The 124,163-nt window shown below is 42.8% G+C and overlaps 19 protein-coding genes across 25 annotated transcripts; 7 read left to right on the top strand and 12 right to left on the bottom strand.

Moving 5' to 3' along the window:
• The first annotated feature begins 11,729 nt into the window (after nt 1-11,729).
• On the top strand, nt 11,730-19,346 carry LOC111600960 (ankyrin repeat and BTB/POZ domain-containing protein 2). Of its 2 annotated transcripts, XM_023317339.2 has the most exons (7): nt 11,730-11,812; nt 11,870-12,739; nt 15,085-16,984; nt 17,041-17,980; nt 18,045-18,408; nt 18,466-18,793; nt 18,857-19,346. In XM_023317339.2, the coding sequence occupies exons 1-7, from the start codon at nt 11,730-11,732 to the stop codon at nt 19,094-19,096; spliced, it is 4,725 nt and encodes a 1,574-aa protein (XP_023173107.2). In that variant the 3' UTR covers nt 19,097-19,346. The 2 variants fall into 2 exon arrangements, with proteins under 2 accessions (XP_023173107.2, XP_023173108.2); XM_023317340.2 differs by lacking the exon at nt 11,730-11,812 and having other exon boundaries at nt 11,839-12,739.
• A 62-nt stretch (nt 19,347-19,408) lies between these two features.
• On the bottom strand, nt 19,409-19,924 carry LOC111600986 (endocuticle structural protein SgAbd-6). The gene is made up of 2 exons (XM_023317377.2): nt 19,896-19,924; nt 19,409-19,823 (listed from the first exon to the last, which is right to left on the bottom strand). The coding sequence occupies exons 1-2, from the start codon at nt 19,905-19,907 to the stop codon at nt 19,419-19,421; spliced, it is 417 nt and encodes a 138-aa protein (XP_023173145.1). The 5' UTR covers nt 19,908-19,924; the 3' UTR covers nt 19,409-19,418.
• A 5,202-nt stretch (nt 19,925-25,126) lies between these two features.
• On the top strand, nt 25,127-27,387 carry LOC111600999 (pyruvate kinase). The gene is made up of 2 exons (XM_023317394.2): nt 25,127-25,743; nt 25,833-27,387. Exons 1-2 carry the CDS (start codon nt 25,284-25,286, stop codon nt 27,293-27,295), a joined length of 1,923 nt encoding a protein of 640 aa, XP_023173162.2. The 5' UTR covers nt 25,127-25,283; the 3' UTR covers nt 27,296-27,387.
• A 12-nt stretch (nt 27,388-27,399) lies between these two features.
• Nucleotides 27,400-33,352, bottom strand: LOC111600997 (alsin homolog). Its single transcript, XM_023317391.2, has 6 exons — nt 33,287-33,352; nt 30,474-33,094; nt 29,803-30,415; nt 28,600-29,739; nt 28,027-28,178; nt 27,400-27,962 (listed from the first exon to the last, which is right to left on the bottom strand). Exons 2-6 carry the CDS (start codon nt 32,788-32,790, stop codon nt 27,733-27,735), a joined length of 4,452 nt encoding a protein of 1,483 aa, XP_023173159.2. The 5' UTR covers nt 32,791-33,094; nt 33,287-33,352; the 3' UTR covers nt 27,400-27,732.
• A 71-nt stretch (nt 33,353-33,423) lies between these two features.
• On the top strand, nt 33,424-36,513 carry LOC111600998 (interaptin). 2 transcript variants are annotated; one of them, XM_023317393.2, is made up of 4 exons: nt 33,424-33,505; nt 33,561-35,615; nt 35,672-35,800; nt 35,924-36,513. In XM_023317393.2, exons 2-4 carry the CDS (start codon nt 33,576-33,578, stop codon nt 36,161-36,163), a joined length of 2,409 nt encoding a protein of 802 aa, XP_023173161.2. In that variant the 5' UTR covers nt 33,424-33,505; nt 33,561-33,575; the 3' UTR covers nt 36,164-36,513. The 2 variants fall into 2 exon arrangements, with proteins under 2 accessions (XP_023173161.2, XP_023173160.2); XM_023317392.2 differs by having other exon boundaries at nt 33,429-33,509.
• An 8,563-nt stretch (nt 36,514-45,076) lies between these two features.
• Nucleotides 45,077-62,367, bottom strand: LOC111600982. The gene is made up of 3 exons (XM_023317372.2): nt 60,729-62,367; nt 46,067-46,300; nt 45,077-45,389 (listed from the first exon to the last, which is right to left on the bottom strand). The coding sequence occupies exons 1-3, from the start codon at nt 62,365-62,367 to the stop codon at nt 45,271-45,273; spliced, it is 1,992 nt and encodes a 663-aa protein (XP_023173140.1). The 3' UTR covers nt 45,077-45,270.
• An 18,421-nt stretch (nt 62,368-80,788) lies between these two features.
• Nucleotides 80,789-85,085, bottom strand: LOC111600980 (zinc finger protein OZF). 3 transcript variants are annotated; one of them, XM_023317365.2, is made up of 4 exons: nt 84,719-85,085; nt 82,335-83,092; nt 81,873-82,268; nt 80,789-81,807 (listed from the first exon to the last, which is right to left on the bottom strand). In XM_023317365.2, the coding sequence occupies exons 2-4, from the start codon at nt 82,908-82,910 to the stop codon at nt 81,214-81,216; spliced, it is 1,566 nt and encodes a 521-aa protein (XP_023173133.2). In that variant the 5' UTR covers nt 82,911-83,092; nt 84,719-85,085; the 3' UTR covers nt 80,789-81,213. The 3 variants fall into 3 exon arrangements, with proteins under 3 accessions (XP_023173133.2, XP_023173135.2, XP_023173136.2); XM_023317367.2 differs by having other exon boundaries at nt 84,923-85,085; XM_023317368.2 differs by lacking the exon at nt 84,719-85,085 and adding an exon at nt 84,010-84,160.
• A 150-nt stretch (nt 85,086-85,235) lies between these two features.
• On the bottom strand, nt 85,236-85,981 carry LOC111600961 (DNA-directed RNA polymerases I, II, and III subunit RPABC3). Of its 2 annotated transcripts, none has more exons than XM_023317342.2 (2): nt 85,783-85,981; nt 85,236-85,736 (listed from the first exon to the last, which is right to left on the bottom strand). In XM_023317342.2, exon 2 carries the CDS (start codon nt 85,721-85,723, stop codon nt 85,274-85,276), a length of 450 nt encoding a protein of 149 aa, XP_023173110.1. In that variant the 5' UTR covers nt 85,724-85,736; nt 85,783-85,981; the 3' UTR covers nt 85,236-85,273. The 2 variants fall into 2 exon arrangements, with proteins under 2 accessions (XP_023173110.1, XP_023173109.1); XM_023317341.2 differs by having other exon boundaries at nt 85,236-85,728; nt 85,783-85,979.
• A 163-nt stretch (nt 85,982-86,144) lies between these two features.
• Nucleotides 86,145-87,154, bottom strand: LOC111600946. Its single transcript, XM_023317316.2, has 2 exons — nt 86,658-87,154; nt 86,145-86,597 (listed from the first exon to the last, which is right to left on the bottom strand). The coding sequence occupies exons 1-2, from the start codon at nt 86,961-86,963 to the stop codon at nt 86,145-86,147; spliced, it is 759 nt and encodes a 252-aa protein (XP_023173084.2). The 5' UTR covers nt 86,964-87,154.
• A 79-nt stretch (nt 87,155-87,233) lies between these two features.
• LOC111600947 (E3 ubiquitin-protein ligase RNF12-B) lies at nt 87,234-87,811 on the bottom strand. The gene has a single exon (XM_023317318.2). It carries the CDS (start codon nt 87,809-87,811, stop codon nt 87,236-87,238), a length of 576 nt encoding a protein of 191 aa, XP_023173086.2. The 3' UTR covers nt 87,234-87,235.
• Nucleotides 87,812-89,339: 1,528 nt separating this feature from the next.
• Nucleotides 89,340-89,885, bottom strand: LOC111600990 (mucin-7). Its single transcript, XM_023317382.2, has one exon. It carries the CDS (start codon nt 89,883-89,885, stop codon nt 89,340-89,342), a length of 546 nt encoding a protein of 181 aa, XP_023173150.1.
• Nucleotides 89,886-90,952: 1,067 nt separating this feature from the next.
• On the top strand, nt 90,953-91,516 carry LOC111600991. Its single transcript, XM_023317383.2, has one exon. The coding sequence runs from the start codon at nt 90,962-90,964 to the stop codon at nt 91,514-91,516; it is 555 nt and encodes a 184-aa protein (XP_023173151.2). The 5' UTR covers nt 90,953-90,961.
• A 1,385-nt stretch (nt 91,517-92,901) lies between these two features.
• Nucleotides 92,902-94,167, top strand: LOC111600966 (angiopoietin-2-like). Its single transcript, XM_023317349.2, has 3 exons — nt 92,902-92,990; nt 93,046-93,965; nt 94,022-94,167. The coding sequence occupies exons 1-3, from the start codon at nt 92,922-92,924 to the stop codon at nt 94,161-94,163; spliced, it is 1,131 nt and encodes a 376-aa protein (XP_023173117.2). The 5' UTR covers nt 92,902-92,921; the 3' UTR covers nt 94,164-94,167.
• A 49-nt stretch (nt 94,168-94,216) lies between these two features.
• Nucleotides 94,217-95,221, bottom strand: LOC111600967. The gene has a single exon (XM_023317350.2). The coding sequence runs from the start codon at nt 95,116-95,118 to the stop codon at nt 94,507-94,509; it is 612 nt and encodes a 203-aa protein (XP_023173118.1). The 5' UTR covers nt 95,119-95,221; the 3' UTR covers nt 94,217-94,506.
• Nucleotides 95,222-96,311: 1,090 nt separating this feature from the next.
• Nucleotides 96,312-96,991, bottom strand: LOC111600983 (translation initiation factor IF-2). Its single transcript, XM_023317376.2, has one exon. The coding sequence runs from the start codon at nt 96,946-96,948 to the stop codon at nt 96,448-96,450; it is 501 nt and encodes a 166-aa protein (XP_023173144.2). The 5' UTR covers nt 96,949-96,991; the 3' UTR covers nt 96,312-96,447.
• Nucleotides 96,992-98,902: 1,911 nt separating this feature from the next.
• Nucleotides 98,903-99,690, top strand: LOC111600989. The gene has a single exon (XM_023317381.2). It carries the CDS (start codon nt 98,926-98,928, stop codon nt 99,688-99,690), a length of 765 nt encoding a protein of 254 aa, XP_023173149.2. The 5' UTR covers nt 98,903-98,925.
• Nucleotides 99,691-101,133: 1,443 nt separating this feature from the next.
• LOC111600948 lies at nt 101,134-101,991 on the bottom strand. The gene has a single exon (XM_023317319.2). The coding sequence runs from the start codon at nt 101,989-101,991 to the stop codon at nt 101,134-101,136; it is 858 nt and encodes a 285-aa protein (XP_023173087.2).
• Nucleotides 101,992-103,790: 1,799 nt separating this feature from the next.
• Nucleotides 103,791-122,642, bottom strand: LOC111600981 (beta-1-syntrophin). 2 transcript variants are annotated; one of them, XM_023317370.2, is made up of 8 exons: nt 122,434-122,642; nt 114,454-114,753; nt 113,919-114,379; nt 106,022-106,237; nt 105,634-105,950; nt 105,294-105,488; nt 104,832-105,206; nt 103,791-104,762 (listed from the first exon to the last, which is right to left on the bottom strand). In XM_023317370.2, exons 2-8 carry the CDS (start codon nt 114,693-114,695, stop codon nt 104,679-104,681), a joined length of 1,890 nt encoding a protein of 629 aa, XP_023173138.2. In that variant the 5' UTR covers nt 114,696-114,753; nt 122,434-122,642; the 3' UTR covers nt 103,791-104,678. The 2 variants fall into 2 exon arrangements, with proteins under 2 accessions (XP_023173138.2, XP_023173139.2); XM_023317371.2 differs by having other exon boundaries at nt 105,640-105,950.
• LOC111601000 lies at nt 111,599-112,575 on the top strand. Its single transcript, XM_023317396.2, has one exon. It carries the CDS (start codon nt 111,715-111,717, stop codon nt 112,573-112,575), a length of 861 nt encoding a protein of 286 aa, XP_023173164.2. The 5' UTR covers nt 111,599-111,714.
• Nucleotides 122,643-124,163: the final 1,521 nt, after the last annotated feature.

Here is a 124,163-nt window from a genome sequence, read left to right as displayed (position 1 = left end):
AAGGCGGTGCAAACTTCGTCGTCCTCTCCTCTCCTCCCTCCCTCCCCTTTCTCTCTTTCTCACACTCTTTCTCTCTCACTCTCCTAATGTTTTCAGCACTGTATAAATCAACGTATTTTTTTTGGATTGTTTTGCGGGTTCTCAAGAGATAAACTGGTGACACGAATAATATTTTTTAGATTTTTATTCATAAATTCAAAATAAATATTTAGGTAATACAAAGGTAATTTTTTGAAAGTATTAAAAAATAGATATATAATAAAATATTAGAAAGCAAGTATAAATAATAACAAAGTTAAATAGTTATATATTAAATAATATAATAATATTATTAAAAAATATTTACAAAAAGCCAACAAACTATAAAGAATTAAAAATAATAATAAATTATACATAATAGCATTAGCATAAATAAATAAATAAATAAAAATAAATAAATTAAAATAAATTAATTATAACGAAAATAAATTTGAAACAAATATTTGGTTTTAACATTGCAATAGTTAAACAAACTGAAATAAATAATAATAAAATAAAATTAAAAATTAAAAAAATACAATGAAGAAAATGAACAGATATATAACTGAAGGAACATATAGATATATTTAATAAACAAACAAAAATTTAACTACAATACAATAAGATTTGCTTTCTATTTTGATTACGAATATCGTAGTAATAAGCTCTGACTTAACGAGTATATAAAATCCAATGGGAATTTCCAATGAAATCATTTGAAAAACCAAAAAATAGTTGTGCCACAAGTAAGACAAGAGATATATATGGAATTTATGTGATTCGATTCAAAGGCAATCAGAAACTTGCATGATATATGTGAAATTCTTTTCTCATAAACCAATTTATTGGTTCAGTCGGCAATGTGGCCAATGTGGCCAATGTGTCAGCTGGTTGGCTGCCAGAGTAGCAAACCCGTAATGCTCCAATCAAGGCGAAGTTACAAGAGCTATAAAGTGTAGTGGTATGTCCGATTGTTTGAGCTGAAAACTCGTTCCCATTTCAAGTGTTTGCACTACGCTTGACAGCAAAGCGCAGCCGATGGAATTCCTTGAGAGTATCAGTTACAAAACGTTTCAATTTTTTGCTGCCTCACTGCGCCGTGTCCATTGGAAAAGTAATTTCGGATCGGTTATCGTTAGCCATTTGTTTGTTTTGAGCCATTTAAACTCGCGCTTGCGCCCCCTGGCCCCAAATGAGTCAAACAAACAGGCAGGCAGGCAGGCAAACAGATCAGAGACAATGCTTTAGAAATCAGATACTTTTTAGAACATGGCTTAGAACGCTTGCCAAATTGGTTATAAATATATCGATGAAATAGATAGCAGCGCCAGTCGAACTCATTGCCTTATCGACTCACATCCAAATTTCCAATCTGTATTTGTATCTGAATCTGTAGCTGTAGCTGTATCTTACGTTGTCTGCGCAACTGCCACCGCATCTGGCTATAAATGGCTAATGACAATCGATTTGCATAAGCAACGCAATTAATCTTTGTAATAAGTAGAAATCGAACCGCGACCAGAAAGACAAACACACAAATCACGCCCGAGGCTTGAAAACTATTTAAAAATTTTTCAACGTATATCTTTTAGTATGATTAATGAAAAGATGTCCGAGCCGTGGCCAGAACGGCGAGCTTAACCGGGCTTATCGAAGGGACAGAGTGTCATTATTTAAATTATTTGTTAAGGGCGTAGATGGCCGCATCCATTAGTGTCACGTCTATGCGGCTAGAACAGAGCCCAGCTCGATAACACCAACGCCTGGACGCCTGGACGCCTGGATTCTCCACATTGTTGCATATTAATGCGCCATGGCCAGCTGCAAACAGTTAGTTCCATGTGCGGCATATTAATTATGAAATTTCTGGGTTCTGTGTCTGTGTGTGCGCCTGTGCGTGTGCGTGTGTTCATAAGTATCTTTCACGGTCTCTCTCTCTCGCTGACTTTCTGGCCTTTCACTTTGGAATGCGGTAGCCGCGAAAAGCAGCCCATAAAGCACATAAAAAATAAAAAACAAGCCGGTCAGTTCGGATTCCATTTAGCAGTAAGCAGTGCAATCAGATTTGCCCAAATATTTCCCCAGGAGTTACGCAGTTCGCAAAAAAAAATAACACAAAATAAATAAACGCTGTGATTGAGTACACTGAGAAAATCTTTGGCTGCCTCTATATATATATATATATATATATATATATATATATATATATATATATATATATATATATATATATATATATATATATATATAAATATACATGATATATAAATATAATATGATTGTTAAAACAAAATGGTTGAAGATTAAGATTTCCATCCTATATAGCTCATGCATAGGTATAATTTATGCTGAGTAGAGAGCATTTATATAGTGACTAAGAAGTATGTTAAAAATAAATACAAATACAAATAAAATATAAAGAAAATATTAATGAAATATCATAGATACAGACAATGTTTTCTTGTTCACATTAATGCCAGAAGTGAATAAAGTAAATGTAAAATATTTGCATAATTACAAAATAAAAGCCAAACATAAAACCAGTAAGCTTTATTGAATAAATCAAAACATCAACCAAAACCCAGACTCACAAGTGAATAAATACATAATGCACAAAGCGCAGCTGAAGATAAGAAATTTACAAAGTCAAGCTCAAGATAAGGCATAGCAAGTAAACAAAGAAAACCTCAAGACTTGGGTTTGGTGTTGATTAGCAGCTTTGCTTTAATAAAACACATTAAACCACAAAATTTGTTAGTTTAAATGTGAAATGGGTTTCCTATCGCTAGCTGAAATCGCAGTTCGAAAAACAGAAGAGAAATAAAGTGAATGAAGTTCTTTCAATAGCAACTGCTAGCAGGCAATAAACTCTGTAAATTGATATCGCTGATCGGGCAGAATCATTTCTTTGGTTCACAGAGCTTTCTCGCCGAACGCCATAAATCTGGCTGGCAGCATCCGAGAAGCTGGAAATCTAGCGACAGCGACAAATGCCGTTTAAAAATGCGTCAGTTGGGCTGCTATCGGGGTTCTATCGATTAGCAACTTGGCTAATTAATGCGCTGTGAGAGTAGAAGACATAGAAACTCCAATAAGCAACGCGCAAACGAAATCGCTCAATCTTTTCGTGATATCGATAAAGGGCCACAGAGCCAAATGCTGAGCAAATATGGTTAAAACAATATCGTCGAGGTTAATGCGAGCTCCCGTAGTGCTCTTCAGCGGAAGCCCGCACTATCCAAATTGAAGCTCAGCTCAAAATTATGAAATTTCGTGTTTGACAACAAGGTCGGTCGACTGACACGAATCATTAATCATGCAGCACTATGGATAGTTGCAGGCGCGTGTAACGGCTGCCTGGCCAACCTATGTGTGGATGTGTCTGGCTTTGCGGCTATCGGAGCAGCTGGGACATTGGCATCTTCGCGCAGTCTGTTTGGAATAGACAATGCAGTCTCGGCGCACTCTTCCACACCCATTTAACCATTGCCACGTCCCCCTTTGGGCACTTCCGATAAGATCGCCTCAGCGGTTCAATAGAAAACAGAACAGAAGGCAGTCCGAGAGAACGCAGCCCTCTGCTATTTGCCTGAACTTGAGCATTTTTACTGGGAACGATAACATAACCAGCTACATAACAAAGAGTCTAAAGAGCGCTAGAAGTTGGGGAGTGCTTTACTCTCAGATACTCTGTAAATTGCTGTTTTTAGATATTTTATTCAAGAGGCAAAGATTGATAAATAATCAAGTCGGCCTAAAATTACTCTTTAATCAAAGCATGCTTAAAGGCTTCTTTAACAAAATATCTATAAGTTTATCTACATAAGACGTTTCTAAACCAATTCAGCTCTCGCTTTGAGCCTTGCCTTAATAATGATTATTTGAATATTAAATGAGCAGTTGAGCCAAGAGACTTGGCAGAGTCTTAATCTATAAATAATTTGTACACTCAGAAAGTAATTTGATATTCATGTTTGAAAATGCTTTGTTAATCTTTTCGTTCGATCATAATTAAGAATTCGTGTAATGTTCTATAGAGTTTTCCAGTTTGCAATAGCAACAAAGTGAATGTTCTAAGCACAAATGCTGCTACATTCAGCTCAAACTTCTTCAACTTTAGCTTTTCTATCTCCTTCATATACCCTGTTCTTTTTAAGTGTCAAAGCTTGATGGGTATAGGAAAACACTTATAGCAAAAATATCTGGCATTATGCTTGGCAACAATTTCCAGCGAAATGAAATCGAACGGCATTGATTGCATGCCAATGTGGCTCCAAAGTTCTTGGCTGACACCTGCAGCCAGTACCTGGGCGAGAGTCAGAGACAGAGCCAGAGCCAGACAAGTAACCATTTATAGAGTAGCAAGACGATCAACAGACGATCAACTTTCAAGGCAATGACGCAAAGCACGCAATGCTACCGATCCCTCTCCCGCTCCCCGTCCCTTGCTGCTGCTGCCACTCCCGCTCCTGCTACCGTTTCCCGCAGCGCTCCCGTGCCCAGCTCCTTGTCTCAATCTCAGTCTCAGTCTCTGCCAGCTGTCTGCTGACTTTGTTTTGTGGCTTTCTCTGACAACGTTGGCTTAATTATTATGGGCAGAGGAAGTGCAGACGACGTTGGCAGCGGCTAATTGCGCTCGGTGTGCCTGCTTAATTTGTAGAGCCGGACGACCACTAGACACCTAACTAGCTCGACTTCCCACTGAACGTCTGCGCCTTGTCGATCAACTGAAATCAATGTTTAATAAGTTCTTTGATTTGCTCATTTGCTTGCAGGGCTACTAAAATGCTGTGGCTAACACTTTAAGGATATAACACAACGAGCTCTTCGAAAAATGCCCACTCGCCACAATTGGGATACAGAGCGCGTGGGCGTGGCACATTTAGCAGGCGCACTCAGTCCGCTGTGCATAACAGATGCCAATCATGAGATATTACGTCCAAAACCACGAAGGTAAGCTGATCATTTTTTATTGAAATATTTAACTAATATATATATATATATATATATATTTATCAATAAATATATATATCAATACATATAAATATATATATGTATATAAATTTATAGCTAAGTTTTTATTTTTTGTCATATGGTATTTAAAGTATTTAAGATATTACAAATGAGCACTAGATGGCGCTGTTATTAGTTAGTATTAAGACTGCCTAAAAGTATGCAACACTTTTTATGTTGTGTGCTTGGAATAGTCCCAAAATTAATGCGTAAAGAATTTATTTATTATTTTTTAAAATTAACAAAAATATCATTCAATTTAATTTTTAATTAAATAATTTTATGTAAAGAATTTGAAAAAAAATTCTAATTGCATTTAACCCTTAGTCTCAAGTGCCAATCGTTTGTTTAGTTTTATACAAAAGGAAAATTTAGTGAAATTCATGAAACAAAAAATAAAGCGAGAATTTCAATCCAGCTTTCACAATTATTTATTTGAAGCTTTAAATTGCAATACTTACACTCAAAATTTAAAGTTTTGAATTGTCACATTTTAATTTTCTATATAAACAAACCCAATTTCTATAGAGTATTGCACTTTGCATATATTTTAAATAGTTTTTCAAAATCTTCTGTTAAGTATATTAACATTTTACGCATTTCAAAATATTATACAATATTAGACAGAGTAAGTTAGCAGAATCGAAAGACTTTATGCTAGGGCATGTATATTTTGGATAGAACTCGAAGGGATAGCTTTTCCATCGAGGTGGTTCTCTTGTTTTTATCTCTTTTGCTGTTTCCGATACGCGTATCCATAGCCAAACAATGGATACTATTTTTGGTCTTGGACACTTGCATGCACAATTGTGCACAAAAGCGTGAAGCGTCCGAAGTTGAATGGACAATAAACTTTTGTGTATTTTTTGTCTGTTTCTGTATTTGTTCTTAAGCGGTGAACTTCTTTTCGGAAGTAGTACGAAGTCATAGTAATAGCAACAGACGCTGGCGAAGAATGGACAGAGCTAGACGGCTTTTTAGGAATTGGGTTTGTTGTGGCCAAACTAGAAGCTGAAACGGGCACAACACGTCTAGATAGCTATGTTTTTATACTGGCATTGTGAAGCCGGTCAAGGTTAATTTGGGGGGAAAATTAATGCGGCAGCTGTCAGTGTGAGACGAGCAGAGCAGAAGATCTCTTGGCCGCCGGATGTGTGCCAAAAATAAATATCTATCTCGAAGTTATGAAAGCCAAGCTGAATATTTGGACACAAATTTTGAGAGCGATGCGGCCAAGACAAGGCAAATTCAATTAACTGCAAACTGGAGCTGAAGCTATTTCAATTTTCATACTCGATTTCTCAATCGAACAAAAGCCGCAGCAACAATTGCAGATTGAAATCAATGTGCGAGTGTGCCAGTGTGTGTGTGCTGGTGTGTGTGTGTGTGTGCGATGTACACAGGAAACCGAAATATGACTGGCATTTTGGAAACTTTTTGCATTGGACAAACAATTAAAAGTTTTGAAATACGTGTAACCAACAAACAAACAAATGACAGTAGAAATTCACACAGATGAAAGTGAAAATCGCGAAATGTGAATAATTAGCTGCAAACAATAATAATGCTATAGCAAACGAACTCAGCTCAACTGAAATAGGAAAAATTTACAAAAATTCGCCACACACAATTCGCCAGGCAGCAACAACAAATTTTATCTGTATCTGTAGCAGCTACGTTAACATCACCATCTGCGCCAATGACAATGGCACGGGCACGGGCATGGGCATGGCTCATGGTATCTCAAGTCTGGGCTGTGGGGCCTGGAGTCGAGGGCATTAAACCCCCATAGTTGTTACATTTTTTTATTAAAGCATCTTCAGCGCAGCATTAAAAATGCGACGACGGCGCGAGGCAAGTGAAAATGTTGTTACCTTTTTACCTTGTCCATGGCTGTGCCCGTGCCCAAGCTCAGTGCCAACACTTTCTTTCACACACAGTTACACACACATAGAGCAGACGTAGCTGTGAGATACTTTTAACGTTTGTCAAAATGCGAGATACTCGCACTTACAGCTAAATCGCTGGCTAGATAGAAAAATCATGCAGAAAAGCTCTAACTGAAGCTGGTACACTTCAAGATACTCCTTGATATTTGAAGTGGTTAAGTTTAGTAACTGTTCAAGTTGAACTGAAGAAACTGTAAGCATAAATATAATAATATTTGAAATATTATATATGATATTTGTATATCTTTTAATTAGAGAGGAGACATTAGAATCGAAGTCAATAATTTAAAATTCTTTTCGCTTTCCATTCTTACAAATTTAAACTGCCTTCTGTTTATTTTATGTTTACAGGGTATTAAGTCAATAATATACCATAACTATAAAACTAAGAATTATATCTGAGCGCAGACTCGATAAACTTTTTGACAACTTTCTCTGATCAGTTCATGTTCATAGGGTATCTGAAGTCAAGTACTAGACACGAACGTGGGAAAGTACTGGAAGTTGTCTTTGGCTGTTGGTTATAGGGTATCTGCAGTCAAGTACTAGACGCAAAAGCTTGAGTTGTCGCCAGCTGTTGCCCAGTACGCCAGATGCTGCTGTTGATATCTGCAGTCAGCTGGAGATAGACAAACGTCTCAACGTCACACGCTCAACTAATTAAGTCGTTGAGGCCAAATGGGACTTAAAATTGGTTTGGCGAGTGAAGGGCAACGGGCCGGGCACGGGTAGGGGACGAGCGTGAACGGAAGCGAAGCCAGTCGCATCCAATGACCGCATCTGCTGGTTAATGGCCAATGTAAAGCAGCCAAATGCGGAAATCTTGTTAGCGCCCCGCACAATCAGCGCATATTTATCTATATATCTGTGGATCAGGTGCGATGTAATGATAGGGCTCGCTTGTAGCTACTAATGCATAAAACGCTCTGCGTTTCATAAGAGCCGCGGCGAACAGCAATAATGATAATAAAAGAAAAATGAAACAAGTGCGATATACGATGGGGCTAAAGCCCTTATATAACCACTGCAATTAGCTGCATAAACAAACATCCACAAAATACAAAGCTCGACGCACATCAAAGTCGTCTTTGGTCTTTGACCTCTTTTACATTTCCTGTTTGAAGTCGTACACAAAATAATGTTTATATGACCAATCATGAGCGGAATTACCTATGCTCCCAGCTGATGATTATGATTAATATTTGCGACCATAAACATTTGCCTCGGAGATACGGCAAAGTCTGTTAGCCTATCTTTGGCATCGATTATACATAAAAGTTATTTGAGTTTTCTTTAGATTTGAAAGTGAATATCGAAAGTGAATTAGAATTTATTTTATATCATGTTTTTATCCTTCAGCTCAATATGAAATATATATTTTACTTCTATATATAAGATACTTCTCAAGTAAAAAATATAGACTCGTATATCCTAAGACTTCTCATTCAAAATTTTGCTGATCTTTGACCTCTGATTCTGTTCAGCTCAAAACAAGTTGCTGACGAAAATTTCATTACGATCTAAACCAGTTCGAGAATAAATCTAATTTCTCTCTAAAGTGTTCCTAAAACAACAATCGTTTCAATCTCAAGATGTGACTGCGACTCTTTGTAATAAAATACATATATAAAATAACCATAAATATGAGCACGAAAATGTTTTCTGTTTTTCTGTTTTCTGTTTTCCCAGACATGACTCGACATTAAAAATATTTCGGCTTAAGCAATTTATGTCAAAGAAGTGTCGAAAGCTCTTGCTTAGTGGATTATTGATAGCAGACTAAAGGTTGGCAAATGGCAGAGCTAACCTTGGCTAGAACCATAACATTAATTACCAACAAGAATGTGGGCTTATGTCTTGGCAAATTATTAATGGTTCTGAAACACAATTTCCTGACTTGAAAAACGAAAGTAACTTAAGCAGCGATGCACTGAAATCCCATTAGTTGGCCTCAAACTAAAATGACACAAATATTTTGGATAGTTCAGATAGCTTGGATAGCTTGGATAGTTTGGATAGCTGGTATGGGTTGTATATAACACTGCAGCCCAAGGGGCCGGGCACCGCTAATAGGTTTTTGGGCTTTTCTTTGAGCTGCAGTTGCCGCCTTTGGCCAGTTTTTCTGCTTTTTTATATTTCTTAAAGTTTTTGGTTGAGTTGTTTAATAAACACGCAAATATTACATTAAACTCTCTGGCTTACTTTTGCTTTTTGAGGCCTGCTGCAGCCGTGCTTAATGGGTGTACGTATACTTATTTACAGTCTGTCATTACAATTCCGTAAATTAAACTTTTTAATGCGCAAATTGTTTCGAGCAACATAATGTTTTAAATAATTAACAGCGCCAACTGCTTCGGCTAGAAGCAGAGCACACACACAGCAGAAGAAAGACAAAGAAAACACCAGAGCAACGATGAAAGTTATTGTATAATCCAACTGGCGGAGAGTACGCCGTGCGCCCTGTGCCGTGCGCCATGCACCGTACGCATGGAGGCATAGTCTATTAGAGGCCGCTGCCTGTCCGCCCAAAGTTTTTCCGCATTACGTGGGCGGTTTTCAGCTCTTTCGACCAAATGACCAGCTATCGGTCTTAACTTTCTAATTGCGTGCGGGGTTCGTTTGTGGTTTCGCTGCCACAGCCCTAGGATGTAATTCTTTAATGGCACAAAAGAACCTCAGCTAGGTAGCTGCTGGCTGCCCAATAAAAACCTCAAAAGCCCGTTATATCAACAAGATGAGCTGGTATAAATCATTAGAAGCGGGTTACGGCCAACGATTTATCTGCACTACACATGAAATGTATCTGCCAGATGTATCTTGAAACCTACGCGTGTCTGCACATGCTCAGAACACAAAACGTGATCTTGGGCCCAGGCGCGGAAGGAAGCTGGCAAAACGATCTGATAAGTGTCAAGATTGTATAACCTTCGAGTGCGTCCCCAGCTATCTCTCTCCCGCTCCCTCTAGCGTTGTCTCTCTCTCCCTCTCTTACTCTGTACCTCACTGTGTTGTGCATAATTAAATTCACAGAGCCTATGAATAGAGATGAGCTGAGTTGTGACTTGGCTAACATTATTAGACAAAACCTTGAACTATTACCTAGAGGGTAATATACATTTTTAGCTACTATACTGGTGAGAAAGAAGAGTATTATTTTTTATTAATATTTAAATCTAACGCCGTGTTTAATATTTGGATATTTTTCAAAGAATAAGATTTTAATAAATTTCATTTTTAACTTTTTTTCATCATTATTTTATTCAAATATATTTTGATATATAAGTTGTTATTATGTGATACTTATAACTTATTTTGAGACTTTAAGATATGTATGATATTTTCTCCAGGTATTCAAAAATATTTATATAAGAGAATTTGACTTTAATTTGAATTTAATAATTATAATAATAATAATAAAAATAATAATATAATAATGAGAATAATAATAATCATATTCATAATATAAAAATATTATAATAATAAATAATATAATTTTATGTAATTTAAATATTTATATAAATATAATCTTACAATTATTATAATATATCTGTAAATATTATTATATTTGTTTAAATTAATATTATTTTTATTATTAATAATTTTTTTTGTTGATATTATTTAGCTTATTATTATTTTCTTAAGAGTATTATTTTATTAGTTTTAATTACTTCAATATCTAAAAGCTTCAATATAAAAAAAAATAAATTTGAGTTCGTGGTGACTTAATTTTTATTTGTGTTTACTTTATGCATTCCTTAAGCATTGTAGCTAATTACTAAATATTATTTGAATATAAAACTTTTATCGATTGATTCTAAAACCTATGAAACAAACGCCTTATAGATTTTCGACAGATCGCGAACTTTCGATACGCAGAGAGTGCATGAGAGAGATAGACAGAGAAAGAGTGAGAGTGCGGGAGAGAGAGAGAGAGAAGGAGAGAAAATGTAGTTACTTGTATTCGAAAAATATAGTACATAAAAGACTTTTATGCATACCAAAGTCGCATTCACAGTGACTCAAAAATCACAATATCAGTTTCAAAAGAAGTACACACAACTGTTGGGCTCTGCCCTGGAGTAAATCTCCGCCTGCTGCTGCTGGTGGTGTTTGTTGGATGTTACAGTTGTGCCATTGTTTTGGTCACACAGCTGAGAAACAACAACTCACGGCAGCTGAAATTACCCAAGCCAAAGACCTGCAAGGTGGCATGGGCCCCAAAGGCCTGCGCTACACTCTGTGTCTGTGAAAATCAGGAAAAACAGACGTCGCCGCGCTTAGACAATGACTCGGCAGCGCAGCTGGCGTCGACTGCGGCAACAGCAACGGCAACGGCTATGGCAGCAACTGTTTTGGCTTTGAACCGCCGGCTGGCCGTTGGCAAGCTTCAGTCAAGCTCGAAGTGTGAGCGTGCACGGTAACGCGTTTAAGTAACCGAGTTTCCAAGTTCGCGAGTGTTTTCAGTGTTCGGAGTCGGGATTTCGGTTTCGGAATCTGATTTGGATACGTACGTCGGCCACGCAACGCTGCGCACGGCGCTAGAGCAATGAAAATTTATAATTTGCATAATTGTTCTTATTATTTGGTGTATTAAATTGTGTATGTCAGAATCGCAAGTCGAGTGCAAAGTGAAATGGAACCAAAGCAAAAGTCGTAGCGACAACAACAACAACAACAACAACATCGTCATTATTTTACAACTCTGAATCTTCTCAAATCAAACTCCATTCCAATTGGAGCTCCATCATCATGTACTGCACCAAAGATTGCGCCTGCCGTTTGTGCCGCGAGCTGCGCGACTATAAGCTGAGCGCCAAGAAGTCAGCAGTGCCGTTCCAGTCGCCCGCCAAGTCGAAGTCAAAGCTGGCGGGCAAGGGTACGCCTCCTAGCTCCCTGCTGGGGCGCATGCTCAATGAGAACTTCATACTGAGGCGTCGCGGCATTTCGCTGAAGAACTTTCAGCCGCAGTCGCTGCGCAATAGCGAAATGTGTCAGTCGCAGCCGCGCGATTTGCCACGCCCAGCGCAGACACCCTCGCCCACGCCCATCGAGGAGCTGCCCGACTGGGCGGCCACACAGCGCAGGCGGGAAGGCGAGCAGGAACGGGATCGTGATGGGAATGGAAATGGAAATGGGCATCTGGGTGATCGCGAGGTCAAACCAAATCACAAAGTGGTCATCTATTTTGGTGACTCCATGAGTCGAGCACAGCCGCAGCCGCAGCCGGAGTTGCAGTCGCAGTCGCAGATACCCGCATTGACTCCGAAGCTGCCCGCAGATGCAGCCAATCTGCACTCGCAGCTGCTGCAGGAGATGTCCCAGAAACTGCAGACCAATGACAAAGGCAAGCCCGAGACGGAGGTGGCGCAGGCGCAGGCGCAGGCGGAGGCGGAGGCGGAGGCTGAGGCGAAGACTAACGCTGATGATGAACTGCCGCCCTACATTGAGAGCGTGCAGAATGGCGTAATTAATATCAAAATTGAAGGCAATTACCGGCGCGCCAGCGCTCTGGTGGAAACGGTGGCAAAGCCAACGCTGGCCGTTGTTGGCCAAATGAAATCCGATGCTGCTAACAGCAAACCGACTGCAGCTGATCATCATGATAATGCAGACGATGATGATGATGATGATGACGACGACGATGACGATGATGATGATGATGACAGCGTCTCTGGCCCTGGCCACGATGCGGAGACCGCGAGTCAGTCAGATTCATGCGATTGGAGTTACGTTCAGGAGTGGCGACGCGCTGCGAGACGGTAGTGAAAATGCTTTAAATGATTTGCCATTATTTTCCATCCATTTTATTTTATTATTGCTGCTGCTGCTGCTGCTGCCGTTGTTGTTCTCTGTTTTCGTTTTTGCATCAATTGTTGTCTGAGCTCCCATTCTGGTGCTGTGAAAGCCACGGCAGCTAGGGCTTGCCCAGAGACTAGCAAGTGAAAACATTTTGGGTTTAGTTTCTATTTGCATGGAAAGGGGAGCTGGCTACATACATGAGAGTAAAAGCGAAAACAGAAATCTTAACGTCTTCATTTTTCTAATTAAAAGAAATATGAATGAAGCGTCTCAGATGATCTTTCAGCAATTATAAAGTTTGTACGCTCTATCTTAGATCTAAAGTTAAATTAATAATTGAGAAATGCTGAGTGCTCGAGTGAGCTCAGTTGCGTCATTAATATACTCTCTTCTATTATATTTGTATATTTAATATTGAAGGCAATTTCTTTATTTACCAAGTAGCTAGATCAGAGCTTTAAAATTGATCTCTACAACTTTCTCGTATCTCAAATGAAAATTACATTTAAAGTTGTTTGATTATCAAGAAAATTTGCATTTTCCACTACTTAAGCTGCGGAGCATTGATCAATCAGCCACATGGATGCAGTCACATTATAGTGTATATTGAGTCAAGTCAATAATGTCGAGAGGTCACTGATCGTTCACGCAAAGTAGAAGACAGTCGGCCAAATGAGCTCATGTCTCAGCATTGTAAGGCAATTCGGGAGCTATAAATCGCCAAGCATCGGCAGAACAATGGATACTTTTTGGGGGCAAATGGAGTTTGGCTAAATTCTGGGTCAATCAAACGTAGAGACGACGTTTTATGTTACAACATGAAATCAAAAATCATAATAAAAGCAAACGATTTAACTTGGGTCGGTGCGCCATGCAAATGAGCGCTTGTAACTGGCTCTTAATTTTTTGTATCTTTTTTATTTTGTTTTTCTTGGCCGGGCCCAGTTAGTGGAGCCGACGACAGTGCAGAAATGTGAGAACGAATCGCAACCCACTTTCATAAACAAAAGGAAACCTGCGCACAGAACTCGCCATACTCTCTCAAAGATACTCTATCTGAAGTTGATGAAACACAAATCAATTTGCATACAGAGCTAAGCTAGACTTAAGTTTATTCCGGCAATTATTTATATTTTTAATCAAACTTTGTTTATGCACAAAATTCAAAGCATTCCTTAAGGATTATGCCGCTTAGCATTCAATTGAAGATTTTTATTTTATTCAATGAAACTAAGCAGCCACGCGCAAATGCTTAGCTCATATTGTCAGTGGAGTTCAACAGCTTCAGCAAGTCCTAATGCCCCTTTTGTTGCATAGAGTGCTTAAAGAATTTGACAAAGTTTCGCATTAGCCAAAGACAAGACTCAGACCCAAGGGCCTCCGCATCTTATATCTGCTTTTAATTAGATGCCACCAGCCAAGCCCAAGCTCAAGCTCAAGCTCAAGCTCAGATACATGGAGACCTCACATAGATACAAAGATGACCACGTAGATTGGCAAGACGGTGTGAAAGATAAGCGGTAATATGACAGATACACAGATAAATCTATGGCCATGGCTGCTGCGGCGACCGTTAGGCGTTGCTTTGTTTACTTTCGGTTGACAAATTCCCTTGAATTCTAATTAGTTGCATAACTGATGGACGACTGCCACGAAATGGGTCAGGTCTTAACATATTAACATAAAATAACCATTCTGTTGCTCTCTTTTTATGCGAATCAGCTTAGTGTTTCATAATATCCAGATGTTAAAAGATCTTTGACTAAGCCTTAGCATTGGAATATTTTAGCATATTTAGCTCTGCCCATTTCACAATTCATAATTTGCAATAAGTTATGTCTTTTAAGGTTTCTGAAGGTTTCTATAATAGGTTCCCTGCTTGCCGTTATTGGTTAGCAGGTGTAGAAAAAGACACCTGTTTCGCCATTCTAGCAGCAAGCATGAAAAGTAGGTAAAATATTTCAATTTTTAAACTATTTTGAAAGAGGTTCGTAAAAAGTTTGAGTCAGAGGCTTTTGGGAAAAAAGACTTCAATATAGTTGGAAACCTTTGAGTGAAGAGTGAGCGAGAGTAATTGTAAACAGTTAAAGCTAAAATGAAATTAGTCTCTTCAATAATATATATTATAAAATAATATAGTTTAACTAAAATTGAATGCCAAATAATTTGCTCTAGACACAGAATGCACTTCAAGCTTATTAAAACATCAAGGAAAATCACTTTCTTTTGTGCCACGCTGGCACATGGATTACCCTTAATCAGCTTAACTGTATTTATCATTATCTTCTCTTTAATTTATTTGCAGGCCCACGGGAAATTTGCCGCCTAACTTTGGTCAGCAGGCGGCCGGTCAGATGACGGGTCTGCCGCCGGTGCCGCTGCAGCCGCAGATGCAGGCACAGCAACAGGCGCAGTCGGCGCTTGCAGCACACACGTCGCAGCTGGGAGCAGTTGGTGCTGGCTTGGCGGTGGCCATGGCCACACCAGCGCCACGCGTGTTCAAGGAGCTGGCGCAGCAGCCGAACAAAGCGCCACTCAGCAATAAATCGACAGCGAATGCGTTGCCCTTGGTAAGCAGCCCCTTGCCACAGCAGCAGCAGCAGCAACAACAGTTGACATCGTCAGCCGTTAAGGCGGGCATGCCGCAGCGCGCGGTAGCTGGACCCGCCAGGCTGACGGTGCAGAGTACGCCGGTTAAGTCGCAGCCGCCGCAGCTGAGCGGCAGCTTGCAGAGCTCGCCCAGTCGGCCCACATTGGGCATTCCGACAGCGACATCGACGTCGACGTCAACGCCGGCGCCACGAACGCATCAGCACGAACAGTTCCGAGCACTGCAGCGGGTGCAGGAGTGCCACAGTTCCTCGGACGAGAACCGCAGCTCGGGGCATGCCAGCATGTCGGACACGGGCGGGCACAGCTCGTCGCCGGCTGGGGGCATGACCTTGGGACCGCTGCCCGAGGATCGGCTGGCCGCCGGTGTGACCAATCGCAGCACGCGCTCGAGACGTCATCGTGGCATTATGCCCGCCGGCAAGGCGCCCTGGAGCGGCAGCGGGCTGGAGGACATCAAGCTAGCCATACAGCAGCTGACGATGCGCTCCCAGACGAGCAGCAGCACCTACAGCAGTCTGAGCGCCGGCTCGGAGAGCTCAGAGCCGGCCCGCCGTCTGGGCCGCTATTCATCGCTGGAGACGGTCATCACCAGCACCAGCGCGGACGAGTTTGTGTGGGTGGACTCGCACAATCGTCTCGTGGAGCTGCAGCATCCGCCATGGAGCCAGCAGTGCATCATGCGCGTGCTGCGCAATGGCCGCTGCAAGCAGCAGGCGGATCACATCTCTGTCGAGGTCATCTCCAGACTGGGCTATCTGCTGCAGCGTGCTCTGGTGCGCATTGCCAGGGAGATTCAGCGGTTCTCGGCCGGCTTGGGCTTGTGCTCCAAGCAGGAGGTGACCGGCGCATTCAAGGTGGTGCTCTGCTCCACGCTGGCCGACTCCTGCACCAAGGCGTGCCTGCGTGCCGCCGCCATGTTCGCGGTGCCCGGCGAGAGCGCCCTCAAGCAGAGCAAATCGTCGCGTGCCGGGCTCCAGCTGTCGGTGGGCAGCTTCTTCAGATGGATGACGGATGCACGGCTGGGCAAGTTCATACACGAGTACGCTGCGGTCTATCTGTGCGCCGGCATTGAGAATCTGCTCGAGGAGATCATGCTGCAGTGCGGCGGAGCTGGCGGTGGCAGCACCACAGCCCCGGCTCTAGATCAAAGCATTGCCAGTTCGGGTGACTTCTGGGGCCTGCTGCAGCCGTTCGCCCACCTGAATGCCGGACGCATTGCCTCCGGCGCCTTGGCCATGCCGCGCTGGGCAAGCCCCTTCTCGCTGGCCACCTGCGTGGGCAGCATACGGGAGCTGAAGGAGAAGGCGCTGCGCACCCAGCAAGAGTTCCAGCATGCTGCCGCCCTCTCCAACGCGGCACTCAGTGCGCTCTTCTACTTCATGCGCTGCTCCCAGCTGGAGCACACGGAGCTGGCGGCTCAGAGCTCCACGGCCGGCCAGGCGCCACCCAACAGCGGCACCCAGAATGTGCAGGAACTGTGCTATGAGCGCGCCTATGTGGTGCTGCCGCCGCTGGCCGAGTGGCTGCGGGTGGCCTCGGCGCACGCGGAGCACCGCAATGGCCTGATGATTGACAAGGATGATATTCTGCAGGTAAGCCTAATCCAAGTTCTCTTTTGGCCATGAACTCAGCTGAATTCTGTTGGCAGGCTGCGCGTTTGCTGCTGCCCGGCGTGGACTGTCCCATACGCCCGGTGGCCCATGACGAGGAGCTGCCCACCAAGAAGACGCACTTCAGCAGCGGCAGCACCACTGGCACCGGCAGCAGCTCCAGCTCACCAGCCGTGAGCAGCATTGGCGAGGATACCTCGGAGCTGGGCCGGCGAGCCACCATCGCTGTGGCCTTCAAGCTGCTGCTGACAGGCCGCGCCGAGCTGCTGGCTCAGGCGGCGCAGCTGCTGCCGCCCACCACGCGCTATGACACGCAGAACAGCGCCGGACTGACTGCACTGATGATTGCCAGCATACGGAACGATGAGGTGGCACTGCATGCCCTGATCGACGCTGGCTGTGATCCCAACGTGGAGGTACCGGCTGCGGGCACCAGCGGCTATCCAGCCATTCAAGCGGACACGCAGCACTGGACGGCGCTCAGCTTTGCTGCCAGCCGCGCCAACTACGTGGCGCTGCGTATTCTGCTGGAGCGCGGTGGCAAGGTGGAGGGCGGCGCTCGGAGCAGCGAGGAGAAGTGCACGTTGACGCCGCTGCAGCTGGCCGCGGGCACTGGCAATCTGGAGATGGTGGCCCTGCTACTGGCCCATGGCGCGAATGCTTTCCTCTCCACACAACAGAAGGATACGCTGTGCTTCGCGGGCGCTGCACAGAAGGGCTGCTTCTGCGCCATCTCCGTGGCAGCGGCGCACGGGCATCGCTCATGCCTGCGTAAGCTGCTCACGCATCCGGTGTCGCCTGGCACTCGGGATGTGCTCTCGCTGGAGGAGATGCTCGCCGAGGGCGACGTGGTGGGCGTACGTGGATCCGGCGCTACCACAGCCGTTGCCGGCGAGGATCTGCTGCCGCTGCTCAACAAGACGCAGATCAAGCGTCTGCAGGAGGCCATGTACCACAGCGCCGAGAACAATCATCTGGGTGAGATGCCGCCCGAACGGCAACAGCAGTAGAACATAGCTAATCTCTGGTGTTATTCCTCTAGATATAACCATTGAGCTGCGCAAGCTGGGCGTGCCCTGGACCCTGCACTGCTGGATGCATGCGCTGTCAGCGGCTCATGAGCTGCGCCTGGACGCAGTCATTGATCAGCTGCTGCAGGACTTTCTGCAGGTCTGCCCCGATGACTACAGCGCCCAGTTCGTCAGCGAGTGCCTGCCTCTGCTCTTCAACATCTTTCGCAATAAGAACGAGGGCACCACTCTGCTGCTGGCGGACATCTTTGCCACCTGCTTTGGCTGGGAGGCGCTGCATCCGCTCAAGGAGCAGCCGCCCATGCAGCCCGTGCAGGGCACGCGCATCGATCCAAAGTTCGTCAACAATCCGGAACTAAGCGATGTCACCTTTCGGTAGGCCACCAACTCGAATCCCAACTCGCTTCAAGCTCTAATCCCATTTATTTGCAGCGTCGAGGGCAAAATCTTCTATGGCCACAAGATAGTGCTGGTGACCGCCTCGCCACGCTTCCAGAGCATGCTCAGCTCCAAGCTGAGCGACGCCAACAGCACGCCCACAGTGCAGATCAATGACATACGCTACCACATCTTCCAGCTGGTGATGCAGTTCCTCTACAGCGGCGGCTGCAGCGCTCTGGACGTATCGCATGGCGATGTGCTGGAGCTGATGGCAGCTGCCAGTTTCTTCCAGCTGGAGGCTTTGCTCTGCTACACAGAGGCGCGCTGCTCCGAAATGGTCGACGTGGACAACGTGGTGGCCATGTACATCCATGCAAAGGTGGGTCGCATCTTCAGCTTGCCAGGCACCCAGTGCTTAACTGGTTTTGCTCTCTTTCGCCAGGTCTACAATGCCAACAATCTCTTGGAGTATTGCCAGTGCTTTCTGCTGCAGAACATGGTTGCGCTGCTGACCTACGATGATTCTGTGAAGCGTCTGCTGTTCGCCAAGAAGATACCAAACCACGATGTCCTGGCCGGTCTGCTGCAGACGCTGCAGCAGCGGCTCAAGACCCGCAAGCCGAACGCCGTCGGACTGATCAGCGCCTATCGCTCGCCGCCGGCCACGCCCGTCAAGAAGTAGCGGCGCCCCACCCCCTGCCAGACTAACCCACACACACATACATGTCCCGCTTATGTCATATTTATTGCATTGTTTTCTATAACGAAGTCTCTCGTATGTATTATATAACGCCCAAGTCCCTAGAGCCCTATCCCTAGTTGTATGTTTTGTACTCTCCACTTGTTCAGCGCACTGTTAATTTAAATGCTTATGCTAGATAACGTGGTACAGATTAGAGCATCCCGTAGCTACCTGTAGTTAGATGAAATTGTTTCTGCATTAATCAAAACAAAAACTCGAATAAAAACTCGATCAAGTTTTAACGAATTGTGCTCAGAGTTTATTAATATTTTGGCGGCTTAATGTAGTCCGTGTCGGGGATGGGCTCCTTCTGCTCGCTGTTCTGCTTGGCCGAGACCGAGATCTGTGGCGATATATTGTTGCCCTCGGGCACAAATCCATGATCGTCGGCCTTATAGTGCACCACCACCTCTTTGCCATCGGCATCCAAGTACGAATAGGAGCCGCTCACCTCGAGGAATTCCGTCTTGGTGCCTGGGTTCTGCACAACACCCGTCTCTTCGCGATGTGTGCCATCCTCGCTCTGGTAGAAGAAATGGTATGAGCCATCGTCATTCTTCTCCTGACCAGACTCCACAATGGCCACGGGCGGCACCGTCGAGCTCGGACGCACATCGCCGGGAAGAGCCAAGGCCCCAATCAGGCACAGTCCAAAAATGCTAAGTAGCTGAGCGATGGGAGGAGAGTGAGTCACTGCACATTAGGACAAGTTGCTGGACGAGCAGTCCAGGCTACTCACAAGCTTCAACATGTTGCTATTCGTTCCACTGTTCTACACCGTTTGAGCTGAAGCAGGCCAGCAGCCGCCTTATAAAGGCCCAAACCCAATCAAGACAAAAGATCTTATTGTGGTCATCCTCCTTTCCGGTTTTCGCTTGTGACATACATAAAGTCGCAAAATTTGTGAACTGAAACTCGTTCCAAGAATAATTTCAATATCAATTAAGTGCATCTGTACGCCCTACAATGTCTGGCATTCAATTTCAGATCATTTAGCCCGATACACACACTCGCGTACACCCAGTGGGCCGACAAGTACTTGGGAACATTCATAAGTATGATCAAGTATCCATATTCATACATGTTATATACCAATGTGTATTCTACCCTCAGCGGCGATCGCATTCCTTGCACTTGTTTACTTTGCTCTTAACGCCAACCCAGTTCAGCTTCGCTTTGCATTCATTATACTGCATGATTATATGATTATGGTGTATGATGATGCGGTTCGCCGAATATTTCTGCATGCATTGTTTCCTCTCAGCTCTTCATTTTATTTTTTATTTTTTTTTAGAACCAGGAATCGGATGCCTACGAAATTCGCATCGATCTTGATCATTTTTCAGCACAAAACCATTTTCGATTTTTCTCGAACAACGATTTTCTCATTTCTCAATTGCAATTGTTTATACGAAAAAAGAAGAAAAAACTATAAACAAATCTTTGCTCCCACACACCGCTCCCCATTTTGAAATTGTTATTTTTGGCTCGGTTCGTGCGGGAGCACGAAATTTTCCAGCCCCTGCAAAATACAATGCGCTCCACATAGACCAGGCCGGGTCAGACCGAGGCGATATACGCGAGGTAGACCGAGCCTAGGCAAAGAGGTGGCCGGGGCAAGACACAAATCGAAATACTTAAAGGTGCCACATGCGCTTCGGTTGCGTTTCGTTCGATTTTCGATTCGGTTTCGTGCCTTTTGTTTATGCAACAATAAATTATACATTTAATTTCGTTTCATTAGAAACGCTACAGAAATATCAGCGCTCTGATTGGGGGTGGTACACTACTATATATGTACTTTCTATATATTTGTATATGAGCACATATATCTTTATACAATTACATATGCAACGCCTGGGCGTTCAAAAGAAGAAGACGCAACTGGAAATATTACTAAGTGCATAACTGTGCCTTATATTCTATATAACATTATTTTATATATATGCACATATATTAAATAGCTGTACTTTTTGTGTGTATTTGTTAAATATGTAGCTTACAATTTGATTTTATTTATATCACATTCGTTTTGTACTGAAGTATTTAATATTCGATTTGTTGTTCTTGTCAGTTAGCAACAGCCATAAATCGACGTATTCATATTAATTTGAACTGTTGTGCTTTAGCTGTTCAATTGGCTTATTTTTAGCTCTATATATATTTGATACATATGTTAATCAAATTTTGGAGGCTTGCTGAAGGCAACTATTCCTCTTAAATTGTTAGAAAATATTTATTTTAAAGCTTTGACATTGCTGAATTAAATTAAATAAATAATTTCACTTATTCTAGAGAGAAGATAAATGTAAATAAATATATTTTCTTTTCGTCAGTTATTGTTAAGGGAAACAATCTATAAATAAGTTAAAAGTAGTTAAAGATTTCTAAATTATTGGCAATAAAATATAATAAATATTAAAAAATGCTTTCAAAACTAAATAAAATATAAAAAAATTAAATTTAAAAATTGAAAATAGGAAATTAGAAACCCTTTAAAAATTATAAAAGTTAATTAAGCTGACATGACAAAGGAAAAGACTTAAGTTATTGCAAATGGTACAAATTGTAAGTATTTAAAAAAAAAGAGTTTCATTTATTCTTTCACATGTTGAAGAAGAAATGAAGAGCATCAAAACTAACTAATTTATAACATTTGATGAAAAGTCAATCAAAAATAGCTTACAAATACAAAATAATAAAATACCTACAAAATATCTGAATATTCTAAAATTCCCCATTTATTTATATATTTCGAGTCTTGGCCACTACTTCAGGCAACTTACTACTCTGTGATTAATTGAATGAATCATTTCATTAAATTAGGCATTAAATTATGTGTGCAAGCATCGTTTAAGATGTCGGCCTTGATAACTAATTATTTAGTAATAGAACATCAGACTTATAAAGGAAGGGCTACTCACCAGCTGTACACTCTCTCTCCAGCTCTCTCCAAATTTCTTTCTCTCATTTTTATTATTATTGAAATTCGTTTTTATCTCGTTGAAATAATTCATAGTAAATACGCCTTTTTCCCTTCCCTGCCGTTGTTCAATAAAACGTCAGTAAGCGGAAAAAGACAAATCGACTAGAACTTTATATAAAAATCGTTTCAGATCCATAAAGTATTATAGCATTTAAGTATGTACGTTCTCTATAGCTGGCGCGGCTGCCACATTGCTTTAATTTCGTATTTGAATTGAATTAATTGAATTTGCCATGATTGATTTATGTTCGAGGCCAGGGGAGTCTGGAAAACTGTGCCAAGAGACTGGCGACTGTCTCCGCAAAAAGTCAAATACTCTGATCATCGGCTGTTCCACGCATGCCAAACAGAAGTACAAAAATACATAAATACAAATATACAAAAATACAAAAATAGTTTTATTTTTATAACTGTGTGCTGGTTTGATTTTGTTTTAGTTCTGTTTCTTTGCATTTTTTCTTTTATTTTTTTATGGACTTCCCCCACATACGCAGCATGGCATCTGCCAAAGAGCACACAGCTGTCTTCCCATGCCACACAGATATATGTAACATATATAAATATATATATATATCTCGCTCTCTATATATATAGACATATTCAAGGAAGTTGTAAACTGCGCGCTGTGCCTATTAAATTGTGATTTGTTTCATTAGGCTGGCAATACGAAGACAGTTCTATTCCTTTTGCTCCTCCCACGAGACAAAGGCTGCGGCAAGCTGTGCGAATTGTTGGGAAGTGGGGGATAAACAAAAATGACGACATGCGAAATCAAATGAGAAACGCAAAGTTCGTGAGCAAAATTTTCATCTATACGATAAATAAATAAAGATGAAAAATTATGAAAAACAGGCGGCAGGCAGGCGCTGAGACGAGTGGATTTTTTCATATTTCTTTTTGGACTTTTCGACGTTTTTAACGGAAAATATTTTTAGCCAAAAGGCAGCGCAGAGTTGAGTGAAAATATTGGAAAGCCGAAAATTATATACATATATGTGTGCATATGTGTGTGTGTGTGTGAGTGTGTGTGTCTATGTGTGTCTATATATATGTGCATTTGGAACTTGGCAACAGGCACAACGCCCACTTCCGCAGTTGACTGAAACACTTCCTACCCATATATCCTGATGTATATGCAAAGCACTTCGATTTGTGAAACAACCACAAATAGTTTATAACTTTTTATTAACATTTATAGTTTTTTTTTTAGTTTTTGGAATACTCCTTGATGTGGTCTATTTTGTAGGGTTGATTGAAAAACTATAGCGAACCGATCCGTATACGCTGACGCGTCGCGACACACTGCAACTACGCTCCAAAATTTCGAAAACTCTAAGACAGCCAAATTGTTGAAAAATTCTATTCACAAAACGAAAGAAGAAGCAGAAGCAAAAAAATATTGAAATGCCGACACGAAACGAAACGAACTGTAAGAGAAGGATAGTCAATTTTTGGGAGCGGTGCGAGCGAGAGGCCCAAACGGACAGGCGAGCGAGCGAGCGCGCTGGTGAGCGAGTGGCCCGGAACTCAAGTGCACGAACGATCCACGACGAGCACGGCAATTCATGTTCGATGCTCAGCAGCTGGCCGCCCATGGTCTCACAGCAGTATGGCACACACGCCACCAGCCCCCAGACCTCAGCCCCCAGCCAGCAGCTCTATACATCATCTCCCACCCACACACACTAGTTTCCGCTGCCGCTGCCGCTGCCACCCCGCAGCCGCCTTGAGGCATAGGAATTGTTTCTAAAAACGGACAAAATAGCTTATTGGGGAGGAGTCGCAGGCCCATGCACATGCCCATGCCCTGCCTAGCCATAGTTCCACATCCGATGGCTGCAGTTCACGTCAAAGTTCAAGCGGCCTGCACTCGAGTGTGATTAGGTAGCAAAAGGGAAATGCTGTTGCCGTTGTTTAGACTAGCTCGTGCACTAGCCACACCCAAGACCTGGCCCGTGTCTCTCAAAATAAACAATAAGAGAAGCAGCAGCAGCAACAGCAGCCCAAAAGAACAGATCAGTTGAAAATGGAAAACTAAGAAATGTTCGCCTGGAATATGAATTTTTTATTCTCTAAACATTCTGAATGTTTATGTTAACGGGGCGCTGGGCTGGCGGGATGCTGCTGCTGCCTCAAGTGGCGTGGAAAATGCTTAGTTACTCGTGCTGCCAGCTTCGATATAACTTTCTCTCACATTGTAAACATTTCACTTGACGCGTTGCTAAATTTAACGTTCTCCCTTCACAAAACATACAAATAAATTACGGATATAAACAAATTAAAGCAAGCAATGATAGAAAATTAAGATAAAATACCTGTGCGGTTTCTTTTAAATGCGAGAAATCAAAGAGAATCAATTCTAAATATTTTCACTAAATTTATCTATAATATATATTATATATAGATTCAATATTATTATTTCTAATACAATTTATATGTAGCTGCCTATTTAATTTATTTTTACTCTTGGAAAGCGCATTAAAATCATGTCTTGCTATGCATAATATTTCCATCATCAACAAGAAAGTTATGCCTACGTCTACGACCACCAGTCTTTTGCATTGGTCCACCTATCCCTTTTAGAAACTACTGAATCATAAAAATAATGAATCCCACAATGTAAATTTCAGCAGAAGATTCAACAGCAATGTGCGTCCCTCACTGAATCTCTGCCATCTGAACATTTAGCTCTGCTGTGAAAGTGGTCAAAGTCTTGGTTTGTAGCTCAATCCACATTTGCTCATTGAAATACAGAAGTCATCAGCAAATCTAATCTAATCAATGCAGCCCACTTGGCTGACTAGCCACCTTCCTAATCAACACTTTGATTAACTTATCTCTTTCATCCAAGACTCCCAGTGAGTGATCGATCGATCCTTCAATTGACTAGACTCGAAGGTTGTCTATCAGGTTTAGGTTTAGGTCGCTTCATTAGTTGAAGTTTTCAAATGCAGATTAAATATTTCAACTTTGTTATCCAATGCAATAGGATTATTTTGGTAGCTCTACTTTTTGATATGTGTCGAAGCAAAATTCTCACATATGAACATTAAGCTATATATATGTGAAATTTGTAAATCTTTGTGTTAGCTTTACTTTTCTATTGGATTTATATTGGAAGATAAGCGAAACGTGAGTGAAATGGCTGGAGTATCAAAGAAAGACAGAAATAGCGAGACAGATGGATATAACAACATTTGTAAGAGACTTCATATAGCGACTATCGATGTGGAGAAGGTGCTGAGGGCCAAGGAGCTGTTAGCATCGATGCAGCGCCGGAGGGCTTTTAAGAAACTGTTTGGCTTTGACGATGGTCACAGTGAACAAAATTTAGAGGACATGCAACGGCTGACATCAACGCACAGCATCAGGATGATGTCCATTGCGGGTAACACCGATAGCATGTTCAACGACGAAATTGAAAACTATGAGGAGATGAGCGAGGACACATGCCAGATGCCATTTGACGAGGAACGTTGGGGAAATTTCTTCACTGACTTTGAAATCCTCAGCTTACCGGAGGGCGTCAATCCCAATGGGAACAACCAGTGCATCGAGATGGGCTTCGAAAACTGCGTTGATGATCTGTGCTTATATTTGAGTGAGTGCGATTCTCCAGTCGGAGTGGACTGGGATCATTTCATAATTTAATATTTTTCATCATTGTATTTTACGGCTTTCGGCTTACAGAGTCTGGAGTACGCTGTTTTATGATAGATCTCTTTCGTGGTCCACTGGGCAAGAGTCAGAATCTGATTGTTCAACTGCGCGAAGCAGAGATTGCTGTGTCCAAGGAGTATGGCTTTCCCGTGGCATCCACCATTATTGCCAAGTTGTCGCCGCGTTATCAATACAGCGGATATTTGGATACAGTTCACTTCAACAGCATCAAACTAAAGAAGGGCGAAAAAGTTACCTTGACTACTGATCGCAAATATTCAAGCCATTGTACATCGCGCTTGATTTATGTAAACGCCCGATTTCTGCTGATTGATATTAAGAACTTTGACATCATACTAATTGGCGAGGATATACAGCTGATGGTACGCAGCGTCCGTCAGGAGTCTCTCAAGTGTTGCGTCTGCCGGGAGGGTACACTTACGTCGTATATGCCGGTCCTCTTTCCGCAACGCTGCAGCAAATATCGCGTCTCCTATGAAGAGTTGGAGGACTTCACATTCGCCCGCGAGGTGGGCATCAATGTGGTAGTATCCGACATCGCTGGCACTGTGCAGTACGTGAACGACTTGGAAAAGGTCATGTCATCTCTGCAGTGCGAGAATCTCAGACTCTACGCCCGCGTGGTGATCAACGACATTAAAAGCTGTGATGGTGAAATGAATTGGATCGCACAGCGCTACGACGGCTTCCTGGTGGAGCTATCTGAGCCAGAGAATGCACCAGATATTTTGCAGTTGTGTCCCGATGCCCTGTGCATCTTGCAACTGGCCTATAATGCCAAGAAGCCAATTATATTGGATCCATGGCATATTAGCCAGCAGCGTTTGCGTGTCGATCCAGAGCATTATTATCACATATTCTTCTATCCGGACAAGTATTTGGTGAAGTTCAATCAGTTCAAAGCAGTTTTCTACTTTAATTTCTTGCAAAGTGCCATTTTTGATCAGATCGTGCCGAGGGACCTGTCCAAGATGCCCCTCTGTGACAGCTCTCATACGGGTGCCGATGGCATGGCCCGTGCTGTCGTTGCCGCCTCCATGGAGGCGAGCGCCACAGCCATTATTGTTAGTGGCGTGACCACGCGCATGGTGCAGAAAATTTCGCACTTCAGGCCCAAAACACCCATCCTGTTCGTCAGCCACATGCGCTCCGCTGAGGACTACGTGTCCCTGTATCATAATGTCACCATGCTACCCTTTCGCACGAGCTACTTCATTGGCCATCAGCGCAATATCTTTCGCAAGTTCATCTTTGCCCTGGCCTATCTCGCCTCGCGCAAGATAATCAAAAATGGGGACAAAATCATACTGGTTTATAATTATACTACGGGCACTACGTTTCCCGAAAAGTATTTTATCTATACATTTGATAAAGTGCATTTCGTGGAACATTTGTCCAAGTCCCTGTTTCCACGAGAGGCGGAATGTGATGTTTGTTCGCAAAAGGAAGGTATGTTTATATATACTCACTAAGCAGTAAGAACGTTCTGCTAGCTTGAAAATTAGCATGTTGTTTCACAAGTTCAAACAGACCGAAATAAGTTATTCAAATGTAAATTAAATTGCTATGATAAATGTATTTAATGGGAATGTGTTATCCTTAAACTGTATTCTAATCTGTAGTGTTATCGAAATACACATATACATATACATACATTATACACAGATCGATTCAAAAAGCCCTTCGAGAACTGTACAGTTAAATAACAAGCCTACACCTATGCCTATGAGGACAGTTGCACTTATTCTCTATATACAGGGTATATAACGTTTACATCGATATTTTGTTAACATGTTAGCTATGTGCGTGCACATGTAACAGAGCATAAATTACAAATTATATAGATCGTTGGCATCAAGAGCCATAACAATTGTAACAATATTAATACAGGCGACCAGTTAAATTGAGCTCAAGGCAAGGAGTTTCTCTGCAGCGCTCTCATCGTGATATGCTCGTAGGCTGCCTTCAGGGTCGTATAGCAATAGCCTGCCATTCCATTCATTTCGGCCTGAAAGTTTGGCCCACCCGTCAGATCGTCAAGTAAGGCCAGCTCTGCGCCCAAATGCGGCACAGCGGCTCGCAACATGCCCAGCATGGAGAGCGGTATCATATTATCTGCATTGAGCTGTGCGGCTTTTGCTGCAATATTCAAAGGTTAATGATTTAGTTACCAAGTCAATAGCAGTGGAAATTAAATACTCACTTGCCATGGCGTGCTCATATGCCTCTGACAGTTGCTCCATGCAACGTTGTATCACAGTCAACATATCCTGGGGACTAAATTTCTCCTGCAGCTGCTTCAGTGACTGTACTGCTGCCTCAAAATGCGTGTCCAGCATCACAGCATTGAGGCAACTGCAAATGAAAATAACATACAAATCAGATTAGTTGATATAAACGGGAAAGACTTGTTTTGGCAATTAAAATATGGTCATTAAGACCCGCAATGTCGGCACAATCAGATAGCTGAAACAAGCTGACAAATTATTGTTAAATATTGTGATTATATCTACTGAGAGTTGAAATGAAGTCTATGTGGCTTTATATCGCGACGGTGGCTTAAGAACTTCGAAATTTTTATATTGTTTTGATAAATCTTTTCTCTTAACAAAGAAGCGAATCGCCCTCGCAATTTCGAAACAGTTAAATAATATTAAATTCATGCAAATATCCCATGTTAACAGAAATCACAGAATTGTGAATGAGCCCATCAATTTTAATTGCCATCACATCCAAAGTGTAAACAAAATAAAAGCAATGTTTATAATTTGTTAACCTGTCGTGGCCGAGCAGCTGGACCAGTTCCCCATCGCTCAACTTCTCGGCGTGGTTTAAGTTATGCCTGTACAGCTCATCCTTGCGATTGTATTTGTTGGCATATAGCACGAAAAGCGTTGAGTAAACGCCCTCAGATAGCATCAGTGGGTATAGGAGCGTTATATGGGAAATTACCTCCCGGCTACCATCGAGGTAACAGTAATCCTCCGGTAGGGCAGGGAACATTTTACGCACGAACCGATACATACGCCTAGATATGGATTCCCACTCGCGCATAGCCTGCTTGGCCAGAATGGAAGTGGGCTTCACCTTCCAATAGCCGTAGGAGTAGTGGAAACAATTAGCGATGCGTTCATTTAGTGCATACAGCGGATGATACCGATCCTTGAAGGCTTGCTCTAGATATAAACGAATGCAGCTCACATCCTGCTCGGTAAGTGTGGACGCCATGCCGAAGCTAGGCACCTGCTCCAGCAGTGCGCTGCCCGTGGAGGTCGCCGATGTAATCGAACAGGTGCTGTTGTTAATATGCTTGGATATGTTGTTGTTATTATTGATTTGTAAAACACTGCCAAAGCTAGTGCTCAGATTGCCTGGCTCCTGCTCGCCGTTAAAACTAGGCTCCAGCAGACTCTCGTTCAGACCGAAGCTAACCAAGCTTCTAGTATCTACTGTCGAGTTAGGTCCAATGGAGAGCAAGCTTTCTGAGCGCTGTAGATCATCCTGTTTGCTGCATAGCGTCTCTTGCGAGTGAATGCGGCGTGGCGTTGTGTTGAACAAGTCCAACGAAGTTACAACCTTTCTAGTCAGCGCAGACTGTAACGTCGGTGTGCTATTCATTAAAGGCTGCGTGGCTGGCTTCGGTGGCAGCGGCAGACTGAGTAGAATATTGTTGAAGTAATTGCCCGGCTTTGAACCGTCTCGAGAACGCTGTTTGTTCATATAAATGGCTATGCAGCTCCATATCTGGGCCGTGCTGAGCGTGGTTTTTGCAGGTTTCTTACTGGTGCCACCCAGAATGCCAGAGAAGACGCTGTTACTGCTACTTGAGGTACTGCAATTCGCTAGGTCCGATTCAAAATTGAGGAACAATGCACGCCATTTTCGATTGTGGTCCACTACCATGCGGCCAAGAGAGCTAAGAACCGAAAATAGGAGCGATAAAATAATATATTTATCAAGCTTTAAAAGATATAATTACCTAGGAAATTTTGGGAAACGTCGATTTAGGGCCAGTTCACCAGTTTGTATTCGCACTGTTTCCCAGCTGCCACTGAGTTGACCAAACATTTTATTGCCTATTAACTCATAATTGTCATCGTCGTCCTCGCTGGCACCCAGAGCATTGCCAGCATCGCCGCAGGGCATATAGTATTCGCCGCGACCATTAGGTCCTTGCAGCGTTAGCTCGCCCTCGTAGTAGTAATCATTTTCGAAAACAGCCACGCCGCTTCCAGTGAGATCGTCGGCCGCAAAAGTGCCCTCAAAGTAGTCACCACGATTCGTGATGCAGCTGCCAAGTCCACAGCGTTTGTTATCTGCAAACATGCCCATATATTTGTCGCCGCTGACCAGATCTTCCATAACACCGTATCCGCTGCGCGTGTTGGCAACGTATTCGCCAACATAGATGTAGCGATTATTGCGCATCATGCCGTGACCATGGAAGAGACCTTCGCAGAAGTTGCCCTCATAAATCTCGCTTTCTTGCGCCGCACTGCCATTGAGCTCGTAGATGCCAAATCCATGAAATCGGCCTCCCTTGAAGTTGCCCACGTAGACACCGGTCGAGGGAATCACCATCTTACCGTAGCCTATTAATAAATAACAAGCTGTCTACAGACAGGCATATATTTTTGAAAATGTACTCACCTTCAATAACGCCACGGTGAACTTCGCCGCAATACACACTGCCATCGGGATATTCCAGATAGCAGTTGCCATGCAGGATGCCTTTACGCCAATTGCCACAGGCCTTGACTCTGGAGAACTTTGGATGTTCGCGACTATATTCGTATGCAGTGGAACGTACGTTGGGCACAGGGCTGCCCAAAGGTCGCCCCAAGGCAGCCACAATACTTGACTGCAGTTGGTCAAGCCAAACCTTCCGCGACTCCGTCTTTTTGGTAGTCAAAACAAAGGTCTTCTCGGGCGTCACAATGCGTAAGCCTAGCTCGCTCTCCGCCCACACCCACAGCGCGGTCAATGGATAGGTGTAGAGTGTATTGCTGCCTAACTGGCAGAGAAAGTCGGAGAAGAGTATGAAGCTGTGGCTGGACATGCTGATGCCACTGTTGGCTAGCTTGAGCGGCACCAGGGTGGATGTGAGTATGACACGCCGGTGACGTTGCCTCAGATGAGAAATGCGCGGCGTACACTCCTTGCTGCTCCAGAACTCTTTGGTATTGACGGCCAGTTCCTGGCTAATGCAGCTCATGCGCGCAAACTCTGACCAAGCGACACGATGTTCTTCGTACTCTGGTTGGGTCTTCACGAGCAACTCCATGAACTGCATGAACAACTGATAGATGCCGAACGGTTGCTGGAACAGCCGTGTTAAGTAGCTTTCTTCGCCCAGCTCCGCCAGTGGATTGTGGGTGCTTAATGGAGGTAAGCAAATGGCGGCTACTGCCTCGCCAAACCCATTTACGGAAAGCACATCGCAATAGGCTCGGGTGTAGCTCTCAAACAGCTCGATATACTCGCGATGATAGCAAATATACAACAGATCCGTCGGCTGCACATAGTCCGCACGATAAAAGCCTTCGAGAGAATGCAAGGTGGCTGCCAACAGGCATACAATGCGTTCCCAGTTGAGCAATAGAGGCGCCAGGACAGGAAACTCCCAAATCATCAGTGTTTGCACAGCCTGCCGCTGCTTTAGTAGCAGCTGAAGCTGCGATTCCAGGTGGCTAAGAAAGTAGTGGTATTGCCGCTGGAATTGTCGGCAATTCTGGAGGGTGTAGCTGCCAGCACAGTGCACCAGGCGCAACTGACGTGGCCAGGCAGCGCCCATCTGCAAATGCAGCACTGTTTGCGCATATGTGCTAGACTGAGATTGGGGCAGTGTTTGAATTTGCCCTGCTGCATCCAGCACTAAGGTGCGATAATCGCCACAGGTGGCTTCCAAAGCTGTGTGTTGCTCCGGCGTTAACTGCTCTGCCAAGCATATTTCCATGGGAGAACTCAAATCTTCTCCAAGCTGCTCACGATTGTTGATGCCCCAGTGATAGAGCCGTCCATCCAGAGTGCGTGCCACACTGTGTTGCCTGCCGGCGGCAATGCTGCACACACCCATGCCATCGAGCTTTTCGATACGAGCGACATGGGCTCGGCGTATGTGATCCCCAGTGCCCAGCAATCCACCGTTAGAGGCACCAAATGTAAAAAGCTGAGTATGGAGCAACGCATAACCCTGATGAAGTAGATGTCGCGTATTGGCTTGAAAACTGCGTTCCGAGCTGCCGCTCTGTAATGATTTCAGAGAGCCTTGTTCTTCTTGTGTAGGCTCCTGGAGCTGCAGGACATCGTCGGCTTGTTGATGCGGCGCCATGAGCAGTACGAAGTGCTCATCCCCAGCGGCGAGGTCCAACAGTTGTTTGCCCTCCTCGCAGAGGCGCATGTGACGAGGTTCTTCAGCGTTAAAAACTTCCCCACAGCTGCCCAGCACATATGTTGCTCCTCGAACGCTGACAAAGACCACGCCCTGTTCCGAGCAGCAAACACGACGCATGCAGACGCCCTCATCGTGCAGCTCTAGGGGATCAAAACTAAGCGTTTGCCAGGCGCTCGGTCGATAGCTGCCTGCAATGAGTTGCCTCTGTACACTGCCATTCGCAAGCACAACAAAAAGCTGTCGGCTGCCGCGACAGAAGTCCACGTCAACAACATCCGTCCGCAGCAAGGTCAGCTCCAAAGTGTGCACGCCGTGCATTGCCAGCGGCTCTGCCGAATACAGTGAATGATCCGCCGTCAGTAGCAGCAGCCAATCAGAATCGAATTGGACTCCAGCTATCGAGCCCTCCCCGTTTCCATCTTTGCTTTTGCTGCTGCCCATGCAGCAGAGTCGTAATGCGGGCGAGCGGGTGAGAGGTGGCACGCCCTTCCATTTCAACTGCAATGCATTGCCTTTGTAATAGATGGCAAATGCTTCACCATTACTATTGGCTGCTTCGTTGGAGCTTGACATGCTTCACCTTCTGGTCCTTGTTGTTGCTTTTGTTGTGATTTCGCCGTCCACTTGCAAGTTTTGTAACACGCAATTACAACTACACTAATTAAACTATATTAAAACACATATTAATTGCATTGGGCCCAGCAGCTCAATGCATTCTAAGAGCACATTTTGACTATTTATGCATTGGTACTGAAATGTGAATTGCCAATTATGTTTTCCTCTTTTAAAATTGGCAAATTTTATAAGTTTTATTTGTGATGGTTTTGCGAACCAATGTGACCGTGCTGCATAACGTTAGTAATAATCCCATAAGTTTCTACGAGAAAACATACACTGGTTAGCAAAATTAGGTTCAGGAGCTAGATGTTGAGCACTGTGGGTGGCTTGTAGCTTCATATATTAAATATTGAAGATTATATAGCGGTATATATAGTGATCAACATTAAATATATATTTTTTATAACAGTTGCGCAAATTTAAATGAAAATATCGTTGATATTTGTTTCACCTGCGGCCCTTAGTTGCTGTGATGGTATTTATTTTACCAAGATGTTTTGCCTTTATCGAGAAACGGTAACATTGATCCACCATCAACAGCTGCTGCGCTGGTAAAATTTGTTAAATTGTAGATTTTGTTTACAACGTGGAAAATGTAGTTTTCCGATTTGTGTGCTTAATATTATTAAATCAGGCATAGCTTGAAATATTTTGGCAGCGGATGTGAACAGTTGGTAAATGCTAGTAACCTTTAAGTATACGACCTTGACTATATCTGTTTATAGGTCTCGGCCAACGCAATGGAATCGGACAATTCGGGGGGCGTAATGCAGGCAGATGACTCTGGTCTTTTCAGCTGTAGCAGTGATGCAGATGATGCAACAAATCATTCCACGACATGGCAACCATCTCAGGAGCGGGGAGAGCCGGATGAACCGTCTCAAGAAGCACGAGGTACACTTTTTATGGTGTCGCAGGAGCTGCGTAAGTCGCGCAGTGAAGTGGAACGTCTAAGCAAGTCGGAACGGTGGTATAAACAGGAGTTACAGTCTCAAAAGCATAATCGTCTCGAAACTTTAGAGCGTCTATATGTTCAGGAGCGCAAATATATGCTAGAGAATCAGAGACTGCAACAGGAATCGCAGCGACTCCAAGCAAAATGCGCCGCGTTGGAAAGTTGTGGACTGTCGACAGCTGTTATAACAGCGCCGCTGTCTACAGGAACAGCACAAGGAACTACCGAAAATGTATTTGAATCCTTTGAGGCGCAACAGCAACAGGCAAGACTAATGGATCAGCGACAGCTCACTGAAGTTCTGCGTAAGCAAAAGAAACAACTTCTTGCCGATATGGAGCGTCTGAGTCTTGAGCATGATAGCAAACACCTGGAACTGCAGCGCCAGCTTGCAGGTGTTGAATTGGAAAACAAACACATGACGCGTCAGTGCAAGCAGCTGATCGATGAGCAGCGCGAACTAGCGCACAAGCTGGAACTGAAATCGACTACGCTTCGCAATGTGACAGCTGAGCGAGAGCAATTGCGACAGGTGATTGCGGAGCTCAATGAAACGTTGCAGACACAGGAACAGCTGCTTGCGCTGAAAGAGCGGGAGTTCTTGGACATGAAGCAGCACTATGAACAAAAGCTAAGCAGCGAGTGCACCATTGACGCCATGCACAACTATAGCATGGCATTCCATGGCGCTATCATTGCCAAAACTACTGAAATAGCTAGTCTTAAGCATGCACTGTATGAGCTACAGTCGGAGTTGTTGCTAATGTCAAAGTTAGAAGCACAGAATGAGGAGCAGCAACGGCAGCTCGAGCAATTGAATTTTCAGTTAGAAGCTCAACAATTAGAACAGGCTCTTAAAGACGTTCAACTAAAGGATTTAACGACGGAGAAGGCAGCAATCTCTTGCCAGCTGAAGGAATCGCAGCAAGCACTACAGATAGTAGAGCAGCAGCTTATAGAGCTCCACAAGCAACATGCAGAGACGAGCGCCAAATGTGAGCAAACAAAATGCCAACTCGAAGAGCAGCAGTCACAAAATAATGAGAAACAAGAAATTCTTAATAAACTTCGGAACCAGCTTCAACTTTATGAGGAGCAATGCAATCAGCTTAGTGCCGCTAAGGCCCAAATGGAGGTGAAATTGAATCAGACCCAGAACAAGCAGCTCATATGTGCTGGTACCCAAACGGTAGCTGAAGAGCCTGTGCTAGAGCAGCGCATTGAGACTCTGGAGCAGCAGCTAATAACAGTCACCAAACAGAAGCAACAGACAGTCACGTTGTTGCAGCAACTGCTGCAACAACAGAATGAGAAGATAAGAAATACCAATGAAATGGAGGCCGATTGGAGGCAGATACTCGAAGCGCTGCAGTCAACCCAGCAAATGGAGCAACAAATGGAACTACAGCTGCAGCAGAAATCCGATGAGCTGCTGCAGCTTAATGAACTCTTCGCTCAGCAAAACGAACAGCTGCAGCAATTGCAGTTGTTGAGTCGAGCCCATGAGAACCAAAACAGCAATGAGTTGCAAAAACTCAAGCAAGCACAAGCTGTGGATGCGGCTAATCTGAACCAATTGGAAGCACAGGTGCAGGCGCTGCTTAAAGAGCGTCAGTGCGCTCCAAGAAAACAGCACACCATCCTGCTGCAAGTTCTGGAAATGGAAACGGGTCGTAAGCTGCAGCATGTCAAAAACTGGCCACAGTTGACAAAATTGCTGCGACAGGAGCTACGCGCAGCAAAAGCTGCTGCAGAGTTGCCAATGCTTAAAATGAAGTTAGCTAAAGTTGGAGGCAAATACGAAGAAGCTCTGAAGAGAATCAAAGTAAGTTATGGATATCACAAGGTGCGAACTAATTTTAATTAAACTTATTTCTATAGTTTCTAGAGCAAACACTGGCCTCAGAAAGAGCTCGTTTCGAAGCCTCAGATTTAAGCAAGTCGTCAACAAGCTCCACGCCATTGGAGCCGGCTCATGAGGTTGCGAATCTGATTGACGACTACAAAAAAGTGAGCTTCCGTATATTCGTATAGACATTCAATCAGATTATTCATATGAAGGGCCATCAATAAGAACTTGATAGGAATATATATATAAATATATTATATTAATTAAGCTATAATTTCTTTCAGCTTATTCAGCAAACTGCACAGGAGACGGGCCGTCCGCGAAACAGCTATATATTAGAGCTAATTGAGCGTAGTCAACGTAGTCATCCAAATTTGTGCCAACTAAGCAAGGGCTTGGCCGCTTGCCGTGAGGATATGTTAGATCTCAATAAGCTGCTGACTGGTCTGGAGTCAAGCACGGGACGGCAAGAGACCATGCCATCCTTGATGGAAGAACTGCGCGCCGTGGCCGAAAAGGCTTAAGTCACAAAACATCAGCCATATCCATTTAAGATAGTCATTTAGCATAACTACTAGAAACAATTTAAATTAGCTTCAATTTTTGTCGTATTATTTAAAGTACTTATTTGCGTTCTTAGTTTTTTTTTTTTTGTGTTGTCTTTGCAAAAGCAACTATTTATGTTAATTAATCATCTCATTTTAAATGTGCAATTTTTCGAACATGTCACAAAACATTTATTGAATAGCCCACCTTATTGCTAACAAGGCTAACTAGTCCCACAGTTTTGAGTTCTGTTTACTCCAAATTTGGCTCAAACGGAGAACATATTTTCTGAAACCGTATATTATTCCACATATATTTGTTGATGAAATCTTGTCGAAATATATTGAATATATTACGAGATATATTAATATATTTATCTAACTAAATATATCGAATATAATATATAAATATTTGACATCTTTTTATAACACAGGGTATATTGGCGTTATGTAAATGTGGTTAGTTTTAATTATATTTCTATAAAGAATTGATATTTAATATATTTGTACAGCATTAAGCTCACTATAATATTAGTACTCCAAAGCCTAGGATATGATAATAGAGAAGCATATGTTTATGTCTGGCCCAGTCGATTATTCACATTTCGCTTGCTCACATTTTATGCGGCGGCATCGTTTTATATATGAAAACCTGGTATTGTCAACGCCTGGTCCACGGGTATTGGCATTGGCATTGGCATTGGTAGTGGTTGTGGTTAAGGTTCTGGCCAAGGTACTTGGCCACTTGGGTATTGATAAATGCGTTGAAAAGTAAGCGACCGCCCAGTAGATTTGCACCCAAACGTCGCCCTTCCGTCTTTGTGGCAGGGCACAATCGTTGGCCAAATTCAATTGGCGCAATTTTTCATCGTTCCCAGTGCCTTTAAGGGGAACCGCGGATCCATTTCTGTTGCTGCTGCTGTTGTTGTTGTTGTCTATTGTGCCTGCTGCTGCGCTGGCAATTGTTCTCTGCTGCAGCTCAAGGTTGTTTATTTTGAAAAATCACCAACTGCTGAGAGACGCCCGGCCGAACATCGTGGCCATGTGGCGGCCTGGGATTTAATTCAATGCCTGGACATTTATAAATTGCATTCAATTTATACACAACACGAAAGCGTGATTTTTACATTTTTACAATCTGGTGAATAATAGATCAGCGTCGCATTATTGCCGACCGATCGTTACTGTCCTTTGCCACAGCGGGCACTCGCACTTCTCTGACACCGCGATTGTCGCCTAGCCAATATCATAATTTGTATAATTTACAGAATCGGACTTCTATGCGAATCTCATAGGTTCTAGTATTACTTAAGTTTGATATAGACATATAGAGAAAGACTATTTGGTGTATTATACTCCATTGATATCTACATTATTTCATTATATATCTCTCTCACTTTCTTTGCCTCTCTCACTCTCTGTGTCTCTCTCGTCACGTCAGTTGCTCACCATTCCTCTCTATTCCATTCTCTATCTCTGCCTCTCTCTCGCTCACCATATCGATAATTCTCAATCTCTGTCTCTCACTGTCTTTCTCTCTCTCTCTCTCTCTCTCTGATTTAATTATCTTAATCTTTTCCCTCTTTCCCGCTTTTACTGGCGCTCTCTCTCTCTAGCTCTCGCCATCTTTGTCTCTATATTTCTATCTCAGTCTGCCTCTTTTTCATTCTCTCTCCTTGCCTATCTCTGTTTTTCACACCCTCTCCCTGTATCCTTCGCTCTGTCTGTCTCTCTCTCTCTCTCTCTTACTAGCATCGATGTGTGAGAAAGAAGTGGGGCGACTAAAAGAGAGTAAGTAAAAGACAATTCAAAGTTGGCTTAATCAAGGAGATCAATAAAGGACCAACGTTTCTTTAATGAGGTACTTATAGAAGCGAGTAACTAGGAGGAATTCGTACATGGCTCAATTTCAGTGGTGTCCTTAGTCGTTAAGTGGCACAACATTGTTTGAGAGTGTTTAGGCTTTAATTTCAGCAACATTTTAGCACTAAGATGTCTGCAATCAAACGTATCAATTGCCTCGACGGAGAGTGCTTTTTGCTGTACATGTCCAGGCGGTTGTGGGATCGGTTCAGGTCGCTCATTAAATTGGTTCTGGGCAAACACTGAGGCCATAAACATTTAATTCTCACCAAAGCGATTGATGCGGCCAGCAGTCGAAGGGTCGTCGGTCGTCTGGCTGCAGTTCCAAATTGCAAATGCAACTTGTTAACCTTGAAACTATGCAGACAAACGAACAAACGGACAGACAAACTGACAGACAGATAGCAACGGCAGCAGCCGCAGCAGCAGCAGCAGCAACAGCCCCACAAGACCCCAGCGCAGTATGAGGCATTTAGTCAGACATCGTCGTTGTTGTTCGTCTGCCGATCAGTCGTCTGTCTAGCTGCGGCAGTCCTCCAACTCTTGTGGCTGAAGCTGATGCTGATGTAGCTTCTACCCCAAGCTAGCACAAGTATATATTGAATAATGCGTTTATGGGCAGATGAATGACACTTCATACAGGCGGTTGTCTGTTCTGGCTGCGGGCCTCCTGCTCGCCACCTCCTGCCGCATCCTGCCACCTGCCCAGCTAGCGTCTCCTTCGCTCTGGTGGCCAAATGGCTTGAGCTGCATTTTTCATGCGTAAACTTCGGCCCCAGGCGGCGGGCTGGCAGCGACTGACTATTCGTCATATGTGCCTGGGCCATGTCAGAGCTGTGTTTGAAAGAAATTCGTTTAAATTGTCAATTGTCTGGGATCTGTGCCCCTGAAAACTGGTTTCCAGCCACTCCTAATGAGGCGCATCAAAAGGAAAAAAATATAAAAAAAGAAAAAAAAAACTAAATAAATAAAATAAACGAATCCAAGCCAAAACCCTTTTAGCATTCAGCTGCGACGGTGGCCACGGTGGCTCTGCGCTGGCTGTTGTGCGTTTGCATTTAGCAGGCAAACTACATTAAATTCAACTTACCCACACACACACACAGAGCCAGGATGTGTGTATGTGTGTGAATAAACTGCATCTTTAGTGGCAGATTCTGTGATTCGGTTTGTGACGCTGATGCGGCTTCTTGTGCCGGGTGTTGCAATGTCATTCGTTGCATTTTATGCACTTTTTGCACTTTACGGCTCGAAGGATCGTGAACTTGGCGCTGCCCATAAATAAACTTGTATCTTTAAGATACAAAATAGTCGTAAAAAAATCTGCAAATAACCCCAAACCAAGAGGCACTTGAACTTTTGAGCTTTTAGCTAAACGCGCCCATTAGGCCACAAGAAGGGAACAGAACAGATCAGACTAGGCCGGCAGCAGCAGCTGAGACCATCTTCATTTGGCTTAAACTACTAAGAGATTGAGACCGAGAGAGATAGAGAGAGTGAATAGCACATATAGTATGTGTATGGTTGCAATATTAAATTTTATATTTAGCGCACGTTTTGAGGCTTTTGCATACAATGGTTGGCACCACCAGGCAGCCCGGCAGCTCGACAGGTCGGCAGGCGGCTAGACAACTCGGAAACCTGAATAGAACATCTCTAAAAAAAGATGATTTGGATTAGCAGATGCCACAGAAAATCGTGATTGAAGCTTTAAATAGAACAAGCGATTCAGTGACGCTTGGGACGTAGGCATTTAATTGCAATATCATCGAGACTATTAAAGAATGTTTTAATCTATACCGTTCATTGTGTCCATTAGTAAATAATTACAGATTATAAGCCAACACTTTCTACTTCTGACATAAATTACAATTAACCATTTTCCTAAAGATCTTCTCCCACTCGCTCTCTCACTCCCGCTCTATCTGCCTTTTCCCGCATTTCTCTCAACAACTCAATCAACAAACAAATTGATGAACCTGCATTTCCTAGCTTCAGGCTGTAAACAAAAAACACAAAAGTGAACAAGAAAAACAAACATATTTCAATCTTCTTAACGCTGCTGAAACAATTTGGCCCAATTCAGTACAACGAATACGATTGAAAGCATTTAGAGTTCAACTACACAAGAGGCATCCCAAACTAATGGCATAGAGATAAGTTACGAGCGCCGAGTGGAGAGATGTGAGATGAGTCGGTAGCCATTTCACTGGAGATCATAAAAAATAATTACGTATTCTCTACTTCGTTTACTATTGCGTAATGCTCTATCTTAAATGTTGGGCATCAGACATCTGTGTTAAGCTTTGTGTCTTTAATGATGCTTTCTACTATCTTTAATTAAATTATATATTATATATATATATATACTGTATCTACTGGATCAAGCTGTCAATAGGAACTACAGACCTACCTGACTATGACTTCCAGTAGACGGCTTTGGATTCGTATTTTATTTTCCACACAGTAAGCGTATTTGATATGCAGCTAGGAAGACGGCCAACGCATTTATTCTCGTCACTTTGCTGGGATTATTTAATCAATGGGGCTCGTACATAAAAGGGCATGAGAGCAGCTGAATGATACTCGAACGTACGCTCAACCACTGTGGTGGCAGCAGCAGCGGTAGAACCAGAGGCAGGTACATTGATCTCGCGCCACTAAAAGAAAACCGTTAAGATGCAAAGATACTGCGAGTCAAGAATTCAATGACCCAAACATTTTGGGCCATTGTGTTGATTACGTCAAATGGGGCTGGCGATCTGGGCGGTTGTTTGCTCGTAATGCATTAACATTGCTCAAGATGCCAACTCAATGGCAAATCTCGTTACTTGAAATGCGCTACTCGGCTCATGTCTCTGGCTGCGGCTGTGGCTGTGCATGCAAATGCCGCTGCTGCTGTCGCTGCTGCAGTCGCCGTCGCAGTTGCCGACATCGTATGAGCCCCTGCCGAAGGCGACGCTGCCCTGTCCATGGCCATGCAATTTAGTCAAAGGCCCTAACGGCATTTGAGCCAAATGCGTTTACGCATCCGCTATAAACTTGTATATGCCGGCTTGCCGGTTCTAAGCTTAGGTGTTGGTTGCTTTGCTTGGGTTAGTTGAGTGGCTGGTTAGTTGGCTGGCTGGCTGGCTGGCTGGCTGGCTGGCAGCTCTTGGTCGGTCTGTCGGTCGCCAAAACCAGTTATGCTATAAGCAGGAGCATGCGACAAATGCCGTCCAAGTCAACTGTGACTTCCTTCAGGATGGGATGCGACAGGCACGACACATAGTTAGAGCGACGTCTCTCTGTGGCCGCTCTCTGGTTACTGTTAATTGGACTTACACTGGCACGCCCTGTCCCTGGCCGCCTGTCCCCCTGGCCCCCTTTTCCTGTCGCCCATATGCGTGGCGCACTTAAACGAGGTTAACTGTACTCACTGCCCAGCCAAACGGTCCAATATGCTTGTGCCTTACCTCAAATTTAATTTCAACTTACGTCAGCTGTGCTCCAGCCTGCCTCAGCCTCAGCCTGAGCCTCAGCATTAGCTTCAGCTCCAGCCTCAGCTCGAGGGCTGCGGTCAATGCACGCATTACCAGTTCTGCCCAGCTTATCAACAGCCGATCGCCAGCGCAGCCTTAACTCTATCACGGCTATCGCCATCGCCATCGCCATCACCATCTGCATCTGCATCGGTCTTACCAAGCCCATCAAATCAGCAACGTGACGCTGCCCTTGGGGCCCATAACCGTGTTATGGACATTCCCCGCAACTTATATATAACACGGCCATAACATTTGCACCGCAATAATAGTAGTAATAGGAGCTTGAGTGCGCGCAGACCCATAGCGCTTCATTCATTCAAGGATAATATTACGGTTAATGCTACGGCTAGGCTAAGTAATTTCGTTTGCCAACGTGCCGCAACAACGAACGGCAAATTATTATAAAGGTGCCCAAAAAGCAAAATAAATAAATAAAAATAAAAGAGAAAAGAGAAAATCCAAGACGAAAAGCCCAGACAGAATCGCAGACTACAATTCCTCGGGCTGCTTTGGCGGCTGGAGTTGAGTTGGAGATGAGCTATGTCTTGTGTGAAAATCTAGCATTAGATACTGCATCACAAGCTGACTTTAACTGATTTCAAAGCCAATTACAACAAACAATGGAAACACGTGCGAAATAACAAGGAGCCAACAGGTAATAAAGCAGCTAAAGTCAAGTTTAAGGTGTTCAAAGATCATTCAACTAACCCAAAGTCGGGCCACATCGATAAAAAAATATTGTGGAGGAAGAACCGTTGGCAAATACTTGGGAATGCTTAAAAGCGTATTTTACGAGAGTTGTTATTGCTTTTCAACTGTTGCCATTGCAGGAGTTCCAACTAGACGCTTTCCCCGCAATAATAATGTGTGTTCGGCTTCAACGTCTAAAGCTAAACAAAAACAGAAACTTTTCTAATTAATATATATGGCCTGCTGCCTGAGCTAAGCGGGCTTATTGCCGCTCAGGTTCGGGCAGCATGAAATGCTTTGCCAGTTTTACGCAAACTACAAGAATTTACCTCAGGGAAACAAAAGCTGAAACTCCAGAAAGGCAGATTTTATATGAGAGAGATCGAAAAATTCGAAAATGCTCTACAGTCGAGCCGAGTCTCAAGAAAGGCAAATATTAGATTATCGGATAACAACAACTATATATGGGACCATATTCAAAATTCATAATTGAAATGAGATACTTTAGATGAAAAGCAGAAACCTTGCTTCAAAGATCAATTGCAGCTGCATTGCGCATCTCTGATAGGCTGCTGGTAGACTGGGCTCGCTGCAGAGATCTGTAACAGCATTTGAGGCGAGTCGTGTTGCCCCATTAGGCCATAAAGCGTTACCAAATGCCATTTGCACGTGAATCTTGGCACGCCCTAGGTTAAAGAAATGCATTGATAGGATCACAGCGAATTGGGGCTGCATATTTCTGGGTGAGCTGGACGAATGGATGACTGGCTGGGCGATGAGCGTTGCTGATAATGATGATGGGCATGATGAAATGAAATTGTTGGCTTCGATTTTGGCTAATTGCAGAGTCCATTGAAATGCCTACTTAGGGCTAATTGGTCCCATCGGAAGCGCCGCCGAGACATGTACAAACATTTCACGCTGTGCTGTCATAGATGTTGTAATTGATGCCGCCGCTGTGCCATGTCACAGATGTCAACCAGCCAGGCAGGCAGCCAGCTAGGCGCAGTCAGCGACTGGAATATATCAGACCTTAGACCAGAACCAAGAGACGACTCTGAGTCGTAGTTGTAGTCGAAGTCATAGTCGCAGCTAGGAGCTAGGTAAAAAGGACGGCAAATCTAACAACTTTGATTGACTTGTGATTTGAAGGCGCGCCTAATTGAAGCGAGGCCAGCGCTGGGCGAAGATCGAGAGTCTGAGAGACCAAGAGACTGTAGACACTGACATGCCTTGGAGACTGGACACATGACACTCTGTCGCTCTGTCGCTCTGCCGCTCTGTCGCTCTGTCCTGACCGTGTTGTCGGTAGCTCTAGCAAAATGTTCGTGAGAAATGTCATTAATACGAACGACGTGTTGTGGATGCGGCTCTAGTAACTATTCGAGGACGTACGTCTGTGTCCATCTTCAGGCAGCAGCAATGGGATCTCTCTCCAGCTGTTGTTGCTGTTGCTGCTGCATTGTTGCACTTAATTAATGCGAGGCTGCAAGCCAGAGGTTCACTTCATGCCGCTTCAAACACGCCCTCGGCATTCGTGCGTCAGTGTATGTGAGTGTGTTGCCATATAAGGTCAAGTGATAGGCGTTGGTCGTGTAATGGAATTGCTATAAGGCACTTACACTTAGAGCCTGGCGATAATAGCTTAACATTAACGTTTACCAACTGGCACCCAATCGCAAGCGTTAAGAAATTATGTGAAACATGCCGCATAGGCATCCAATAATATACACCCCATATATATATATATATATATATATATATTTATATCCGATAGCTACGTACATCCCCTGGCCAGCTGAAGGCGTTAATAGGCGCTGCAATGCCAATAATTTGCAATTATACTTAATTGTAATTGTAATTGTTGTATGGCACCACAGCTCGTAATTGAGTGTGTGTGTTGTCTTCTTCTTCTACACTTGTTGCTATTATGTTGTTGTTTTTTAATTTGATCGGGTTTTATTGAGAGTATTTGCTCATCGTGTGTGTGTGTGTGTGTATGTGTGTGTGTGTGTGCCTGCGGGCATTATGTACATAACATTTCGTGTTGGCTTAAACGATCGTTTACTTGGCTAAACAAATGTTTTTCTTGATGTTGCCCATTATTCGGGCCTAATTGCTTATAGAGGCATAAATCTCTCAAATATTTGCCAAGCACAATTGTGTCAGAATATCTATAAATCGCATTACACTTTTCTACTAATTAAAAAGTTGTTTGCCTTCGATATTTGTGCCTCTATTGAGCATGTCTAAGATCAGTTAAATGTGATTAAATTATCTCTCTTAAATTTACGTGTTATTATTTTGCTCGCATTTCAGATATCGCCTGAATATTTAAATGAAAAAGAAACTTTCTGCTCTGTAAATTAGTTATTCTTTTTGAATTCATAGTTAAGGGAAATTAATAATATTTCGTGATACAAACGATATCTAGAATATGCCAACTTTTCACCATTATCGCAGACTAAATGAGAATCGCTTTAGTCAATATGATTAGATCAACGTAAATACATATAAATATGGCCTGTATAAATGGTGAAAATTGTTTTTTTTTTATATTATGATATATATATATATATATGTAGAGGTGTATATATACTTGTCAAAGACTAAAATTGCAAATCCAATTCGAGCTCGAATCGTAGCGTAATCTAAGACTACAAATTTACCAAAATCTCATTGTTTAAAGTGCGTATTATGGGTACTTAGTTAGGCTAATATATATATCATCATATATCGACTCTAAGCATACATATTTATATTTTCATATATCGTGTTCCATTGCTTATACTAAAAGCTTAGCAGTTATGACAAATGTATTAAACTAATTATTCCATTTATTCACTTATTGCTGCTCCTTGGGAGCCGTATTAGGGTTGTGTGTGTATGTGTGTGTGTGTGTGTGTGTGGGAGCGCTATGTGCTGCAGCTTAATATTAAGAAAAAATACTCAGTTCCAGTGCTCTCGATAGCTCCAGTGATTCTCTGCCATCTTCCTTTGCTCCTCCAGTCAGTACAATATTCCGGGATGGACCGCGCCGCTTCGCTGAAAATAAACATTCGGATTGCTGCTCAAAGTGGGCTCCAGCGTCGTATAGAGATTCGTTTCGTCGGGTCGTATAAACATGCCTGTCCATGCAGAGAGAGAGAGAGAGGGAAAGAACGACATGTCAAGATAATGTATTAGTATTTCGAGTAGGTCAGAGATTAAATATTGTCAGGTATCCGTTATCAGTTAATTGAACTTAGAAGTAAATATTCTAGATTAGTTAGATCAGAGAAGTCTATATAAACTTGAGTATTTCGAGCGAACAATTCAAAACAAGCTTTTCTATCAGCAGATCTGTATTTCTATACAATGTTAATCTTTAAGTTTTTAATTTATTATGTTACGCTGTCTTTTGATTCCAGGCCAAGTAGCTTACATAAACTTGCTGTGTGGAAAACGGTTCCAATTATAGATTTTTATTTTATTTTTAGAATATATATTTGGGATGGCTAGCGGACTGACGGACATTCTACGGGCTGACGGAAAAGTTTTGGAGGTACATGTATATATATATATATATATACACCCCTAAGAGAAGGATGATATACGATATACGAACTTAGCTAGAATAAGACAATTGTTAGTAGTACTTCAATATAATATAAGTTTTATATAAACTATAAAAGATTTACAATCTCTTATTTTTTTCTCAATTTTCTATTGTTAAATTATAAACTTGCTATTAATAATCTTTGAAAATACCTAAAAAAACATCTGTAGCTAAAGAAGTAGAACTAAACAACGTAGTTGTTATTACCTGGCGCATAGCGCAGCGTTTTGGCCAATTGCGCCGCCTGTGTCATGGAGGTAAGCGAGTTACCCAGCTGTTTGAGGGTCAACGGTGTGGCCAGTTGTGTGGGCGGTGCAGGCGGTGGTGGTGGTGGTGGTGCGGGTGGGTAATAACAGAACGGGTGCGCGCTCAAATGTGCTGGAAAATAGTGATACATACGTGTATAGCTCGGCGGTGCGGCGGTGACCAAAGCGACTCGATCTGCTGGCCCGGAACCCATAGTTCGTGTGCAAGGGTTTTGTTGCCGTGTGTGTGTGTGTATGTGTGTGATTGTGTACGTGTGCGTGTGCGAGTGTGCAGTATATCGATATTCCATACCAAACCAAATTTTAAGCCCAGCCGTGATACACACACACACACAGAGACATATGCATAAATACATATATGGAATAAACATATTTACAGTAATTATTTTGTTGTGCCACACATATAAAAAAAGGTATATATGTATATATATGTATATATATTTTTAACAATAAATGTAAATTTAATTAAATTTCAATAAGGTAAAATACCGGAAACATAACCAAAAATGAGAGAAACATTCGAAATGATTTTTTTTTTTTTTTTTTTTTTTTTTCGTTTTTATTTCTTTATTTTGTTGCAGCTTATTGTCTTAGACTCTATAGCGCATTTAGCTCTAAACCTTAACTAATGGGAGGGCAGATATGCCAATTATTCTGCACTTGTAGCTACTATCTTAATTAGTTCTAATATTGTCTAGAGGATGCAATCTCTTCAGTCTTCGCCTATTGTTGTTTATAGCCAGGTTGCTTGCGAGATGGTTAGGATGCGCTGCAAGTCTGTCCGCGTATCTTGAACTGTGTCGCCCAATGAGTTCAGCAACTGTGGGAATTGCTAAATCCCTATGTAAGACTGAGTTTCTTACAAACCAGCTGGCTCCAGTCCATCTGCGTAGTGCTTTATTCTGCAGGGTCTGAATTTTGTTCCTTGTAGTCTTCGCCGAGGAGCCCCATAGAGAGATACCATATACGAAGGTTGGGACAACTATTGCCTTGTAGATGGCGGCCTTGCTGCTGTAAGACAACTTGCTTGAAGCTCTCAGCATCCAGTCGAGGGTTTTTAGCTTGCTTTTGCATTTTGAGGTTACTTGACTTATGTGCGCTTTAAAAGTCAGCCTTCTGTCAAGAGTGATACCAAGGTACTTTACTTTTGAGGCTTTGGGAATAGTGGGCCCCAATGCAACGCTTGGGCAATCTCCTCTTCTAGTGGCGAAGGTAGTATGTACAGACTTTTGTGCATTAATGGTGATACACCACCGTTTTGCCCAGCGTCCGAAAGAGTCCAGATATTTTTGTAGTGAGTCTGAAGCTTCTTGCGCAGATACGTGACGTGATAAGATGGCGGTGTCATCTGCATAGGTCGCTATGAGTACTGCATCTGTACTTCCTATATTTGGCTCGGGAGTTGGCATATCTCCTGTGAATAAAGTATAAAGTGTTGGGCCTAGAACACTACCCTGTGGTACTCCAGCCATAATTGGTCTAGTCAAGGATACTGTTTGCCCCCTTGACACTTGGAAGGTTCTTCCAATAAGGTATGAGGATAGCAACGCGAAAAATGGGGCTGGAAGGGTGGTCCTCACTTTCTGCAGCAGTCCCAGGTGCCAAACTCGATCAAACGCCTGTTTGATGTCTAAAAAGACGGCAGAGCAGTACATCTTTTCTTCAAAGGCTCCAAGGATATGGTGCACAACTCTGTGAACCTGTTCCGGTGTTCCATGCTGTCTCCTGAAGCCAAACTGATGGTTTGGAATGGCCTCCTGGCGTCCCAGATGTGTCAGTACTCGTTCCAGAAATATTCTTTCGAATATTTTGGAGAGTACTGGCAACAGGCTAATTGGTCTGTACGACTCAATTTCTCCCACGGGTTTGCCAGGCTTAGGAATCATCACAATCACGGCGCGCTTCCAGCAGGCTGGAAAGTGCCGGATGCGGAGCATGGCGTTGTACACCATAGTTATGTAGTCTATGGTGGAGTCAGGCAGTGCTCTAAGGACTCTGCCGTTTATTAGATCATATCCAGGGGATTTTTTTTTGCCTTCACTCTTCTGATGTGTTCAAGAACCTCTTCTTTTGTACATCCAGTTATCTGGTCTTCAGCTGGGAGGGGCGAGAGAACGATGTCTTCTGTTGCTTCGATTTCTGAGGCCTCTGCGGTAATCACCGGCGTGAATTGGTCTTGAAGGTGGTTTGCAAAAGCCTCAGCTTGAGCTTCGTCTCCAATGTGCCAGGAACCAGAAATGCTCCGAATGGGATGACGTCGTATTGGCTGCCGTTTGAGCTTTCTTGTAAATTTCCATAATTGAAACTCTGCGTCAGTGGGCGATTCAGCTCGTACCAGCGCATCGCTGATACACCTCTTTTGAAGCAGGGCGAGAGCAGCTTTAAGATGCCTCGTGGCTTCGTTGTACATGGATTTGGCATCAGGCGTGCGTAATCTTAACCAGCGTCTCCTGGCCCATCTTTTGTGTATTAGTAGGTGTTGGGCCTCCAAGGTGAGGGGGATGTTGTACGGAGACTGTTGTCTTGTTTGGCAAGATGGTGGGGCGGCTTGGTGCGCAGCTTTGACTATTTCTTCCTGCAGTTTGTTTGCTGCGTAGTCCACGTCTTCAGGAGTGTTAAGTTCCATTTCTATGTGCAAAGAGTAATGGAGCTCGCGCCTAAAGACTCCTAAATCTGATCCTGCTGGCAGTAGTTGTTTCCTAATGGGCAAGGGCTGTGGCTGCGCGTGGATTGTGACTATTAGTGGCAGGTGGTCAGAGGATAGGTCCAAGGATTCTTCAATGGTCAATTGCCGGTCACAGATGCCTTTGTAGACAGCGAAGTCGATTGCCGAGGGCCTGTGTCCATTAATTGGGTAACGGGTGGGGGCTCCAGTCGCCAATATGCTGAATTGTAAGTTTTGAATCGCCTCAAATATGACTTCTCCGCGACGATTCGCACTATTGCTTCCCCAAAATGGGTGCCATCCATTCCAGTCGCCGCCGATGAGGGTCTTATTCAACCTTTGGCCTAGAACCTGTTCCATGTGATGATCACACAGACCAGTGTTTGGCGGAAGATAAATTGACGCAACTTCGATCGCTCCAATAGACGTAGGCAGGGTGATGGCTGAGACCTGCATTGTTGCGTTGCAAATTGGCAGTAAAGGTGTATGCGGTATTGTTGCTCGTATGAGGATTGAGGATCCACCAAAGCAGTTTGCTCCTTCACCATGAGCCTGATAGTGTTCGTATCCGAAAATTTGTGTAGTGGGGCACTCATGAGTTTCTGTTATTAACATTATATCTATGTTTTCTTGTGAGAGAAACGCAGCCAGTTCCTGAGTCTTGTTTCTCAGGCCATTGGCGTTCCAGATACCCACACGTAAAGCCATTATTTGTAGGCAAGCTTGGTTATGATGGCCATTAAACTGTTTAGCATGGTTGCTTGTTGGGATTGTACTTCTCGCATCGCTTTGAGCTCGGCATTAATTGCGTCAAACTGACGTTGTTGTTGCTGAAGCATTTCAGTGAACAAAGTGTCACTTGTGGTATTCTTATTTGACGGTCCACCTCTAGCGGCCTGTGCGTAAGAAACACCACTAATAGGCGTTGCAAAGCTCGTGGCTTGGGTAATGCTCCGGGGCCTTGTAATTTCGGAAGCAGTACTCGGACCCGTAGACGGTGTTTGTGTGGGACTCCTTTTTTGTGCTGGGGATTGCAATTTGCGCAACCGCTTGTATACTTGGCAGCCCTTATAGTTGGCTGGGTGCTGTAACTCACAGTGCACACAAGTTGGTGCCTGGTCCTTTTCGCGGGTGCAGTCTTTGGATGCGTGTTTCCCGGCGCAACGCACACATCTGGGAGCTTTGTGGCAGTAGCGTTGTGTGTGTCCAAATTCTTGACAGCGATGGCATTGTGTCAGGTCGTTGTATCTTCTTGGCAGTTCCACTGTGCAGCGTTGCCTGCAGACAACTCGAATGTCCAAAATTTCTTTGTTGTTGGGGGCCTGAGCCACGTCAACAAAAAATATATTTAGCGGTGTTTTGTCCATACGGCTCAGTGGGTTGTGCACATTTGTAATTGTGTGGCCTTTGGTTTCCAATTCCTTTTTAATTAGTGTTGTATCAGTGCTGGAGTGAAGCCCTTTGAACACGACTCTATATGGTTTGTCCTCCTTAAGCTGGTAGCAGTGGAACTCCAATTCCAGCTTAGTAAAGTGGTCTATAACTCTGCGATAGTCCTCACTGCATTGGGTTAATACACCTATGTTATTCTTCTTTGGCTTAATTACGTATGATTTAGCATCAATTACTTTATCTATTATCTGTTGAAGTAGGGCCACAGACTTGATGTTTGGACACCATATGGGGGGCGGACGAGGTTTCGGTGTAGTTTGCTGGTCGGTCAATACTGGGGCTTCTGGAGCTACAGGTGATTCGCTGTAGTCTTCATCTTCTTCTACGAGCAGTGAAAATCGATTTTCTGATATTAATGCTGCATTGCTGGTGCTTGGTTCGTCGAAGATGAGCCTTTTCTTGATGGTTTTTGGTGAATTTGGCTGTTTACGTTTCGTGTTTTTGTTGTTAGTGATGCCTTGCACGGAGGCGATATCTATTTTTGAGTTTATTGGCATGATGGAGGCTTGCCTATTTGCCATCACAACGTTAAGCTGGGCTTGCATTTCTGCATTTACCTTTACAGCTGTAGCGAGGTTATTGACATTAGATGTCATCGCGGATTGTGCTTTTGAGTGCAGGCGCACTCGCGCCAAGCGACGAAATTTCGTAAATTGCAATTAAAGCAATTGAGTTACGCGGAAGCAAGCGATAAGAAAACGCTGCGTGTGCGGTTTTTGTTGCTGTTGCGTTGAAGAATGCACCGCAAAGTTCTATTTTTAGAACTCTGCAGCAGTAGAGCTTAAGCGAAGGCTGTTCGAATTCACGTCTTTACAGGTCGAACGACTGATCGCGATTGTGTCGAAATGATTGATGAATAAAATAATACAAATTACAAAAACAACATCGAATGATTATGTAATGTATGTTGTATGTGGTGTGTGTGTTTGTGTGTGTGTGATCGTGCGTGCGCGAGAGTTGTGAGCGTGACAAGAATTTTGAATGCATGATGTTGACAATTCGATGAAGGAGACCATTTGATATTTTTTTTATGTTGTAGCCGTTGCAATGAAAAGTTTTGTGTTAAGATGATGATGATGATGATCATGATAATGTGTTGGCGATGATGATGTTTTGATGAGTTGACAAAAATGATATGATAGAAAAATATGAATATATATAGAAAAATTGAGTGCAAGGCAGCTTAGATCTAAAACTTAATGGCAAATCACAAACGGAGATTTCAAATAGATGTCACAATTTTTGCATTGGGCACAGATTGCGGCCCTAACCGCTGACCACGCTGACCCAACTGGGCAACAACCCAAATAATAAATTACTCTGCCATATTTCACACTCTCGGCTCTCGCCAAGGCGCCCGCTAAACAGCAATTTATGAGCTTAATGATGTCAAATCTGTGCGCGAATGGAGCTAAAACCTTTCGTGTCAATGGGCCAACATTATATTATAACACCCTCAAGCCATAGAGAAAGTCTTCGTGCGGCTGATTGTGGCTCGTTTATCGTATTGAGCAAAACCCAAAGCGTTTTTCGTAGGAATTCAAACATCACTTTGGCTTATTACAGTTTTTCTGCGACAAGGTCATTAACAGCACATCGAGTCATAAGACGCTTTTAACTTTATCATGCCAATCAGGGTGACCGACTTATATAACTCTATTTTATTTTTGTTTGAAACAAGAAAATATTTCGAAATACGATCTGTTATCTTTTTTCGTTTATTAGGTACCTTAGGAAATTGATAAACGAATAGAAATAGTTTTATTGCGTTATGAGAACTTCAGTGATATTACAGCTATAATTTATAAGAAGTGTGAAGGTTTGAAAGCTGTAAAAAAATTGTGAGACCAGCTCCAAAGAAATCGATCCCAAACCGAAAAATATTGTGCCTCAAAATCGGTGTCTTTAAAAATAATAAAATATAAGAAAAACTAACTGTAAAGCTTAAGTGGAACCAACCATTGTATTTAGCAAAGAAGACTCAAAAGTATAATTAAATACTAAAATCTATATTTTGTCAAACTACGTGTAAATGGAAATTAATATAAGCAAATTCTTGAAAGATTTTACGAAAAAGAAATTTTAATTGAAGCCATCAGTCCATCACTAGACTACAGTAATGAAGTATATCTAATTGCATTAATAACACAGAATTATGCACAACTAACTTGTCCTAATCAAGCAAATACTTCATCAAGTTTGTGGCTTAAGTCTTTTGTGTGAGCACGTCTTAAGTTCTATATTTTTGGACTGAGCATGAGCTTATCATTAGAGTCAACTTATATAGAGGTATTTATGCACATACACGTATAAATATAACTTAAAATGCAAAGCCAAACAAATGTGAACCAATCAACAATGAGCGCCTTGGCGAGCCTAACTCGGCGGCAGCTGAATGCTGTCGCTGCCCGATTTTTCAGACATGCTTATAAATTATGATTATTATATTTTCAACAGCTTGCAGGCCAAAGTAACATACACACACAAGAACATTTATAGGGTACACACGGCAAAGTATGTTAATGACATAAAAACCGAACAAAAATAACAGAGACTGAGATAAAAAAAAGTAGACTCTAGAATTGCTAAAACTGGACACTGGGACTGGGACTGCTGCGGCTGTGACTGTGGCTGTGACTGCGACTGCTGAACTCTTGACAGTGTTAAATGCAGCAGTTACACACATGCGCCATCTATCTGAGTGTTGGCTTTTCTTTAGCTTTTCTCCAGCCCAAGCTTCCCCGCGGGCCCCGCCTCTGCTGCTTCACAGTCTTGGTTTTCTAATTAACTTAGAACAAATACTGCAATTAAGCTCGCTTGTTTCTGCTGCCTGGCTGCTCTGGCGGCGCACGAGCTGTGAATCTGGAATTATGTGTCAGAAAATGAAAATACATGTGTATAAATGTGCATGTGTGTGTGCGCGCTAGTGTGTGTGTGTGTGAGTGTGTTTGCATGCACATTTGCAAACTAGTTTTGCGGCTGCTGTTTAGCCGCCAGCTGAAGCGGCAAATTTGGCTTAATTCTTGGAGCACGGCCAATGCTGCTGCTGCTGCTGCTGCCGCTGCCTGACTCCATTTGGAACTCAGCAAATAAGATTTCTAGTTACTAACTGCGCAGTGAGCGCTGATTCTGGCAGTGCTAAAACGTCTGTCAGCTCACTTTACAATTATGAATTATGCTCGCTTGCATAAAATATGCCACTTTGTGGCTGCTTCTGCTGCCACTTGCCCAGCTGTCTATTCTCTCCTCCAACAGGAACAACAACAAGAAACAATAGCAAAATAAGCGGCTAATTAAGTGCAAATATGTATGACCAGGCTCAACGGCGCTGGCCTTCCTTCGTGCGTGTTTCGCAGCGCATCAGTGTTGGTGCATCCGCGTTTGCATGTGTGGGCGTTTAAGTCACAGCTCGCTAGAGATGACAGTGACTGATGACAGCGATAGTCACTGTCACTTGAATATTTTCAAACATTATATTGTTATTTATATATAGTTCTAAAGCTCTAAAGCTCTTTACATCAAATTAGTTCTTTACTCAATTTGAATTATTCTCTTGGTTCTGTGATTTCTTGTAAATTGCATATGCTAAATATTTATAAATACAGGGATTTTAAAATAAAATTTATTTTTTATTTTTATTTTTTTTTTTGAGAAGACAAAAAATGTTTTCATTAAAACGCATTAATAAAAAATAAAAATGTTAAAAAAAATTGATGTAAGTTAATTAATTATTAGAAAGTCAAATAAGGCAGTTGTTTAATATTTTTGGTTATTTAAGTATACTTAAATATTTTTGCAGCTCATTATTGCTCATCTCTATTGACAGTCAGCTAACCGCTAAAGTTTTTCCACGTTTTGCATTTTGCAGTTGTCGTTTACGGGAAGTTCTCGGATCTAACCGCCTACCTCGCTAACTCTCCATAGCCCCTTTTCTCTTCTTCTTTTTCTCTCTCCCTCCCGCCTTCTCGCTCACACGTACTATCGCTGGCAACAAGTTAAAGTTAAACCAACTGCCGCACGTTGACTGATTGCTACGTGCAGATTGTCATTGTTCACTTTTGTTGTGGCTGTTGCTGCTGTTGTTGTTGTTTTTGTTGTCGTTGTTCTATCCGTATTGCAGACTATTCTTATTGTTGTTGTTTGTTGCTACATACTTTGCAGACTTGAGTAATTTCCTTGGCGAGCGTCGAGTTTTTCCTTATTGGCTCCGGCTCTAGCTTCAGCTACAGCTAGATCTGAGGGGTCTGCTGCTAGAGCTGTAAGGTCTCTGGTCTGGGGTTCTGTTCTCTGACTTCTTCTTCTCTCACTGTGTGTGTGTACTTCGAGAGTGAGTTGCCAGATGTTGTGATATCACGAAGCAGCATTATAACTAATTGGCCACGTTCGTTGGGAGCACTCTGTGTAGAGAGTTCATTGTCATGAACGTGGCTGGCAGCTAGCGAGCGCTTAGCCACGCTCTAGGCGGAAGAAAAGCATTTTTCACATGCCCACAATACGCTGGGCTTAGCAATTTGCATATTTTGGGCAAGAGCGTATGACCTTCAAATTGCTACAATTCAATTTGCATTAAGTGCGTGCTGTCTTAACCGCGAACAGGCGGTGCCAATCTCAACCAATGCTCGATACCGTAAAAAGTTGCGTTGCCAGCGTCTTGACCAATTTAGCGTAATAATTTAACGTATGCAGTTGGCATGGCTCATTGGCTCATTGGCTCTTGCTGCGGCTGTGGCTGTGGCTATAGCTGTAGCTGTGGCTGCTGCTCCACTCGCTTGGCTAACTGCCTGGCTGACTACTTCAATCGCTTGGCTTTTCCGCTTTCGGTTTCATTGCAACAATTCGGAACTGGTTATCGATTACGTTTACATCGTCGTCCAAGTCGAGCTCCTAGTCGTCGATGGCAGCGGCAGCGGCAGCGGCTGCTATTTCTAGGCAAAACTTAAATATCATCCAGCTAGAGGTTCAGGCTCGACTTTGAGTGGGGCGCTGTTATTGCTGTTATTGCAAAACCGCTATAATTTTGTGGTAATATACAGCGACGCTCGTTTCAAGCACGTGCTGCAGCATTTACCCGACTCATATATTAAGTTACGAACACACATACACAGAGGCAGATACAGTAAAGATACTCAGCAACACGTACTTCACAGATTTGTACGTTACGCCATAGTCATCGTCATCGTTCTTTGCGGTCCATTTTGTGTTCGCCTCAATTTGATTTTTGTTTTTCAATTTCAAGTTCGTTGCCTAAGTCTTTGGTTTTGTGTGCTTTGAAGAGGGCTTAGAACAATTGAGGCTAATCGATTTTTTTTCTATATTTTTGACAGCTGATGCTGGTCAACGTAATTCAATGAACCACTCGAAGCGATGAAGTTGGCTTTTTAGTGTTTAAAGTTGAAGAATTTGACGAAATAAAAGTCTTTAGAGATTGTTGATGTGTTTGGAATACATTTGCAAATACAAAATAAAACTATTTATAATTTATTGAGCTTCGTTTAACTGAGAGTTAAAAGAGTATCCTAGCTTGACCACAAAAACAATTTACAAATGTTTTTGTAAGTCCCCACGAACAATCTTAGCGTGGACAGCTTATTAATTATGCCACAAGAAAGCCAGGCGAAGGTCAATGGAGCTTGTTAATACGACCGATTGTATTACACGATCATAAAATATCTTTCACCAAACGAACTTAGCCAAAAACTTGTTTTATTTTATTTTTTTTTTCTTTGAGAAGAACAGTTCTATTGTAGAGTCAATCCGAAGTAAAGGGTAAATTTTAATAAAAATTTGTATTGTTAGCCGCTTCAGTTTATAATCTAGTTTCTCTATGCCAACATGTAAAACGATTTCGATTATAATGCTGGGGATAGTTTATATGGTCTGAAAGTTTGTAAATTGTTTAACAAAAGACTTTTGGCAACAGACTAGTTGACTTGTTTACACCATTCTAGGTTAAGACGATTCGAGTAAGAATTGGAATTGGCGAGCTATGCTAATTATAACAGAACTTTCTTGCTTTCTAGTTGTTTATTCAAGCGATCAAACTCACTGAGAAATCGATTAGCTTTTCAAGTGTTCAAGCTCTTAACGTCGGCACAGTTAAATGGATATGCCAGAATGTGGCCTCCTCTGACGACTTAGTGTATAAGTATTGATATATCCCATAGATAAACATGAGCGGGCAAGACAAAAACTTCCGCAACAGCGCTCCAAGCTGCGCTTAACCTTCCCAACCAGGTACCCAAGTTGACAACAACAACAACAGCAACAACGACGCAGACAAATCAATGAATTAGCATTATTGTTGTAGTTGTTATTATTTGTGTGATTGCGATTGTTATTGTCGTCGCTGCAGCATTGGCTTGAATGATTGATTTTATATATGTAGCTGCCTGGCATAAAGTCACTCAATAAAATTACGAAAAAATGCGCTGTCGCAGAGAACAAAGGCCAACGCCAGATGCATCCACAACCACCTTACTGACCAAGTGGCCATCGTCAGTTCAAGTGCCTGACGGCGACACATCATTGAAAAACCAGCGACAACAACGGCCGAGAAACGAAACGAGATGAGAAGAAAAAAAAATGATTTCATCATGCAACAGCGGCGGAAGTACCTAAATAATGGGATGCTCCACTAAGTACTTGGTCACCTTAGGGCTTAAACCTATACAAAAAAATATTTTTAAACAATTGTTGATTAAATCGGCCTTATTTTCTATTGCTCAATTCACATCTTTGTGTATCTAACTCTTGAAGGTTTCTGCTTTTAATAAGCAGAAGCGACGAAATCCTTAATGAAGATCAAGCATATGTATATTTATGAGACAGTCTTATTTAACAGTTGGTCATTTATAGTATAGAGTATACGAGTATATATGATATATTTATAGCTTTATACGTTTGCCTTATTATAGTAAACCCACATAGTTGCTGAACCTCCCTCTGAGTATCTATTTTTGTGACTACGCCTGTCAACGCGTCGTTTGCTCCCTGCTGCGGTGGCTGTTGCTGCTGTCGTCGTCATCATCAACATCGTTGTAGTTGTAGTTGTAGTTGTTACAACAATGCGCCTTCAATTAAAGCGAGCAACCTTGAACTCTTTTCAAGCGGTTTATGCGCGTTCAATCAACGGCAACAGCGGCTGCTCATATCGGCCATATCGCGAGTCAGCAGCTTGCCGATCCTTGGCCATGTTGGCGACGCGTCGTAGCAACAATAACAAACAGCAAACAGCAAACAGCAAACAACAGCAACCAGACCGGTGAGCTCTGCCCAGATAAAAGCGAAGCTGTAGTTGTAGTTGTAGCTGTAGCTGTAGCTGAAGCTGTCAATCTGCGTTCCTCGTCTGCCTTGCCTTTGCCTTTGCCTTTGCCTTGGCAATCATCGAGCGCGGCCTCTGCTCCGACCACGGCTTCGGCTTTGGCTCATTCCTTGGCGTCAACGCCGTTAGCTGTCGTTTAGTTTATTGTTGCAAATTGCTCAGTGAATTATGTGCCGAACTGCTTACTGGGAACGACCACACACACATACACACACACACTCACACATGTATATATTATGAGACAGGGTTTGACAGGAAATTTGATATTGTGGGTTTATTAGAAACCAATTTTACGGTGGGTTCCGTCTTACCTAAGAATATAAGAACGGTTCATTTGCTAGCTTACCGCTAAATTTCGATTTCAATTTAATTTTTTCCACTTCTGCTGAAGACTGAACATAAAAGCTGAAAGCTGGGATTACGATCAGATGCATTAAAAATCATATTTATCAGCTCAATATGCTACACTAATTAGAACTCGCCTCGAGCTCGAGATAATTTAAAGTAGCTTCAGGCTTTTGAGAATTGACTACGTTTTGATTTATATCCTAAAAGTGTCTTTTCAAGTTTGTTGCCTAAGTCTTTTGTTATCTCTCAGTCAGTTCACGTTGGTTTATGGAAATTAGTTTTATTTTTTTTTATTTTTATTTTGCCTTAGCAGCCCACGTAGAGCTTCAATTTTTATTTTTTATTATTTTTATGTTACATTTTTGCCCTTAATCAAGCAAAAACCCTTTTGCCTGAACCTCGCTCACTTCACTCAACGCAACTCAGCTCGACGCGACTTTGGCTTGGCTTGGCTTGGCTGAAATCACAGCCGCAACCCACACACATGCCACAGTCCGGAGCTGGGACGGGACCGATAATGTCAGCTCAGCTCAGATCAGCACTCAAGCTGCTCCGTTTGCTTGTTAAGCCCTGTGCCAACTTTGATTTTAAGCTCTGTGTCTCCAGACATTTGTATCTCTTGTTGTTGGCGTTTTTTTCATTTTTGTCGTACTCGTTGTTGTTGTTGTTGTTGGTACCCTCAAATGCACTTTCAATTGCAGACAGTTTGACGTATATATGTAGCTAGCAAAAGTACTATATCTTTCATTTATCTATCTATATATGTACCTACCTATATTTTGTTGGTATATCTGTCTCTCTGTCTGCTGTGTCTCTTTGTTTTGCTTTCTTTATGCACCGATAGCTAGGCCCAGACGCAGAGTGAGGCTGCCCACAGGCACTTGGCGTGAGACGAAGCGTTTCAGCTGTGGGCTGTACGGCTCCAGCTACAGCTCCAGCTCCAGCTCCAGTTATACCTCTGCCGGTGCCTTGTATTGGTTATACTTGCTTTCATGCGTGGCAAGAGCCTCAATCCGTACACACACACTCAAAGAGTCGTCGTCGTCAAGTAGCTAGCATATAAAATGCTTCCTACTTAAGCCCATCGGCGCATTGTTATAATTCGGTAAATTATTGCAACATTTATACTCTAACCAAGAGAATTGTTATGTAAGCGGCTTGTAAGTCCGAGAATAAGGAACAATTTCAAGTTTTATGACTTTAAAGCTAAGCGACACGATGACTAAATATCAAGCCTTAAGAACAGAGCAGATTAAAATTCTTATTTATATAATATAAGATCAGCTGTTAATTATGAATTAAAAACCTTGCATAAGGCAATAAATAAACTGGGCTTTATTGACTTAGCCTAGCTTTACGTAACAGCGTAATTGTGCTTCGTGTATGCTCGATTGTTACCTTACAATTTTTTTGATTGCTTGATGTAATCGTAAACTTTATGTTTTTTCATTAATTAAATTACGTAAAGTGTAAAATGTGTTACATGTTTCGGACACGCACATCCATCGCCTGCCTGCCGCCCCTCTCCCTCTCCCCATCTACTCTAATAGCACCCTGGCCAACAGTTTTTGCTTTCATTAGAAAGCGAACGTGCAAAGACTTTTGTTGTGTTGTTTAGAAAAGTTAAACAAAAACATTGCCAAATATTTATTTTGTTTAAGTTTGATTTATAAATGACAGTGGAGCAAAAGCTGGTCACATTTTCACTTGCTCTTTGACTGTGCCATTTGCTGGGGCTCGTGACCATTTCTATCAATTGACAATGACATTTAACACCACTTAATGACCAGATGTGAAATCTGACTAATAAATACATACTCTTGCTTGATGGCCTCATTTGCACAATAATAATAATGACCCGAGCAGTTATCAAAAATGATTAAGAAAGCAGCAGCAACCGCAACTAAATCAAAAGACTTAACCAACGAACCTGCGCGATGTTCTCACCGAAACGAAAATGAAAGCAGCCAGGCAGACAGGCAGCCAGGCAGACTCAGGCAGCCAGTGCATAGAGGCAAAAAGACAAATGAATACAGAGATAGTCAAGCAGATTGTCAGACGGACGGACAGACTGTCAGATAGACAGATGGATAGCTGCTGCATGTTGTATGCTCTTTTTACACTCGGCTTACACGGCGGCTGTTGAGAAAATTAATATGCCAAACAATTACAAGGCATGGTAAAACAATTTTAAGCCCAGTTAATGTCGCTGCACAGTGGTACAAAATACCTCGAAGCTGTCCAGCAAAGGCTTAAAAATGCTTATACTCAGAAAAGACCAAACTCTGTTTCCTATAGACTAGCCTAGTTAGTCTAGTAGAAATGCGAGAAGAAAGTATAAAACAGAGCATGAGATAACTTGAACAATTCTTGTAAATAATAAATTTCATAAGCTTTTTCATGAAATTGTAATAAAATTTGACTTTAATTGTTTTTCTAACGCTAAATTGTTGTGCCACTGTGCTGTGTGTTGGCTACCGTTTGGAGATCAACTATGAAAGTTAAGACTTTTGCTTTTCTTTGGCTTTTGTTTTTAGAAAGAGCGACCGTACAGATAAACAGCAGTTCAAGAGTTCGCCCCAAGGCGGTACGGGCCCCACCCCCTTTGCTCGACATGTGTGTTGAGGCTGTTGCTGAGGCAAGAAAAGAAAGTTATTACAAAATGCTCTGAGACTGGCAGCTGACAAGGGCCAGCGTCAGAGTCGGAAACAGAGTCCGGGACACCCGGTAGCATGGGCTGTGCCGCCAAATGTGATTCGTTGCAGACAATTGTGACATTATTGAATTGAAAGCTGCTTAGATGTAGGGGAAACTTACCACCGCCATTGTTGGCACTGGAACAGTGCTTGGAGCTGAGGCCCTGGCCGGTATTCGTAGCGGAATTTGGCAGGCCACAGCCGCTCATGACGCCATACTTGATGGGCTTGAAGTGAAAGAAGGATGGCGAATAGCCGGATCCGGCACGACTCAGCGAACTGAACTGCTCCTCCCGATCCTCAACGTAGAGACCCTCCTTGCCCATTGCCGCCAGCTGTCTGCCCTTCGGCATGAACATGACCAGGAAAACGGTGGCCGACGTTGCCACCAATCCAAATGCAATGCACGCGTCCTTATGCCGCTCGGCCACAGCCAGACCGCACAGCATCCAGCCCAGCCAGATGGGAATGGCGCCACCAATGGCCAGACCGATATATGTCGCCTCTCGATAGTTGTCGCGAATGCCACGCGACTTTATCGCCAGCACCGCAATGAACACAATGAGGAACACAATGTAGATCAGTGAGAAGAGCAGCTCAGAGAACTGCGTCTTGCATAACGGTATCAGCACGGTGCTCACAGCCGCGATTCTCGTGTAGATCTCCGGCGTGCCATCCAGCGTGGTGTAGGATGTCGGGTAGAAGAGCGCCGAGTAGTTGGTCTGCGAGGCGACTGTCGTGGACAGGAATCCGCTGCCCATGACCGGTACACTGGTGGTATAAATCTCGGGTGGTTGTGTCAGCAGCCACTGTGCTCCGATAGCCACCTGGATGAGCAGAGCGAAGAGCAGCAGCAGGCCCTGGTACGGTGCTGGCAAATAGACGCCGCCATTCAAGCTGATTAGGAACACGCATTTAACGAGCAGTGCGGCAAATACCAAGGCGTAGGCCACGCCCACGCCAAAGCGTATGGCGCCACAGCTGAGCAACGTGGGCTGTGCAGTAATTACAGCCCCCAATCCGGCGCAGGCAAACAAGCCCAGCAGTAGCATCTGACCCAGAAACAGATGACGGCGCGAGGGTGAAGTGCGCCAGGCCTTAAACAGCACAAAGATCTCGAAGGCGCCCATCATAAGCATCGTAAGGCTGGCCAGCACCAATACAGGCACCACCCACACCTCCTTGCGTAGGCCTGCAAACGGCAGCTGGGTGGTGGACACAATGCTGGGCGGTGTGGCACCGCCGCTCTGTGTGGCACGCGGCGTGTTGGCGGCGCGTGCTCGGGCGCCCTGGCTGCGCGTGGGCGTGGCTTTAGTGGTAGTTTCGCTGCTGTTTCTATTGCTGCTGGTGCTCGATATCAGGGTGGGCACCACAAAGAACTCGGTGGACATTTCCAAGCGCGCCGCACTCGAAATATTACTCTCGGGCACGTTCAGATCCTCGCGGCGCAGTAGCTGCTTGGCGGTGCGGCGTGGTGCAGATGTTGTGGTGGTGGTGCTAGTGGTGGTTGTGGTGCTGCTGGTAGTAGTGGTGGGGGAGGCGGTGCTGCTGCTGTTTGCCTTGAGCAGCTGATAGGCATTGCGTTCGCGCTCTTGAACAGAGGTGGCGCTGCCGCTGGCTACCAGGCGAACGTGTCGCCAAATATTGTTGCTGTTGCCATATGAATTTGGATTGCGCGCCGCTGGCGTCGCCGCGATGAGCTGCAGGATGAGCAGAAGCAACAGCAGCAGCCTGCTGGCCTCGATCCAGCTCCTGGCCATTGCAGTTTGCAGTTACGTGACAACTCAAATGCTGCACATGCTCGCGCGCGCACACGCACAGACACAAAGCCACACACACACACACACACACACAAAATACACGCACACACTTAAGCAATTGAAATACACGCAGAGGCGAACACTCGCGATTTGGTCGTTTTACGTTATTCTTCGTCTTTCTCGTTATACTCGTGACTTCGTCTTCAAGCGCGCTCACACGTCCGCTCGCCAGGCCCAACCAACATTGACTGCTGTCTTCGAGCGCTCTGCAACTTCGGCTTTGGTCTCCGTCTCAGGTTCGGACTTCGAAGACGTTTGAGCCCGGTTTGAAGTCAACCAAGTCGCACAGTCGCTTGCAACTCATACAAATGCTTTGGTCTCTGCTCTGTTCGGCTCGGCTCTGCTCTGCTCCGCTTTGTCTGTCTGCTGGCGAATTGGAGCTTGTTATAGAGAACACTTTCATTCGTTCTGCATATGTGAATAGTTTGGCTTGGCGCTGTGGCTGGAAAGTGCTATTAGCCGCAGTCAGCCACATTTACCTCGCTTACCACTCGCCAAAATGGGCCCAACAAAAGGCAAACAGCCAGACAAAGGCGGTTGTAAATCAAAAGCCAGCTAATGATATATCGATATAGTCCGCTCCACGGAGGCCACTGAGACGCGGCTATATACTGATCAGCAAATTTTATTGTTCCGAAACACCGTTAGTGCCAAGTCGCGCTTACACTTGCAAATCCATTATAATGTCCTCAATATTTGAATAAATTTCTCAATTGCTTTTAGCTTTTATCGTATGAAAGTGGTATAAGAATATTTTATATAAATTACATTTTCGCCATAGAATTCTGGACTAGAATATTTTTATTTAAGAATATTTTTATGTAGTAAATATTCTTATTTTAAAATTCTTGAATATTACTGAAATATATATACATATATATTTTTTCAAAAAATGTACGAATTTCCTTTACTTTATTATAAATAAAACAAAAAATACTTAAGTCTATTGAAGCGTCGAGTTCTAATTGTAGTTGGAACTTTTTTTATAGATTTGCTTGAAATTTCTTTTTCAAGTGTAAGCACGGCTTCAGTGGGCTTTACTGTCGTCCAGTGGTCATTGGTCATCCGAAAACCGTATCCATTTCCATCCATATTTGGCACAGCGCACAACGAGCCATTAGCCGCAGCAAATGTTATGTAGATCGTGTCGAGTCGGCGCGCTCTGTTGGCGGTTGCTTGAGGGAGGCGGAGGTCGTGGGGGAGGAGGCAGAAACGGTATCGTTAGTAGAGATCTGTCTGAAACTGAACTGCGCAGCCGGCCGTCTGGCAGTCCGCCCTGTTCTGTACTCCATTATTGACGTAAAGGCAGGTAAATAACCTTTCGGCATTCCCCCAAATACCTCTGTCCCGTCACATAAATGAAGGTGTAGTCCAAGCAGTGCCTCGCTCGCCTTCAGTCTCTCTTTACCGAGTGTACTGTATGCATTATCTATGACGAATTGTCAGAAGTAGGTGTCAGCATACTGTCAGCTAGTCTTATTCACACTCACATTCTTACTGCCATTGTGGCTCGCATTTATCTTGATATAGCTCCTTGAGAGCTTTGGCGTTGTTGTACAGTAGCTTCTTGAGTCGAGTTATCGATGTAGAGCTGTCCAGGGAGAAATCTAAATATAAGTAAAAGTTATTATTAGGAAATACATTTTATTTAAAATTATAACTTTTATAGAACTTGCCGTGATATTGGTAAATTCTGCCTGCTCTGAGGCCAAGTTTGACAACAGTTCAAGTCTGTTTAAGCGTGACTCTTCCTACCAAATAGCTTTAAGTAACAAAGCAAAAACTATGAACTATGATTAATAAAAACAAATAAGTCAAATAAATATATTAATCAATCTACAAACAAATTCAAAATTTCTAACAACAGCTGCCCACAGGCGATTTCATATTTGCAAAGTTACGAGCTGACTGGAAAATTCTAAAATTCGATAATTCCTTGCTTATGGCGCAATGTTAATATATAGTTTAGCCAACGGCTATTGAAATGTGAGATCAAGATAATTAACTCTTTGGCTGCGCACGAGCCAAAGCAGTTGAAGCTGTTGTCAGAGCTGTCTTAATCCTGTCCAGGCGCACTCGATCGTTATTAATGCAATGCATCTCAAGTTTGTCAATGGGCCATATTGAAATTTGATCGAGGCAGTCAAGCGACTAAACCGCAGTCTTAAGTAATACTTACAGAGCTTCAACTGAATACTATGCGGACTTTGCGTAATGTGCCTCAGAATGAGCCAAAGATGGAGATTATGCTAATGCTAAACAGTTGAAGTACTTCTAATTCGTGGGGCGAGATTTTAATTAGAGAGCCGCAAGATACTGTTATTAAGACAAGTTAAGCTCGGATTAGGCCAGACTTGACTTTGACGTGACGCATTGAGATTGTAATTAAGGAATTCTTCAACTGGAAGTCTCTCTTTATGGCTGAGAAATTAGAAAATCATATTACACAAGCTAACTTGAAATTATTATTATTATCAGCGCTGGCTGTTCATGTTGCAATATGACAAATCTTAGACACTTATTTACTTTTGAGCAGCTCTAAGAACTTTTCTTGGCCAACAGCCAGCCAGCAGCTGGGGCTTTGCTAGGCTGATCCGCGGCATATCTTTGAACGCCTTAATTTATTGGCTACAAGACGAGCCGGCGCCAGGGTCAAGAGTCAGACATGGACGCCGTTTGAATTGTGAATTGCGAATTGTGAGTTGTGAATGTTGGCCGGATACTTATATTTGGATCGTAAAACATTCTGATATTAATTTCGGCAATGAAATCGCAACGTGCTGCAAAAGATGCTGCGCATAAATCATTCAAAATGAATTTTCAAATTTTAATTTAAACCAGTTGCACAAGTGCATTGAACTTGTACGAAAAGTGAATACAACAGCAACAATAACAACAACAACAACAACAACAACAACAAATTTAACAGAAGATATTGCCCGAATCTCGTAAAGACAAAAGCCTTTGGCGAACTTATTTATTTATCAATATATTGTGCGTACCCGCTGCCAACGCCTCGCACCGCCTCTGGTTTGGCCTCTGAGCTGATTGTCGACGTCATTGGGACCAAAACTGAATTCTGATTTATAAGCATGCATCGCGAGCGCTCTCCAGCAGCAGCAGCCCCCTACCGCCCTACGCTACCTCCTTCATACCGCTGCCCTTACTCAACGGGGCTGCGCTTTAATCACGTGCGTGCATTGCGCACATGATGCGACTGCTCCCCAATCCAATACCCCATGCATGCCTCAAGCCCAACTCAATGCCGATGCTCATGTCGATGTTGGTCTGGTGTTGCAAATGCTGCCAGGGCAAACACCCAGCCAGTCAGCCAGCCAGCGAGCCAGCCAGCTAGCGAGCCCCTCTTACTATGCTGGTCGACATTTTAGGTTAAATAAAACATTAAATATGAATTCTCAATATAAGTTTGAATTCATTCACATAGAAGTTAGCAGACCTAATGCTTATCAATAACATAATTGGAGAGAAATTTAAAAAGAGTCAGGAGAAATGAATTACCCTGAAACATGGGGAAGATAGTGAGAAAGATGGAGTAAACGAGAGTCAGATCTAATGGATAGAAAAGTTTTATTGGCAACACGACTCAATAAGCGCATGGGCAAAGTGTGAACTCTACTATACTTATATTTATGAGAAGTGCATAGAGAGACAATAATTCAAAATATATGTATACATATAAATATACATTCATATATATATATATACATTTATATGCATACATTTACTCATAGAGTGACATGCAATTTATATTTATAATAAATTTGCCAAAAAATGAAGCCTTGACTATGCACGCTCATTTCAGTCAATGAGAATTGCATAGTAGAGCGATTGTGCGAACACCTCAATTTTTTATTTACATACAAATTATTGGTATTATTCTATTATTCATTTGTTATAAATTTTATTATTGAAATTTTTAAGTTTATAAATGTGATAATAATACACTCGAATATACAAGCGTTTTCATTTAACTATGTTAATGTTTGGTTACTTTTCATTAGCTATACCTAAGCACTTGTCCAGCATAGTAGCCAGTGATAGCCATTATGTAGCAGCTATGGCTGTGCTCTTGTATGTGTGTGCGCGCATGCGTGAAGAGTCCGTTTTAATCGTTGCTTGGCCATCGAATATTTCTTCGCCACGACGTCGTCGACTTGGCTCGTAAATCCGGCGTATAAAAGGCACGTTGTGCGCTCCATTGGCCAGGCGGCCATTGTTATAGTCTTTGGCTAGCTAAGCCAAGCTGGGCTGGGTTGGGCTGAGCTGATCTAAGCTGAGCTGGCTGCGACTGTGACTGCGACGCTGACCGAGGCTAGGCCATCGTCTGCTTACCAAAGGCTGATTTACTATGATCCGCTTGAGTTTTATGTGCAGAAAGATAACATTTTTAAGATATTGACACCTTGTTAGGCGTTTGAGAGAGCCGAGTGGCCGCAACTGGCAACAAACTCTTAGCTGGGGTTAGACATGGCCAACAGGAACGTTCTGTTGCCAAAAGGCAAAGCCCTATCCGCAGCGGACCCGCCCCCTCGAGCTGTTGCATTTGCGTGGCTAATTGTTGTTAAAATTAAATGCGGCACCATCGTCAAATGCATAAACATTGCTAGATAATCAAAGCGGCGACGTGCCAGATGCAAAGGGAATAACCCACCAAAAGAGACTGAAGTGTTTTTCCTGTTCCTGTTTCGTACCACCTCTCTCTCTCTCTCCTTCTTTGTCTGCCTCTTGCTCTTTGTTTCTCTTCAATGTGGGTGTCACAGTCGAAGCGCAAGGCGGCTCAGCTAAATTTATGGCATAGGAATAATACATATCTTTATGGCTTCATTAGCGAAAAGCCGTTCAGCAACCAAAACGCCCCACTCCCAGCATCCAGCACAACTACTAGCACCACCAGCGCTGCCATCACAGGTCCGCATAAACCATTCGACACGCTGTCTGCAGCAGCGCCAAAAGGATCGACATCGACGCAGTCGTCAAAAGACTTCGCTGTTGTCTCCCTCTCTGTCACTAGACTCGGACTTCTACTCGGCCAGCATCACATAAGATCACATCATTCCTCGGGCCCCATGCACTTCAGACTCTGTATGTATACATATATATGTGTATGTGTACGTGGATGTGTGAGTGTCCGAGTGTCTACTTCAAAGAGGTTCTTCTTAATGCCCTAGTGGGTTATGCAAACCGGACTGATTTGCTCTGTGCTATAAAATGTAACCAACACAATTTACTTTTACATTTAAAATGTCAATCAAATAAGTAACTAAAACTAAAAAAAAATAAAAATATTAACAAAAAAAAATTATAAATATTAATAATTTAAAAATTGTTAATGAACAACAGTTAACAATTGAACTTAAAATTAAAAAATACGTTTAAAATTTAAGGAGATAAATATACATATTATATTCTTTTAAATAAAAAATTACTTATAAATTTTAAAATCGAATTCTGATTGAGTTCTGATTGAATTCTGATTGGAATACATAAAAAGTTAATAGTTAAAAGAAACTCTAAGAACTATTTGAATAGAATCTCCTAAAGCTTCAGCGGCGTAATACTAAATAAATATTAAATATAATCTCGAAATTCAAATATATTCAGGATTGTTGATAATTAAATAAAACTGTTTCATTATATTAATAATAAATAAATGTACCACAATAAGAACTGAGAGAAGCGAGAAGGAAATTTGACAATAAAAAATAGAACTAAATTGATTTAATTTAAATTTGTGTGTTCTAAAAATATAGTAATATGTGTAATGTAATAAAGTTGACTGTTTTTCTACATTATATTTGATTACATCAAGCTTGTTATTTTATTAAAAAAAAAAATAAGTATTTACTGTGAATATTCAATAAATTATACAAAAACTTACTTTTTTTATAAAACAAAAATTAAATACTTAAAATGGTGAGTCTCTTAATAGAAACCTGACTAAATCATTTTTGTGATTTTTTGACAACAAATATAACTTAAACTCCTGATAATAGTTAATCATTATAATTAGTTTTAAGTAACTATAAGTAAATAGGACACTGCAATTTTATTTATTATGATTACAGTTATTTTTATTCCACAAAATAATTCTGTTTTGGCATCCACTTCTAACTGTTCTCTGAAAGTCGTTGTTACGTTTTTCTTTCTTTTGTGTTTGCTAGAAGCTTTTTGGCTGTTGGAGATTCAATAGATTTTTCGATATTCAATTGAATATCTTTGGGTCAACTGTCAAGAGCATCTCAGAGTCGAGCAGCTGCTTGACGCGCTGTTCCCACATATTTGACTTTTTTAGGGAGTTTTTTATGTTTTGTTCTTCGCGCGCACAGATTGATTGAGCCTTTTATTAAAGCGCACGTACAGCGTATTAAATAAATTGTTAGTTACGTTGCGGCACCAGACCTCATTCACCAGCCCAAGCCCTTCGCCTTCAGTTCTTGGCTCTCTAAGTGCTGTTGTTGTTGTGGATCTTTGGTGTCGTATGGCAAACGGCACAAAACGCCCCCGAGGTGTTGTATAAGAAAATCTGTGCAGGAACACAGCATGAAAAAGCCGCTCAACGTGCTGCCATTTTTACAACGTCATTTTCTGGAGATCCAAGTGTCTATGCTCAGCTCCACAGTCGATGTGGTTCGGGATGTGGATGTGGTCGGGATGTGGATGTGGATGTGGATGTGCATGTGGTTGGCTATGATGTCTATGCATTTTGCTTTATGGCCCAGCCACGTATCAATTATGTGCCAAAGTGCTAATGGCTGTTGACGGCTGAACAAACGGCCTGCACTGAATGCTGAGCACTCGATGTCCATTGTGGGTGTTGTGCATAGAAATTCCACAACGAGAGCGTTCTCAGCTCAAGACTTGTACAGTTCACATGGTGAAAATGATGTTGCCTTTCGGCTGGGGCTATTGGTTATGGCGTGTAAAAGTGAAAACTGGTTTTAATTGCTTCTGCCAGGCAGCCACCGCATCAGCCGCAATGGTGCAGCGAGGCACCGATGCATCGATGCTCTGATGCACTGATGCGCTGCAGATCGCGTGCATTGGCCTGATCCGACATTTCAATTATGACACAAATCCATTGCACATGGCTTAAATAGCCAAAAATCAGCGAAGCGCGCACTCGAATTGCAAATGTGGCCAACAGTTTTCATCTTTCTGTCTCTCTCTCTCTCTCTCTGTCTTTCTCTCTCTGCGTCGCCCACCCTCTCTCGTTTAGTTGGGTTTCTTTCTATTTGTGCCCGTTAGGCATCTGCATCCAATTAGGTATTAGGCGAGCTGCCGCTGCTGGGCTGCTTTCTTTTGTGGTCCTGGAGTCGGGAATAGATGCCAGCCAAACGACCTGAGCTGAGCCAGGGCTTGAGCTCATTCCATTGGCCTTTTTTGGGTTAGTGCGCTAGTAACTTATACGCTTGTCGTTCACAGGCGCATGATTAATGACCAACAAGGGCCGGGGCCAATCCCAAATGGAAGTCGTGTAAAAAAAAGGATGCCAGCCCAGCTCCAGCCAAGCAGCCGACTAGCCGACCAGCCGACCAGCCGACCGTCTGAGTGCCCGACTGCTTGGCAATTGGCTGGCACTCTAGCAAACCGGCCAAATGATATTTGAGCCGATTCTCCAATGAGCTACTGCAGTGGCTAACTCTGGCTCAGATGCAGAGATTGCTGAGCCACCGATTCGGAGCGGCGTCGCAACAAGTTTCGCTTGTTGTTATCCAAAGCTTGAAACTTGATTTTTTAGATAAGCAATATTATTTTATTTTATTTTTTTTTAGCTTTTATTATCTTAATAATGTTATAAATTTATTGCTAGCATACAAAAATTTAAAAAATGCTGAGAAAAGTATTCATAAATTAAATTAATACATATTTTAAAGAATTTCAGAATTTTATGTGATTTTTTTATATTTAATATAATTTATATTTTAATTATTATTTGAACTGCAAGTTTTATATTAACAACAATATATATCAAATAATATAAGAATCTTGTACTGTAATTAATTAAAATAATTTAAATATTTTAATTATACTGTGAATCATCATTTAAAAATATGAAAATTGAATAATTCATATTCCCAACAATCCTATCCCATATATACTGACCTGGTAAGCCTCATTTGTTGCGTGTAGCGTACAAACAAGTAAATCGCTGCGATATATGTACGTTTCACACCTGAATGTAATCGAATTTTTATCATTTTACCTCCGCATTGCATTGTTGCTAGGCAGCCTAGCGAGACTCTGCTACTACAGACGGGCGCAGGCAAGGATAGAGGCAGAGACAGAGGCAGAGGTAGAGGCCCAGGCCCAGTCTTAAGCTCTGGCCGGCCAGCAAATTGAAATTTATTGCCACTGAGCCACTGGAAATGCAAGCGAGTTCCGTAACAAGCCCAACGTACGTACAATGGCCGGGTGGAAGTCGAGAGGGCGAGGCAAAATTTGGTCAGCCAACTGGTCGCGTATGTGGGTCGCATTTGTTAGGCGTTGCCAGCAGCAACGATTGCTACTCTTGGCCTGGCTTATTGTTAGATGGGATAGGAAGTGTGACATTAGCCCATTAGAGAAGTTGGACGATCGACCATTTGGCATCGGGCATCGGGCATCGGGCAACGGGTATCGTGAATCGCGAATCGGGAATCGCGAATCAAGCATCGAGTTGATTGTCAGTCAGTCTCCGGCTCAGTCACTTAGCCATCAAGTGGCAGCCACTGGCAAAGGCAAAGGCAAAGCCAACGCCCGCACGACTTGGACTTGGACTTGCACTTGGACTTGGCTTGGACTTGAGCTGGGAGTTGGGAGCTGGGACTTGCCACCGCCATCGAAGATTTATTGCTTAGATAAGCGCGAAAAGTTACAGATGCTTATGCAGCGGCAGCCACTGCAAGGCGCGTCTCAGGCTCAGGTTTAGATTCTACCAAATGGACGAGGGTTGCCTGATAGATATCAAACAAGGCAAATATGGTTTATCTCGATTTGAAATCTAACATGAATAATCAACTCGATTGCTTGGACAAAGAAACTGAAAAGAAAATATCATGAATTATTTTAATTATTTGAAATTTTGCGTTACTTCAGGACTTTCTCCGACCAAACTAATTAGCTATAATTGAAAGTGATCTTGTGGAACAGCCCTCGCTAGCAGTGCCTGCAGCATGTTGTCGACGTCGTCTCGTTAGCGAGGCGCGATTGCTGGCCGCGATTGGCAATTGGCAACAGCAGCAGCGGCGGCAGCAGCAGCAGCAGCAGCCAGTCAATGTCTTTGGTCTATGCTTAAGGGCCGCTCGATAAGCATCACAGCCTTGCTAGCTAGCTCAAGACGGGTCCTGGCTAAATTAGTGGATGCCGCTTTTAATTCCTATCGCCTTATCGTAGCAGCAACATCTTAAATGAGGTCAATTATCAATGGGCCGCAGCCAAAAGTGCAAGTTGTTCACTAACCAGAGCTTGGGCTTGGGCTTGAGCTTGGGCTTCAGCCTGGGCCTGGTCTGAGGCTATGCGAATACAAAGAGCACAGCTCATAAACGCGAGTTTCACTTTCAATTCGACGGCGACGAGTGGCCAGAGTAATAGAAACTGCACATTAAACGCAACACGTGCCACGCTTCATGGGAGCCACAGCTTTAGCTCTAGCTCTAGCTCCAGCTCCGGCTCCAACTACTGCGAATCGTTGCACTTGCAATCAATCACAAAAGCCAGCTAGCTGTAATTAGCGCAGGGAAAAATAGAAAAACAACAGCAACTGTTGCTGGCTGAAATATCGCACAATGCACATTGTGCATAAGAAACAATGAAAGCATGACGAAGTCAAAGCAACAGCAACAGTAAAAATTTGTATGCAGCCAGCCAGGAGAAGGCCGCAGAACAGATTGCAATTTGTGCAGGCAATGGAGCAGCAACTTGGCCAGTTTCATTAAAAATTTGTATTTCTGTTGAATAACAATGGTAATAATGGTTAAGTGTGCAGCGTCCAAACAAAACCGAGCAGCAAAAGTGAAAATTTCACCTGTTGATGCTGTTGCAGCCCATGAGCAATTGAAAATCGACAGCAATAGAAACAGCAACAACAACATCAGCAACAGCAACAGCAAAAGCAACCGCAACAACACCAAACAACAACCAAAGCCTAAGCAGTAATCAACATGAAAATTTGCTTTTATATAAATTGCAAATGAGCATGGCAGGGTCTGAAAGTCAAAGCCAGCGCCAAGAGTCATTGCCAATGGCGTTGCCAGTGGAGCGAGAGTCAGATCTCAGTCAAGGTAAAAGATGCGACTCATAAAAGTTTTCCAAATTGAAAGCAACCAAAGTGATTAAAATTCAGAGTCTATTCAAATGATGTGTTTTTTTTTTATTTCTTATATTGTAAGTCGAATTGCCAAATCATTAATTGTTTAAAGAGACATTTGAGCAGCGATCTGCATTAGCACAAAGTTAATAATTTAACAACAACAAATACAAAGTTCTTATAGACGAAATATTGTATAATAATTTTTGTGCTTAAGTTAAGGATTTTTGCCAAAAATCACTTTTTAGATAATTCTGTTCGATCTCAAGTTCGTCTCAGAGAAAGTAAGCTCTTACAAGATATATACATGCTTAAAGATATAGCAAATATGAAGAAATAGCTATCTAGATCGAAAAGCTTACTCACTAAAAGTCTTCTACTTCAGTCATTCCAATTCCAATGTTTCAAATGCTTACAAATCGTTATGTGAAAGAGGTCCAGATGCTAGTGCATTGATCAATTGGGAAGAAAGCTCTCAGTTTTCATTGCGAGTTGCCTTTGCGTTCGCATGATCGTGCCATTGACAACATGCACAAATGTTGACCTTTAATTACGACAACCAAAGCAGCAGCAGCAGCAGCAGCAACATACACAACTGCAACAACTTGTTTCTGGCTGGCCACTGTTTGCATAACTACGCACATAGCAACGGGCAGAAGCTGGCAGAAATATTATAAAAGGAGGCAGCAGCAGCAGCAACAACGACAACGACGACAACTGCAATTTGTCCAGCTGCATGAGACAAGCCCGGGCGGAGAGGCAGGGAGAGCGCAGATGGAGTCATGGAATCGGAGGCAGAGACACACGCATGCAGCTAGCAGCAGCTTCGACTGGGGCTGGGTGACAAGTGCTTAGTGTCAGCACCTTGGTTAGCATGCAGAGTGGAGCGGAGCTGAGCTGAGTTAACTTCCCTTTGCTCTGCGTACCTCTTGCAGCTTCCAGCTGTTGACAATTTTGTTTGGCTTTGCCAGGATGCATGTACGCATATGTTGAATGGCCGGGATGAGCGGCCGGAGACTCAGTTTACACATTAATTATCACTTTTGTTACCGGACGGTAGCACGCTAGTGGATGATGCCAACAAAGAATAAGAAGAAGACGAAGACGAAGACGAAGACGCACGACAGACAGGCGACAGATGAGAACATTAGAAGACAGGCGTACTTAGTTTGTTTCCTAAGTCTTTTGTTTTTCTTTACGCCACTTGCCATTTGCCAAGTGATAAATGAACTGCTGAAAGCCTTAAGCGGCCATTGCCACGTTGAGGGACCCTATAGGACGCACTGATTTATGATTTATGATTGCCAGGCTGAAAAGTAATCGATAATAATCGATAGCAACACCCACTTGATAGCCAGACGACGCGACGTTTCAGGCGTTCATATGAAAATTAAATTATAAAATGCTTTACAAGTGGGTCGGCCCCCAACGGGTAACAGCCCCTGCCACGCCCTGCATCCACGGGCTTTCAGCCTTGATGCTGCACAATAAAATTGCAAGCAAACGAGGGTGGACATGCGATTTCCTTGACATTTATGCAATGCAACTGCAGACGCAGTGGGGCGGTTCAGCTTGTCTGCCACAAGCACAGCCGCACCACGGCCGTGGTCTTAACCCCATCTCGAGCCCGTGCCACGCCCCACGCTTGTGCAGCAGATGCGTTCGCGACCGGGGCAACAGTCGAGGAGCCAAAGCAAATAGCCACCGGCCAGATTTTGTCTTTGCGCACAGTGCAGCACGTATCAATTATAGGCAACAGTAACAACAACGACAACAGCAGCAACAACAACAATCGCAAAAAAAAAGCAATATGAACACATTCTCAACAATATGGCCAACGACATCAAATTATTGGTTTTAGGGCAAACATGCGATGCCACATGGGAATTGTTACAGAAAAGCTACTATGCGGATCAATCGATTAGAAACATTTTTTATATAAAAAGAAAAGGGTAAAAGCGGAAATTTCTCAGATTTTTTTATTGCTGCTTTTAGGCTTTATTAGCAACATTTTTTTTGAGGCGTGTGACTTAAGTGGGTACAATTAAAATCTTCGTCTATGGTATAGCTTCCAGGTTTTTTAAAGATTTATAAAGCTGTAACTAAAATGAAAAATCGATCAAATAAGAACTAAAAAAATATGACAAATAAGCTTTAAGATTTCTTTTTATAATTTGGCAATAAAATCAAATCGATTTTAGGACAGCAACTTATTAGAGACTCTATTGAGACGCTCAGTTAAAGTGAAGTCAAGTTGTGTTAGTAAGGTTTCATAGCTGATAGTAGCTAGTCAAAAATAAACATATAGACGCTGCTATAAAAATTATTTTACTGATGGATTCGATTTTCAAGCAGACTTCACTTGTTTGCTCATTGCCAGTTTTGTGTAAAGCAAAACTAAAACAAAACTTAACATATGATATTTAGGCATGCTCTTACTTTAAGACTTCTTTTATTTATTTTTTGTCTATTTGGACCAAAACTCATTTGCATTTTAGTAGCTTAACCAATCAACTGAGCTGCAGCGCTTCAAAGGCGCTAGCAGCAATGGGAAATCTAGTCTGATGGCAAACCGAATGCCAAGACAAAGACAAAAATTCAAAGCGACTTTAAGTGCCCACAAGCCTGGGCCAGCTAAAGTCAGTGCCAAACTATGTCTGTAGACTTTAGCTGTGCTTTGGTACCTAATGGACAGCAGCGGCAGCAGCAGCAGCGTTTGCCAGGACTGGAATGAAGTTCGAGTCCGAGTTGGAGTCGGCGTCGGCGTTGGAGTCAGCGACTGAGCTTCAGCCTCAGCGGTTACAGTCCTGCATAAAAAATGATTAATTCCTGGTCTGATAATTTATGTAGACACATAATTCACAGCGGGACATATTTTAGCGAGAGTTCAGGCCGCAAAAGCGGTCGCCACTTAAATGCGGCTCTAAAAATAGCACATACACAGATACATATACCTATTATATATGCATGTGTATGTGTATGGGTATGTGTGTGTCGGTCAAGCTAAATATAAAAGGTAAAACCTCAGAGCGATGAAGGCATCGGCGCACGCATTTGATTTAAATTGAAGCTAAAGCCAAAGCCCAGCCAAAGGCTAAGATCAAGGCTATTCTATGACCAGCCAGCTTTGTGGTACGTGGCCAGCGCCAGGCTATATCATCATTATCATTAAATATTTATGACGCAACGACTGAGCACTGGTTGAGCTTAAGTTCTAATCAAATCGCTGGGTCGTTTGCCTTTTTTAGCTAGAAAATTGTCAAGTTTGTTTCCTAAGTCTTTTGTTCTCTTATGCTGAAAAGTATTCGAAATGAAATTTATGAACATGAAAAGATGGTTAAAGAAATTATTGCCATAATTCACATTCAATATCCAATGGAATTTGAGTATCGTGAGCGAAATACAAAGCAATTAGAACTGTTCAATAAATTTGAAATTCCTTTTTAGTCAATAAGAGATATTGAGCTTCCTAAACGTAAGTGCTGAGCACTAAGAAATTGAATGCTAAACTCTCACTTCCTACTTAAGATAAGCCGTCAATGGGCACATGAAGTAGCAGCATCCACGTATTTCCTTTTGTCCAGCATTCCCATTGGGGGAGCATCATCAGCATACAGTTGACATTATTACGATGTTCAGCAATGCAAGCGCATTAGTTATCTGTATGATACTTGAGCTGCACTTCCTCGAAGTGCAGCCTGGGCTGGCAATGCTCAGAGCCATGCATCGATGCTCAATAGATGGTCAAGAGCTTTGAATGCTCATCCTCCTCCACTGATTGAGTCAGCTGTGACTGTCGCAACTCTGGCAGCAGCAGGAGCATAATTTGTGCCACAGTGGCTGTGGTTGGATTCCAATAGCCAAGCTGGGCAAGCCAGTGGCATAAATTCTGGGCAGGCAACCCGCTGGCTTTCATTTCTAATTTTTGCATTTGGACCACTGTGGGATCGGCTACCGTCGATCCGATGGGGCCCATGTCGCTGGCGATGTTTTAGCGCATTTTATTGCTTTATTTGAGACTTTGGCATCGCAACGCTTGTCAATTTTACAACTTTATAGAGGCGAGCGCTTATCGTTTGCATATTTATGCCGCGCTCGATGGCCATGTCGCTTAATATTTTTGACATATTGGCTATGCCGTGCGCTTGGCCCAACCATTGTCTGGCATAGACCCATTGCCTACCCGGACTGGACCTAAGGCTGCTGTCTGCTGTTCACTGTCTGCCCCTGCCGCTGCCTTTGCCTCGGCCTAGCTCTGCTCGCCTCCTCTGCCTGGCTGTGAGAGGCTCATTGTTGTCGTCATTTGTTGACTGCGCCTTCCACAGAAATTTGTGCAACTCGACTCAAGGAGTTGAGTTCTGTATTTGCGTCTGCGTCTGCGTCTGCGTCTGTGTCTGTGGCTGTATCTGTGTCTGCGTTCGCATTTGAATTGCAAATCCTATTATGACTTGTGAAATTATAATTTTTCTAGCCAGGCCGCACAGCCACTCCAGGTTCATGTCCATGTCCATGTCCAGGGTCCAGTCTGCAGTCTGCACTCTGCAGTCTCTTGTCTGCAGTCTGTTGTCTGTGAAGCAGAGGGTTCAATAGCATGAATTATGCATATGCAGGCGCTTTTGGGGCGCACACGCATCCCATGCACTTAGTTATGATAACGTTGCACATTTTGCTGCAAATTCTCCTCCTCTTCCTCTACACCCAAAGCATCCTCATCTATTTGTTTTGGCCAGCGCAACGCAACACGCCACACGCCCCACGCCTTACAAAAAAAAAAAAACAGAAAAAGGTGCATCCGCAGCAGCATTCGCATCCAAAAGCCAAATGGCTTATGCTTTATGCGTAGCAGCTGCTGCTGGCCACTGTAGGCACTGTAGAGCAGCAATGCGAGATGCTGACTTGAACGACGCCCCCTCTTTTGGGTGCTACCGCAACTCGAACTCGAACTTGGGCCCAACCATCGCTGACAGAACAAAGAAGTCGTTCATTTGTAATTGTTGTTGCGGCTGCTGCTGCTGCTGATGTTGATGCTGATGCTGATGCTGATGCTGCAAAGGGCACACACGGCCAAAGGATTACCAGCAGCAGATGTAGGGAGACGCACATACTCCAACACATGTATTCTTTGCTGTATGTGCAGCTAAAGTGTGTACCATGTACATATTTATGCTCATATAGAGGTTGTATGAGGATGTATGCTTGCATATCTTTTATGACTTTTGACTTGCCTTTGACTTTGTTCAGCCCGAGTTGAATGACCGACTGACTGCATGTGTTGAGCTGATGAGCTTTGTCGAAAATCCATCCATGGTCAACATTCAGACACGGCTATGAACCGCAGCTTAATGCCTAGTAGGAGGCTTCAAACGGGCTTTATGAGGAGTTGCCGTCGGTGATAATTAAAAAATTACATTTCAGACTCCTCTTACTTAATACAAGTGTTCAATGCATGTTAATAACACTTTATATATGCTTGAAAATATTTATCAATTAAATCATGCTGATACCATTTCTAATAACCATATTTCGCTTTTAACATATTCATTAGATGAATCGAATCGAATATGCCAATTAGACTTATTGAAATATTTGTGATATTGAGTAGAAATTCAAGGTCAGCTGGTCGGCATTATTACTGCAGATGCTACGAATACTTCGGACAGATCTGAAGACTAAATGCAGACGAAGACTAATACGCAGTGAGGAACCCGAGGAAATCGCATTGAACCCGAGGCATTTTAAAAGATGCAGCATTTCATATAGAATGGCTGAGATATAGCTCTCATATAAGGCTTATACTTACATGCAATTTATTTTCTTATTGCTTTTATTTAATCAGCTCAACTTTCAATAGTTTTCAAGAATTTGTTAATTTTTTCTAAATTTTCATATACAGAATTATTTTATTCTAGCCTTACACAACTCTATATTGATTGAGTTTTGAGAAGTCCAGTTAATTAGCTTTCCATAAATTCTGAGCAAGAAAAAACCCATTATGGCCTTAGCTTAAGTGGAGGACTGCAATTTCGTATGCAGCTCTTCCTCACTCACAGCTAAATAAGCAGCCTATTAGCTGGGCTTCTTTTTGCAACGCCAACTCCTCATACAAATCACACACAATTAGATGTCAGTCAACGTTGAAGCTGGTCAACTGGCCATGATTGCGGCCTCTGTGCATCCAGGCCGGGAGCGCGCTCAGCGTGCAGAGATTTCAGCTATGACATTACCTCAATGTCAGCGCAAATTTGCAAATTAGCAGCAGACAACAAAGGAATTATATATGCACATTATATAATGCGAGTACCGATGCAGCAACGTCAAATGATTGGGCACAGAGCAGAAAGAAAACCCAAAGCCCAAACCAAATCAATTTGCTGCGGATCACAAAATGAAAACGAGAACAGGGGAATCGTCATGGCATGGATCTGACTGCTGCAGTGCCAGCTGCTGCTCCTCCTCTTGACTTCAAGCACACATTTTTCCCATCATTAACATTGCCCAGACGAAATCTGCATGCGGATGAAGTTAAGCCAGTCAAGAAACATGCGTACTTAGTTACAGAGCTCTTGCGTCTGCGACTATTTGTTTCACGAATTCGCAGCGCATTAAACCAGAGAGCAAGAAGAAAAAACAAACATCTATGAAAGGAAAGAACTCAAAAGCGAGGCATAGCCAACGTGTGGATATCCTGGAAAGATTAATTAAATAATAAGAAAATCGTAGAGAGCCAACGAGCATAAATTAATGAGAAACAATAAGTTAATTTTTAAATAATTTAATAAATATATTTAGGTTAAGTAACTTGAAAATTAAATATTATAAACATATGCCCATGTGTAGCATATATATTAAATTGGCCAAATGATTTTGTTCTATGATATATAAATCCCTTTACATATGCATATTCATAGCATATTGCCAAAAGTTACATTAAGCAGTTAACGCTCATTTGGGTGGACAGTCAGCTTGTAGGGTATTCAACAGCAACAGCAGTGGCACTCTGTCCATCGGTCCAAACAAGGCAAAAGGCATGTCCATCCTCCTATCGTAACAAGAACAATTTGTTCTAATGCGCCATGGCAGCAGCAGCAGCAGCAGCAGCAACAGGAGTAGTTGGAGCCATCGCAACGTGGTGCTGGAGATGCATAGAGAAAGGAAAGGGCAGCCACTGAACACGCAATGGCCAGAACAAATGTAGACATTAAGCTGCTGGCTGTGGCCGAAGCGAGCCCGATTTGGGAGCGGAGACGCAGACGGGAGACGCTGATTGGAACGTGGACGAGGCGCACCTTAACATCGAGTGACACGCAATGGACAAACGCCAACGCCAAACAAAGCAGCTGGTCATCATAAAAAATCATATACAAATACATACATATAAATATATGTATATATAACATGCATATGTATGTATTTGTGTAAATATATTTTCTATATGAAATTTGCCATATTTCTCGCGCTCAGCTTTTTCCCAGCGGTCTCTTGGTAGCGTTTCAATAAATTCGCTGCGGAAATTTCATTAATCGCCATTGGAGGAGCACTCCCATTCGCCCGCAAAACCTCGGGTGGGCAGCAGGTGGACGGCAGCTAATGGCAAGGATGCCTCTGCTGTTGTGCCATGGCCATAAAAATATTTGCCGCCTTAATGTGAGTGGCTTATAAATTTGCACAAACGCGACCATATATAGCGTTCAGGCATGGGCCCATGGGGGGCAGGGGCAGTCAACAGATCGCAGACCACCAACCACCAGCCACCAATGCTTGACAGTTGTACATAACTGTTATTGTAGTTAGCTTGTTGGCTGCGGACAGCGGTTTAGTGGTTTTCCTAGGTGAGCTTAATGTTTTTCTCAGTGAACAGATGCTGTTTACTCAGTGATTCACAAGTTTTTGTAAACAGTTATTTCAGGCTTCGGATATGAAAATAAAATAGAACCGTCCTAGCAATGGGTATGATTGGTTTTATAATTGTTAATTAATATACATACACACAATATTACTGTTAACTGTTTTCATTTATTTTACATTTGCAAAATGTGTTAATTCCTTATATTTACAGTTACAAATCTAAATTTCAATTGGTTTATATTTGGTTTCGTTAACGGGTGTAATGAAGTGGATACAAAATGCAACTCTATTAAATTAAGTAAATATGCATGGCCACAATGAATTAAGTTTAATTTAAGCAAACTTAGAGTAAAACCTAAGCGGTAATCACTGCTCTGGCAAGTTTTCATACAGTGGAACAAGGGAATGCCCTTGATCCGGTTTGGTGTTCTCTTTTTTGGCATAACTAAAATTAGGACTGTGTAAATTCATATTTGTGCTTAAATCTAAATATCTTTGGACTAAATCATTTGGTTGAATTTTCTATTTAACTTTTTGGGGTTAAGCTAAATTAAATGGCAAGAACTAATTCTAAGCACGGCGTTTACTCTATGGCACATTCGCTTTGCTGGAAAGCAGTGAGCATTAGTAGCTTTCTATTTCTGGTTCATGTACATCGTCGCAATCTTGTCGAGTATCGTATCGATCGAGAGAAGCTCCTCGCTGAACTTCTGCATGGTCTGCGTCGGCACAATCCACTTGAGAAACTCTTCGACATTTAAACGTAGCCTGGCCAAAGGCGTCAGTGTTGCATCGTCATGTGACGGACGCTGTGCCAGCTTTAGTGATGCTATGATAACATTATCAATCAAACGCTTTTCATAGCCCAGCTGACGCAGCTTCTGCGATGAGCTAATCTTTTTCAACACAACGGCAATGTTAAAGCGAATGTTGGATAGTGTTTGAACATCTTCGCTCTGGCTATCGTTGAGCTCGCCCGTTGCTTTGCACTTGGCACACTGCTCGCTATGTGCTTGTAGCTCCACTTTGATTTTAAAGAACTCATGGCACCCAGGACACATGTAGGGTTTCTGTTGCTTGTGTATCTTCTTCATGTGATTCTTAAGATGCGCTAACTGCGAGAAGGCCACCTCGTCCGCACATAGCTGGCAGCGAAATGGCTTTTCCCCCGTGTGCTTGCGAATGTGTAGCTTAAGCACGCTGGAGTGGGCGAATGTTTGATGACAGATCTGCAACACATGTACATAGATTACATTAGAGGGTAAGCTTCCTGTTAGTCATTGCTGCGACTTACCCGACACTGATACGGCCGCTCCCCCGTATGCATTCGCATATGCACATTGTATTGGGACTTTTGAGTAAAATACGAATTGCACACCTCGCAGACATGCGTCTTAACCGCTGCGTGCTTCTGCATGTGAGTGGCTAGATCTTCATCTGGCTCGATGGTCTTATGGCATACTTCACATTCAAATTGACTCAGCTTATGGTGCTCCTGATTGATATGGGCGCGCAGTGCCAATTCAGTGGCAAATTGGCTTTCGCATATGGAGCATTTGTGTTCCATACCCTGCTCATGCCGTTCCATGTGCACACGAAGATTGGCATTGGTCGAAAAGCTGGCCGAACACTTGGTGCAGTTGAATTGCTGTATGCTCATCTTGTGATGGGATACCATGTGCTGCTGGAGCTGTCGTGAGAAATCAAAGCTATCAGTTTCAATTTGAGATAAGTACAAATTCATTACGGTACTCACTTGGCCGCCCCGCGCGAAACGTTTCTCGCACAGTGCACATGGATATGGCTTCTCACCCGAGTGCAGACGCATGTGCAGCTTAAGGCGTTCCTTGAGTGCAAACGATTTGGGACACTGCGTGCATGCGAACTGTTTCTTGTGCTCGTGGGCGGTGGTGATGTGGTTCTTAAGATTCACCGCCTGGCGATAGCATTTGCCGCAGTCGATGCATTTGTGTGGGCGCTCATCGGAGTGGATGAGCATGTGACGTTGCAAATCGGTTTTGCCACCGAATTCCTTAGAGCAATGACTGCACACGTGTTGCTTGCGTTTGGCGGACTCTGCTTTACGCGGTGATTTCTTTGGCTCCGGTTGAATGTAGTCTGCATCTGTATCGGTTGAGTCCTGCTCAGCCTCCTGCTCGCCATCCACATACAAATCTTGCAAACTGCTGTTGACGCTGCTCTTGCGTCGCTTAATGGCCGTCGCAGCAGGCGAGGATTCACGCGCCGCCGGCGGCGATGACAGCGAGATACCGCTATCCGTGAGCAGAGAGACGGCATCCTCTTTGGAGAGACTGCGACGACTGCGTACCATGCTGAGTTAGTTTTATGTCTATTACAGAGCTTCCTGCACCCGGCACCAGATGCTAATTTACTTGGGGAAGGGGTTAATGTTTCTACGATAGGTTTCTGCTTATTTTCGTTTACTTTTTTTTTAACTAAAGAAGTAGGTTCCCAAACACCATCGATTGCTAAAGCGATTTAGTTATATTTTCGCTGCAAGAAAAAGTTAAGAGCTGTTAATTATTTAGCTTGCAATGCCACGTTCTAAACAACTCACAAAACACAAAACAATGAAAACAACAATAAGAATTTCAGCTGTGTCCACCGAACTTCAAAAACTGTCGCTAACGATAAGAATTGTATCAAGGGGAGGCGTAGAGAGGCATATGCCGAATTACACTGAGAGAAAATTCCCAGGTAATTGAAATACAAACGAGCGTATGCTTAACACAACTGACTTCTTGTTAAAGTAAATTTAAATTTGATGTTGACTCGCTCGCATTCAGTCACATTATAAACTTTAGAGAACAAGACTCGATTTGAACAAGGTTTTTTTTCAGTGTAGTAGAACTCTATTTATTTTGATCACTTTATCAGCTAGAATTTCCAGGTAGTATATATAGACATATGTGGAAACTCATATGCGTTACACTCAAAAGTTGTTTAGTTTGTTTTCTCAATCTTTTGTTTGGAATGCGAGAGAGCGCGCTGCCAAGCTAAAACACTGATAAGTGCGCGACAAAGGCAATAACTGATAAGGCGTAGTCTGATCAGATAAGAGTCTACTTATACAACTGGTAACTGATGGTTACTTTTTCACTTAGCAATTACTGCTGCATTTGTTGTTTCTGCTGCTGAAGTTGTTGCTTGAAACTTCCAATGAAATGGCATATTAAACCAGGAAACTGCATGCAGAACAAAGAAGAACTGTAAAAATCAAGAATAGACGGCGATGACGACCCTGGGAACAGTTAGCTCGAAATGCTCAATACATAAACATCTGGCGAACAGATTGCTCAGACACACATACGCTTAGAGGAGATTTACAGACCTTTGGCGACGCTTCATTGACATCTACACAAAAAGTAAATAGAAAAATAAAAAGGGCGGCAGCGCGCGCCAAAACTTACTGTGTTTAGTTTTTATGAAGTTATTGACGGCAATCGGGAACAGCATTGAAGCATGATGTGCCCAAGTGCAGGGACAGGGCCACAGTTCACACAGCTGCACGTTACGCAAATGAAGCGTAAAACAAAAATGAAAACAGTGCTGAAAAGCGAATTCGAAGCGCGAACCAAACCCTAAAAACAAAACACACAGACACACACACTTTCAAAGAGCTTTAACTGTAACTATTGCAGCTCTGTTCTGCTTGCGTCCGCGTCGCCCGTGAAGCGACGCTGATGTCTGCCTGCCCGCACGGTAGCCAGCGATTCATTAAATTGAAAGAGAACGTTGGAAAAAGCACGAACGACAGCGAAAACTCACAAAAGGTGTGGGGCTCAAAGAATACAAAAACAGCAGTTTTGTAATGCTAAATAGGCAAATGGGGAAGCGATGGCGATGGCGACGACAGCAAGCAGCGCAGCTGCAGAGCGCTGGGCGTGCGTCTTGTTGTGGGGGTCAAACGTTGAAGTCTTCTGTTTATGTCGAGCAGAATGTTCAATACAAAAAGGAAAAACAAAAGCTACTGCAAGAATTTTGTTAGTAACTACAAATTACCGACACCAATGAAAACTAGTTGTGTATATTGCTTATATACATACAAAATTTAATGCCAACACCACAATATTCACATTATAAAAGAATTCAGAACAAAAAAAAAACAAGACAACTTACCCGCAGTGAAGTGAGAATATTTATAAACAGCTGCAAAATAAAAACTTACAACTGACTGAAGCAAGCACACAGGAACATGCACAAACAAGCACACAAAGCACCAGGCACACTTCAAGACTACATTTTATGTATTGTTTGTTGAAATTTTATTGCATTTGTTAACCAAACGCCCAATTTTACTGCACACTGCACTTTTCCTTTTACCTTCAGTCAGCAGAGCCGTAGACACAAACATGTTGCAAACTCTTAGCAAGTCTCAGCTACAATCTTAGTTATCTTCACATTTTATGTTACACGCTGCACAGTTAAAATGCATCTTTCGCTTAAAAATATTTAATTTCGTTTTGCACCCCGCTGTGTCATGTTTACTTCTAATTATGAAGATGGAACTAGTTCAGTTCTAGAATATCGATAGCTAATTGTTTTGAACAACAGTTCGATAATAAAATTTGGGTATTTTAGCATTAGTCCATTACGGTATTACTGGATTTCACGTTTATAGCTATAAGAAAAGTAATTTAATTTACAAACACTGTGTGATTTATTATACAATATTCAAAACGCCAGTCGCTTCATTAGCAAATACATGTGCTGGTCCACTTCGAATCCGTGCAAATTGTTGGCATCCCCTTGCAGACGCATTAACAGGCCACCAAATGAAACGTACGCCGACAACCGTGACGACTCGTTATGCGCCTCGTCGCCCTCAATTCGATAGATCTTTCCGTACATGACATACTCAAAACTATCCGCCCGCGTTCCTTCATGCTCCATAGGATTATATTCGCCACTGTCGGGACAACCGTCTTCGCGCAGTGTTGTGGCCAGCACCAACCGGAATTTGTCTCCCAATTCCATGGGATAGAGCCATGAATTTATATCCAGTATGAGGTCCATTTTAAATGATTCAGACTCGCAGTGCAGGCGGGAAACACGATCGAACTTTTTGCCCTCAGGATCCATGTCCTTGACGTTGAATATATCCTCGAATAACACACCAGCCATTTTACCTACGGAACTGTTCATGAATTGTGATGTCCCACTGTTGGCCGCTAAATATTTACCTTTTGTTTAAGTCCACAATACTTTTGCTGTACAATGAAGTTTGCAGTACCTACTGCTGGTTGTCAATCCTTTACTATGTTTATAGATATTATTGTTTATTATTTTATAGTATTGCTATATTTTTATTAAAAATACAGCACTGTCGGCAAATCGGTTTAGCGTGCTATAGGGATGGATACGCTCTAAGATGTTCATGTGTGGCGGTTTGCCGATGTGACGGCAACTGGCAATATATCGATTTAAATAGAGCTGCCAGATTGATCAAATTGGAATATTGCTGCCTAATGTTAATCAGTTCGAATACTTATGTATCAGAGAAGTAACAATTTATTCAAAAAATATTTACAAGAGTTTGCATCATTTACCAATTCTGCACTTGGTCAGAATAGGCAATAATGCGACCGCCAGAAAATATTGGCCTGCGTATGGCGGGCGTCAATTGGGCGAGAGTTTGTTTAGGTGAGTTAACGGTAATCTTGGCGGGCTTCCGTTTTAAAGGAGCGTTAACAATTAAACGCGAAGCCCTAAACGGAATGCGACGCTCCACAAATGGCAGAGTCAATTGAGTAGCCGGAAAAGCAGCATTAACTCGATTGATAATTTTTGCAGGTCTTCTCTGTGGACGAGCGGTCAATTTTGCGGGTCGGCGTTGGGACTGCACAGGACGAAGAAGCTGCCGGAAGGCGGTAAAACGTTGTACCAGAGGCAACACAAATTGTAGTTGTGGACGTAAGCTAGCCAAGCTTATAGTTGCAGCGTTCTGTCCTGAACCATTCGAGTCTATATTTTTGGGCAGCTCCGGCGGACCATATGTCTCATTAGGAATCTCTTCTACAGCTGGTGGATCGTAGGATACATCGGGTGGTCCATAAACATCTTCGGGTGGTCCATAGACTTCATCAGGTGGTCCATAAACAAGCTCAGGCTGTTCCTCAGGTGGTCCGTAAACAAGCTCCGGCTGTTCTTCTGGTGGCCCGTAGGTCAAATCTGGTTCAGGGAAGTCAGCTGCCTGCTCCGTAGGCAGTTCAAATGGTGGATCAGGCGTCAAACCGGCTGCTGGATAAGGAGCCACCTCTTGTCGCTGTAGTACAGGTCCCGGAAATCGTAATCTAGCCGCCTCACTAGCATCCAGGCTTGCTGCCGCACAAAGAGCCAAAATTAAAAGGCTTGCTCCAAACATTTTGCTGTCAAAACATGAACTGCTGCTGCCCTCTGTCAATTGCCGACTTTAAATACCCATCATAGACCAAAGCTGACCTTCACCAACAGACTGTCCCAACTGCCCAAGTGCCCAAATTGCAGACAAGGCCAATCGAGCGATGACTTATACGGCAAGCCCAAGCGCTTACGTGCCCAGCTACTATGACTAAACCGCATGCACATGTGAGGTGAAGATTATATGTGGCTATAGCCAACTTTATTAATAGCTTTTACATGACTTAGGTTATAATTTTACCAGCTGCGACGCAGCACCAAGCGCTCCGGCACTGGCTGCTGCCTGCGGCGAGCCTGTGGGAAACGTTGATAGATTCTGGCCGGTTTCTTATCGTCGGGCTGGTCTAGTGTCGTGGACACAGCAATCACGGTGCCATCTTCGGCCACTTGCACAAGCACTGGCTCTTCATCCACATCTTCGGCTGGCTGCTGTTTGGCATCAACAGGGGTCTCTTCTTCTGGTATGTCGTCCGTTTCGATGGCCTGTTCAGGCTCCGGCTGGGGCTCGGGCAAGTCGTCTAGTTGCGGCTGCTCATCCACACTAGTGGGTGGGCCATAGACGCTGTCGGGCGGTCCATAGGTATTATCTGGAGGCAGATATCTCGCTTCCGGTTGAGCAGTTGAGCTTGGCAGCTCGAAGGGTACTTCGGGAGTAACACCTGCCTCTGGGTAGCCTGTGGGCGCAGGACTTGGTAGCGCTGCCTGCTCCTGCCGTGCGAGCCCACGTCGCGGTACAAATCTCTGCCGCAGTGGCTCCGAAGCGACCAGGACGGCCAAACTTAGCAGTAGAATTGTTGAAGTAGCTTTAATCATTTTGACGATCGATTTAATTCTGTTCTGAGTTGCCCAAGAGCTCGGCCTATTTATAGGGGCCTCCCGACCTGATCTGCCGTTCATAATTTATGCTCGTCACTTTCGATTTTAGGCCTCCTAGCGGCTAGCTAGTTGCTGTTCTCGTTTACTCGGCACGGCTTTGATTATGTTGCCCCGATCGAATCGACTTGTGATTTCTGTTTAATGCTGGCTACGTGACCCTTTTCCCAATTTTGGCAGCCAATGCTAAGCAAATGGTGACAACTACTGGTCTCTCTGTGTCTCCTCATTAACACGCCGTCGACAGCGATTCCAATAGGCTTTTGCTCGTAGCTCGATTCTCCATTTGCTTATTTCGGTGGGTTCTTGGCTATTCATAATTTTATTTAATGGCTTTTATATTCATAACCATTGGCCTTTTCGAAAACGTGTCTGGAGAGATACCCCATTAGACATAATTCTCATCTAGGTCAGGCAGTAGTTGACCATTTTTACATACAAATTCCCTTCAATTAGGTTTATTTCTTGTGGACACCTAATATCCCAATCCAACCTTGACGTATACCCTTTTAATCCTATCACAAAAGACATGTTATATATAGTAACTGGAGGTTTATTGCCGGTGAGATTATGAAGAAGAGTTATTTGCTCATTTCCGTTTGCTTGTTCATTAGTAAAAGAATCTCTCAGTCTAACAAATAATTAATAATAATTTAAATATTAATAAATAAATAAATGGATGTGTCAAACCTCTATATCTCACAGCTCTGTCGAATGAATTTTTGGCCTAATGAAACATGATAAAAAAAATATTAAAAATAATACCTATCTTTATAATATCATACAAATTTAAAGTCCAATATTTATATTTTAACTGTTTTATCATTCAGGCTAAAGGACAATTCATTTCATATTAAATTGTATGTCGACCTCAAGTCTCATACTCCAATAAACCCAAAACATATAGAACTAAAAACATAAAATGTAAGCTTCAACTATTAACGAATATTTATCAATAGAATATTAAAATTTATGGCTACTTTATTGGGCTTTGATATTAATTTTATATATATATATATATATATATATATTAATAGTTTCTAAATTAAATTCGAAAAATTAAAACTATGGAAACAAAGCCTTGAATGAACGGAAGTCGAAAGCTGTATTTAGCAAACATAGTTAGGGTCAGGTTTTTAACGATCGTCAGAGCCCACTAAAGGTAACCATTTCTTATAAATTATAAATGCTTTTAAATGACCAACGAAAGTCAATGAAAAGTTATGAAAGTCTCCATTTAAGCATAAGAGATATCTTCAAGTCAGAACAGCTAAAATTGATTATTTTCTAATGCAAAGCATCTTATATAAGGTTTTTCCACTAATCAACTAAAATTGGAACTTCAATTATTTCAAATAGAAAATAAAAAATTGATTAATTTTTTTAACAACGTTTTATTTAATTAATAACAAATATTAGTATCGTATTGCCTCGATAACTCGTAAAAACATTCGGAACAATGGTCTATCTAGATGGTATAGACCAGGATGGGCTTAGAGCGTATGATCTGAGCGGAGCGCAGTTTCTCTGACACTGGACGGCGACTGCGCAGGCGGCCGCTGCGTGCAAGGATCAGGCTAGCGGGAATGGGCTCTGAGGCTGGATCAGCATCGGCTGGAGCCAGATCATCATCTTGGCCCAGATCAGCTGCAGTGTCAGCAGGTGGTCCATAGGTGTTGTCGGGCTCGGCAGGTGGACCGTAGGTGTTGTCCGGCTCGGCGGGTGGGCCATAAGTGTTATCGGGTGGGCCATAAGTCAAATCGGGCTGCGCTTCGGTCTCCGTCTCAGTGGGTAGATCAAAAGCTATGGCGGGCGTGACACCTGCAGGTGGATAAGGCGCCGAAGCGGGCGTTGGTGCAATGTCCACAGCTGGATCTGTAGGTGCTGGCGGTGCCTCCTCCTGGCGAGCCAAACGGAAACGGGATGAGCGACTGCGCAGACGCGCCGGCTCCGCCACAGAGACAGCTGCTAGCGCAGCCAGGATGAGCACAGAGCTGGTAAACTTGAAAGCCATGTCGAACTGTTGCTGGGTATTGTTAGAATGTTGATATCGAATGCGAATCGCAGACTTTTTATACACAAACATTTTGGCAGTCATAAATGGCACGCCGAGGGACACCCTCAAGATGGCATCCACATGCGTGCACCTACGTGACAATATTTAGTCAAGGGCCCATGTCTAACCCATAACCGTATAACCATTTACCATTAAATCGATTCGCCACTTAACTCTGAACTTCACACACTCGATCGCCGCAGACCGCTGCAGCATGGGCTGAAGCAAATAAAATGTATTTGAGCGAATGTTCAACTATTTTTTCCATATGCTACAGCTACAGTGGTACAAGAACACGGAGCATACTTCAATGAATTTATAATTTAAAATAAACAAATATATATAAGAATAATAATATTCTTAAGACTCTCTATACTGGAGCAAACAGTTCATCAAATAAATTTCTATTCAATGTCAAAAATCTTTAAATATATATATTTTTTTAAGATACTTGGATTCCAATATAATTTCTTTATCTAAAAATTTAATTTACTTTTACACATTAATATAATTAAAGAGTATTATTTGTACATAGAGACAAGAAAATTCAAAGACATTTTCACAAAATTAAGCAGTTACTGATATATATAAAAAAATAATATATTTTGTATTTACTAAAAAGTGGATTCTCTAATCTAATATGATAATCTAAAGAATTGTTGACATATATAAAAATATCATTTGTTTTTGCATTTATTAAAAAATGTATTAATATTAATATTTATATATATCTATATTTATATATATATATTATATGCATTTATATATCTCATTATTTGCCTACATTGAAGTTGTCCAAAAACAAATGAGTTTTGAAGCACTGTGCGGCGCCTGCTTATCATGCAGGTCAATGGTTTTTTGGATTACTAGTTGTTTTTTCTTTGGAGTGGGCTATCAAATTATTGACTGCTTTATATGCGGAACGTTGCGGAGTGGTCTAGAATCACCGACACTGACACTGGGCCAACTGCGAGTATAAAAGTAAAAGCTCCATATACGATCGGCAACAAAGCGTCACAGCAACTAAGACGATCATGGCACGTTATCAGCTCATTAGCTCCCTGCTGCTCCTGGCCATCCTGGTGGCTCACGTATCCGCTGAGGCGCCACGTCGTTTGCGCTTCAATCGGCAGCGTCAAGTGTCTGCCAGGCAGGAAGTGCAGCCAACGCCTTATCCGTCGGCGGATGAGCTGAAACCGGAGGAGCCAGCACTCATCTATGGCCCACCCCCGTCTTCGGATGTGGATGAGCTGCCCGCTGAAGAGGAACCGCCAGCAAACAGCTTCCAGCCCGATGCCGAGGAAGTAGACATAGAGGAGAACTCGCTGGAGGAGGTGACCACACCAGCAGCTGTTGCTCGCTTGCGCAGCAGCCGCCAGAGATTAGCCAAGCTGCAACTGGCCAAGGCACAGCCCAAGCGCCAGCGTCAGCGCATTGCCCGCCTGGAAGAGTTGCCGGTTGAGGCAGCAGCACCAGCTGTTGCTGTGGCTCCGGCAGCCGCCTTGCCCACTCCACAGTTCTACTATCTGGGTGGCCAGCAGCCCTACGTTGTTGCCTACAATGCAGCCCCTCAGCAGCTGGCGTGGTAAATGATCCTGTGATTGATTGATTGTTATCTGCCTAGATCTGTTTTGTTTTGAGTACATTAAACTGAATTTTCATTAAAGTGTTATTCTTCTTACTCCAACTCTGTTCCCTCTTTACTTTTTCAGTGGCATTTTTAGTGCTTGACACTTTTGCTCCAGTATCGACTTTTTCGCCATTCGCTCGCCATTAACAAGTGCCCAAGGAACACTTTTCATTGTTTGCATCCATTTTCCTCCATTGCATATTGAAGTTGTTGAGTTTTGTTGTGCATTTCCCTGCATTTCTGAGCTCCATTTTCTCACTTTTCCTTTGTTATGGCTCTTTGAATGCATTTTTCATGTTTTGCCTGCTTATAAATTGTTTTTGTGTTTGTTTTTCTTTACTATTACTTATTTTTTTTGCTCTTAAAAGGGCGTTTAAAAGGTTTCAATACTATTGTTGCTCGTCTATTCAAGATTTTTATACTAAATCGAGCTTAATGAGCTTCATACATGCATAGATAGACGTATGTGTACGTAGTATCATTTATGTAACCTTTGCTTTCCAGCGCTGTTAATCAGTTTTATACTCGCCTCTCGAATTAAAAAGAGTAGATTGATTGGGGCTAGAGGCAGACTGTATGCATCTACATTTTCCATGCAAAACGAAGTTAGTTATTTAGAATTTAAGAACCTTAGAAGTTGGTAAGTGTCATCTCAGGATGAACTATCTGATCCTAATTCTATAATCAAGTGTTGCAAGTGCTTCTCTTGTGAGATGCTTGTTTGTCCAGTGGTTAATCCAATAATTGGGATATTTTAAATAAATTGAAAAGTTTTATATAGCGAGCGAGTATTATGCAGTCGGTTGTATGCGACTTTAACGGCCTTACTTACTTTATAATTGCGCATATGTAATTTAATCATCATTTAAATTGATTCATTGTGCTAAATTCAGTTAATAAAGCTTACTTATATCTATGTAAATGTAAGAATGTGATTTCGAACTTTTCTTCGAGTTGACCGATTTCATATGCCCTTAAGCGAGCTTAATCATACTATAAAAGAGCATGCCTCAAGGTGAATGTTAAATAATTAAAATAATTAAAAGGAATTATATAATAATTAAAATGATTATAGTCATAGAAGAAGAGACATTTTATTATTTGGCTTCGATATATAATTTTGTTGTAAAGAGTATACCAAATCCACTATTCGTTCTCTTCAAGTAAATTAATTTTGATAAAGGGATTATGCATGGATCGATAGAGGCCAGAAAAAGATATCATTGGGGTCTATCTTTTGATTTATCATTAAATTTCTTATCAGGTCTTGTGAATAGATAAAATAGTGTGAATATAAAAGAAACTTTGAAATGAATCAGTTGAATTTTTAGCCTGGCCCGACAACAATTAAAATAGAATACGATATGGAGGGTAAAATATTGAATATAGAACTGGATGATAATGCCTCAGCTGTGGACTCCGGCAATACCGCAGTGAGTGCTACAAAGAGGCTACTTAATAAGAAATTACAGTCGATTTTCATTACAGTCTTCTATCAATGACTTCGATCATTTTGACAACCCGAATAATCTGCACAGTTTACTGGAGCAGGAGGCTGTGACAAAACACGATGTAGAAGAATTAAATGGCATAATAAGAATCCGGGACCGTGAAATTGGTGAGCTAAAGGGAAAACTGTCGGAGCTGGAAATAAAAGCATCCGTTTTCGGCGACAAGGAAAGTCTTTATAAGGACAAAATCTTGTACATGGAGGAGCTAATAGCTTCACTAAAATTATCTAGCGACAGTCCAACGAAGGAACTTAATCCGCAATCGAAAATGAAATTGGACGAGCTGACCTTAAAGATTTCAGGGCTTCAGGACGATTTAAAGGGCAAGCTTACCGAACGAGACGAGATGATTAAAGCGTTAAGGAAACGTATTTCAGAGCTGAATACGAAAATCAATGAATTGGATAAAAAGAAGAAGCTTAAAAACATTTATATTACAACTCCCTACGGGGCCACGAAACAGCTTATGTACGTACCGGGGTTTCCACCTTTTCGTCCCACGCTTGAGCACGGGATTGCTGGGCCAGGTTGGGTTGTGATCCAACGTCGCATAAATGGACTTACGAATTTCCAAACTAACTTGGTCTCATATCGAAATGGATTTGGCGATCCCAAGGGAGAATTGTGGCTTGGGTTAGTTAAGCTGCACGCGATAACCAGCTATCAACGACATGAACTCTATGTCCATATAGTTGACTACGATCACAACACCCATTATGCACGATATGACAACTTTGTGGTTGGCAACGAAAAGGAGAACTACGAGCTCAAGTCCCTAGGCACATATGTGGGGGATGCCAGTGATGCCATGCGCTTGAGCGAGAAGAAGCCCTTCACCGTGCCCACAAGTAAATTCAAGAGTGGCTGGTGGTGGTACGACAATATAATACCCACCTGGTAGGTATTAATATCGATACTCATATGAATATATATAATCCTTTGTTCAACTTTAGCAATCCTAATGGCATATACTCTAAAAAGAAAGTTGACGATCAAGAAAACATATTTTGGGGACTCAACAAGTGGGGTAAAAAGGGAAACTATATACGTTCCATACAGATGCTGATAAAGCCCAAAGTAAACACATCAAAATAAGAGCCAGAAGAATAAGTTTTAATAAATAATATTTATATAATATATATATTTTGATAGCTTATAGGGTCTTTACAGTTCCCACACAATAATTATTTGCATATTGCTTTAATAATATAATATATATTTAAAATTTTCTCTATTTGAATGTCGAATCGCAATCTTATCGCTTGAAAAATCACAAATCATTCCCCACGATTTTGGTATTTCCTCCGGTTTTTCAAGATAATATTGCTGAGTAAGCGTATGTACACTCTGTACTCACACACACACACATACACAATTATGTGAGCTTGTGCATTAATTAGCCATGAGTATTGTTGTTATTGTGACTGGAAACCGAGCTTTAACCAGCAAAGAAAGATCCCCGCGTCTCGAGTGCACTAACATTCGGCCTCGTGCTGTTTCTCAACGCCTCGATGGCCTGATAGTTGAGAAACCAGAAAGGCTGATTGTCCACGGGCAGCTGGCTCAAGTAATTCACATAGTTCTGATCGCCGTGCGCATCGATGGGCAGAGCATTAGCCACGGGTGCAGTGCTGGCGACACTTGCAGTGGGTCTAATACTGACACCGCTTGTCGCAAATGGCGGATTGGCCGGAGCATCAGCAGCGCCACCGAAGCGATTGGCCACGTCGACGGTAGCCGGCGCCACATTCGATGGCGTATCGGGCACATAGCTGTTGATGGGCAGCACAAGTGGCACGCCCACTGGCGGCTTTTGCGAGGCGCCGTACGCCAAGTTGACTGTTTGCGTCTGCTGTGCCACGGCATCCGCGCCGAAACGTGTGGCAATGTCCACGCCAGTTATATTCTCTACGGCCGTATTTTGGGCGGCATGATATTTGTCCTTCTGGCTAAGTCCGCCCGGCGGACGCAGACCAGCAAACGATGGCCGCTGAGCCTGCGACAGTTCCAAGAGACCGATCACCATTAGCACGCTTAAGCTCTTCCACATTTTACTTTGTTTATTTAATGTTGATTTCAAATTGCGAATTTCACTTTATCAGCTCGAAGATCACAAAGCCCGACACGTTATTGCGTTGCTGCTTGAGTCGCAGCGTTTGATACACTGAGTAGCTGAAAGCGCTTGCAATTATTTAAATAAGCATCCAGATGCTGAGCTGACTCAGCCCAAGCAAGAGACAGAGATGAGACATAGAGCGGGAGTGAGATAGCAACAGCAATAGCGGCCGACAAAGAGAAAGATGCCAAGCAACTTGAAGCTGTTTCTCTTTTATTTTGTTTTGTGGCTTATCACGCCGATTGAAGGCCTGTTTGACCCCCATGAGAAGCAATATTTCTGTCTTTCCCTCTCTCTCTCAGTCATTAAGCAATTGTATACAAATTTCCAATTTTAAATTTTAAATGATCTGCTTGTAAATGAACAATGATTAGCACGGGAGGTTGAACAGACTTCGGGTCGATTTGTTTGAGGCAAAATATCTGCACACAATAAGCGTCTTTTATATTGAGAACAGCTCACATTGTATAGGGTATAAATGATTCGATCACTTCATATTATAACATTCTAATTGTCAGCATAGCAATCGTATTATTTCTAATTCCCTTCTCTATTAGATAATGAAATTCATATTAAGCTTGATCAATTCTCTTCGTATAACTCACATGTTACTTAGTAGTGCCAGATGGGCTTGGAAGAGATTAGTAAGGCGTGTATTCATCATATATATGTTTTATCTGAAACAGTGATAAATGCATGCCTTTTTAACTTGTTCGTTAGTTCCTCCTTGTACTGGTTGCTTAATGCATTTTTATAGGGTAGAAATTATTCGATTCCTGGCAAATTGAACTTGAATTTCTTGTTTACTTGCGGTTTGGGAGATACCCAACCCAATGTAAGCAGCCTCGTCTTCGCCTTCATCAGCATCATCGTCATGTTTTTATGACGCGTACGCGTGCGCTCCTTAACCGGTTACTTGGGCTGGCCAGCGCCGCATTTGGTTTTGGCTTTGAGCATGAGCCAAGTGTTTGGGAGTAAACCATTCCAAACCCCCTTTCGTGATTCATACTGTAGACAGAATGTCTGAGCACGATCTACGAGAGCTTTTGTTATGTTTCCTGAACATTTTATTTGCAATTCGCTTACAATCAAAGATAAATTTCAAATGCTGAATAGTTTGTTGTGTGTGAGTGTGTGTGGGTGAGTGTGAGTAGTTGATATGCCGTCATAAGGGAGCTTCGTTGAATCGTCATGGGTTTTTAGGCATCTGGCTATATGCGACTGCCCGATTCAGGCAGCTCGAAAGCAGATGATTGCTTGCATCTAGGAGCGTCTCACCACGGAGCGAGCAGCGCTTAGCTTGGCAGGGCGTGCCGCGGCGGAGGCGACGCGACGGTAGGCCACAGGCTGGGCGCGTCGGAGCTTGGCCGCACGTCTGGCAGCCACTAGGCGTGCCTGCTCGGCGGGCACATCGGCGGCGGCATCAGCAACAGGCAAATCATTGCCAGCGACATCGGGTGGGCCGTACACCTCATCGGGAACGGCATTGGGCGCGGGAGCCGCATCGGGCGGGCCGTAGACGGCGTCGGGTGTGGGCTCAGCGGCGGCTGGTGCAGCTGCCTCATCGAAGGGCACCTCTGGCTTCAGTTCGTCAGCTGAAGGATATGGCGTGACGGCATCCGGATCCGCTGGCGCTAGCTCCTGGCGTGCAAAGTAACGGGAGCGACCACGGCTCAAACGCTGCGAGCGCTGACGCTGCACCTGGCACTCACTGACAGCCAACAGGCAGGCGGCGATAACTATCAAGACTTGGAACTTGGCCATATCGATGAGTTGGAGCTCTTGGTGAATGTGTGTGGTGGTTCTAGGAAGCTGAAGCCAACGACTGCTGCAGTTGGCAGCAAAGCGCGGCGCTTTTATAGCTAGGACAGATGTGGAAACAGTGGAAGTGGTTGCCAGTGTTCCAGCCCCAATCGAATCTGTTTAGTGTGCGGTGCGTCGCATAGTCCAAGCATGGACATCCTTTTTTGGCGCACGCTCTGACGTCGGCGGCACCATTGTGAGTGGCTGATCGGCGGGTTTATGTGCGTGCGACGTGACAAGAAAGAAGTAGCAGAAGAGCTGGAAGTTCGAATTTATAGTTCCGCCATTAATCAATCCAAAACCGGAGCGAATACTATTCAATGGAATAACACTTGGAAAGGCAAGACTTGCGGCGCTACCAAACAAAGTGTTCTAGTTTTTTTTAAATAAGTCAGCATAATGAATTCTTTTAAAAGGGGATGATAAGATATATAAATGATAGTTATTAAATTTAAGAAATTTATGCATAATATTTCTATCCCAATTGATTACTAATAAATTTCTTATAAATGCAACTTGTGTGTTTTGGAAAGGAAGAGAAAGATATTTACATATTTAATTTTAATAATAGTAGTAAGCATCCTCAGAGTACAATTTCATCTATATTTAAATATGATTTGCGTGTGAAATAGATTATTTAAATGTCGTTAATGTCAGATTTATCTATTTTACTGGAGGTCATATTCAAATATGAAAATAAATAAACATATTTTATATTATATATATAGACTGGAAAAGAGACAAAAATTATTCAACATTAAGTTAAGCATTCAATTTGATCTGGAAGCCGAAACACAGATGTTACAGTTCTGAAAGCAGTTCTGATAGCAACTTAAATAATGATCTAGCTTAGAGTTTCTGCCATTTATTATCAACTTCATAGAAATAACTTTTAATAGATTGTTGGATATTTATTATATTATTATATTAATAATTTATATTAACTAAGACAAAGCTTTGTAACCAAAAAGTCAAGTATATTTTTGAAAAGTTTTACTCAAGAGTCTGACGACAGCTTTATGACTTCTTCAAAATTAGTCTCTGTAGTAAACTGTATAGTCTAGGCAGTTTGAGCTACTCATGGGACTCACTAGCGGCTCTCTATAGGTTAGTTCGATTGGTTTAAAAAAATATTGAAAAGAGTATAGTTTGGCAGTACATTCTGCTTGATATAATCTATCTATCTATGTGATCTATCAAATCTACTATAGACTCTTCTTACACAGTAGAGTATCGATACTCCCAGTTACGCATGGAACACCCAAGTGGCTAACTATAGGTTAGTTCGATCGTTATCAGAGGACGTGACATGCTACAATAGTTAGTTAATTACTCATAGCCGCCCTTGGTGTTCACCTCAGTGGCAGTCGTTGATCGCATAATATCGATTATAAGTGTTTAATAAATATTCTAACACTCAAGCCCAGACATAATGCAATTGGCAACAAGTTTTCGCTTTCAATTGATGTGGGCAGCTCGTCAATGGTTTGGCCGCTTAGGCTGCGCTTTAGACTTTCCGATCACGTAGGAAACGCATTTTATTTCCATAGAACATGGCGGCGATTCGGACGTGGTGGACGTGGATAAGCAGTCAAACACCAGAAGCAAAACAAATGCAAAATATTCAAAGCAATATACATATATTTCTATATATAAATTTGTGTATATAAAATATAAAGAAATAAAATAAATCAATAAATGTGATAGCCGTACGCCTAATGATGTTCCACGTATGTGCATGTCCCGATATTACGACTCGACATGGAACGGAACGAAATGAGACGACTCTCGCTTTCATTGCCAGTTACCTAGACCCGATGCCCGCCACCCGATAGTCGAGACCTTAGACCCGCCGAGAACATTGTATAAAAACGCCAGACGCATCCGCAGCACAAATCAGTTGACATATATCGTCTCACTCACGATATACAGCACAATATGCAGTGGATATTTGCTCTGGTTCTCTGCCTTTGGGCTACGGGAATTGCCGAGACACGTCAGATACGCATCAATCGGTATGCGGTCAGCGTTCAGGAGGATGACGATCAGCAGGCGGTGGTTCGAGAGCTGAAGCCCACGCCCACACCATATCCAGCAGCTGGCTTCAGACCGGAGGGACGCGGCTTCTGGCTGCCAGGCGAAGCCGCTGCAGAGGTGCTGCCAACTGAGGGCTCAGATTTGGGCACAACTACTACGGAGTTGCCGCTGGATGATGTGATAACAAGCACAACGGAAACTCCCGATTTGAGTACAACAACAACATTGGATTCACTAGATTCCACAACCACAGCGTCGCCCATTGAATTCCGCTCAGGCCGCGCCTTTGCCGGTGCGCCCTATCCACCTGCCGGCTATCGCCCAAGTCGCGCTTTTCTGCTGCCCACCGAGTTGAATCTTGAACAGCAGCAGCAGCAGCAGCAAACAGATGCCAGCAATGTGACAGAGACAGCCGACAGCAACGCCAATCATCCAGTTTGTGGTGTGAGCACAAACCCGCTGAAGCCCACGCCAGAGCCTGGCTCCAAAGACGAGCCCGACGCAGAAAATGTGCTGTTTACTACCAATCTGGGACCAGCTGTGCTGGTGGCCACAGCACCTGCATCCAATGGCATACCTGTGGCCATTCCACTGCGCTCGCAGCCACTGATTCGGGCGCCCCGTCGAGGATTTGCCTATACCACGCATGTGGAGCAGCGTTGGTGAGATGGCCTCCACTGCATATCTCGCGTAAACCTATATCTGTTATCTCTGTATCTCTGTTAAACAGTTTAGTAATAATAATTTCATGTTATGTTTTAATCAAGGTGAAATATATACGAGTTCATCTGTATTTTCCTAATACATATATATTTATCACTTTATGTGCGGGCTTTAAAATATTGTCACGGAATGTGTAACGCAAAGAAGGAAATATCTATGACCTCATAAAATCTATAAAGATATTCCTAGTGTGTTCCATTAGTCGTATTGGCATGGTCACATCCGTTTGTTTGCATATACAAATTTTTAATTATTTATGTATGTATATATATATATATATATATGTGAGTGTGTGTCTATAAATATAGTATAAGAATATGTATATTCCCAAAAAATCATATATCAGTGTATATGATCAAATTAATTTATTGGAATGAGGAAGATGGATGTTTCGCCAAAAAGTGGGAAAGAGTAAGAGAAGGAAATAGAAATTTGAAGCCCATAATAAGCGTAGCAACAGAGTGAGAAAGAGATCAAGAGAAAGAGTGAGAGTGTGACTGAAAGAGAAAGAGTTTTGAGTCAGAGTTTTAGCTTCTGATCGCACACATTTATTCAATGCAAGCCAATTAAATTAAATATTTGAGAAGCGCATAGAGAGGGAACTTCAGAGAGAAGCGGGCACGCACACTCTTAATTTACATTAGGTCAAATCTCGACATTGAAATTTTAATTTTCATACAAAGAGAGTTCAAACAGTGATTGACCAAGATAAATGTTATTTGCGATAATTATATTTCAGTAGCTGTTCAAATTACTGATAACATTCAGTTGTTGAAATATTCAATAAGACTAAAGGTGTCAATATAATTAGCGAATTTCACTGAACTTCAAGCTAACTTGTTAATTTTGAACTGGAACTCATCATGAAGTCTTTTGTGCTCAAGGCATCAGTGTGTCTTGCATTTGAAAAGTCTTAAGCTAAAGTCCAGGCGGAGATCGGCACACACGGATGTAACCAACAATGAAGACGATTCAGAAGTCGATACGGCGTAAGCACTCCCCAGATATTATTTAAGGAATAACAATGCACATATCGAGCTGAGTCAGCCAAAATTCATTCATGCGCCTGAGACCGTCGTTTGATTGATGTGCCATTCCATATATAACCGCATGAATGTGGCTTTAAATAGCCCGACACAAGGTAAGATCTCAAATGTAATTTTCTGCAGTCCTTAACTCCCATATATAAGCTCTCTTATCTCTGCAAAGTAAACAGTTGTCCAGTTTCACACTCCTCTTGTGTCAGATATATATAAATTGTTTATTAAATTCTTTTTTTTTAAACTAAATTAAATTTCGTAACATTTTCGATAATCGTATTGAACATAAAAACAAACTTTAACTTGAGCACTGTGCATGGGTAGGTGCTTGCTCAGACATCGATAGTCAACGCAAATTGTGTACATAATTAACAATCAGGGGATCATCGAGGCTGGTGGGCACGATTTCCACAGAATGCACCACTGGCTGCAAATGGACATCGCTGTCGATGTGCGTGAAGCTGCCCAGCTGCAGTTCGTCATGGGTGGAGGGAGCTGTGAGCTCCGACAGGTCGGCCAGGCTGCCATCCAGCAGCACGTACTCGGCCTCCGGCTCGACGAGGGCCAGCTCAATGGCCACATTGTTGGCAGCGGCTGCCTGTGGCTGTTCGGCAATTGCAATTGTGGCATTGTCTGTGGCCACGGCCACGGCTACATTGGGCTGCACCGAGTCCTCTGAGGATATTGTCGCATTGATGGCGAACAGTTTTGTTGTCTTGTGGTCGCTGGCTTCCTTTGGTACCGTTGTTGTTGCTGTTACTGTTGTTGGTGCTTCACTGTACTCGGTTGTAGTGATGACCTCCGTTGTAGTTGGCAAGCTGCCCTCCCCACTGCCAGCAGCGGCTGTTGCATCGCTCTCGTCTGGCTCCTCGAACTCCACTTCCGCTGGCCGCTTAGCTGGCGTACTCAACAGCAGCAGCTTAGCCGACTTCATTTGACCCACACTCAGGTCACCAGCAACGGTGCCGGGCGCAGGATCAACACTAGCCCAACCAATTTGCACCGTCGCATCCTTGTCGCGACTTTGTGCCACCTGTGCGGTCGTTACTTCAGGCTCCACAGTGGTGCTGGCTTCCTCGGTTAGCCCACTGCTTATTGTGGTTGTCTCCTGTTGCTCCTCTGGCCGTATGACAGCCGTCCGTACGCTGGCCAGAGATAGCAGCAAGCATGCTATGTAAATGCCGTATCCGTATCCTTTCCACATATTTTTTATTTCTGCTCTAGACGTTTGATTCACTATTTAGCTGTGCTACTAAGCGCTGACGTTTTCCAGCCGAGCGTATTTATAGCTGCTCAACAAATTCTAGCGGCCAACGCCCGTTTATCCATGCCCAATCTCAGGCACCTGTCATAATTTTAGCCCTGAAGCATTTAAATCGACGCGCTGCTTCCGCATGCTGCCCAAGCCGGAAATGTAATTCCCTCTGTGTGTGCGTCTGTGTGTGTGTGAGCGGGTGTGTGTGTGTGCGGTTGGCTGCTCTATCCAGTGTCTCAGTCGTGGTCATCGTGTCAACGTGGAGGCCAAAAGGCGGACATCGTTCGCTACACCTTAAACCTGCCCGTTGACCGCAATGATGGTCACAGAGTCAGCCCCAAAATCGCTTTACATATTCCCCAACTGACCCCCTCCCCCACTCGCCCACTGCTCTTTAACAACATGTACTTGTACTTGTTGTTGCTGCTGCTGCATGTTTGCCAGCAGTCGATTTGAGCTTGTGTTGGTGATGAGCAAAGTTTGCGGCTGACCAGTGCCACTCGTTGAGCATGCCGGGCACGTACACTTGGTGACTTTGTTTTCGTCTTAAATGCGAATTGGGAAAATTGAAATAAATAGCCGCATGTTCTCATACTCGTAGTAGCTCACATACACCACATATATCTATTGGTATGTAACTTATAAGCGTCTAACAGGCCATCGCAGCTCAATAAAGGCCGAGAAGCAGGCAGCACCTAAAGCTTTAACAGGGAAGCTATGTTTTATGAAATTTGTTAAATTGATGTAATGACTTTATCACATTATAGTTTTTTTAAAGCTTATTTAGTTTATTTATTAATAATGCTAACAGCAGATATGAGCAAGTCACTGAAGTAACATGAGAAGTAAAAACGAATCAAATAAGAAATGTTAGAGGGAAGAGAGATTGAAGAGATTAAAAGAGAGAAAGGGAAAAAGTGATGATACTAGATGAACAAAATAACTTATTCATTTGAAACTTATAATCAAAGCTTGGAAAGTAGAAAATGCGAGATAAATTTTCTTTACTTACACGAAGTCTGATTTGAAGACTAGAAAAACTAATTTAAGCAGCGATCAAGATTAGATTTTACTCTTAACATCAAACGTTGCTTGTCCAGCAGCTTCCTTTTAATTCGAACTCAATAAAATCTCTTGAAGTGCCGCTTGCAGTCATCAAAATCGATTTCCTCAATCGCTGAAACACGCTTAAAATACAAATTTAGTTTCCTGTTTCTTAATCAATAAAAAGTCAAAAGAAACATAAGACTCTTTTGGATGCACAAGTTTGTAATCAACAACGTGGCTTGAACTCTTAAGCAAGAGAAATTATTATTAAAATTATTATTGCTTTTGCTTTCCAAACTTTAACCAAGTAATTCTCAAATGAACAAAGTTTAAAAAGAGTTGCAAGACTAAGCCGACCCAGCTGCGGTGGATGATGCTGTTACAACGGAATGCTCTTCATATGGCAATGCAGACAACTTGCTGACTTTTTGGCGGCTTGCACCTTACTAAAGTTGGTAACCAGCAAACTTATGTCCTTGAGCCTGACGACTTGATAAGCTTTGAAGCCTGAAGCGACTTTATTTTACCGACATATCCAGGTATAAAATCAAGCTGGGTGCAAAGCTTACTTAGCTGAAATGAAGCCAAATGTGTAAGGAAAAACCCCATAGAAATATGCAAATGTTGTTTGTATTATGTATATATATAAGTTTATTATCGAAGATTCAACACTACTTATGTTAAAAATACATATTGTACGTCTTAAGTTTATGATTCTATGTTGATTTTCTTGGTTGTTGTGGGGACTTGTGTTCTTTTTTATTTTCAATTTTTAGCGAAATTTCTAATTTCATAGAACGAATATGTGATGTTTATATGTTGGTTTAATGTATAATAATTGCGTATGATCGATCGATGTTGTACAAGAAAAGTGGGTTAGGAAATGTCTGAGAGTTCTCGTATATGAATTGATAGTAGGTATTTTAATGAGAACGATACAATTTCGAATTCTCCGCTATGCTTTAGGGCCTAATACATCGAGATATGTGTGCTTCGTTTAGATACAAGATACAATTAGTTAAGTACAATTACGATAATTATTGTTCAACGTGTGTGTATTCAATGTAGATATCAGATTTGCATTTAGATATTCGTTTTCAAATTGGATTTCATTTCATTCATCATAAATTTCCTCTCGTGTTTTGTATTTAGATGGTATATTATTTGTGTGTATATGACACACGCCCGTATAAAATGAATTTACGTCTACTTACAATGTAAAAATGTTTTGGTTTGTGCTTGTCGGTATTCGATTTAGTTCTCTTCTCGAAAGATACTACTTTGCTATACTTTGATTTAATTCTGTTTTGTTCTGTTTTGCTAGACTTACAAATAGCCCATTAGCCATCGGGAAGCACAAAATGCTCACTCGCACTCTCCATCTGCTGGCTTGGATATCCCCTCAAGCGCCATTTAACAAGCAAACAAGATTCTTATTACTTAAATGAAAAGTGTTAAATTTGCTCTTTTCTAGAGAGCATATTTTATAAAATTAAAAAATGTAAATTTGATTTATTATTTTTGTTTCTCAATCTCCAAATTATTCCCTTTGATGCTTGCAAGAGCAGATGCTCCAACTGCCAGGCCGCCTAGGCGATATTGTGCACCTTCGCCGATAGGCAATTGTGCACCACGAATACAACGGGCTTTGGACAGCATTCCATGTCCAGTTCCTGCATAGAAGGAGATAGGGAGATAGAATATGAGTTCAATTGCATAATTAATAATTTGCAGGCACTCACAATTTCGCCATCCTCGCCAAAGTCCAAATACAACATGCGAGCGCCATCATCCGCCGAGCCTTTCAATTTGTCGAATGCGAACTGCCAGAGCTGCGTTTTGTTGGTCGCCGACGCCGCTGTGGGCGTCGATGAGGCAAAGCCGCCGCAATCGTATAAGAAGAAGCCGCGATTTATGTGCACAACCAATTGACACTGCCTGCCCTGGTAGAGGCAGCGAAACGAGAACTCCCGCTGCAAATTGACCGCCTGATGGGAGCCCTGGACCAGAGCACGCGCCCACGCAGCCATATCCCGATGCGTCTCCGAGCGTAGCCAATAAACCAGCACACCCCGCGCTGTGCCGCAGCGCACGCAAAACACCGTTGTCTGCTGGCCCTGTTGGCGGTGAGGTTGGAAAATTTAGTTTATTAGCTTATTGAATACTCCGCCTCTCTAGCTCTCTCTCCTTCTCTATCTACTAACATTTAGGGAGGAGTTGTTGCCAGCGCCGGCCAGGCGAGTTGTGGCCAGCGCATAGCTCTCCACGGGACGACTCCAGGCTTCCACGGACCAGGGTGCGCTCTCGTATACCCGAAACTCCCGCTCGGTGACTGCCACAAAAATGGGCAGCCATTTGTCGCTTTCGTCAGAGCTCTCCGAACTGGACCGTCCGCTCGGCTAAAGGATTGTAAATATTGTATAATATAATGTCAGTTTCAATTTATCATTTTATTTATTTATAGCCCGAGTCTAAAAACGACTCTATTAGATGAAAGGCTTTTTGGCTTAAGCATTCAGGGTTGGCAAAAGAGGGGAAACTTACACTTACCACCTCGCCGGCGACGCCACCGCTGTTGGATGTACCGCTGCCGCCGCTGGCAGCGCCACTGCCGCCTCCGCCGCCGGCGCTGCCTGAGCTGCCGCCGCCGCCACTTAGGCGTTTGCTCAGCCATCCAATGTGCTTGAGCTCCCCGATGAGAGCCGACAATGCACGATTCGCCTCGAGCAGGGAGCGCTGCGTGCTGCTGCTCATGGCCGAGTGGAGCGCATTGAACCAGACCAAAGCTTCCGCAGAGTCGCCCGCACGCAAAATGCACGAGTGCACGCCATCCGGCGAATGGAGCTCCAGGCAGCGGTTCTCTGCAAGTGCCAAGAGCAGTTCAATTTCGGGATTAGGCTTAGCCAAAGACCAAACAGCAAGGACCACTCACCCGGATCGATGTACTTGAGATTGCGCGCCAGATGCGTCAGCTGCAGCGGTATGTAGCGCGTATCGGCACGCGGCGTTGTCTTGGGCGTTGGTGCTGGCGGAGATGTGGGCGCGCCCGGACCCAGTGGGCAGAGGAACGCGCGCTGCAGCTCCCAGCCCACCTCAGAAATAATGCTCGCCTTGCGGAAATAGGGCGTCACCTCGCGCAGAAATTTAACTGCAAATACAGACATCAATACACGAAGCACATGAATATGCATGCCAAAGCAATTCGAGCCACCGCCGTGCGGTGCCACCCGCTGTGTGCATCAGGATGTGTGTGCGATGGCATCAACCACAGCAGCCCAGCCAGCATTCAATCAGTCAGTCCTTGCCGACGCCTGAGCGTCAAACACAAACGTTGCGGCTTAAATTCATTAGAGTTTCCGCTCCATTTTTATTCGATTTTGCACACATGCCCAGGACCAAAGACACGCACACTGACACCAAATCAATTGCCAGGTGTTGAATTCAGCATAAATGCTTCGACTTTAAAGTAGTTAAATCTCACAGACATTTCAAGTTTTAAAAACATATACGAATAAGAAAGCGTGTATCACTACCCCAAGAACGGGAATGCCTCTATTATTTTCATTTGCTTACAGATCACAAATAAATCCAATAATAATTATAAGAGTTATACAGTCGGTTGGGCCAGATACCTGGACTCAACTAGAGCAATGTTAAAGAGTAAGTTAGGTGTTCGAAATGTTGGAGCTTGAATGGGTATTTAAACTGTATATTTGCGGAGGGTGTCTTAAGGTATTAAATATATATAGCTTTTTTTTAAGTTTTTTTTTTTTGTTAAAACATTAATTTGTTAACAATAAAACTACGTAACCGGATGGCTTGAGCTCCATTGAGATCAATCCATATATTTACCTACTTTACATATTTAACTTTTTTAAGTTATGTGTAAAACAATTTGGAGACTCAACGATTTAAGCAAGCTTAAGTAACTGAAGCACTATTCCTTTTAAATCGATTTCATAAACGAGATTGAAAAAGTTATCGATTGTTTGAAATGAACTTGAACTGCGCGTGCTATAGCAAAACTTTCTTGTAGAATTTCAAATTTATAATTCGCTTAATACATCGAAGCACACAGTCGTACAAATGGACAGAGAGACAGACGGTGCTAAGCCGATACGCCTAACGATGCTGATCAAGACATCAAGACGTTGCATGCTTAAAAAAATTATTACAATCTAAATAACCATTTGCCATAGACTCAAGAAATGTACATCTAAATATAAATTGTTTAATATTTTAAAGTATTATTTTAATCAAAATTTTGTCTCAATTTATAGCGCAATTAGCATAGTCTGAATATTTGTTAGAACTCTACAACATTTGCTTCACTGTGCAGCTGCTATGGAAATGCTGAGCGCAGGTGGCTTGTAGTAGATAGATACTCGTTTATCTGGCTCTCGAGTCCGCTGCATGGGTGCATGAGTGTGTGTGTGCCTTCCGCCCACAACATTTGCACATTTCCGCTGGCGACGTTGTTGTCGTTCGAGTGATTTTGAAATTCAATTTTCACACTTAATGCCAACTGTTGGCAGCGCCTTGCGGTTGGCGAGTCGGAGGCTGGCTCACTTTGTGCGGCTCAATTCGTGCGCTTAGCCCCAACTAATTAGAGCAGACCGGGCTGAAATAACCGTCTCACAGGCGCCCCACCGACTCCTTCCACTGCTCTCGCAGTGGCTCACTAATTGCTTGGCATTTACGTGCACCAAATGGGCTACGAGTGGACGCTGCCTCTAAGCTCACAGCTCAGCAAACATTTACATATAGAAATATGCAACCGACGACCAACAGACAAACAAGCAAACAAACAACTGAGTGGGCAACAACAAAAAACACAAAAAATGTTGCCTAGCGTGAGGCGCTGCTGGCACATAAGTCGTGGAAACGGGAGCGGGGAGCAGCTGAGCCTGAAGTGCACTGAAATCCAAACAACAAAACCAACAAAGTTTAGAAACAACAATAACAACTGTAATAAGTTGTGCAAATTTTTGCATTTCAGTGTAAATAAAGTTGCAATTGCAGAAAACAGAAAACTGTAAACTGAAAACTGAAAACTGAAAAAATAAAAGCAAACATAAACATAAATAAAACAATTCAACTGCAAATGCTGTAAGCCAAATGTAAACTAGTCTTAATACCTTTGCCACATACACTTCAAGTAAATAACCTGCTCTGACCTGCACTCAGCTGCAAATCCAAACAATTATTAACTGTTTACACATTTATATAAAAGAATATTAAAAAAAACTATTTGATATATAATTCATATTAAAATTTAATGGTAATTGGGAGTAACAGGTTAAAGGTAATGAATGGTTTTAACTAATAAATATTATAAAACATTTATATACATATTTCTGAACAATTTATCGGTTTGATATATCCCCACAAAGCTGGCTATATATTTTCCTGTTTCCGATTTTATTTTAAAGCTATATATATTTAATTTTGTATGGAAATTGCAAACGTAGCTGGCTTCAATTTCTGAATGACTCGATTTAACATGGGCGTTGCTATTCTGGCAAAATCAACTCAAATGTTTTCATCGAATTGACTTTGCTTTGTCTTCTTCAGTCCTGCTGCCATCTCGATGTCTAAAGATCCAAAGATCCAGACTCTTGTAATGCTTAAACAATGCAAATAATTTCTTAATAATTTAATCGGAACTTCCGCCCAATTTTGATAAATTATTCATAATTGAATGACAATATTTACTGTATATTTAAACAGCTGAATGTTATGCACCTGTCGAAATATGAATATTGAAAATAGTAATACTCTGGTTTGGTCAGCCAAGCTTCTATAAGCACATTTAACATTTCAACATCGTAATATAAAAATATATATTTGTTTTAAAAAGCATTCTATGTATATAAAAACATCAAATTCCATCTTTCTAATTTCAGAAAACTTAAGATGGATTATCTTTCTGGTAAAACTAATTCATCGCAAATAACTTACAATTTTTTTAAGACTTTTTTCAAAATAAAATCATACTTAATAAAAATAGCTAAATATATTTCAAATTGAAATCGTAATACTTGTTTAAATTAACATTCTCTATATACAAATATTTAAGCAATTAGATAAGTTGAAAATAATTATTTGTAAAATGTTTTTTCAATTTTATTTTATTTCTCGTTTCCGAAAATAGAGCAAAAGCTGCATAAAGCGCAAGTGGAGATTAGTTTTTTACACCTTTGGCAAGGCAGCGTGAAGCGGTGCGGGAGCTGCACCTGACCGCCCGCATAAATCAAGCCGGAAAGTAGCCAAAGTAGGCGTGGCAGTGGGCGCACAAATATGATATCAAGTGCAGGCGGCGTTGCTGGCGCTCTCGCAAATCGTGCGTTAAAACTTTGCACAAACTTTTTAGAGTAAAATCTCACGCGCTGCGTTCCGGAAAGGAAGAAGAATTTGTTTGGGGCTGCGAGGAGAGTTGGAGCGGTGGCTGGGCGGGTTTTTAGATGCTGGCTGGCAGACCCACAAAAGTATGCCAAGCTGTAAAAACCATTGCTAATGGACTTTTGGTAGGCAGGCAGTGTGAATGGGCAGGGCGAGGGATGTGGGCGACTGAATCCTTAGCCAACTGTCGTCGTCGTCGACGCCTTTTGCCTGGGCGACGAAATCTGCCGTTGACATTTGGCAGTTGGAGTTTGGATTTTGTGCAACTGGACGGCAAAAGTTGGGGCTCAGAATCCCAGTTACAGCCGCCAGCTTATTTAAATTACAATAAGACGACTGAGACGACGACGGCCAACTCGACTCAACAGAGGCGAACGCCTGAGTCTGGCAAACAACTTGGCCAAGTTGTAAATTGAAGTTCGAGCCAACGGCAGAGGCATGAGGGTTGAGGGCTAAGTCTGAGCCTGAGCCCGAGCCCGAGCACAAGCCTTCAGCCCAACCAAGCGGGAGCAGATCGCTGTTAAGCATTTACGCTATGCGATTGCCCTTTTGGCTGTGATTTGGCCAGGGATTGTCATGGTAATGCTAATGGATGCTTGTGCCATTTTACGTGCTTATAGATCTGGGCCAATTTAATTTAATGAACCGCCCCATTCAAATTATGAAAGCTGCCTAAATATGCACACACACAAACAGCAATAACAAAAGGCGCATTTGGCATACGCTATGTGCCAAGGGATACATTGACTGACCCATGGATGTTGTAACGATAAATCAAATATCGAAATATACATAAGATGACAAACTTAAAAAAATATAACTTAAAAGATATATTTGTAAATAAATAATAGAATGCGGACTTATAGAACTCAGAACTTGCTTTAATATAGATAATAGAGATAGCAAAGTTTGAACCGAAGTATATTAAATATTCTTCTTATAAAAAATATGCATGTATATGCTATTTTATAATATATATGTAACAATATATATTTATTTATATTTTTTTATTATTTATTTTATTAAGTTAAACTGAAGCTTAAATTGATTGCCTCAGCAAATTCTACAAACAATATTTATTTGTTATGAAATTAAATAATATCAAATAATGTTTATATAGTATAAAAATCTGCTATTGAATTGACTTTAATATAAAACTGAAATAACAAATTTGTTTATTGAGCACTTTACGAAAATATTTTGAGCTCTAAGTCTCTTATTTAGGTGGAACTTTAGCTGTTTACTAAACAAAAGAGTCTGGAAATTAGTTTAGCAATGTTTAATAAATATTTAATAAGGAAAAGTTAAGGAAGACAAAGTAATACCAAAAAATTAATACTTTGTTGATACGCAACTAAATTTACCACAAAATAATTTCTGAGTTAAGCATGGAAGTTATGCTAAGAAATATCCAAAATATAAAATAATTGAAACTAAAATTAAAATATTAAATTAGCCACATTTGATAAAGCAAGTAGGGAATGATTCAAATGTATCTAAAATTGAACTCTTTTCATTAAAAATTATTGCAAATAAATTACATAATTAAAAATAACAAAAAACGCAAAATCAAGTTGACAAATATAACTAGAAGCCAGACTAGACCAGGTTGATGTCAATGGAAATCCTTGGCAAATGATGATAATTTTTTTAGTCACAACATAAATATATATCTCTCATGGAGTAGAGCATTGCAAATGCGACAAATGACTTTTGATTAGTTTCTCGACATTTATTCGCTCTTAATTTTTGGGGCGACGAAACTTTGGCGAAATGGATCAACGACATGTGCGACGAGCTCGTCAGCTGCCTAGCATGCCACTCACGTTGGCGATGACGACGCAGCCGTCATGGGCATCGCAACGGACGTGGACGTAGAAGTGGAGGTGGAGCTGGAGATGGAGGTGGACGTGCCCAGAGGGCTCAGGGCGGAGGTGGAGGTTGTTTCATATTAAAGCGTCGTTAACATTGAGCTTGATGGCTGCTTTGATGGGCTTCGATATGTTTTTAAATGCGCAAATATTGCGACTCGTGTCCCATTTGCATTGCCGGGCAAGAGTTATCGTTATCATAGCCGAAATATAAGCGCAGCTGACCTTGCGACCATTACTGAATTCTGATGTAGAATCCCTGCCAGCCCGCCTGACCGGTTTATGTACTATAAAAGCAAGTGCACCCACAGCAGCCAGTCACATACCGTTAACAATCGTTCAACGAGCAACAATGAAGACCTTTGCTGGAATATTCCTGATGCTTCTGCTGGCAGTGGCCAGCTTAGCAATGCCGCAGCGTCGTCAGCTGAAGAGCCAACGTCAAGTGGAGCTATCCAGCACGCCGTATCCAGCAGCTGGCTTCCGGCCAAAGATACCATTCGATCTGCCCAGCGAAAGACAGCCCAAGCTTGAGGAGCCGCTGGCCACCACAACAGCGGCAACGGCCAAAACTGAAGTGGAAGACTTTGGCATCACAGAAGAGCAAAGCACCACCACCGAGCTGCTGGAGCAGGAGGTGCAGGTGAATGCGCGCACACCGGCCAACACTTATGGACCACCCAACCAGCCACCAGCAAGTCGCGATGATACCGTAGAGGTGGTGGCCCAGGCACCCGCTCGAGACTTTCAGCCACCCGTACGCGAGGCTGCGGAGGATTTTGCAGCTGTTGCCATTGATGGCATTGCTGCTGAACAGCAGCCTGTTGCTGATCTGCCTGCCTTGGAGCAGCCCGAGACGACTGAGCTGAGCGATGAAGAGGAGCTGCCCACGACCGAGGTTGCCCTCAAGGTGGCCGCCACACCCGCCAACACCTACGGAGCGCCCAATACGCCCGCCAGCAGCTACGGCGCACCCGAGCTCGAGGAGCCCGACAACGAACTGGAAGCGGAAGAGTCACAGGTGGAGCTGGTCGAGGAGGCGGAGCAAGAGCTAAACGAAGCTGCCTTAGGTCTGGCCAGCGGTCGCCTAGTGCTGCTGCCCATTAACGCCGCCGGCGCCCAATTCGGACGCCTCATTCTCGCAGTGGAGCAGCCCAAGCAGCAGCCTTTCAGACGCCAACGTGTGCGCAGTGAACGCCTGCGCCGCAACTAAATCCAGCCAAGCCAAATCCTACTCTCTGATATACGAACTACAAATGGTATTAAATATTTGCAGCCAGCCTTTAAGCACTTGTTTGTTTTCCAGCTGTGCCGGAAATGGAAATGGAAATGGAAATGGAATTGGCTGCACCAGAGTCAATTCTCCATTCGATGTGCGTGTTTGCACACAGATGGAAGTTGGCGCAGCACAGCTCAGCGCAGCGCAGCTAAATTGTCCTCCATGGTTCATTGCATTGTTTATGCGTTCTGTTTGCCTTTGGACTTTAGTCGTTCGACTCGAGTCTCACGTCTGGCACAGCCAATTGCCTAATTGATGCTTATTGCAGTTGCTACACTTCGCAGTAAATCGTTGTCGGGGGAGCGAGCGCTTTGTCGAATATCAAATACTTCTAGCCAGAGCAAATAATGCGTGGGATGAAGAGGAGAGTTCTTCTTCTTCAGTCTCTATTTGGATAGGAAGATTATATTGCAGAGTATCTGATAGTTGATCAGTTCGTAATGCATTTAAGGCACTGTGCCTCTTGCCACTTCAGCTGATGAAAATATAGTGCGTAGCATTCATTTTAATTCGCACGGCAGTGGCAACTGCGCCTTTGCTGGTGCTGCTGTTGCTGCCACGCCCACGCCGCCCACAATGGCATAGCAACTATGTATTTTGGGGCCATTTTGATCAAATGGAAAGAAAACTTTTCTCATTACTCATTGCCAAGCCAAGGCAAACAAACAAACCAACGAACCGACGAGCCAGGCCAACAAACCAGCGCAACTAACGGCAGTCAACAGCTAAGAGTCAACAGGCAGCGGGCCGAGGGCTGAGGTCTGAGTGGGTTGGAGTTGATGGGGGATTTATAACAGTACACAGCTGCAGCTGCAGCAGCATCAGCAGCAATAGCAATAGCAATAGCATCAGCAACAGCATCAGCCGGCAGTAGCTAGCCATGTTGTACTGACTAATCCCACGTATGAAGCGTTACAGCTACACTGAGCGAAACAAGAGTGTCAACTGCAAATGAAAATTGTTTTACATTTTAGAACTTGGCCAAAATCTCACAGTTTCCTGCTGCTATATAGAATCTAATAGAGACAGCTGAACTACTCTTGAGCTTCTCTATTTACAACAGCAACTTTTCGCACAGTGTATCGCCTGATACAGCCCCAGCTACCAACTTTGTGCTTGTTAGCTCCACTCGCTCAATGGCACTTTTTGAGCACTCACTCGTTCTATCTAGCTTTTTTGTATCTATCTGCAGGCCAACTATGGACAAATGTTTTGGGCAAATAAGAATGTCAGGATTAAGCATGTTTATACATTTGCTTCGGATTGAGGGTACGTACCTTCCAGGTCCACCACACGACCGGCACGCTTTAGAGCACGCACTGCCTCGTCGTGGGTGGCATCGCGCAGCTCCTCGCCGTTGACGGTGAGGATGGCATCGCCCACGTAGAGGCCTTTGGCCTGGTCGGCGGCCATGCCTCGAAAGATCTTTGAGATGAGGATGGGCATGCGGTTCTCGCGGCCTCCTTTGATGGATATGCCCAGGCCGTTGTTGTCGGACTTGATGATGCGCACGTGGCGCTTCTGATTGGCCACATGATCAGGTACATCGCACATATCCAGGCCACCGGCGTCCGCATTATTGTTGTTGTTCAGGCAAAGATCGCCGTTGTCGTTGTTGCCGGTGCCAGTGCCCACGGAGCCATCCAGCTCAGTATCCTGGACGACCATGCCCTGTAACGAGGCTGAGCTAGGCAGTGTTCCATTCTGGCTGGCACCTCCTCCGCCACTGTGATTACTTCTGCAAGAGTTCAGATCACGATTCTCCCTCCTTCAATCTCTCTCTCTCTCTCTGAATCTGTTGAATATACATACCCCAACGTGCCATTGAGTGTTGTGGATTGGCCGTCGCTGGAATGATTCGTTGAATCGCATGACTCGTCCAGACTAACTGCCAGAAAGTCCGTTTCCAGCGTCACCATCACTCGGTACCAGGAACCACGCACGCGTGTCTCCAGATTGCCGCAGCGCATTCCCGATGGCGAAGGCGAATGCTGCTGCGGTATGGGCTGCTGTGCCGCAGGCGGCGCGCGCCCCAAACTCGACGATTCCACCATGATGCTAGCTTACAATGGTTGCCTGGCACAGCAATCTACATTGCAGCGTGTGTGAAATCTAAAATAAAAAAGTTTAATCAATGGATTAGCAAACGAAGTGTAACTGATTAACTATCGGAATATCTTTCTCGTTTACTTGTCATACAAATCACATTGTTTCATTAAATATATAACTTATATGCAGTTGAGGCTGCTGCTGTGCGATTAAAATTCCCCTCTTTGACACGTAAATTGTCATTTGTCTTCACTCAGTCTCCCGCTCCCTCTGGTCGTGTCTTAATTCAATTACTATTTCTCTCCATAACTGCTTCGCTTTCTAGCTAACCCCATTTTTATTTAAAAGAAACTCCATTACTTTTACCTAATGTCAACGCTCCTTCTTCCTTACCTACACTTAATCACAATCTCTTGCCTTACCTTACTGCCTCTCCCTCTGTAAATCACAGCTCTTTCCTTTTATTTATACTGTAATGTGATGTCTTAGTATTGTAATATATTTCCTCTAGCACATACTTTGCATTTTCTATCTCTCTATTTCTCTTTTTGTCTCACTCTATCTGTCTCTTTGTCACTCATTCTCCCTCTCTCTTTCTTCTCTTTATGAACTTTGCTCATCACTTAACTCTCATAATTATTTCTACTAATTCCTACACTCTATGCTATTTCACCTTCTCTCTCACAATCACAAATCACAAATCTTCTGAAATAACAGTCTATAAAAGAGAGGAAAGTAATGGAAATATAACGATTTCCTTTGCCATTTCATGCCCCATGCTGGATTGGGCACATTGACACCTTAATTTCCTTGCGCTGCCAGAGAGCATTAGTCAACTCAATATTAATTTAGACAGGCGGCTGTCAGAGGTGAAAACAATTGGGTCTTAACGGATCTCAAATGAAGTGTCCGCAAGGCAACCGCAAATTTGGGACAGGACGCCACAGCATTTGTCATTGTTTTCTGGCCACGATTTATTGCATTCCACGCGCAGGGCCAGCTCCAAGAAGAAGTAGAACAGCCAAAAGGAGTTGGAGTGAGAGACGAATAGATGGAATGCAAATGCAGCGAATTGTGCGCATCCTGTGCATCCGGCACATTCACATCCTTTGCAGCAACAGTCGCCAGCAGCAGCAGCAGCAGCAGCAGCAGTTGCAATTACGCATCTTGTCGCCGCCGCGGGGGGAGTTTTTGTCTGATTTTGTTTTTGACAAGTGACTGTTCCCCTGTGCGCCGCCCCACCCCGCCTCGCCTCCTTTGGCCCAACCTCAATAAACACAGCTTGGGGCAGGCAGACATCAGCTCCTTCTCGCTCTGCGTGTGTGTGGCATTTGTATGTACATTTCCGCTGACGCTTGAGCAGGAAGTAATTTTGCCACTGCACTCGGTCTCTGCCGCTGTCGCTGCCTCTGTCGCTGCCTTAGCAGACGTCGACGTCATCGTCGCCTGAGTCTGTTTACTTTGCAATTTATTGTGCAACATTTGTAATTATTATTGCAATGCTTGCATACTCCTTGGCACTGTTCCCCCCTCCAACCCCTTAGGCAAGGGCTGGCAAAAACTTTTTGAAAAGCGCCAAGTGTGCGAATCCTTGAGACGGCAATGAACACGACGACGACGAAGGCGTCGGGCATGGAAATGGAGACGTGCACGCCGGAGTTGAAGATGACGACGAAGATGACAACACACTCATAATTGTAAGTAAACATAAGCAAATACACACACACCCACGCAGCCAGAGAGTTTTTGTAATTTATTGGGGCTGTTTGAGGAATCAGCCCAATATAAAGTGCATAATATATGAACATGACTTTAATCAAGCTGTTCAGCTAATAGTAGCTAAGGCGCAAGTTAAATTCAAGCAGGTAAGCATAAAATATAAGTTTATGAAAAACCACAATAAAAGACTTTATCCTTTATTGTCTGAGAAAGTTTTTTCTTTCCATTTTTATTTAAAAAAAAAAAAGCTTTTACAACTTACGCAAGTTATAAATGAGCTTTAACATATAAAAGAATGGAGCGCTACCTGCCAGGTAAGCAGAAGGCAAAAGATAATAGAGCCAGTGAATAAAAAATACCTTTTGTGCTCTACAAAATAATGAAATCCACTTACATAGCTAACTAGCTAAAAGATATATATATTTTTGTTTATTGAAAGCACGGCAAATATGTAGAGCTTACAACATTCAAAGTAACTAGCTGACAGAGCCTTTGGCTAAGACCGAACCAAAGTTTAGTGAAAGTCTTCTTAAATAGCTGAACTTTTTATATAATTTATAAAATATTTATTTATAATTTATAACAAATGATATTTAGCTGAGTGCTGTTTGGCTACGCCGATTACACTGCACAACAAGAATTTTATCAGTAGATCAGAGTGGCATTCAGCAAGGAATGAATGAACTTCCAATTAAGTTTTAATTTAAGCTTGTGATGTCAAGCCAAGCCAAGCAGCATGAGCCAACAATATCTGACGACACTTTATAGCCAAGTATCTTACTTCTTGATAGTTCAGTCTCTCAGGTATTTCAGAGGACAGCTGCCTCGATATCATAACGGTCTTTAAGCTTTTCAAACAGTATCTTAATGAGTCAAGTGTTTCAGGACATATATATATAACGCTACAACATTCATGGCAGCCCTCGCACGTTGGCAGACTGTGCCGCTTAACGCCGCTAGCAGCTGAGCCTGTTAGCACCTTCAGCCGAGCAGCCGACTAATCAACGCGCTGTGACTAATTAGACGAAGTCCGTGCGGCAATCCAAAAATCAAATCGAAATATTAATAGCTTGCGGCATAAACAATGTTTCACTGCGTTGGCAGGTTGCTTTTGTTTATTTTTGCTGCTGTTGCTGTTGTTGTTTTCCTTTTTCTTTTTTGGCTGTGTTTGGCTGCTTAATAAGCGCCGGACGTAGCTTGTCGCCGGAGCCGTCTGCCGACTGCGGGGCAATTTTTCATGCTGCGCTTTGGCTAATTTAATGCTAGGCGGCCATAAATTATGCGGCCCCGAAAAGTAGGCAACAAAAAGAGGCGAAATGAAAAGCCTGGGAAATGGCAGCAGCTGCTGCAGCAAACACAAAAACTCTCTCTCTCTCACACACACACACACACACTCATGTGTTTGCAACTTGCATTCAACTCGAAATTTTTATGCGCGCTTTTCAGTAATAGCGTTTTTTTAACGTTTTTTTTTTGAGTTTTGTTTTAAAGTTTTTCATTGCTGCGTTGCGTTTTTTGTGCTAATTTTTTTCTTTCAAAAAAATGTAAAATATGTGAAGCATTTCAGCACTGGGATGTTTTTGTATTGATATACGTATGTGTGTGTGTGGGTTGTGTGTGCAATGAAGAGCGCGAGGGGAGGCAATAAATACGCAAACGTTTGCCTTGAAGTGTTTGCCACGACACTTCGCCCCAAGCCCAACACCAACACCACTCAGCCATATATGTATCTATATATACATATATACATATAGATACGTGTGTGTGTGTGGGAAGTTTTGTGGCAACGCCATCAAAAAGTCATAAAATCATAATTTGTAAACGAGAATTTATTTCGAAAAATATTTATGGCTTGCTCCTTTGCTGCTTCAGTCGCGAGCATTCGCGGAATGTGTGCGTGTGTGTGTGTGTGTGTGCACATGTTTGCGTATAGTCCTTGCTTCATTACGGTCATGTCTGCTGCTGGCACCCAATTGCGTTGTCCTCATCCTCATACTGGCCATTTGCTACCATTAATTTGATGTCAACCTTGGCAAACGTTTTTTTTTTTGCGGTTTCCTTCTGTAATCTGCTCTATAGATAAATCGGTTCAATTGACTTTATGCACTCGCATGTAACAAGCACACTGCCAGCTACATATAGCTGAGACCGTAATGCATTTAGCTGGATAACATCTGATTGAGTTCGCCCACAACTGCCGCAAATGAAGCAAAAGTGGATCGATTTCTTTGACAATCTAATATCGGGCTATCTTTAAGGTAACTAAAATGAAGTTTTCCTATACGAAAATTGAGTTAATATTCCATGTAAAAGTAAATTCATTTGTTAGAGTATAATCAAGATAAATATTCATAAAATAAATGCATTATTTAAATTCTCTTTATTCTTCTTACACTTTATATATCCTAAGCCCGACTCTTCTATGCGCTTCTTATAATGACAACAAACACTGGCAAAGTTTATGGAAATAATTTTAATATTTAGCATAAATATTTTAAGTAACTCTTAAAGGTCCACAAATAATATTTCCTGTGTCTCACGACTATTTGCAAAGTGGATGTCAAGTAAAAATATTGTTTGTTCAACTATTCCTATACGAGTTCCATTATTTTTCGATAATTACAAGCACACACGGCACACACACAACACACACACACACAACCTTTCAACCACATGGTGCTAACGCTTGGCCTTGACACCAACAGGCACTTGCCACCGGCCAACGTTTGGGTGGCATGGAGTTGAAGTTGGAGTGAGAGTGCGATGCCAAGCACTTCGCGTCCACGCAATCTCTGCCGCCGCCAGCGCCCCACAGCCAACAGCCAACAGCCAACAGCCATGAGCCAATCCGTGTGGCTTGCCTCTTAATCATTCTTAACAATGCGGCGTTGGCATTGCCGTCGATGTGCGCACTAAGCAGGCAGCTCGCTCAACTGGTGGCAATCGATATATGCTTATATAAAGCATCTACATAATGTACCGCATATAGTTATAAATTGTACACTAATGATCTTTAAATATACATAATGCCACACACACACACATACACACACGCACGCAGGGGTGGGTGCAGCCTGCGCTGATGCTTTGCTCATTTAGTCGGCTTAGTTTGGGTTTTCTTTAAAGAGAAACTCAAATTGACTTTAGTCTTTGCACTAATGGAAGCTTAGCTGGATTGAATATATAAGAGGTTTCTGATTATGTGAATAATAATACAATATATAAATTGACATATTTTCTGCTTCTACTATTTGTATTCTTAATGGAAGGAAAATCATTAGTTAGACTTTTAAATAGAGCAGACAAATATAATTTAAGTAAAACATTAATATATATATTATGAAACTGAATAAACATATCTTTATATAAATATTAATATTTAATAATATTTATCTCTCTCTCTCACATGCTTCCTCTCTCTTAGTCTCTCCCTCACTCTCGCTCTTTCTCTTTCTGCATATATTAAAGAGCATTCAAATAAATATGTCATGAGGTCCACTATTTGAACCCCACTAACTTCACGGTAAATACTTTTATAATGACATACGACAACAAAGCTATATCGTTTCCATATTCAAATCTGTACTTTATCTTAATATATCTATAATCGTGCTAGATTTATTTGTAAAAACTATTTCTTTAAGCTTCAATTTTTTTTATACTTCTAATATATTATTATATTTAACTTCTAATTCGAAATTCGTTTCTTAAATATGTAATGTAAATAAGTAAATGTGTAATAATAGGTAGTTAGAATATAATTGCAGATTAAATAAATCTTATATTCGGTAAATTTGTTCTCAACTTCAGTTCGGATTCCAAATAATTCTGAATTCTTGCCAAGCCCAACCAAAATAATTTGATTCAGTTTCTTTATTAGTCGCAATTGAGCTTTAGCCAACTTGTTTTTTCTCGATATTATTATAGGTGTTTTTCCTGTTGTTGTTGTTGTTATTATTGTTATTGGCACCCATGCTCGTCCACTTATAAGTCCGCTATTGCGTTTTCATATTTATATATGCTATGTGGGTAACCGCAAAGCCGCCATAAAAGCCAAAAACAAACCTGAGAGACAGACACACGCACACACACCACGCACACACACACAACACACACACACGCACACTCACAGTCGCACACACGTGTTTATTCAGATTTCTACACAGACCCAATTGAAGTTCCCATCTACCCCATGTCAACATGCCGAACTGACCTGACCCGACCTGACAAATTATTCAGCATTGATTAATTATGAAAATGCGTTTATATTGATTGTGCTCTGTGTGTGTGGGCGTGTGTGTTTGCTCAATTCCAGAATGGCAGCAAGCCTTTCGTGCCAGTTTATGTAGATTAGTTGAACACTGGCGCATGGCACGTTGGGGCGAGTTGCCCCATAACAATTACCAAGTGCTGATTGTAACCAATGTTGGGATTATTATTGTGAACTGCCGCTGGCAAACACTCAGCGTCACGCCCACTCCCCAAATCAGGCGAATACAGACAGATGGAACTGTGCAGCTGTGCGATTTCGAGCGTCTGTAATCTTTGTGAAAGGCAGGTGTGCAAGAACGTCATCACGACGTCGCCTTTTCCACTTATTAATTGCCAGTGTCTTGGCATAATTTCCACTCATTTGTCTGTTGAATGCAAGTGGCTGCCATTGTTCCACAAAAGTCAAGAATCTGCTCACGTACGCCATGAATGAGGGCTAACAAGCAGCAGAGGCGGTGAGCCGGAGAGACGGAGCAGGCAGAGGCGTCTGGTTGGCTGGTTGAAATGCAAAATGTGATGATGCAGCTTCATTAAGTGCAATTTAAGTGCAATATCTTTCTTGCGCCGCTTCAGCTCAACCCTCAGCTCCACTGCGAGCTGATGAAAGGCGTAATGACAAAAGGTGCATGGGCTGAGGAGGAGCGCAACGAGGCAGCAGCAAGCAGAAGTTGAGCTAACTGAATGATGCGAACGAGCGCAATGCTCCCATTCCCTAATGCAAGTAATTGCACGACGTTCTGATTAAGTTTAAGTCGAGCGCAATTTGGGCTTCTGTCTTCCTGCAAATGCTAAGCCAAAAAGCGGATTATGTTCTTTCAAATGTAATTTACACGTTGAATTTGAAAGTGACCTTAGAGATATAAATGCTGTCGAAGTATGGGAAGCTCTTCTAATAGCTGCCACTGATGTGGGGGGATTACAAAATAAAATCGTCGTAAATAAAACTGTATTTCATATTAAAAGCAACCCAAGTCGAATGTCCTGAGGCCACATTTAGCTTAAGTGTTTATTTATGCTCGCATATTCGCAGTTTTAACAGCTTTCATTACATACTTAAGCCTTGGAATCATTATATAAAGCATTGCGGCAAAGAGAAAGAAATTACAGTTATCTGTCAGCACACATCGTCAAATGCATGTCAATTATGACTTAAATGCTTAATGCTAATGCCGGCAAAAAGACGCTGGGCGAAGGATAGCGCTTTGACAGGTGGTGGGGGTAAGAGCAGGCGGGGGGCGGGGACGTATGATGGCAAAGTGGCAACGCCAACGCCAACGCTAACGCCAACGACAGCGCTAGCGACAGCGCCGCAGATGATGTTGATGAATGCCGATAGTAAACGGAATTAACTTTCACGCAACATAACGACGCTGACGTCGACGTTGCTGTTGCTGTGGACGTCGACAGCGACGACGCTCCAGCAACTTGAATGAAAGAAAAAGCTTACGCTAATGTCAGACAACGCTGCACAGCACAACTGGAAAAAGCTTTTCGGCAAGCGCGCGTAGTAAATGTGCGGGTGTAGGTGGAGCATGGTTGATGGGCGGGCGGGCGGTCGGTCGGCTGGCTAGCTTGCTGGCTGGTTTAACTGGTTGTATGGCTGTGGGTGGCTGTTAGGTGCGAGGGTAGGTTGAGGGGATATGTCAAACAAACGACGCCGATGACATCGGCGTAGCCGACAGCGTTGCGCTTGGTCAGAGCCTAGCCTATAAACGTTTGTAAATTAATAAACAAATCATGCCCGCCCCTTACCTTAACTTCTCCGCTCGCAGTGTTGGTAAATTTAAATGCTTTTTGGCTCGACGGAAAACAATTAATGCAAAAACTTGGCAGCGACTTTCTGAGGGGGGGACGAAGGCGCATGCGCTAAAACTTGCTGCACTGAAGCATTTCTATACACGCACGCACACAACCACAGCACGCGACTTGTGCGTCTGTGTGTGAGTGTGTGTACTAAGGATTTTCGTTGTAAATTTATTTTTATTTTTATGGCACTGCTAGTTTTTTCCTTTTTTTCTGATAAGAAATCTATTAATTTTAAACAAGCACTAGAAACAGACAGAATAACAGTAGCAGAAGCAACAATGGCAGCCAATTAGTAACTATTATTATTTCGTCTAGCGCTTTTTTTATTATTATTGTTTGTGTAGCAGAAAGCTACGGCGGCAACGGCGACGTAAGCTTTGGCTTCGACGGCACGCAGCAAACCCGTTACCGTTAGAAAATGAACAGCGACTGAGGTTGCAATGCTGGAACAACCAACAGCAAGCGGCGCTTGGCTAGAGCTTTCACTGCCAACGTCGGCGTTAGCGTCGGCGTTGGCGTCGGCGTTGTTGGTGGGGAAGTCTATTAGTATTGGTACATTGCTATTGCTTGGCCGGCAGCAGCAGCAACACGGTTAACAGTCATGTTAACAGAGCTAACTGTTGTTGTGTAACAGGCGTGCGCAGGGTTGCCACACGATCTGTTTATGGTGGCGAACCGTGCTGCCAGATCGGCTAGTTAGCTGGCAATGCTGTAATCTTACAGCTGAGCGCAAGTGGCGCCAAATTTGAACTGCAATAGACACATTAAATAAGAAAATTAGTTTTTAATAACAGGTATAAAAAATAAACGAATTCAGACAGATGATTACACTATTATCTATATATTGGTAAGTTATTGTCTGTATAACCAAAGCTTTTTATTTAGAATGAAATCATTTCTATGGCTTGCCTAAACTGAGTGATTAATATGTTAGTTAAATTTTAGCATTGTGTTTACATACAATTTAGAGTATTTTTTCTGTTGTTTTGTTATTTTTGTGGACAGAAATTTGAACTGCGGGTGCAAACCCGCTTCCATTTCGTGCCGCATAGCACGCGGGTGCTCGAATGCTTCGTTATACGAATGGGAATTCCTGCCAAGCGCTGGCAAGTGCATATTTTCAGCAGAGTTTTTTTGGGAAGGAAAATGTGCCGCTGTGGCAAAAGTTTTCCACGCATCCAACGCATTTCTCACTGCCTGGCAATATCGGTAATCATCAGCGAAAAAAATCGTGTTGCAGCCTCTGTTGGCTGTGTTGGCCGTGTTGCCTGTGTTGCCTCTGTTGCCTGTGGCTGTGTTGACCCGGCTTGGCCAATTATGCGCGCCGCGCGCCAAGTGGTGAAATCGATGAAGATGCACAAATGCAAACGCACTCGGCTAATGGTCAATATGGCTATGATGATGCTGATGGCCTCTTATGTACGATATGTGGCCCGGACAATTATGGCCAAACGGGCAGCTCAACAGCTCAACAGCCACAGCAGCTACAGGTGGGTTGTGGTTGCCTTTTGGCTAACGAGCTGTGAACGTGATTATAACTGCCAGGCCGACATATGAAAATTATGTTCAAAATGCTATTTGCTTCGCTACAACAACAACAACAACAGAAAATACAATGGCCATGCAACCAGAAGCTGAATTCAGATTAGGCAACAGCAAAGCCATCGAGTGAAAAT

Source organism: Drosophila hydei, unplaced genomic scaffold, assembly GCF_003285905.1.
Source record: "Drosophila hydei strain 15085-1641.00,03,60 unplaced genomic scaffold, DhydRS2 tig00000001-arrow-pilon, whole genome shotgun sequence".
In the NCBI taxonomy this organism is placed as follows: domain Eukaryota; kingdom Metazoa; phylum Arthropoda; class Insecta; order Diptera; family Drosophilidae; genus Drosophila; species Drosophila hydei.
The sequence above is the reverse complement of the archived record's forward strand: the minus strand, read 5'-3'. Positions and strand labels throughout refer to the sequence as shown.

Excerpts from the sequence above, each read along its gene's own strand:
- LOC111600960 (XM_023317339.2), top strand. The coding sequence starts at position 11,730 with ATGTACTGCACCAAAGATTGCGCCTGCCGTTTGTGCCGCGAGCTGCGC. Across the intron at positions 11,813-11,869 it reads GCCAAGAAGTCAGCAGTGCC|CTCCCTGCTGGGGCGCATGC; the intron begins GTTCCAGTCGCC and ends TACGCCTCCTAG. Across the intron at positions 18,409-18,465 it reads CTAAGCGATGTCACCTTTCG|CGTCGAGGGCAAAATCTTCT; the intron begins GTAGGCCACCAA and ends ATTTATTTGCAG.
- LOC111600999 (XM_023317394.2), top strand. The coding sequence starts at position 25,284 with ATGGCTGGAGTATCAAAGAAAGACAGAAATAGCGAGACAGATGGATAT. Across the intron at positions 25,744-25,832 it reads TGATCTGTGCTTATATTTGA|AGTCTGGAGTACGCTGTTTT; the intron begins GTGAGTGCGATT and ends TTCGGCTTACAG.
- LOC111600997 (XM_023317391.2), bottom strand. The coding sequence starts at position 32,790 with ATGTCAAGCTCCAACGAAGCAGCCAATAGTAATGGTGAAGCATTTGCC. Across the intron at positions 30,416-30,473 it reads TCACCGTGGCGTTATTGAAG|GCTACGGTAAGATGGTGATT; the intron begins GTGAGTACATTT and ends ATTTATTAATAG. Across the intron at positions 29,740-29,802 it reads CGTTTCCCAAAATTTCCTAG|CTCTCTTGGCCGCATGGTAG; the intron begins GTAATTATATCT and ends TTCGGTTCTTAG.
- LOC111600998 (XM_023317393.2), top strand. The coding sequence starts at position 33,576 with ATGGAATCGGACAATTCGGGGGGCGTAATGCAGGCAGATGACTCTGGT. Across the intron at positions 35,616-35,671 it reads AAGCTCTGAAGAGAATCAAA|TTTCTAGAGCAAACACTGGC; the intron begins GTAAGTTATGGA and ends TTATTTCTATAG. Across the intron at positions 35,801-35,923 it reads TGATTGACGACTACAAAAAA|CTTATTCAGCAAACTGCACA; the intron begins GTGAGCTTCCGT and ends AATTTCTTTCAG.
- LOC111600982 (XM_023317372.2), bottom strand. The coding sequence starts at position 62,367 with ATGGCCAGGAGCTGGATCGAGGCCAGCAGGCTGCTGCTGTTGCTTCTG. Across the intron at positions 46,301-60,728 it reads CAGTGCCAACAATGGCGGTG|ATCGAGTCGCTTTGGTCACC; the intron begins GTAAGTTTCCCC and ends CCGGGCCAGCAG. Across the intron at positions 45,390-46,066 it reads AACGCTGCGCTATGCGCCAG|GCATGTTTATACGACCCGAC; the intron begins GTAATAACAACT and ends CTGCATGGACAG.
- LOC111600980 (XM_023317365.2), bottom strand. The coding sequence starts at position 82,910 with ATGGTACGCAGTCGTCGCAGTCTCTCCAAAGAGGATGCCGTCTCTCTG. Across the intron at positions 82,269-82,334 it reads GTTTCGCGCGGGGCGGCCAA|CTCCAGCAGCACATGGTATC; the intron begins GTGAGTACCGTA and ends TTCTCACGACAG. Across the intron at positions 81,808-81,872 it reads AGCGGCCGTATCAGTGTCGG|ATCTGTCATCAAACATTCGC; the intron begins GTAAGTCGCAGC and ends CATGTGTTGCAG.
- LOC111600961 (XM_023317342.2), bottom strand. The coding sequence starts at position 85,723 with ATGGCTGGTGTGTTATTCGAGGATATATTCAACGTCAAGGACATGGAT.
- LOC111600946 (XM_023317316.2), bottom strand. The coding sequence starts at position 86,963 with ATGTTTGGAGCAAGCCTTTTAATTTTGGCTCTTTGTGCGGCAGCAAGC. Across the intron at positions 86,598-86,657 it reads TCTATGGACCACCCGAAGAT|ACATATGGTCCGCCGGAGCT; the intron begins GTTTATGGACCA and ends ATTCCTAATGAG.
- LOC111600947 (XM_023317318.2), bottom strand. The coding sequence starts at position 87,811 with ATGATTAAAGCTACTTCAACAATTCTACTGCTAAGTTTGGCCGTCCTG.
- LOC111600990 (XM_023317382.2), bottom strand. The coding sequence starts at position 89,885 with ATGGCTTTCAAGTTTACCAGCTCTGTGCTCATCCTGGCTGCGCTAGCA.
- LOC111600991 (XM_023317383.2), top strand. The coding sequence starts at position 90,962 with ATGGCACGTTATCAGCTCATTAGCTCCCTGCTGCTCCTGGCCATCCTG.
- LOC111600966 (XM_023317349.2), top strand. The coding sequence starts at position 92,922 with ATGGAGGGTAAAATATTGAATATAGAACTGGATGATAATGCCTCAGCT. Across the intron at positions 92,991-93,045 it reads TGGACTCCGGCAATACCGCA|TCTTCTATCAATGACTTCGA; the intron begins GTGAGTGCTACA and ends TTTTCATTACAG. Across the intron at positions 93,966-94,021 it reads GACAATATAATACCCACCTG|CAATCCTAATGGCATATACT; the intron begins GTAGGTATTAAT and ends GTTCAACTTTAG.
- LOC111600967 (XM_023317350.2), bottom strand. The coding sequence starts at position 95,118 with ATGTGGAAGAGCTTAAGCGTGCTAATGGTGATCGGTCTCTTGGAACTG.
- LOC111600983 (XM_023317376.2), bottom strand. The coding sequence starts at position 96,948 with ATGGCCAAGTTCCAAGTCTTGATAGTTATCGCCGCCTGCCTGTTGGCT.
- LOC111600989 (XM_023317381.2), top strand. The coding sequence starts at position 98,926 with ATGCAGTGGATATTTGCTCTGGTTCTCTGCCTTTGGGCTACGGGAATT.
- LOC111600948 (XM_023317319.2), bottom strand. The coding sequence starts at position 101,991 with ATGTGGAAAGGATACGGATACGGCATTTACATAGCATGCTTGCTGCTA.
- LOC111601000 (XM_023317396.2), top strand. The coding sequence starts at position 111,715 with ATGAAGACCTTTGCTGGAATATTCCTGATGCTTCTGCTGGCAGTGGCC.
- LOC111600981 (XM_023317370.2), bottom strand. The coding sequence starts at position 114,695 with ATGGTGGAATCGTCGAGTTTGGGGCGCGCGCCGCCTGCGGCACAGCAG. Across the intron at positions 106,238-113,918 it reads TCGTGTGGTGGACCTGGAAG|TTAAATTTCTGCGCGAGGTG; the intron begins GTACGTACCCTC and ends CTGTATTTGCAG. Across the intron at positions 105,951-106,021 it reads TCTCAAGTACATCGATCCGG|AGAACCGCTGCCTGGAGCTC; the intron begins GTGAGTGGTCCT and ends TGGCACTTGCAG.